General features: G+C 37.0%; 4 protein-coding genes across 6 annotated transcripts; 3 read left to right on the top strand and 1 right to left on the bottom strand.

Annotated features, from left to right (window-relative positions):
• Positions 1 to 4,337: 4,337 nt before the first annotated feature.
• On the top strand, positions 4,338 to 26,583 carry LOC106081089 (circadian clock-controlled protein daywake). Its single transcript, XM_013242811.2, has 6 exons — positions 4,338 to 5,017; positions 11,290 to 11,408; positions 11,497 to 11,618; positions 25,921 to 26,054; positions 26,178 to 26,330; positions 26,409 to 26,583. Exons 1-6 carry the CDS (start codon positions 4,951 to 4,953, stop codon positions 26,561 to 26,563), a joined length of 750 nt encoding a protein of 249 aa, XP_013098265.1. The 5' UTR covers positions 4,338 to 4,950; the 3' UTR covers positions 26,564 to 26,583.
• Positions 26,584 to 39,259: 12,676 nt separating this feature from the next.
• LOC106081091 (protein takeout) lies at positions 39,260 to 49,382 on the top strand. The gene is made up of 5 exons (XM_059363770.1): positions 39,260 to 39,482; positions 45,049 to 45,184; positions 48,523 to 48,760; positions 48,828 to 48,961; positions 49,030 to 49,382. The coding sequence occupies exons 2-5, from the start codon at positions 45,109 to 45,111 to the stop codon at positions 49,329 to 49,331; spliced, it is 750 nt and encodes a 249-aa protein (XP_059219753.1). The 5' UTR covers positions 39,260 to 39,482; positions 45,049 to 45,108; the 3' UTR covers positions 49,332 to 49,382.
• A 16,571-nt stretch (positions 49,383 to 65,953) lies between these two features.
• Positions 65,954 to 121,633, bottom strand: LOC106081103 (spermine oxidase). 3 transcript variants are annotated; one of them, XM_013242831.2, is made up of 6 exons: positions 121,408 to 121,633; positions 120,516 to 121,139; positions 72,151 to 72,556; positions 71,274 to 72,078; positions 66,914 to 67,034; positions 65,954 to 66,854 (listed from the first exon to the last, which is right to left on the bottom strand). In XM_013242831.2, exons 2-6 carry the CDS (start codon positions 120,756 to 120,758, stop codon positions 66,672 to 66,674), a joined length of 1,758 nt encoding a protein of 585 aa, XP_013098285.1. In that variant the 5' UTR covers positions 120,759 to 121,139; positions 121,408 to 121,633; the 3' UTR covers positions 65,954 to 66,671. The 3 variants fall into 3 exon arrangements, with proteins under 3 accessions (XP_013098285.1, XP_013098287.1, XP_013098286.1); XM_013242833.2 differs by having other exon boundaries at positions 121,455 to 121,633; XM_013242832.2 differs by having other exon boundaries at positions 121,470 to 121,633.
• A 2,319-nt stretch (positions 121,634 to 123,952) lies between these two features.
• LOC106081104 (protein TAPT1 homolog) lies at positions 123,953 to 133,831 on the top strand. The gene is made up of 4 exons (XM_013242834.2): positions 123,953 to 124,242; positions 124,345 to 124,940; positions 125,214 to 126,708; positions 133,642 to 133,831. The coding sequence occupies exons 1-3, from the start codon at positions 124,056 to 124,058 to the stop codon at positions 126,588 to 126,590; spliced, it is 2,160 nt and encodes a 719-aa protein (XP_013098288.2). The 5' UTR covers positions 123,953 to 124,055; the 3' UTR covers positions 126,591 to 126,708; positions 133,642 to 133,831.
• The last annotated feature ends 10,348 nt before the right edge of the window (positions 133,832 to 144,179 follow it).

Below are 144,179 nucleotides of genomic sequence, written 5' to 3'. Positions count from 1 at the left end.
CATGGAAAGACCTATGAAGGTGTGATCGACTTAACATGTTGAGAAGTCTGAATAAACTCCAGAAATTCTACCAAGAATGGAACACTTAACCGATGACTTGGGTACAGACCCATTCACCTGCAGAGACATTGAATGAAATCAGGTAACATTTACAGATACTAGGCTTATGGATATAACATTTTTCACAGCTGCTAGTATACGATAGTGGCTTCGATGAGCATATCGCAGAACCAATCCCCGACGATGGTATAATGACAGTGACCCCAGTGAAAAACAAGAAGGTAGCAGGAGCCGATGGGTTGCCATCTAAATTATTTAAAAAAGGTGTAGACACGCTGAAATGGCGTATGCATCAGTTTGTCTTCACAATTTGTCTGGAAGAACACATATCCGAAGATTTTAAACTCAGCATACTACCCTCTGGCGTGGAGATAATATATTATGTAGATGATTGCTCTGTCCTGGCTAGGGGTAATAATATCAATGGGATGTGCGAACAAATTTACTTCCGGGTAAATTTTTACGATAGTGGTGACAATGAGGAAATCGCAGAACCAATACCTGACAATGGTATAATGATAGTGACCCAACTGAAAAACAACAAGGCAGCAGAAGCCGATGTGTTGCCAGCTACATTATTTAAGAAAGTTCTCGACTCGCTGATATGGCGTATGTATCAGCTTGTCTTCATGATCTGGCTTGAAAAGCTTATATCCGAAGATTGTAAACTCAGCATACTCCCCTCTGGCGTGCAGATAATATCATATGCAGTTGACTGCTCCTTCCTGGAGAGGGGTAATAATATCAATGGATTGTGCAATCAAATTTACCTCCGCGACTTGAATCCCTCTACCAAATCATCATCAACACTATTCACCACCGATTACATCAGATTGCTTGAGATACAGGTCGACGAACAAAAGATCCCAACAGTTAGGCACCCAAAGATCCTCGGAGTAACCCTCAACAACTGTCTCTTAATATCGGTCCACGTTAACATCTGTGAAAGGGTTAGGAATAAGAACAGGATCCTCAAATGTTTGGCCGGCAACACCTGGAGAGTGGGCAAGGGAACCCTGTGTAACCTATATGGCAATGGGGCGACAGGTGATTAACTATGCGGCCCCGCATGGACCGCGCGGTGGTGTGCGATACACACTGGCGAAACGTACAAAGCTGTCAAAATACGGCAATGAGGACCATCAAATGATGTCAAATGGCGAGCACCGACCATTTACACTTGGAGACGAAGATCCTTAGAATTAGGGACCACTGTGAACTTCTATGTAAACAGTTTCTCCAGGGCTTCCATTAAGAGAACTATCGAAGCTTCCGGGTTTCGCCGGGCACAACTTTTACCAGGCAGCACCTGGGGAGTGGACAAGGGAACCCTGTGCAACCTACAAGACGATTGGGCGACAGGTGATTAACTATGTGGCCCCGCATGGACCGCGCGGTAGTGTGCGAAACCTACAAACCTGTCAAAATGCGGCACTAAGGACGATCACATGATGTCAAATCGAGCACCGACCATCTACACTTGGAAACGAAGATCCTTAGAGTTAAGGACCACTGTGAACTTCTATGTAAACAGTTTCTCCAGGGCTCTCATTAAAAGAACTATCGAAACTTCTGGGTTTCGCCGGGCACTACTTTTACCAGGCAGCACCTGGGGAGTGGGCAAGGGAACCCTGTGTAACCCATAAGGCGATTGGGATTGGGCGATAGGTGATTAACTATGCGGCCCCGTATAAACCGCGCGGTGGTGTGCGATACACACTGGCGAAACCTGCAAACCTGTCAAAATGCGGCACTAAGGACGATCACATGATATTAAATAGTGAGCACCGACCATCTACACCTGGAGACGTAGAGTTAGGGACCACTGTGAACTTCTATGTAAACAGTTTCTTGAGTGCTCCCATTAAGAATTTTCGCTTTTATGGGCTTCAGACCTTTTATCGGCAGATCGCTCATATAAAACTCGAATATCGGAAGGCTCAAAACAACCCACTGTTTGAAATTTCAGCGAAATCCGGAAATAAATTAAGGGCTTATGGGCTTCAGGCCCTTTATCGGCAGATAGGTATATATGGCAGCTATGTCTTAATATAGTCCGATCTGAACCATATTTGGGTCCTATATTGGGAGGCTTAAAACTACTCACTTTTTCAAATTTCATCGAAATCGGAAAAAAAGCTTTTAAAGGCATCAGACCCTTTATCGGCAGATCGGTCTATATGGCGGCTATATCTTAATATAGTCCGATCTAAACCATATTTGGGTCCTATATTGGGAGGCCTTAAACTACTCAATGTTTCAAATTTCAGCGAAATCAGGTAATAAAAAAGCTTTTATGGGCTTCAGACCCTTTATCGGGAGATCGGTCTATATGGCAGGTATATCTAAATATAGTCCGATCTAAACCAAATTTAGGTCAGATGTCGGGAGGCTTAAAATAACCCACTGATTCAAATTTCAGCGAATTTGGGTAGTAAATAAAGCTTTTATGGGCTTCAAACTATTTATCGGCAGATCGGCAGCTATATCTAAATATAGTCCGATCTGAACTATTTTTGGGTCAGATGTCGGGAAGCCTTAAGCTACTCACTGTTTAAAATTTCAGCGAAATCGTATAAAAAATGAAGCATTTATGGCTATTAGACATTTTATCGGCAGATCGGTCTATATAGCAGCTACATCCAAATATGGTCCGATTTGGCCCATTCAAGAACTTAACCAGCATGCATCAAAAAGACGTATCTGTGCCAAATTTCAGCTCAATATCTCAATTTTTGAAGGCTGTAGAGTTTCTGCAACAGACGGAAGGACGGACGGACGGATAGACACACACACACACGGACATCTTTAAATCGTCTTAGAATTTTACGACGATCCGAAATATATATACTTTGTAGTGTCGGAAATTGATATTTGGATGTGTTGCAAACGGAATGACTAAATGAATATACTCTCTATCCTACGATGGTGGGTAAATGATTAAGATAAGCAATAAATATATAAAATCAAGCAATGTGGATCTTACCTTTCATGACTTTATCCATCATAGCAAGCGTTGCCGTTTCGCTCAGGCAAAGATTTATCTGGATGACCTCAATCATTGGTAGTTCAATAAACGGGCTTTTTGGAAGTCGTTGCTGATGTCGTCCCAGTTGCCTTGTTGTTAGACTGCAGTGGGTTTTTCGCAACTTCTCTGTAGGATGTCTCTGGATGTCGACCCCCTTCCGATCTCAATGTTCCCAATGTTGAAAAAAACTAGAATGCCATTGAGGCCACCATGGCGCAGAGGGTAACATGTCAGCCGATTACGCCGAAAGGCTGGGTTAAAATCCCGACAGGAACAACCACAAAATGTCTGCGGTGATTTCCTCTTACTAATGATGGTTAAATTTGTGCGGTATCCTGCCATGTTAAAACTTCTCTACCAAGTGATGTCACTATGCGGCATGTAGTTCGGACTCTGCAATAAAAAGGAGGCCCCTTATCATTGAGCTTAAACATTAATCGAACTGCACTCATAGATATGACAATGAAAAAAATTTTCAGCGGTAATTTCCAAAAAATTTTCAGCAGTGATTACCTCTTACTAATGCTAGCTAAATTTGTGCGGTATCCTGCCATGTTAAAACTTCTCTACTAAGTGGTGTCGCTATGCGGCACGCAGTTCGGACTCGGCAATAAAAAGTAGGCCCCTTATCATTGAGCTTAAACATTAATCGGACTGCACTCATTGATATGAGAAAAGTATCCCCTGTTCCTTAATGGAAAGTTCATGGGATATTTAGTTATTAGAATGCCATGCCATTAGTCATAGCCAAACATGGAGATTTGGTCAAGACTGGGATTTTCTTTACATGATAACTTTAGCTAATCATAACCCTATTTGCCTCATTTGCAATCCCATACGACCTACATAAACAGAATACTACTTGCCCAAAAGAGGCACATAACTTTAGTCATTCGGTAAGTTAATGCAACACAAACCATAACTGTGATCCCCCAAGGGGTTAATAGTGAAGTTCCCCTCCATTTCAATTCTGAAGCGATTATTTCGAACAAAAGCTGCTGCAATTCCACTCACACACACACGCACACTTCATTCGAACTCTTTCTTTTGTTTCATTGTGTTTTGTTTACATTTCTTGGCCAAGTAGGCGCGATAGTTTAGCCATACTTATGGGTAATGGCCAAGAAAGCTGCAACACACACCAGCCCCAAATGCAAACGAAAGAAAAGAAGCAGCGCAAAAAAAAAGAAAATAGTGAAGAAGAAATATTTCTTGTATTTCGAACATGGTTAAAATGCTGAACCCATTCACATTTCGAGTCATTTGTAAAGTGAAGCGCGTGAAAGTTGTACCTCATCGTTGGAAGATCGTAATTCGTCCGCAAAAGTGTAAAAACAGAAGAATTTCTTTAAAATAAAAAGAGAGAATAAATAAAACGAGTTTAATAAAAACAAAAGAACCAAATCATAAAAAGGGCTTATCTTGTAATCCATCAACAGCCTTAAAAAAATATTTTGAAACTACAATCATACGTTAAAACAGTGTCGTGACCCAGTTCAAGTTTGAAATTTCAAAAATCATTGGTCAAACGGTACTCAAACTCGGCGCCAGCTAAAGTGAAATTATTTTTTAAAGAAGGAGTAGCCATAAACCAACGTCCATCACATTCAATATTTACATATTTAGTCGATTTTTTTTTTCGAAGACTTTCGCTGTAATTTTTGGGTGTTTTTATTATCTTTTGAGTACGTTGGATTTTTATTTTACGCTTACGAAGAAAGCCGGGAGCTGTTCAATGTTTGGCGTTTAACCATTTGCTCTCAAATCGAACAAAGGCTTTCTTTGAAACTCATAGGAAACTTTTACTTTCATCTCTCTGACTCTCTTTGTTATTGTGAGTGGTATCGAATAATTTGGAGAAAATGTTCAAAATCGTGCTAATTGTTCTTACGTCATTGCTATGCTGTTCCACGGTGCGGGCTCAACAACGTAAGTTTTCGAAATTTTTTATCAACATTATTTTTTTTTTTATTTTTTGTGTATGATTCAACTGTTATTGACCTTTGAAGTGTTATGAAGATTTTATAGATCAAGGCGAAAGAGATGTTAAGCGAAAACGAGGGAAAATGTCATATATGGAGAGCTATATCTGGTTATTAGAATCATTCTTGGCATGCTAAATATTGGAGAAAACTAAAAAGAATTGGGAGCTAAAGAAGTGGAAAGATCGATTTATATGGTAATCCGCTTTGGACTATGGGAAATCGTAAATTCAAACGGGTAAAAGCGTGCTAAGTTCGGCAGGGACGTATCTTATATACCCTCCACCATGGTTAGCATTTGTCGAGTTCTTTGCGCGGTATCTCTTTTTAGGCAAACAAGGAATAATGGATAAGAATTGTTATACTATTGGAGCTATATCAAAATATAGTCCGATTTGGACCATAAATGCATTGAATGCTTAACATTCTTTAAGTCATTGTGTAATACTTCAGTCCATTCGATTTAGAATTGCACTTTGTAGGGCTCAAGAAGCAAAATCGGAAGATCGGTTTATATGGGAGCTGTATCAAGCTATAGATCGATTGAGACCATATTTCACATGTATGTTGAAGGTCATGAAAGGAGAAGCCGTTGTACAAAATTACAGCCAAATCAGATAATAATTCATGATCCCAGATCGGTTTATATGGCAGTTTTATTCGGTTATGAACGGATTTACACCACACTTAGCACAGTTTTTTGGAAGTCATAACAAAACACCTCATGTAAAATTTCAGCCAAATCGGATATGAATTGCGCCCTCTAGTCGCTGACGAAGTCAAGATCCCAGTTCGGTTTATATGGCAGCTATATCAGGTTATGAACCGATTTGCACCATATTTAGCACAGTTTTGTGGATGTCATAACAAAACACCTCATGCAAAATTTCAGCCAAATCGGATGAGAATTGCGCCATCTAGCGGCTCAAGAAGTTAAGATCCAAGATCGGTTTATATGGCAGCTATACCAGGTTATTAACCGATTTAAACCGAACTCACCATAGTGGTTGGAAGTGACACTAAAACACCACGTGCAAAATTTCAGCCAAATCAGATAAGAGTTGCGCCCTCTAAAAGCTTAAGAAGTCAAGACCCAAGATCGGTTTATATGGAAGCCATATCAGGTTATGAATCGATTTGAACTATTCTTAGCACAGTTGTTGGTAGTCATACCACAACACTACGTGCAAAATTTCAGTCAAATCGGACGAGAATTACGCCCTCTAGAGGCTCAAGAAGTCAAGACCCAAAATCGGTTTATGTGACAGCTATACCAGATTATAAACCGATTTGAATCATACTAAGCAAAGTTGATGAAAGTGATACCACAACACTACGTGCAAAATTTCAGTCGAAACGGACGAGAATCGCGCCCTCTAGAGGCTGAAAAAAACCGATTTTAACCATACTTAGTGCAGTTATTGGTAGTGGTACTAAAACACCACGTGCAAAGTTTAAGTCAAATCGGAAGAGAATTGCGCCCTCTAGAGGCTCAAGAAATCAAGACCCAAGATCGGTTTATATGGCAGCTATATCAAAACATGGACTGATTTGGCCCATTTACAACATACACTAATAAAAATTATTTGTGCAAAATTTCAAGCGGCTAGCTTTATTTCTTCGAAAGTTAGCGTGCTTTCGACAGACAGACAGAGGGACGGACGGACATGGTTAGTTCGACTCAAGAATATATATACTTTATGGGGTCTCAGACGAATATTTCGATCAATTACAAACGGAATGACGAAATAAGTATACCCCCATCCCATGGTGGAGGGTATAAAAAAATAAGATAATCCAATTCGCATAAGAAATGCTCATAGCTTTCAAAATTCAAATGGAAACATTACTGTTATGGGCACTTGATCCAAACTTGTACGATTTCAGCGTGTATAATACCAACTGAGCTACACCTTTAAGAAGTATTTGGAATATATTCGTTCGTTTATTCGTTCAAAATTGCCAGATCGATCTATTTCTTTGCTTTTCAATGTCTTTGACCAACATTTTAGGGTGAGAGTATACAAAATACTAACTACGCATAGAAAATTTCTAATTATACTCTACACCACCACTGTGGTACAGGGTATTATAACTTAGTGCATTTGTTTGTAACACCCAGAAGGAAGGGAGATAGACCCATTGATAAGTATACCTATCGACTCAGAATCACTTTCTGGTTCAATTTAACTATGTCCGTCTGTCTGTGTGTCTGTCCGTCTGTCCATGTTAATTTGTGTACAAATTGTGTACACATTGGTAACAGGTCGCAATTTTCAACCAATAGTCTTCAAATTTGGCACATAGCTTTCTTTTAGCGTAGAGACGAAGCCTGTTGAAATTGGAAAAAATCGGTTTAGATTTGGGTATAGCTCCCATATATAAGGTCCTTATCATTGAGTTTAAACTTGATGTGTGAGAAGATTGCCCCTGCTAGGTTTCTAGTGTTTTTAATAATTAGGACAATGAGAATTTCCTTTTAGGGAGGAATGGCACCTCAGAAATTTCGACTCAAATATGAATATCAAATTCGTGCTGCACTACCAAATCCCTTTAATTTGAGCCCCATATTGCTCTAGCCGGTAAATATGAAACGTTTGAAGAGTGTTTTTGGACTGGGGCGGCTACCGGCACTTTGCACTGAAAATAGATATCAAATTCGTTCTTTATTCCCAACGGAAATCAATTTCAGTTTAGGGGGTGTTTAAGGGCTTATCCCAAAACAATTGGCTCCAAAATTGGATATCAAATTCATTTTCTACTCTCAAATACTTTTCATTTGAGTCCCATATTGTTATAACTAATCCATTTGACGTATCTTTAGGAGTCCCATATAACAATATTCGGCTAATATGACCTTTTGAGGGTATTTGGGGGTGGGCGACCTCCCATTACTTGGATCAAATGTTTTATGCCATATTTGTAATCTACTGTCTAATACTTTTCATTTGAGTCCCATATTGACATGAACTTCGAATATATCTTTTTAGAGGAGTTTTGGGGTTGGGGCCCGCTGAGTACTTGGACCCAAATTTAAATACCATATTCGTTTTCTGGTCAATACCTTTCATTTGATATCCTTATTGTTTCCAACGGACCACTTTCGGATATGGGTGGCGTTTTTGTGGTAAGGGTGGGTCCGCCTCCACCCGATTTCTAAATATTATATAGCCTATGTTTACTTCCAGACAAACGTACGCAATCTATGAAAATCTATTCCCGAAATGAACGTCCAATATGTCTGTTTGGGGGAGTTTTGGGGTTGGGGTGGTTACCGATGGGTTCTTTGCAAATTTGCAAATTTTTCCCATGAACATTCCATTGAGGAACAGTGGCAAACTTCTCACATATCAAAGAGTGCAGTCCGATTCAAGCTTAAGCTCAATGATAAGGGACCTTCTTTTTATAGCCGCGTCCAAACGCCGTGCCACAGTGCGACACCTCTTTTGAGGAGAAGTTTTAACATGGCATAGTACCTCACAAATGTCACCCGCATTAGGAGGGGATAACTTCCGCTGAAAATTTTATAATGGTCTCGCCAGGATTTGAATCCAGGCGTTCAGCGTCATAAGCGGACATGCTTACCTCTGCGCTACGGTGGCCTAAATACGATGGGTACTTCGACTCAAATTTTAATAACATATTCGTATTCTACTCTCCAATACCTTTCATTTGATGCCTATATTGTCCCGATCTGCCCACTTTTGATTTTGGGTTTTGTTTTTGGTATAAGGGGGAGGGTTCGTCCCCCTTCCGATACCGACAAATATAGCCTATGTTTCCTTCCACACCAATCTACACAATATGCGATATTTTGGGAAAATTGGTTCTGCCGTTTTTCAGCCTATATGGAACAAACACACCAAGCCCCATATATTCGTGATTGGCTAATGTGCCCATTTTGGGCGTTTTTGTGGGTCTGGGGTGACCCCCTATATTTCGATATGAATTTGTATGCTAGATTCGTTATCTACTGCCGCATACTTTTCATTTGATACTCATATTGTCCTTATCGGTTCATTTTTTATTTTGGGTGGTATTTTTGGGACATAAGGGGTAGGGTCCATCCCCTTCCTTTATCAATAAATTATAAAGCCTATTCCTACTTCCTGACCATATTCGTAATCTACTCCCGAATATCTTTCATTTGAGTCCAGTATTGTCATGATCGTCAAATAAACCTATTTTGCGTGGGTTTTGGGGCTGGGGCGGCTCCCCAGGTACTTGGACCCAACTTTTACTATGATATTCGTACTCTACTCTTGATTACATTTTATTTGAATCCTCTATTTTGTCCCGATCGGTCCACTTTTATTTTTGGGTAGTACTTTTGTGGTAAGGGAGAGGGCCCGCCCCCCTCCCGATATCAAAAAATTATATAGCCTATGTTGCGGGAGTTTTGGGGCTGGGGCGGCCCACCAGGTACTTTGACCCAACTTTTATTATGGGATTCGTAATCTACTCTTGAATACCTTTCATTTGAATCCCACATTGTCCCAATCGGTTCACTTTTATTTTTTGGTAGTACTTTAGGGGTTAGGAGGAGGGCCCGCCCCCCTCCCGATATCAAAAAATTATATAGCCTATGTTTCAGTCCACTTTTATTTTTTGGTAGTACTTTAGGGGTAAGGGGTAGGGCCCGCCCTCCTCCAGATATCAAAAAATTATATAAACTATTTTGCGGGGGTTTTGGTGCTGGGGCGGCTTCCCAGGTACTTGGACTCAACTTTTATTATGGGATTCGTACTCTACTCTTGAATACCTTTCATTTGAATCCCATATTGTCCCGATCGGTACACTTTAATTTTTGGGTAGTATTTTTGGGGTAAGGGGTAGGGCCCGCCCTCCTCCAGATATCAAAAAATTATATAACCTATTTTGCGGGGGTTTTGGGGCTGGGGCGGCCCCCCAGGTACTTGAACCCAACTTTTATTATGGGATTTGTACTCTACTCTTGAATACCTTTCATTTGAATCCCATATTGTCCTGATCGGTCCAATTTTATTTTTGGTAGTAAAAAATCCTCCTCCCGATATCAAAAAATTATATAGCCTATGTTTCCTTTCAAGCTAAAACAAACAAACACAAATTGAATTTTATATATAAGATATATCTAAATCTGAACCGATATGGCCCATTTGCAATCCACAATGACCTATATCAATATTAAGTATCTGTGTAAAAATTTCAAGCGGCTAGCTTTATGCGTTCGACCGCTATCGTGATTTCGACAGACGGACGGACGGACATGTCTAGATCGTATCAGAATGTCGAGACGATCCAGAATATATATACTTTAAGGGGTCCCAGATCAATATTTCGAGGTGTTACATAAAGAAGAAATTAGTATACCCTAATCCTATGGTGGTGGGTATAAAAGATCCTAAATATCAAAGAAAATATTTTTCACCAAAAAAAATGTTTCATAAAAAGTTTAAAAATTCGCTTTGTTTTTGACTCGATTCTTTAAAATTAGGACAAGCATTTCTTCATTATATGATTTGTTTAATTTTTGAACATTTTAAAATACTAGTTTATACTATAAAAATCCTTGTAGTCAAAAACAATTTCCTCATCATTATAACGGATCAATGAATTGTTCATCAGAGTAAAGGGAGATTGTTGAACGAGTGTCATATCTTACGTGAACTGATTACTCATTAACCTAGCCCCCAAAGTGAATTTCATAAAACATATTGAAATGCTTTAAACGTTTTATGCAAATGGTCATAAGCAATAAAAGCATTTAACAACCACGCGATTGCTGGACATTATTGTTGTTACCTTTACTTCACTTCGGAATGGTGGGCCATGAGACAGAAAATAACGGCTATGGCGCGAATTAAGACATGCCGTTGCATTTCTTTACACCACCGTCACCACCACCATTTTTCAATATGAAATAAAAGAGTTTGAAGAAAAATTTCTTCCTCGGTTATTCACCCACAAAACGCAGGCGCAAACAGTTAATGGCTTGAGGGTTTTTAAAGTTGAAAAACAATTTGCTCACAATGATAATGCCAAGCTTATGTGAGGATTTTGGTTTTTATGTTATAAAAAATTATTAATTTATACCTCACCAGAGAGACAATCATTTTGAGATGTTAAAAACTTTATTTCTTTAATGCAGATATGGAATTTTAATGACTCTGCAATTACAATTATTTTTTTTTTTTTTATTTTTTAACGATTTTTTGTTTTTCATATTTTCATTTCCAGCCTATTACCTACAGCAGTGTCCCCGCGATGAACAATACATTAACGAATGTTTACGTGACAGTGGCAACAAATTGGTGCATTTCCTGAGACAAGGCATACCAGAATTGGAAATTTATGAGGTTTGTAAACGAGAGACACATTTTTATATATATTTTACATGGTTGTAATGTAATTTCCCTCCCTCTTCCTTATTGCCTTTCAATGAAGATCGAACCCGTTGATATCGATGAAATTGGCATAGCGCTGGGCTCAGGGCCCGATGGTTATAGGGCGCTGTTCCGCAATATTCAGGCATTCGGTGTTAGCAATATGACGGTGACCAATGTGAGGTAAGTAGACTAGCAAAAAAAATTTACAAAATTTAAATGTCGCCAGTTTCGAAATTTTGATAAAAAGTTGCCATAGAGTTATGATAATCTAACGATTGGAAAATTCTAAGTTAAGGTGATGGTATTAGATCAGTAGATCAAAACCCCCAAAAATTCATATTCTACTCCCAATTTTTTTATACCCTCTACCATAGGATGGGGGTATACTAATTTCGTCATCAACATCAACACCTCGAAATATTCATCTCAGACTCCATAAAGTCTATATATTCTTGATCGTCGGACATTTTATGTCGATCTAGCCATGTCCGTCGGTCTGTCTGTCGAAAGCACGCTAACTTTCAAAGGAGTAAAGCTAGCCCCTTGAAATTTTGCACAAATACGTAGGTCGGTTGGGATTGTAAATGGGCCATATCGATCCTTGTTTTGATATAGCTGCCATATAAACCGATCTTGGGTTTTGACTTCTTGAGCCTCTAGAGGGCGCAATTCTTATCCGATTGGAATGAAATTTTGCACGACGTGTTTTGTTATGATATTCAATAACTGTGCCAAGTATGGTTAAAATCGGTTCATAACCTGATATAGCTGCCATATAAACCGATCTTGGGTCTTGACTTCTTGAGCCTCTATAGGGCGCAATACTTATCGGATTGGAATGAAATTTTGCACGACGTGTTCTAATATGATATCCAACAACTGTGCCAAGTATGGTTCAAATCGGTCCATAACCTGATATAGCTGCCATACAAACCGATCTTGGGTCTTGACTTCTTGAGCCTCTAATGGGCGCAATACTTATCCGATTGGGATGAAATTTTGCACGACGTGTTTTGTTATGATATCCAACAACTGTGCAAAGTATGGTTCAAATCAGTCCATAACCTGATATAGCTGCCATACAAACCGATCTTGGGTCTTGACTTCTGGAGCCTCTAGAGGGCGCAATACTTATCCGATTGGGATGAAATTTTGCACGACGTGTTTTGTTATGATATCCAACAACTGTGCAATGTATGGTTCAAATCAGTCCATAACCTGATATAGCTGCCATACAAACCGATCTTGGGTCTTGACTTCTTAAGCTTCTAGAGGGCGCAATTGTTATCCGATTTGAATGAATTTTTGCACGACGTGTTTTGTTATGATATCCAACAACTGTGCAATGTATGGTTCAAATCAGTCCATAACCTGATATAGCTGCCATACAAACCGATCTTGGGTCTTGACTTCTTAAGCTTCTAGAGGGCGCAATTCTTATCCGATTGGGATGAAATTTTGCACGACGTGTTTTGTTATGATATCCAACAACTGTGCAAAGTATGGTTCAAATCAGTCCATAACCTGATATAGCTGCCATACAAACCGATCTTGGGTCTTGACTTCTGGAGCCTCTAGAGGGCGCAGTACTTATCCGATTGGAATGAAATTTTGCACGACGTGTTTTGTTATGATATCCAACAACTGTAAAAAGTATGGTTCAAATCAGTCCATAACCTGATATAGCTGCCATACAAACCGATCTTGGGTCTTGACTTCTGGAGCCTCTAGAGGGCGCAATACTTATCCGATTGGGATGAAATTTTGCACGACGTGTTTTGTTATGATATCCAACAACTGTGCAATGTATGGTTCAAATCAGTCCATAACCTGATATAGCTGCCATACAAACGGATCTTGGGTCTTGACTTCTTAAGCTTCTAGAGGGCGCAATTGTTATCCGATTTGAATGAATTTTTGCACGAAGTATTTTGTTATGATATCCAACAACTGTGCTAAGTACGGTTCAAATCGGTTAATAACCTGGTATAGCTGTCATATAAACAGATCTGGGAACTTGACTTCTGAAGTCACTAGAGGGCGCAATTTCTATCGGATTTGGCTGAAATTTTGCATGACGTATTTTATTCTTACTTTCAACAACTGTGTCAAATAAGGTTCAAATCTGTTCATAACCTGATATAGCTGCCATATAAACCAATCTGGTACCTTGACTTCTTGAGCCTCTAGAGGTAACAATTATTATCAGATTTGCCTGAAATTTTGTATGACGGATCCTCTCATGACCATCAACATACGTGTTTATTATTGTCTGAATCGGTCTATAGCCTGATACAGCTCCCATATAAATCGATCTCTCTATTTACTTCTTGAGCCCCCAAAGGGTGCAATTCTTATTCGAATTGGCTGACATTTTACACAGGTCTCCAACATATAATTTAATATCTTGATATCGCTCTAATAGCAGAGCATATCTTTTCTTTTATCCTTTTTTTGCCTAGGAAGAAACCCCGGGAAAAGAACTCGACAAATGCGATCGATGGTGGAGGGTATATAAGATTCGGCCCGGCCGAACTTAGCACGCTTTTACTTGTTTTTTTTTTCTCGTAACTAGCACGCAGGGGATGTCCCCTATATATGCAGTGCATTGCGTTGTCAATTAGGAAAGTTAAGGGTTGGAGGGGGCAAAGAGAGAGTAGTGTTTATTGATATAAGTCTAAAATTTCTGAACGTCAATGTCGTTGGGAAAGACATTAGCCGGAAGTCGATTCCATATACGAATGCTCGGGCGAAAAATTAATTATCTAGGTAATGCATGGTTTGGTCGACTGACCAATCAATTACATACGGGTGTGAGTTCCTGGCAAGTCTTGTATTCCTGGAGAACATCCTAACGTCAGAAATAAGATGACAAATATCCCTGGAAGAACGCATACCCGATGATTGGAACCTCAGCATACTATGTCCCGTACACAAGAAAGGAGACAAGACGTAATGTGCCAACTATAGAGGAATAAGTTTCCTCCCCCCGCATACAAGATACTCTCGAGCGTATTGTGTGAAAGATTAAAACCTAAAGTCAATGAGATAATTGGGCCCAATCAATGCGGCTTTGCAAATTTTGCCCATGAACATTCCACTAAGGAACAGGGGCAAACTTCTCACATATCAATGAGTGCAGTCCGATTCAAGTTTAGGCTCAATGATAAGGGGTCTCCCATTTATAGCCGAGTCCGAACGGCGTGCCGCAGGGCGACACCTCTTTGGAGAGAAGTTTTACATGGCATAGTACCTCACAAATGTTTCCAGCATTAGGAGGGGAAAACCACCGCAGAAAATTCTTTTCTGATGGTCTCGCCAGGATTCGAACCCAGGCGTTCAGCGTCATAGGCAGACATGCTAACCTCTGCGCTATGGTGGCCTCCATCAATGCGGCTTTAGACCTGGTAAATCCACCCTCGACCAGATATTCACACTGAGCCAAATCCTGGAAAAGACCCAAGAAGGACAAATCAACACCTACCATCTCTTTGTTGACTACAAAGCCGCCTTCGATACTCCTTTACGTTCAAAAGTATTTCAAGCTATGTCTGAGTTTGGTATCCCTGCAATATTAATAAGACTCTGCAGGATGACACTTGCTAATACGCGTTCCTCAGTAAGATAGGAAAGAATCTCTCCAAACCATTTAATATCAAACGAGGTTTCAGACAAGGAGACAGCCTATCCGGTGATCTCTTTAATATCCTGCTGGAGAAGATTATACGAGATGCAGATGTGAATAGATATGGCACACTAATCACAAGAGAACACATACTACTCGCCTATGCCGACGACATCGATATCATAGGTCGATCACCGAAAGTAGTAATTGCAGCCTTTGAAAGAATCGAAAGAGAGTCAGTGAAAATGGGTCTGGCAGTAAAAGGAGATAAAACGAAATGGATGGTTTCAACTCCCAAAACGGCTTGTACAACCGAGCAGATAAAGAAAATGGAGAAAGTTGGGAACCACAACTTTGAGACAGTCAGTAACTTTATCTACCTCGGCACCGCCGTAACCGAAACGAATGACACCAGTTTTGAGATTAAGCGAAGAATAATACTGGCAAACAGATGCTACTTTGGAGTAAGTAAAAAGTTTAGAAACAAGGCCACCTCTCGACAGACGAAGAATACATTATACAAGACACTGATACTACCCGTGCTGTTATATGGTTCTGAAGCATGGGTACTTGTGAAAGCAGATGAGGCAGTACTTGGAGTATTTGAGAGAAAGATTCTTCGTAAAATATATGGACCAGTTTGCGTTAACGGAGAATATAGGCGACGTATGAACCACGAGCTGTATGAGCTATATGACGACGATAGCATAGTTACACGCATCAAAATACAATGGCTGCGTTGGCTAGGTCATGTTATCAGAATGGATGAATAAGCTCCAGCAAACCGGGAAGACCAAAAGCCCAATGGAAAGATCAAGTTGTGGGAGACACCTCGAAACTTGGTGTCAGAGATTTTAAAATGAGCGCAGAAGATCGAGGCGCTTGGAACGCCATACTACGTTCGGCTAGTGAAACAAGTATTCTGTCATAGCCAATTAATGTAAGTAAAGTATATCCCTGGAACACACGCCATGAAGATAACGATAGAGCAATACAACGCTACCCATATTCCGACGATGTGCAAGAGAAGCAATAGAGTTGAATACCCTACTGTACCCAATCACCATCATCGCTCTCCGTTGAACCCGGTCAAGTAGCTCCAAGGATGATTTTGAAGCTCCTGCCCATATATGAGAGTTGTATTCCATCCTCGGCCTGATGTAGGTAGTATAGATATTGAGAAGATCAGAAGAGGTGAAATATTTCTTGCACCGCTTAAGAAAGCCCAAACATTTGAATGCTTCTTTCGACACTTCGAATACGTATTTTGACCAGCGGACATCACATTGTATCTTCATGCCCAGAACATCAAGAGTATCTGACTGTTCAATATCTATGCCGTCGATAGATATCGACGATTGAAGTGGGTCATTGAATCGCTTGTGAGACAAGAAACAGCACTGCGTCTTCTGTGCGTTAAAGCTTACTCTGTTCATTCTACCCCACTCGGAAATGGCCCACAAATCTTGGGAGAGCGTCTCATCCATAATGCGCCTCCTGACCACAATTTCTTGAGGACTGGGCCTATGTTCAAATAAATATGAATGACACAGACTACTGTCATCGGCAAATGAGTAGACTGGATTCGAAATCTGACCCAATAGATCGTCAATGAAAATAAGAAAAAGTAAAAGCGTGCAAAGTTCGGCCGGGCCGAATCTTTTATACCCTCCACCATGGAGCGCATTTGTCGAGTTCTTTTCCCGGCATCTCTTCTTAGGCAAAAAATGATATAAGAAAAGATTTGCTCCGCTATTAGAGCGATATCAGCATATGATCCGGTTTAGACCACAATTAAATTATTTGTTAGAGACCTGTGTAAAATGTCAGCCAATTCGAATAAGAATTGCGTCCTTTGGGGGCTCAAGAAGTCAAATAGAGAGATCGATTTATATGGGAGCTGTATCGGGCTATAGACCGATTCAGACCATAATAAACACGTATGTTGATGGTCATGAGAGAATCCGTCGTACAAAATTTCAAGCAAATCGGATAAGAATTGCGACCTCTAGAGGCTCAAGAAGTCAAGATCCCACATCGGTTTATATGGCAGCTATATCAGGTTATGAACCGAATAGAATCATACTTGGCACAGTTGTTGTTGATATCATAACAAAACACGCCGTGCAAAATTTTATTCCAATCGGATAAGAGTTGCACCCTCTAGAGGCTCAAGAAGTCAAGACCCAAGATCGGTTTATATGGCAGCTATACCAGGTTATGGGCCGATTTGAACAGTTGTTGGATAAGAATTGTGTCCTCTAGAGGCTCAAGAAGTCAAGACCCAAGATCGGTTTATATGACAGCTATACCAGGTTATGGACCGATTTGAACCATACTTAACACAGCAGTTAGAAGTGATACTAAAACACCATGTGCAAAATTTCAGTCAAATCGGATGAGAGTTGCGCCCTCTCAAGAAGTCAAGACCCAAGATCGGTTTATATGGCAGCTATATCAAAACATGAACCGATATGGCCCATTTACAATACTAACCGACCTACACTAATAAAAAGTATTTGTGCAAAATTTCAAGCGGCTAGCTTTACTCCTTCAGAAGTTAGCGTGCTTTCGACAGACAGACGGACGGACATGGCTAGATCGACATAAAATGTCGCGAGAATCAAGAATATATATACTTTATGGGGTCTCAGACGAATATTTCGAGTAGTTACAAACAGAATGACGAAATTAGTATACCCCCATCCTATGGTGGAGGGTATAAAAAGGGAAGGAGAAAGGACAGAGCCTTGTTGAACACCTGCGGTCAATATATACTCATCTGATGAGAACCCATCTACAACAACTCGTATGGTGCGATCTCCTAGAGAGCTCGATATAAATCGAACGAAGTTATTACCGACTCCAAAAGCGACAAGCTTTGATAAAAGTGCACCGTTCTAGACCCTATCAAATGCCTTGGAGATATCCAGAGTCACGACCTTACTCTCACCAAACTGGTGGATAGAGCGACTCCATCGTTCCGACAAAAATGCCATTAGGTCTCCCGTAGATCGATTTCTGCGGAACCCATACTGTCGGTCGCTAAGAAGGCCATTGGACTCTAAGTATCTGACAAGATGATGGTTAACCATACTCTACATAACCTTGGAGAGCACGGAGCATATGGCAATTGGCCGGTAATTCGCAGGATTGTTCGCCCCACCTTTTTTGGGGATGGTTTGAACGTTTGCAACCTTCCAACGCGCTGGGAAAACTCCCGCACGGTAAGCAAGGTTGAAAAGGTTGCGTAGTGGATGAGCAAGCGTCGAAGAACACTTACAAAGGACAAGTGTAGATATACCGTCCGGGCCCGGAGATTTATTAACGTCGAGATTCACAAGGACCCTTTTAACTCCACGTGTTCGAAAGAATATCTGAGGCATCGAACTAGGTACACTATCAATCACGGGGAGCATTTGTAACACTAATTTCAATTCAAATAATGATTCTGGTTCCTCACAAAATATTAAACAAAACTTGCTGCTTCATACATCAATTTCCCAATCTTCAGTCAAAATTTATGCGGCCAGCAAGTCAATATTTTGCTGAGGTGTACAAACTTAATGGCCATAACACAATACCACCTACCCTATGGTGGTGGAAATAAAACTCCATCTACAATTTTGAATCTTTACTCCGCCTTGAACATTTTCTAAGGCTGCCAACGTTTCGACTGGCACGTAACTTATCTGCGAAATTGCCATACAACAAATTCAAGTTTTACTCCCCAAAAAAACAAAATTAATATTAATATCAAGTGTTATCATAACACACCAAACTTGTTCCTTGCAAGCTATGGGGACGGCACACAGACGACAAACTATCGATTCTTTTGCAACGACCTTGAAGGTGTTAGCCAAATTGTTGCATGTCAACTCGATGCCGCATGCAACGTTGCTATGTTATCGGCAATCACACATTTGGCCAAGGTACACTCAAATTGGAATTTGTTACTGACACCATCCAATGGAATGGCTTGACATACAAGACGAAAATGTTCAAACATGCTCTCAAGTAGGTCTAGTTGATTCTGTCTTTAGTTACCACTTCGTTGGTGTGGTGCCATAGGCAAAGGCCAATGCAACATGTGACTTTTATAATCGGAAAAGACAACTTCCAAGTTGGCCAGTGAGATATTTGACATATTACAATAGATATAGTATTACCACCATCTCGTATTTTGGAGGCCACCGTAGCGCAGAGGTTAGCATGTCCGCCTATGACGCTGAACGCCTGGGTTCGAATTCTAGCGAGACCAACAGAAAAAATTTTCAAACGGTGGTTTTCCCCTCCCAACATTTGTGAGGTACTATGCCATGTAAAACTTCACTTCAAAGAGATGTCGCACTCGGCACGCCGTTCGGACTCGGCTATAAAAAGGAGGTCCCTTATCATTGAGCTTAAAACTTAAATCGCACTGCACTCATTGATATGTGAGAAGTTTGCCCCAGTTCACTTCAAAGAGATGTCGCACTCGGCACGCCGTTCGGACTCTGCTATAAAAAGGAGGTCCCTTATCATTGAGCTTAAAACTTAAATGGCACTGCACTCATTGATATGTGAGAAGTTTGCCCCAGTTCCTTAGTGGAATGTTCATGGGCAAAATTTGCAATTACCACCATTTGGCAACACTAAACGAGAGAGGTAACCAAATGGTTTGACAAAAAGTAAAAAATTTTTCGTTTTTAACATACGAAAAAATTCTTAAATATAAAAAAATTCCCTTAAAAAAAATTTTAATAATCTTAAATAAATTTTTCCTAACATCTTCGTTTGCATACATGCCCCGTGACTCTTGTGGGCGGTTATAGCTTCCGCAAGCTACCTTGACTTGTTCGTTACGCCTGTACCGAAAATATTTGGTAATAACATTCCGGAGACTGGATAAACCATATGCTAAGCAACATGTGGATAAATTGCAGGTCCATGACATAAATATAAGGGAGGAAGTAGCAGAAGGCACGCCACAGGGGGGCATTTTATCGCCACTTCTATGGGTGACCACCATTAATGACCTATTACGGATGCTGACTGAGGAGGGATTTGAACCCGCCTGCTACGCAGACGTTGTTATAATACTTCTAAGGGGTAAGGATCCGAACGAGCTATGCAAATGGGCCGAATGGGTCTTGCATATGGCATTTGACTGGGCTACCCAGAGAATGACCTATTACGGATGCTGACTGAGGAGGGATTTGAACCCGTCTACTACGCAGACAATGTTATAATACATCTTAGGGGTAAGGACCGGAACCAGCTATGCAGAAGAGCCGAAAGGGTCTTGCATATGGCATATGACTGGGCTAGACCCAGGGGTCTCAATGTTTACCCAGAGAAGACAGAAATATGGCTGTTCACGAGAAAGACGAAGGTGGGCCAATTTGACGCACCACATTTCCTCAATAAAACGATTTCGATATCCGACAAGGTCAAACACTTAGGAGTGATCTTGAATTGGAAACTTAATTGGAAGTGTCACATTCAGGAGCGCACTGTGAAGGCTCACAGATGTTGGGTACTATGTACACGGGCTATGTAGCCTCGAAATGAGCCCTGAATCCGAGGATAGTCCACTGGCTCTACAGAAGCGTGATTAGACAAATACTTGCTTACGTTTCAATAGTTTGGTGGACTGTTATGGAGAAAAAGTGCTACGTTAGTTTAGAAAACATGTTGTCTTGGCATAAGCGAAGCTATGAGGACCACGCCCACTAGGGCACTGGAGACTATTCTAGATATCCGAACCATTGACATACAGATTAAATGTGAGGCAGCCAGAATGAAGAATTCTGGCTGATCGCGGCGACGATAGGCAACCTGGAAGAAAGGGAAGAGGTTTCCGATCGTATACCTGAGACGAATGAATTGAGGATGAGGGCTAGCTCATACCATTGCGGTATAATCGCGGCGACGATAGGAAACCTGGAAGGAAGGGAAGAGGTTTCCCTCTTGGGGTCGAGTGTGAGGCTCTGCTGCCAGCGGCATAGTCTTGGATTGACCGAACCCTAGCATTGCCTTCTGTGAAGATCATGTTACACGGATGGATCAAAGCTAGGTGACAGAGTGGGTCTGGGGGTCTACATTGAGAACACAGGTACTGAGATCTTTTTTAGACTACCTGACCATAATACGTTCCTACAGGCAGAGATCTGGGCGATCACGGAATGCGTGAGGTGGTGTAGTATTAACGCGAGGACGTCGAGTGTGAACATCTTTATGGACAGTAAAATGACCACAGGAGGGTAACGTCACGAATAGTCTTGCAGTGTAAGAAGGAGATTAACGCCTTCTCTGAGGATGACACAATCCGCATCGTTTGGTTGCCGGACCATAACGGAGTAAGGGGAAATAAAAGGGCAGACGATTTGGCAGTGAAGGCCAGAGGACTGCCGTCGATAAACTTAGTTAACCCGAAGCCTTTCGGGTCGACGCAATACGAGTTAAGGGCGTAGGCGACCAACGCACATGTAATACTGTAGAACAGCGTAACAGTCAGTAGGACGGCGAAAATCCTATGGGGTGATCTGGATCGTGAGAGGACTAGGTTATTACTAAAAGGAAGTAAGAAGGAGGTCATAACCGGACATACAGGACTACGAGCTCACTTATGCAAAATCGGTGCGGCAAGTGGTAACCTGTGCAGGGCATATGGGGAAGATGATGAGACGATGGAGCATTTCCTATGTCACTGCCCGGCTTCGCGGCTCACAGACACCGATACTTAGGTGGGGACACTATACCAGACATGAACCAACTTAGGGGAGTGGTATGGAAAACAATTAAGGATTTTCTAAGTAATACGGAATTCCTACCATAAAATTTTCTTTTTCGAAGTTACTTTTTGGTTTTTAGAAAGCACAACAAGCCGATTACTGGCTTAGGTGTATGTCTATAGTGGCATGGGGCATATTAGTATCTGCACCCTCTTTTCGACCTAACCTAACCTATCGTCAATGGGTTTGCATGACAACTCTGTTCTATGTGGGGTCTACGAACATCCCATCCCAACGGTGTGTTTGGAAAATTTTATCCATAATGTAGTGGGACTTTTGAGAATGACGTTGGAAAATTTGATCTCCATTAGTTGCCCTATTGCTCCATTTAAGCAACAGTATCCCTATGCTGTTCCTGAATGCGATATTCAGGATTTTGACGTATCCCAGAATTGTCAACAATATCCGTTCTTCCGTACTGTGGTCTCCATCATGGCGTCTTTATGTGTGAGATGTTGTATTCCTTTGCTATTCCTGAGCGAGTTTTTCATCCGCACTATACTCTTAATCTTGGCAAATTTGTGTCCTTTGCTGTTCCTGTGCATGGAAATCGGTATCTTCACATCTGGCAGAATAGGCAACAGTATCCCTATGCTGTTCCTGAATGCGATATTCTGGATTTTGACGTCTCCCAAAATGATCAACAATATCCATTTGCTATTCAAGAGTGAGGTATTTCAGATCCTGTCGATGCTCAGCGCGACCTACAGCATCCGCCGTTCTTTCGCACTTTTATCATGTCGTCTTTGTCAGTGCAGTATTTCGGATCCTGTCGGCACTCAGCGCGGGTCACAGTATCAATTCCCCGTTCTTTCGCACTGTACTCTTCATCATGGCGTCTTTGGGTGTGAGATGTTGCATTCCTTTGCTGTTTCTAAGCACGGTATTCAGGATCTATACATCTGGCAGGAAGGAAAACAGTATCTCCTTGCTGTTCCTTAGCGCGGTATTAAGAATCTGCACGTCTGTCGGCAACAGTAGCCCTTTGCTGTTCTAGAGTACGGTATTCCCGATCCTGTCATCTCTCAGCGCGGGCGAGTGTGTTATTCTGCATTTTGACGTCTTCCAAAATAGTCAACAGTAACTCTTTGCTGTTCTAGTGTGTGGTATTCCAGATATCGTCGCCTCTCAGCGCGGCTACATTATCTGCTGTTCTTGAGTGCGCGGTATTAAGGCTCTTAACATCTGACAGAATGTTTCCCAGAATGGTCAACAGTATCTATTTACTATAAAATCAACAACATTATCCTTTGCTGTTCAAGAGTGCGGTATTCCGGATCCTGTCACCTCTCATGTCATCGTTCTTCCGCACTGTTCTCTTCAACTTGGCGTCTTCTTATGTAAGATGTTGTATTCCTTTGTTGCTCTTAGTGCGTTATTCTTCATTTCAGCCTGAATTGCCAAAAGTAACCCTTTGATGTTCTAGAGTGTAGTAATATCGGATCTCGTCGCCTCTCGGCGCGGCTTCATTATCTGCTGTTCTTGAGTGCGCGGTATTAAGGATATGGACATCTGACAGAATGGGCAACAAAATCCCTTTGCTGTTCTCCCGAGCGCGGTATTGAAAATTTGGCAGAATGGCCAACAGTATCCTTTTGCTGTTCTACAGTCCTGTATTACGGATCATGTCACCTCTCAGCGCTAGCCACTGCAGCCAATCGTCGTTATAACGCTAGATACCTTTCATCTTGGTGCCTTCGTGTATCAGATCCTGTTTTCCTTTGCTGTTCCTGATTGCGGAATTCAGGATCTACACGTCTGGTAGAATGGGCAACAGAAACTTTTTGCTGTACCTGAACTCGAAATAGGGAAAATTAACGTCTGCCAGAATAGGCAGTTCCTGAGTGCGATATTCTAGATTTCGACGTTTCCCAGAATGGGCACCAGTATCGCTTTGCTGATTTAGAGTTCAGTATTCCGGATCCTATTGTCTCTCTGTGCGAACTACATTATCAACAGTTCATGAGCGCGTTATTCTGGATTTTGTTATTTGCCAAAATGTATGTATCTATTGTTGTCACTGAGAACAGCAATGCTGGTCAAGTCGTCTCTCAGCTTAGCCCGCGCTGTAATCGTTTTTCTGCTCGGTACTCTTCATTGTGAAGTCCTAGTGTGTGAAATGCTGTATGCCTTTGCCATTATTCTGCTGAATACAACACCACATAGTCTTTCGGAATGATTTCGATATTCCGGATTATAAGAAGGGCAAGTATATCCATCTGCTACACCTGAGAACGGTATCCGTGATTAAGCCGCCTCTGAGAGCCCGGGCTGCAGTATCCAGTCTTCGTTCTTCTGCTTGATATTCTTCATCGTGGTCTTCTTTTGTGTCTGGATGCTGTATCCCTTTGCTAATCCCGAGCACTATTCTCAGGATCTGCACGATATTCTCTCTGATATGATATTCTTCATCGTGGCCCTCTTTTGTGTCTGAATACTGTATCCCTTTGCTATTCCCGAGCACTATTCTCAGCATCTGCACGTCTGCCAGAATGGTGGACAGTATCCCTTTGCTGTTCTTGAATTCGATATTCTGGATTTTGACTATCCCTTAGCTCTTCTAGAGTGCGGTATTCTAGATACTGTAGCCTCTCAGCGCATCCAGACGTTGTTTTTTCGCATTCTACTCGGAATTCGTTATTCCTCCAGAATGGGCAACAGTATGCCTTGGCTTTTCCTGAGCTCGGAATTCGTGATCGTCACGCCTGACAGAATGGGCTGCAGTATCCTTATGCATTTCCTAAACGCGAAATTCGTGATCTTAATGTCTGGTAGAATGGGCCACATTATTGCTGCTTTATCCCTTTGTGCGGTATCAAAGCGTGCGCTACAGCATCCTTTCGTCGTTCTTCTGCACCATACAGTTCATCTTGGTGTCTTTGTGCGAGAGACGTTGTATTCCTTTTCTGTCCTTAGCGCGGTATTCGTGATCTTCAAGTCTGGTAGAATGGGCAACCTTAACCCCTTGTTATTCGGAGCATCTCTGTGTGTGAAACGTTATATTCTTTTTCTGTTCCTGAGCACGGTATTCGTGATCTGCAAGTGTGGCGAATGGGTTACTTTATCCCTTTGTTATTTTAGAGCGTGGTATTCCGCATCCTGTCGCCACTCAGTGCTGGCCATAATATCCTGTCGTCGTTCTTCTGCCCGACTTTGTTAAACTTGGCGTATCTATGTGCGAGATGTTGTATTTCTTTGCTCTTCCTGAGCACGTTACTTAGGATCTGCACGTCTGACAGAATGAGCAACAGTATCTTATGTTATTCTAGGATCGCGGTTTTCCAGATCCTGTCGCCTCTCAGCGCGACACGACATGTCCTTTTCTGTTATTGGGCGCGGTGTTTGTGATCTTCACGTCTGGTAGAATAGGCAACCTTATCCCTTTAAAGCTGTAGAGCTCGGTATTCTGGATACTGTCGCCTCTTAGTGCAGTGTGTAGGGCTACAACATCCTTTCGTGTGAAATGTTGTATTGCTTTGCTCTTTCTGAGCATTTTACTCCGGATCGACATGTCTGACAGAATGAGCAACAGTATCATTTTACTGTTCCTGAGAGCGGAATTCCAGATTTTACCGTCTGGCGGAACGACCAACAGTATCCCTTTGCAGAAGGCGGTATTCTGAATTGTTTAGATTTAAATATAGCTCACTTTGTGAGCACATTTATCAACCGATCTTTTAAAAAATTTGCAAAACTTTTCCCCGGAAAAAAATTTTAATAATTTCATTACAAATATTCTCAAAGATATAATTCCATTAAAATTTTTCTCTTAACAAAACTTTATTTAAAAAATTATCTAATTTTTTCCTTTTAATCCTATTTACAACACCCTTTTCAAGGTAGATTTTTTGTTACTCTTTGAGATATTTCAAACTGGTTTATCTACAAGATATATGAGATAATAGCCAAAACTGACTCTTTCTAGTAGATAAGATCATATTGTGTAATTCCTGTGACAGAATTATTGCAAGAAAACAGCAACAACAACAACACAATATTTTTGCCTCAATTAAAAACTTGTTTCAATTTTTGCCACCAATAAATTGATGCAATTTTTTTTTTCTTATACGTTCTGTTGCAGATCCGATTTGGAATCATTGCAATTCCAAATGACCTGTGAGATACCACGCATCAAGGTTAGAGCACAATATCGCTCAAGCGGTGTTTTAATTTTGGTCAAAGCATCTGGTGCCGGTGAATACTGGGGCGAATATGGTAAGTGATCATTGTTGGCTGACATGCGACGGAAACCAGTATGGAGTTTGTGATTTCGTCTTGTTCTTGTCAGCCATGATTTGCAACTAAACTCATCATTAAAACAAAAACGTTTAATTGCAGAGGGTGTCAAAGCGAAAATCTATTTCAAGGCCCAACCCCATGAGGGGCAAGATGGTCGCACTTATTTGACCACTGAAATGGTGAAAATGGATTTCAATGTCAAGGACATACAAATGGGTGTGGACAATATAGCCAATGGCAATGCGGTTATACGTAAGTGTCGAAAACAACTAGAAAACTAATGAATACAACTCTATGCTCATTGTCTTTCTCGTCTTTTTTCCTCTACAGAGGCTGCCTTGAATTTGTTCATCAATTCCAATGCCCAAGAGCTACTGAAGGAAATGAAACCAGCTCTGCGCACCAAACTCACCTTGGTCATAAGAAATTTCATGGATCGCATATTTACCAAAATACCCTTGGATCAATGGATTAATTTGAATTAATTTCGAGAGAGAGAGAGAGAGAGAGAAAAAAGAAACCCTATGATGGGGTTGCATTATTCACCATTAGCTCCATAGCACTTATCGCTTAGTGCTACAACTAGAATTAGAGACTTTAGAGTTATGATAATATTCCTTAGCAAACAGTCATCTTCAAACTTCTATGAACAATTCTGTCAATTCTCTTAACATAAGACTTTCTGTTTGTCGTGTGTGTTTCTCATTGCCTTTAAGTAACTTATCCATATAATATTTAAAAGTAAACGTATATTATTTACATATTTATTAGATGTACATGTGTAATTTTCATGCGCTTATTAGTTAAGCGGGACTTTAAGTTAATAAATCATTGATAATGAATTGATTTCAAACATTTAATAAGAGTTGGTTTCCGTATATCTTGCACAATGGGATGACATTTACAAGAAATGGAAAATAATTGGATGACTATTAAATAGAAAAAATTAATAACAAAATAGGGCCGATATATTGGTTGCCCAAAAAGTAATTGCGGATTTTTCATATAGTCGGCGTTGACAAATTTTTTCACAGCTTGTGACTCTGTAATTGCATTCTTTCTTCTGTCAGTTATCAGCTGTTACTTTTAGCTTGCTTTAAAAAAAAAAGTGTGAAAAAAGTATATTTGATTAAAGTTCATTCTAATTTTTATTAAAAATGCATTTACTTTCTTTTAAAAAATCCGCAATTACTTTTTGGGCAACCCAATAGGTAAAATCGGTGTGAATGGGAGGTATATCTTATAGGGAAGTAAATATTCTAGCAGTTGTCAAAATCTAGAAAAATTGTTTGAAAAAAAACCCAGGTTGCACTTATAAGGTGAGGTCACGCGAACAGCTAATACATTTTTATACCCACCACTGAAGGATGCAAACGGAATGAATAAACCTCTATTCATTTAGTCATTCCGTTTGCAACACATCGAAATATCAATTTCCGATCCTACAAAGAATATATATTTCGGATCGTGGTAAAATTCTAAGAAGATTTCACGATGTCCGTGTGCCTGTTCGTCTATCCGTCTGTCCGTCCGTCTATTGTAATCACTCTACAGCCTTCAAAAATTGAGATATTGAACTGAAATTTTTCACAAAGACGTCTTTTTGATGCACGCTGGTTAAGTTCTTGAACGGGCCAAATCGGACCATATTTGGATATAGCTGCTATATAGACCGATTTTTCGATAAAGGGTCTAATGCCTATTAAAACTTCATTTTTTATCCGATTTTGCTAAAATTTGAAGCAGTAAGTAGCTTAAGGCTTCCCGACATCTGACCCAAATATAGTTCAGATCGGACTATATTTAGATATAGCTGCCGATAAAGCGTCTAAGGTCCATAAAGGCTTTATTTTTTATCCAATTTCGCTGAAATTTGAAACAGTGGGTTAGTTTAAGCCTCCCGACATCTCACCTAAATTTGGTTGAAATCGGACTATATTTAGATATAGCTGCCATATAGACCGATCTCCCGATTAGGGGTCTGAAGCCCATAAAAGCTTTTTTATTACCCGATTTCGCTGAAATTTGAAACAGTGAGTAGTTTTAGGCCTCCAAATATAGGACCCAAATATGGTTCAGATCGGACTATATTTAGATATAGCTCCCATGTAGACCGATCTCCCGATAGAGGGTCTGAAGCCCATAAAAGCTTTATTTATTTCCCGATTTCGCTGAAATTTAAAACAGTGGGTTTTTTTAAGCCTCCCGACATCTGACCTAAATATGGATTAGATCGATCCGTGTTTAGATATAGCTGCCATATAGACCGGTCTGCCGATAAATGGTCTGAAACTTAAAGCTTTATTTATTACCCGATTTCGCTGAAATTCAAAACAGTGGGTTATTTTAAGCCTCCCGACATCTTACTTAAATATGGTTCAGATCGGACTCTATTTAGATATAGCTGCCATATTGACCGATTTCCCGATAAAGGGCCTAATGCCCATAAATGCCTTATTTTTTATCCGATTTCGCAGAAATTTTAAACAGTGAGTAATATTAGGCCTCCCGATATCTGATCCAAATATAGTTCAGACCTGACCTATATATGGATTAGATCGGTCCATATTTAGATATAGCTGCCATATAGACCGATCTCCCGATAGAGGGTCTGAAGCCCATAAAACCTTTATTTATTACCCGATTTCGCTGAAATTTAAAACAGTGCGTAGTTTTAAGCCTCTCGACATCTGTTCTAAATATGGGTCACATCGGACTTTATTAAGATATGGCTGCCATATAAACCGATCTTCCGAAAAAGGGTCTGAAGCCCATAAAAATGTTATTTTTAGACCGATTTCGCTAAAATTTAAAAGCAGTGAGTTATTTTTAGTCTCCTGACACCCGTCCTAAATATGGTTCAGGGGACTGAAGCCCATTAAAGCTTTATTTAATTCCCGATTTCGCTGAAATTTTAAACAGTGAGTTTTTCTGAGCATCGCGATATAATTTATAATTGGATATATTTGCCAAAAAGATCAATATTTTGTTCTACAAATTTGAATAGTGACATATATATTAGACCACTCAATGTCCGTGCCGAATTTGGGTGCATTAGTTATCCAATTTTCACCGGATTGTGACGAAAGGGGATTTGCAAAGATAGGCCCCGCCGAACTGAATGCCTTTTTACTTGTTTTTTTATAATAGAATAGCTGCCATATAGACCGATCTGCCGTTTAAGGGTCTGGAAGGCATAAAAGCTGTATTTATTACACAAACTCGCTGAAATTGTTCTCGGGACCTGAATCAAATATGATCGAGACCAGCCCCTATTAGGATAAAGTCTTGGCCCTATAAAAAGCGCAGTTTCCGATTTCGTTATAATTTGACGCAGTGACCTATGTTAGGCTTTTCGACATCCGTGTCCTATATGGTTCAGATGGGTTTATAATTGGATATATCTGCCAAAAAGACCAATATTTTGTTCTACAAAATTGAACAATGACTTATGTTTATTAGATCACTCAATGTCGGTGCCGAATTTGGGTGTCATTCCATTTTCACCGGATTGTGACGAGAGGGGGTTTACATATATACCCGAGGTGGTGGATATCCAAAGTTCGGCCCGGCCAAACTTAATGCCTTTTTACTTGTTTATAATTCTAATAAATAAACCCACACCAATATATATTTATGGTCATATGATCTATAAACAATATTATAAACTTTCTTTTTTTTTGAAATAAGATGATGAAATTTAAATTGAATTACCTCTCGTGTGCAGCCTGCATTTTCATTATTATTAAGTCGTTTTCTTAAGAATTTATGGATTTACTTGAAACAATTTATATGATAATGAAATACTGGGAACGGTTGAAAACTCGTGATACGTTTATACATAAACGATGGTAATTTGTTAGAAAATTAATCTAATTCGACATAAACATGTGATCTATCGGATTTATTAGTTTTATTTTAATAAAAGACAGTTGGGTACAACAGTTCAACTTAATGCCTGGGAAATGCAAAAAAGTCAAGTAGATGAAATGCAACAGAGCATTTTTTTTAAACACAATTTTGTAGAAATTCAAATTTGCTTAAAAGAGCCAATAATTGGTGGAAACTAATAAGTATATAATTACAGCATGCAATCAAGGTCTAATTGTCCCAATGGAATGGTTACTGACTCTTATCTTCTATTGGGTTGCCCAAAAAGTAATTGCGAATTTTTCATATAGTCGGCGCTGAGAAATTTTTTCACAGCTTGTGACTCTGTAATTGCATTCTTTCTTCTGTCAGTTATCAGCTGTTACTTTTAGCTTGCTTTAGAAAAAAAGTGTAAAAAAGTGTATTTGATTAAAGTTCATTCTAAGTTTTATTAAAAATGCATTTACTTTCTTTAAAAGAATCCGCAATTACTTTTTGGGCAACCCAATATTTCGCCGCAGTACATGTTTAATGTTTTGATGATTACCTTCGAGTTTTTCTCGTTCACCAGAATTTTTTTTGGGTGGAAAATCCCTGATGAATGTTTGCAGCTCTCTGAGTAGTTCAAAGTAGTGGCTTCAGTCAAAAAAGGAAGGCTCGGCTATGCCAACAGCTTTTTGACAATTTTACAAGGTCTGACAATGAATGTATCAAAAGTGGACATTCCAACATCGAATGATTCACACGGCCACATGGCTTTCACCCGATTAAAAGACGAGAATCTAAACAAGAATGGTGCAATAAATCCGCTTTTTATGGGATTAAGACTCAAAATTATAAGATCAGTCTATATGGCAGCTATATCTAAATATAGTCCGATCTGAACCATATTCAGGTCGGACATCGGGAGGCTTAAAACAACACACTGTTTCAAATTTCAGCGAAATCGATTAAAAAAATAAAGCTTTTATGGGCTTCAGACCCTTAATCGGGAGATCGGTTTATGTAACAGCTATATCTAAATGTAGTCGGATCTAAATCATATTTGGGTCGGATGTTGGGAGGACTAAAACTACTCACTAATTCAAATTACAGCGAAATCGTATTAAAAATAAAGCTTTTACGGGCTTCAGACCCTTTATCGGGAGATTGGTCTATATGGCAGATGTGGAGTAAAGCCACCTCTCGGCAGACGAAAATTACACTATACAAGACACTGATACTACCCGTGCTGTTGTATGGTTCCGAAGCATGGATACTTGGCGAAAGCAGATGATGCAGTACTTGGAGTGTTTGGGAGAAAAATTCTTCGTAAAATATATGGATCAGTTTGCGTAAATAGAGAATATAGGCGTCGCATAAACCACCACATGTAATAGCTGTATGACGACGATAGCTTAGCTAAACGCATCTAAATACAACAGTTGCGTTGGTTAGGTCAAGTTGACAGAATGAATGAAGAACCCCCAGCAAAGAAGACTTTTGAAGGCGATCACGGAGGACTTTTGAAGGCGATTACGGAGGTCTTTTGTAGGTGATCACGGAGGACTTGTGAAGGCGTGTACCACAAACCGGAATGACCAAGAGCCTAATCCCGGTTGTACGTACCGGATTGACCCGATGAAATCTTTCATCGTCAAGATCTGCTGCCTCGGTATACAACACACTGCTACAACGACAACAACAACCAAGAACCCGATGAAAAGATCAAGTGGTGGGAGACAGATCGAAACTTGGTGTCAGAGGTTTTAGAAGGAGCGCAGAAGATTGAGGCGCATGAACGCTATATACGGGTAATAGGAAAAATGTTCTGTCACAGTTAATTTAAGTAAAGATTGTCTTTACTTTAACTACAACATATCACAATATTTACGAATGGACGATGGACAATGGACAATGGACGAATATTTACGTCCCATATTCAGAATCTTTACCCTAAAAATCTTAGAAATGTACCAATATTCAATTATTTCCAGAAATATCTAAAATTCTCTTGATTTGAACAAAACCCTTCAACTTATCGAATTTATTGTTAAAAGTTTATATAAAATCCTCTTACCTATTATTGTATTGCTAAAAAAAATTACATATCATTGAAATCATTAAACGCCTTATTGTGTTCTGACAAATTTTTCTAGTCATCCATCCACGACATACCTAAATATTCTCAACATTGTTATACAAATAATCTTTTTAGATCTAAGCAAACACTAGGCAACCAAGAGTGAAGCATTGAATTGAATTTAAATATTTCTACGAAGTTGAAATCACTTGTTAGGAGTAATCAAATTTGTTTTGGTTTTTTATTTGCGAGCAAGCAATTATTAAGTGCATGTTATTCAGTTATCGTTGTCGTATTTAAGAGAGAAATTTCTTTTCATGCAAATTTGAGTTTCATCATATATAACTAAAACGCGTGTTGCAAATGAAAGTAATAAAATTAGAGGGTATAAGGCACGACATGCACAATGTATGAAGTGCACCTATGTAATGCTATTGTTTTCATTAACCGGAAGTATTAAATTGACAAAAATGAGGTCAAGGTCTTCCTGTTAAAATGTGGACCAACTCACTGCTAACAATTGAAGTTGATAAAAATTCAATTAATTCAGAGTGAATATAATGCGGTTAGTACGTTTCGGAGAAACCTTTGAGCTCAAGAAGTTAATGCAGCTCAATATCTTTATTTTCAAAGACTGTAGCATGATAATTTCAATGAGCATTCCATTGAGGAACAGAAGATACTTCTCTCAAATCATGAAGTGCAGTCCGATTAAAGTTTAAGCTCAATGTAAAGGGACATCCTTCCCTGATAGAGAAGTTTTAACATAGCTGGATACATCACTAATGTAATAGTAAAGGAATAACCACCGTTGAAAAATTTGCAGATGTTCACTCCGGGATTTGAACCCAGGCATTCGGCATCATAGGCAGACATGCTTACCTCTGCGCCACAGTGTCTTTATAGGTTAGGTTTAAGTGGCAGTCTGCCATCAGACTCACTTAGACGTTTTCGTCCATCGTGATACCACATGAACAGAAGAAGAAAGATGCCTTCTAGTTCCTACCGTAGAACCATCTAGATCGGTTTAAAAAGCCTAACAACCTGCAAATGTTAATATCCACGAAATCAGATAGGTTCTCAAAGAAATGAGAACCTAAAGTGGAACTCCTTCTGACTGCCGGTGCGGGACACACACACAGAAGATGTTCTACAGTCTCTTCTTCTTCAATGTCCTCACAGCTTCTGCAAAGTCGTTGATGGCACCCTTCAGTCTGCCAGCATATTTTCCTATTAGATAGTGACCTGTCATGAAGGACACAATGACTGAGATGTCTGTTCTAGCCAATGACAGCAAAGCGGTAAACCTCTTCAAGTCTAGATTAGGCCACATAGTTTGGAATGATCACAGCCCTCTCTTTATAACCATCTATCATTCGTTGTCCTTCGGGCCTGATCCTGAAAACTTAGCTTACACATCGCTAGTTTTCCTGGAATGTGTAAGGTAGTTCCTAGTCTAGCAAGCTCGTCTTCGGGATATCTCTGTGGCCCGGCATCCAGAACAGGTGCATTTTGAACTGTTCAGTCATCTCGTTGAGAGATCTTCAACTGTCGAGGCGATTTTTATGTTCAGAAATACGTTCTCCAGGGATCATATGGCTGCCTGGCTTTATAAGTCGCTCGCTTTATAAGATTGCCGCCCGTATCCAGCATACAGAGTGGCCTGTATGAGGATGGGTATGTGGGACCATCTTTGCCCTTGCTTATGAACACCAACTTTTGTCTCTTCCATACCTCCAGAAAAACACCTTCAAAATAGGGCAGCTGTTAAACATTTTTGGAGGCCATCGTAGAACGAAGGATATCATATCCGCCTATGACGCTGAACGCCTGGGTTCGAATCCTGTGGAGAACATCACATAACATTTTCAGCGGTGGTTATCACTTCCTAATGCTGGCGACTTTTATTGAGGTACTAGGCCATTCGCAAAAATGGTATGGCAGCCATGTAAAAAATTCTCCCTAGATAGTTGTCGCACTGTAGCACGCCGTTGGTACTCGGTTATAAAAATGAGGCCCCTTATCATGGAGCTTAAACTTAAATCAGGTAAGAAGTGTTGTCCCTGTTTCTTAATGGAATGTTCATAGGCAAATTTGCAAACATTCTTAGAAGAAATTCCGGTCTCCTTCCAGCTATCTCTCTGATGACCTCGCCCGGCATTCCGTCGGGAACGGGGTCTTTTTGGGCTTTGTAGGCTGTGGGCTGTTTTATTAGTTCCTCTATCGTAAACGGGCTTATATGGTCTGTGGGCTCTTCATAAACTTCATTTTCTTTACGGTCGTGTCGGGGGGATTTTCCATTGTTATTCCCTCCCTCCCCGCTGTTGGGCTCCCTGTACCGAGTTTTTCTGTCACAATTTTATATACGAGGCCCCAAGGGTTTCGGTGGGTTATGTCTTCTCTTAATTCCTCCCACTTGTCTTTCTTGCTCAATTCTATTACGGCTACGAGCGACTTTTTTGCCTACTTGTATAGTGTGTTATACCTCAGCCGTCCATCTGCACCAAGCTCTTGTGTATCAACCTCTTATTTTAATGTAGTTGCTTCGTTGCGCGGCTATAGCATCATTCCAACAGTATCCTTCGGTTCTATTTCTCCTCGGCCGTTAGTCTTGGCATGGATTTGTTGCATCCGCTCTCGATGATGCCGATCATTCGACCCACTGTCAACCGAACTTCTAGTACACGCTTTTACCGCTGGGCTTGTGGGTCAATTTCCGCTAGGAGTTCCGTGGCTTTCGAGCTTGTTCACGTTTCACTTTCGTGTACCTGTACTCATTCCCTTAGTAACTGTGTCTCTTCCCGTATTATAGGGGAACATAATTTACCGGTGGTCGCTTGCTATGTAAGTTTCTAGTACACTCCACTCTGTTATCTTCCCAATGATTTCTTCGAACGCAAGGGTGATGTCTGCTATAGCGTCATCGCGCCCGGGCTGCCTAAAGCATGTTTCCACTGTTTACAACGAGTAAATCAGTTCTTGTGGCCATGTCTAGAACTTGTCTTCCTCTTGAGTTAGTAGTAGACATGCCCAATTCTATCGCTCGAGAGTTGAAATCGCCAGATACTATGAAATACCGTCTAATTTTCGCATTAGAGGCCAAAAGGATAATGAGCGCGTTGATGAGTGTCTCGTTGCAAACTGCAACTCTGCAAACAAATGTCAAAAAAGCATAAAGCAAAAGTTGAACAATTTTTATCCTTAACGCCTAAAAACATTACTTCACGTATGGCAACACGTAATGTAGCTCGACTAAAGTCTTCAAATTTGAAAATTATTTAACTTTTGAGCGTTGCTTTTATTGTTTGCAGAGTTGCATTTTTTAACGCAACACTTCTCCTGTTTTGGCCTTAAGTTTATCTCCAAAGCCGATCATATTATGTCAATTGGATTGAGATAGCAACTAAACACCGTGAAATGATCTAGCTGCATCCAGGTGTATCCGCTCTTATTTCCGCTGCTTATAGGTGAGTTGCCATTGCGGTCTGGAATCCAGATAGCAGCTGTCTTTGTGGGATCCTTAAGCCTAGGCTTCATTTTTTCCTCCATATTGGTCGCTTATAAATACGATATAGGAACGTTGTTCTGCGATTAATTGATCATGCGCTACCTTACTCCAATGCATGTTGGCCTGTAGTATTCTTAGTATGTCTGCTGTATACCTCCTAAACATCTTCCTGAGCCAGGTTGGTGATTCGTCGGGCCTTTTTTGCTTTGCTAGCATATACAGCATTGCAGAGAGTTGGCGCATTCCTCTATTTTGTGTCCGCTCTTGCCTCATTTAATGCATAGTCCCATTGCTTTTCTAACGGGTCCCTTCCATTTCCACTGAAGATGTTCTGCTCCAAAACACCTGACACATCGTTACTCTCATCCCCATATTTCAGTTGACAATTCGTCATTCCAATCGGGAGCTTTCTTATCTACAGCAGCTCATTGGTAAGAAGGCGAAGGCCCTCCTCTGCTCTCTGGAATTAAGTACAGTTAGCTGCACAGTCACTTCTTCAGCTGTTGTCCCCGTTGCCCTCCCTCACGGGGGACCATAAGGCGAAAGGTATATAAAGCTCTTCACCACTTTTTATGTATTTATAAAAGATAGTGTATTAGTCGGAAAGAATGGTAGACGATAAGGAAGTGAATGGATGGTAAGAAGGTGATAGACGGTGAGGAGTAGATGGACGGTTGAAGAGATGGGACGAAGGATGGATGAGTAGCTAGTAGACTGTGCATCGAAAAGGTTGATGAATTGAAGGCTGCTGTACCGCGTTCAAGTCTTCGCAGCTGGTCGTGTGGATGTGAGGGTACAAGTTCAGATGCTTTGAATGTTTTTCACACGGTGTCGCTGCTATTTCTTGTGAATAGCAGAACGTGTACCGTGTTGTGTGAATGTTTCGATAGCATTCCCGTTTTGGTTTAGTCATGTGTTGAGTCATTTTGGGTTATGCCACCTGATTTTTGATGGTTCTGAATGATAGTTGCTACGATATGGTGCTTACATCATCCAACTAGGAGACGAGTCCGGAACTGTTCGGAGTTCAAGTGGAAGTAGTTGGTCTATGTGGCCAAACCAGAGTCCATTATCATACCACGGGAGTCAAGAGCCCTAGGAACTTCGGCTCCAGTCTAAGTATGGTGAAAATCACAGAAAGGGCTTTTCGATGCCCCGTCTGGTGATGCATACAATCAACCGGGTGCCATGACCCATAGATAGGAAGGAGTTTTAAATGGTGCCCTGCTTTTAACCAAGAGGGAGATCACGTCGAAACAGCGTGGGGTCGAATTGGTACTCATGTTGGCTTCGGTCATGTATAGGGGCGTTGGTAGAGGCATTATATTCAACCGGGATTAAGAGCCCTGTTGGTTTAAGCTTTCACGACAGGTTTTTGTATTCTGGACGGAGTGCATGGCGACTTCGGATTCTTTCGTTTTCGCATTTCGCCTAAGGTCCCTAAGCAAGTCTGCATAGATATGCCCTTCTTTCGACTTTATAATCACAAACTCCGGTCGCTGTCTAGGTTTCCGAGCTCACTGTTTTTGCTGCTAGCTTTGTCCTTCTTCTTTTTGCTAGGCAGTTGAACTTAATGAGCTTTTACTTAAAAATAAGAAGTATTTTAATTTAAAAATTGATTTCCGCAACTCCTAAATACGACTATCATTCAAGTTCGTTTCTAAGTCTATTGTTTTAAAAATATATTGATCTTCCGGTGTGAACCTGAGATTTTTTTTTGAGAAAAAAATGGGAGTTTCAAAAAATGAGAAAATATTTTAAATTATAATTTACAAAGCCAGGAAGTGTCAGTAGTTGTCGCACTATAAAGCCTCTAATTTCAAGTCACGTTAAATATGCCTATCATTGTTCATTGCAAAACAAATTGATTGAAATGTGAATTGATTAATGAATTCATAGTGATATGTTCTGCTTAAAATTAATGAGTTGTACAAGGAATCAACATGAAATATTTAATACAAAACTTGAAAGAACGGGCTAGATTATTTTATTACAAAATTATTCTGTCAGAAAGTGATTTGGAAAACATCAAAGAATAGTTTAGAAAAATTTAATGTAGAATGAAATTCTCGAAACTTGGTGTTAGCAACTATTGAAGAAAAGTAATACCCAAGCGCTTGGAGAAATGATATATTGTATGTTTGGCCCGTACTTAATCATTTAACGAACGATGAGTAAGAATCTTCCTTTGAAAAAGTTATCACACTTTTCATTAAGGTGAAGTTTGAAGTAACAACATTAAAATCTTAGGTTTCCAATCATACTGTTCGTTTCTTAACTCTTTTGTTTGCTTACAAACTCTGAAATGAAGCTGTTCGTTTCTTAAGTCTTTTGTTTGCACACAACAACGTTTTCTTCTGCATACCATTTTCTCAGTTATTGCTTTCATAGCAAATGAAAACTAGTTGCTAATACCGATCGATTTCAAATAAAACTTCTTTTCCTTAGTCTTTCGAATTTAGTTGCGAAGGCAAAGTGCATTTTGTATATCTATCTATTACTTAGTGAATAAATTTTTTACTTTGGTTTTTGCTTTTTTCTTACTATTCTAAAATTTAAATCGTAAACGTTTAAATTTGTCATATAATTTCCCATAACAATTTAGCTAAACAAAGCCCATAAAATCGCGTGACGGTTGATCACAATGTAATTTAACAGACATACGTTTCTAAAGCAAACGATTTACATACAAGTCTAATTTGATGCAATTTTAACAATAAGAAGTTAATAATGTCTGTAATAAAAGATGTCTGGAAAAGGAATAATAAAATAGTGAATCTTAAAAATAGCCTTTAAATGATCGATAAAGAAAGGTTATTAAAACAATATATATTCAAAGTTTTAGTGGACTTTGTGGCACTTATCAATATGAATATAAAAAGTTTTTTTATCTGCTTCTTAGTAATTCCCTTTACAGGCGGTCTTTTGAATGCATTCACTTTTTTGCTTTTTATTACCCAAAGTGGGATTTTGAGCTTAATGACCACTAGAATGTTGCTAAGAAAGAAGAAATTATTGAAGAAGAGAAACTACTTGGTTCTCGGACAATCAAGATACAAATATCATACCACTGGTGAACAAAATTCTGTCATTGGTAAGAAAAGATCATCTAAAGCACAATCTGATCGGCATACCGTCATAACTTGTTAATTGTTCCAAAATTAACCAAAACCACGCCCTGCAAATCCGATTAATTTATAAAAGTGTTAAGAAAAAAATTTTTTTCTTATTATCTATGATTTTCAATTTGTCTTCTATTTATTATATTTAAAACAAAATTGGGATTTAAATTTCATGCTTAATCACATATTCCTTTCAATTATTTATAAATTGTATTTCAAGTGAAGTCAATTATTTAATTGATTATTTGCCGTTTCTATCATCTCACGTGAACACTTGACTATCAAAAAAAAAAAAAAAAAAAAAAACAAAAACATGTTGACAAACGACAAACACTTGAAATCTTACACTCAAACATACTCGCACTTTAAGTTCATAGTATGGTAGATTTGCTTAAACTTAGCTTTAAACGATTTTTCTTTTCCCCAAAATCAAAAACCTCAATCCAAAGCAACCGGCAAGTTGGGGTGACTTTACTTGCGCTTGCTGCTGTTTTAGCTGAGTCTGCTCGCCGCCACAAAGTCAGTTGACTTCTCCCCTCCCATCCCACTGCCACCTTTAACGCTAGAGTGCAAGTTTAGAATGAGAAAAATTCTATAAATTGCTTGAAATTTGCTAGTTTGGCTGCAGTTTGTTTTGCGGTATTCTAACGATTCGGCTTTCGATGTGATTGTGTGCTTCTTTGGGGCCGGAGGAAAACCAAGCTCAAGTTTTTAAAATTTTTTTGAAAAATTCAACAAAATTGTGTTTCGGCTTAAGGACATACATATAGCAAAATTCCTTTTCGGCTTTAAATCAAATAGTTGATCAAGGATAATAAGAAAAATTAACTATAACAAAAAAAGTGAGTGATTGTGAAAGTTCTAAAATGGTGAAGAAATATTTTTCCTTAAAAAATAGTGTAAATGGAAACATTCAAAATGAAAACTAAAATATTTAACTAAAAGTAAAACTGAGAGTGGTGATTTTTTTCAAGAAACTAAAAACAAAAATCGTTTATAGAATTTATATACTAAATTATTTTGAAAAATACATTTTCTTAAAAATCTTAACTGCCAATAAGGATATTTTGTGTAAAAAAAAGTGTTAAAAATTTTTTTCTCATTTTTGTAAAAGCAAGTTGTAAAATCGGCTATATGATACGTTCACAACAGCAATTCAAAAAAAATCGAAAATTAAGAAAATAATTAACATATAAGAGTGCTACTTATAAATTAAAAAAAAAAAAATAATCATTTAACAAAAATTTATAAATTTTCCCACGAACATTCCATTAAGCAACAGCCGATACTTCTCCAATATCATTAAGTGTAGTCAGATTTAAATTGTATTGGGTTGCCCAAAAAGTAATTGCGGATGGTACATATAGTCGGCGTTGACAAATTTGTTCACAGCTTGTGACTCTGTAATTGCATTCTTTCTTCTGTCAGTTATCAGCTGTTACTTTTAGCTTGCTTTAGAAAAAAAGTGTAAAAAAGTATATTTGATTAAAGTTCATTCAAAGTTTTATTAAAAATGCATTTACTTTCTTTTAAAAAATCCGCAATTACTTTTTGGGCAACCCATAACTTTATGACCTTCTTTTTGGTTTTAACATTTTAAAACATGACAAGTTTTTTCAGAGACTATCGAGAATGGTTTTTGAATTCAAAAGTTTTTTCTCCAATGATTTAATGGCGTTATGACATTATATTTAACTTATATGGCCAGTCCATCACTTCTTTAATTGAAAGGATCTCCACTTGATACAGTGGTAGATCCTTTCAACAGTAGTTCTTCAAAGTACACCCTAAAGCCCACCCGGTCGTCTAGTTTGGATCCATCCGTATAGAACTCTATGTAACTTCTCTTATCAGGAATATTGTAGTTCCTCCTATCAGGAATACAGTACATTTTATCAAAAAGAGGCTCAGACAATGTGTTGGCCGCACTGCCTATCAGGACTACTGCACATTTTATCAAATAGAGGCTCAGAGAATCTGTAGTCCGCACTGCCTGGAACATTAGGCATCAGATCAAGGATAATACAGCAGTGATCACAGCAATCTGTCAAGCCATGCATCAGATGGTTTTGTCCTCAGTCTGGCTGTGATGGCACATACAAGCCATCCTTTGGATCAGGCTGAACAGTAGGTGGATTTTAGATGATCCGTCCATCATACCACAACACCATATAGCAATATGGGAATGCCAACTGTGGTATACTGCCAGTGCATGACTTGGGGGTTTTTTAGACCCACCACCATTGGATGAGGTGGTGGGTCTAACGTTTGTAACACCTCGAAATATTCGTCTTAGACCCCATAAAGTATATATATTCTTGATCGTTTCGAAGTTCTGAGTCGGTCTAGCCAGTCCGTCCGTCCGTTTGTCGAGATCACGAGATAACAGCTTAAATTTTGCACATATACCCTAATATTGATGTAGGTCGTTGGAGATTCCATATAGACCATATCGGTTCAGATTTAGATTTATATCTCTCATATAAACAGATCTCCCTATTTGACTTCTGGAGCCCCCGGAAGATGCAATTTTTGTACGATTTGGCTAAAATTTTGGATCTAGTGTTGCTATGACTTCCAACAATTGTGCTAAGTACGATCCGAATCGATCTATAACCTGATATAGCTCCCATATAATTCGATCTCCCGATTTGACTTCTTGAGCCCAGGAAGTGCCCTGTTATCACTTACAACAACTGTGATAGGAACGGTTCAAATCGGTCAAGAACCTCATATAGCTCCCATATAAGCCAATCTACAGAGTTGCCCGCAATTTTAATCTGATTTGGCTGAAATTGAGCATGTCATGTTCCGTTAAAACTTCCAACAACTGTGCCAAGAACGGTTCGAATCGGTCTACACCCTGAAATACCTTTCATCTCCCGATTTGAAGTCAAATCGCCAGATTTGAATTCTTGAGTCCTTACAAGCCGCAATTTTTGTCAGATTTGGCTCCAATTTTCCATGTTGTGTTCCGATACGACTTTCAACAACTGTGCCAAGTACGGTCCGAATCGGTCTATAACCTGATATACCTCTTATCTCCCGATTTGAATTCTTGAGTCCGTTATGACTTCCAAGAACTGTGCAAAGTACGGTCCGAGTCGGTATATAACCTGATATACCTTTCATCTCCCGATATGAATTCTTGAGTCCTTACAAGCCGCAATTTTTGTAAGATTTGGCTGCATTTTTGCATGTGGTGTTTCGTTATGACTTTCAACAACTGTGCCAAGTACGGTCCAAATCGGTCTATAACCTGATATAGCTCCCATATAAACCGATTTACCGATTTGACTTCTTGAGTCCCTACAAGCCGCAATTTTCATCCGATTTGGCTCAAATTTTGTATGCGGTGTTCTGTTGCAGTTTTCAACAACTGTGCCAAATACGGCACAATTAGTGTATAACCTGATATAGCTCCCATATAAAACGGTCTCTCGATCATCCTTTTTAGGTTCCTAGAAGCTTTAGTTTTTGCTGGTTTGACAGAAGTTTGGTATGAGATATACAACGCTAGCCGCTAAAATCACTCCCTGTGTCACCACTGGAGATTAATTCCAACTCGGAACCGCTTTCGCTTTTTTTCGAGGTGGACCCAACATCCGGTTATTATCCATATAATCTTCGTAGTGCTTGCGTTCAGACCTCCACATACATACACTAGGCCCCACAGTGGGAGAAAATTGAAAAAAAAAACTATAAAAATTATGCCGTGTGAGAACGGGTAGAGATATCCCTTTCAAATTTGAAATGGTTAGAGCTGACGTGTTAGCCAGATAGTTTTCAAAATTTTTTGTTTTTATACATAAAACATTTTCCACATTCGTGCCTCTGACATTCAATCCAAAAATAAGGGAAAAATTGCATTTTTCTGAAAACGAAAATTCAAATTGAAAACATTGTAAAAAAAAACGAATAAAGATATCTCAGTAATTATTTTTGAATATTGCAGATAAAAGTGTCATTAAAGAACCAAAAATAAATTCTGCCCAATTTTTAAAAAAAAAAAAAATTTAAAAATACCCCTTTCGAGCAAAGATGGTTTCATAATCGTGTTTTTTTAGGATATTTTCTGTGGAGGCTAAAAATGTGGTTAGGTGCAAAAAATTTTTTGCATAGGTTTAGGGATTAAAAAAACATATGCCCAATTAGGGGATCTGAGCTTTGTTAGTTCAGAGATCGAGAGGTTTTTGCAATTAAAAAAAATGTCTATTTTGAAGCTCCCATTAAGTGGGCATATCATATTTAAATTTCACGTAAAACGCATCCACAACATGTCCTCTTCACAAACAAAAATTAAAATATAGGGTGTTGAAGCAAGTTTTTTCCAGACTAATCAATGAAAATAGTTTTTTACCAAAATTTTACCTAATTTTTACCAAAAAATACACTTTCCCCGTTTTTGACTTCCAAGCTGTATAACTTTTAACGGATCACCTAAGGCCTTGAAATTTTGCACACGATTTCGATAGCACCTCAGCTCTAACCATTTCAAAGACATATCTCTACCTACTCTCAAACGGCCATTTTTTCTACTTTCTCCCACTGTGCGCCGCTGTTTGTAAGGGCATAGAGATTTAGAGTATATCTAAATCTGATTCGATTTCCTTGAAAATTATCCAATTCTTACTCATTTACCATTATCTGTGGTATATTTCGGCCCAATCGATTGTTAAATGTGGGACAACATATTTAAAAGTAAATCTTTGAAACTATATATGATACCCCCACAATATCCAAATTTGAATTTTGGTCAAATTGGTTGTTTAATATTGATGTGATACAACATCAATTTGAAGGAATATCCCATATACTATATATGGGTTGCCCAAAAAGTAAATGCGGATTTTTTAAAAGAAAGTAAATGCATTTTTAATAAAACTTAGAATGAACTTCAATCAAATATACTTTTTTACACTTTTTTTCTAAAGCAAGCTAAAAGTAACAGCTGATAACTGACAGAAGAAAGAATGCAATTACAGAGTCACAAGCTGTGAAAAAATTTGTTAACGCCGACTATATGAAAAATCCGCAATTACTTTTTGGGCAAACCAATATATATATCAGAGCTATATACAAATCTGAACCGATTTTTTTTGAAATTCACTATATATCTTCTTCTAGACATCGGCAATATCTGAGACAAATTTCGTCCCAATCGGTTGTTTTTTGGAGGTGCTAAAGCATTAACAAGTAAGAGCGTGCTAAGTTCGACCGAACCGAATCTTATATACCCACCACCATGAATCGCATTTTTCGAATTCTTTGCGCGATATCTCTTTTTAGGCAAACAAGGAATAATGGATAAGAATTGTTATGCTATTGTAGATGAAGACCATAGTAAAAGTCATTGGGTAATGTTTCAGTCCATTCGGATAAGAATTATGCCTTTTAGGGGCTTAAGAATCATAATCTAGAGATCGGCTTATATGGGAGCTATATCAGTCTATAGATCGATTAAGACCATATTGGACATGTATGTTGAAGGTCATGGGAGAAGTCGTTGTACAAAATTTCAGCCAAATCTGATAAGAATTGCGCCCTCTAGTGGCTTAAGAAGTTAAGATCCAAGATCGGTTTATATGGCAGCTATATCAGGTTATCAACCGATTTGAACCATACTTGGCACAATTATTGGAAGTCAAAACGCACAAAAATTGTGGGTTATAGGGGCTCAAATTGAAAGGTCGGTTTATATGGGAGCTACATCCAAATCTGAACCAGATATGTACTTTTAGAACTGCAGTAGCCTCAGTTTTGATACAATCCTCATACAACTTGAAACGAAATTTTCTATATCGATCAGTTTGTCCGAAAAATTGATATGTAATCCGATTTAAATATATACTCGTAGGTCGAGAGAGTTACAAAGTCGCCTGACATTTGGATTTGTCCGATATAAAAATTAACAGTTTTTAATTCTGTTTTCTATTTATAACCTTTTTAATTAATTAAATTGTTATTTGAAATGCATACAAACTACATTTAAAGTAACAATTACCATACCCATTCATTTATTCACCAGACTAATTAAAAAAAAAGTCGGCACAAAATCCAAAACAGACGGAAACAGACGGAAAAAAACTAAACAACTCAATTTAAATTTGTTCCATATTGATTTCATACATTAGCCATGCATAAACGTGAACAGTTTTAAACACGCTTGTCATGCTTTGAAAAAGCTCTCAATTGCAGTAAAATATAATTTAAATTGATGACTGCAATGCAGTAGCAATTAAACTTTGTCAGACAAATGAATAATGCTTACCATTTAATGGAATCAGGTTTTGGCATGACCCATTGTTAAATCATCGTCCAATTAACACTTTCGTATGAAATCAGAAACAATTAATCTGGCGAACAGCTAACAATGCAGTGTTTGTTTTTTCTCTGACAATTTTACAGCTAACAAGAGTCACACGAAAGCCACCTACACCTACAAGCATTTAATTAATTGCATTCAAAATGAAGTTACAACTGGCAGTTTTATGTTTGGTTTTACTCAACACCCAATTGGAGATGACAGCAGCTGTAACAATGCGTAAGTAATGAATGAAGTTCGTTTCTTAAGTCTTTTGATTCAGTTTTCGGAAACTCAAAACGAAATAATTTCTTTGCCTTATTTCTTGCAAACTGTGAAACGTTGATGTTTGAATGCATACTCTCATTAAAACTATATGTTGTAAGAGGAACCTCAAGCGATTTCAAATCTTAAAAGAGAAGGACTTTGAAATTAAAGGCGAGAAAACTTTTTTGCGTTTTGAGAATTCGAGAACCGGAAATAGGACTGATAATTTTTTGGTTTTAAATTATTGAAAATTAATTATTGTAGAATGTTTTGTGTATTTTTAAAGTAACATATAGAAATTTTATTTAAGTTAAGTTATCAAAATTACTTTTTTAAATTAAATTTTCAAATTTTTTTCTAAATTAAATATTTAACATACTTTTTTTCTATTAAATGTATGAACATTTTTTAAATAATATTTTGTAAAATTTGGACAATTCTTTAAAATAAAAAACTAAACAAAAAATTAAAATTTTGAAATTTTTGTAACATAAAAATGTTGAAATTCTTTTAAAATAAAACCAATTTAAACAATTGTTTAAGTAAAATTTTGACAAAATTGTTTAACTAAGATTTTGAAAAAATTTTTTAAATAAAATTTTGCAAAACATTTTTATACAAAATTTTTAAAATTGTTTGCAATGAAATTTTCAAAATTTTTTGTAAATAAAAGTTTGAAAATTTTATTAAAATAAAATTTTAACAAATTTTATTAAAATAAAATTTTAACAAATTTTCAATACTAAATATAGACATTTTTTTTAATTTAATTATAAAAAAAAACTTTTTAAATAAAGTTTTGAACAAATTTTTTAATTAAAATTCTGAAAAAAAAATTTTAAATAAAATTCAGAAAAAAAATTTAAATAGAATGTTTATAAATCTTTTTAAATAATGATTTTTTTTAATTAAAAATTTTAAAAATTTTTATACCCAGCACCGAAGGATGGGGGTATATTCATTTTGTCATTCCATTTGCAATACATCGAAATATCCATTTCCGACCCTTAATCGTCGTAAAAATCTAAGACGATCTAGCCATGTCCGTCCGTCTGACCGTCTGTTCGTCTATCTGTTGAAATCACTACAGTCTTTAAAAATAGACATATTGAACTGAATCTTGCACAGATTCTTCTTTTATCCACAAGCAAGTTAAGTTCGAAAATGGGCAATAAATTGGACTATATCTTCATGTAGCCCCCATATAGTCCGATCCGCCGATTTAGGGTCTTAGGCCCATAAAAGTCACATTTATTATCCGATTTTGCTGCAATTTGGGACAGTGAGTTGTGTTAGACCCTTCGACATCCTTTTTTTATTTGACTAAGATCGGTTCATATTTGGATATAGCTGCCATATAGACCGATCTCTTGAATTAAGGTTTTGGGCCCATATAAGGCACATTTATTGTCCGATGTTGCCGAAATTTAGGCCAGTGAGTTGTGTTAGACTCTTAGACATCTTTCTGCAATTTGGCTAAGATCGGTCTAGATATGAATATAGCTGTCATAAAGACCGATCTCTCGATTTAAGGTTTTGTGGCCATAAAAGGCGCATTTATTGTCCGATTTCGCCTATATTTAGGTCAGTGAGTTGTGTTAGACTGTTAGACATCTTTCTGCAATTTGGCCAAGATCGGTCTAGATGTGAATATAGCTGCCATATAGACCGATCTCTCGATTTAAGGTTTTGGGGCGCTTTTATTTTATTTTCCGACCGAACTTAACGCCTTTTTACTTGTTTTTATTAAAATTTTAAAAATTTATAAATTAAAATTTCATTGGATGGGGGTATACTAATTTCGTTATTCTGTTTGTAACACCTCGAAATATGCGTCTAAAACCCCATAAAGTATATATATTCTTGATCGTCGTGTCATTTTGAGGCGATCTAGCCATGTCCGTCCGTCCGTCTGTCTGTCGAAAGCACGCTAACTCTCCAAGGAGTAAAGCTAGCCGCTTGAAATTTTGCACAAATACTTCTTATTAGTGTAGGTCGGTTGGTGTTGTAAATGGGCCAAATCGGTTCATGTTTTGATATAGCTGCCATATAAACCGATCTTGGGTCTTGACTTCTTGAGCCTCTAGAAGGCGCAATTCTTATCCGATTTTAATTTTGCACGTAGTGTTTTGGTATCACTTCCAACAACTATGCTAAGTATGGCTTACATCGGTCCATGTTTTGATATAGCTGCCATATAAACCGATCTTGGGTCTTGACTTTTTGAGCCTCTGGAGGGCGCAATTCTCGTCCGATTTAACTGAAATTTTGCACGTAGTGTTTTGGTATCACTTCCAACAACTATGCTAAGTATGGCTTACATCGGCTCGATCAATAGCTTGATACAGCTCCCATATAAACCTATCTCCCGATTATGCTTCTATATTATGTTGTACTTGTATCGTATTTGTTGCGAAAACGCCTCTAGATATAAATACCACATTATCCACGCTCGACAACCCTGTCTACTAGCTGTGCTTTTGTGTAATGGCAGATTTTTTGTCTACACAATTACACTACTCCCATGGCATACACATGATTCTGTTCGTCTTTTGGAAGTTGTATTGATGGCTTCGAACGCTAGACAACGGAAACGGCTTTCGCTGTTGCTGCTTGAGACCAGGTTCGAATCCCGGCCGGGCTCTGCCGAATTTCCATTTTCAAGTTTTTTTGCCTGTCAAGGCGAACAATTTTTTTAATTTTAAAATTTTCGTATGTTTTCTCTTTCGTGACGAGCTAAATGATCGGAAATTTTCTTTTGCAATGGAAAAGCAAAACCAGGGGTCACCGCACACACCAACCACTATGGGACGCGTTTCGTTATTTGGTTAAAATAACTCATCGGCCATATTAGGTGTAAAGGCTTCAAGAGCCGTACGTTGGTATGATTTACTTATATCGTATTGATTGAGAAAACGCCTCTAGATGAAAATACCACATTACCCACGATCGACAACCCTGTCTACTAGCTGTTTCTTTCCCAATGCTTGTGTTTTTGTATAATGGCAGATTTTTTGTCTACACAATTACACTACTCCCATGGCATACACATAATTCTGTGCGTTTTTTGGAAGTTGTATTTAAGGCTTTAAACGCTAGACAACGGCAATGGCTCTCGCTGTTTTAATTTTTGTCTATTCAAATATGATTTTGAAATTTTTTGTATTAAATTTTTTAAAATATTTGGTAAAAAAGTTTTTGAAATTTTTTTTAATAAAATGTCAAAAATATCATATTTTGAAATGAAATTTAAAATAAGGTTTTTTTTTGGAGGAAAATATGTTCTTGATTTCTACTTTTTCATATTTCAGCTGACTACATAAAAGTTTGCTCTCGCAATGATCCAAAGATTACAGAATGCATTAAGGATACTGTTCATGCAATGCGGCCCCATCTCAAGGACGGCATCAAAGAGTTAAATGTGCCCGCTATGGAACCGCTGGACATAGGTGATCTCAACATTTTAGAAGGTGGCAGTGCAGGGATTAATGTCAAAGCCTTGGATTTGAAGATTTACGGACCATCGAATTTTGAAATTAAGAAGCTGAAGTAGGTTGACAATTGAAAAAAAAAACAAATTGAAGCTACTTATGAAAAAAAAATCACTTTCTTTCAGAAACTCCAACAATGGCTTGCGCTATGATTTTGAATTAAATTTGCCCCGTTTACAGGGTGAAGGAAAATACGATATAAATGGTCAGATTTTAACTTTGCCCTTGCGGGGAAATGGACCCTTTACAGGAAACTTTAGTGAGTTTAATTAAAAACTAAAAATGTTTTAACTTTTCCTTTATGGCTTTGCTCCTTCCTTCTTTTAGCCAACTTCTATGCCTTTGTGAAAGTTATTTTCGACACAAAGAACGTCAATGGTGAAGAATATCTGCAAATTAAAAATCTTGAGGTTAAAATTCGCACCGGCAAGGGTCGCATACGTCTTGAGAATCTATTCAATGGCGATAAGGCTCTGGGCGATGTGGTCAACGATACCATCAATCAGAATTTCGAAGTCTTTACGAATGAGCTGATCCAACCCATTGAGCGTGCCTTAGAGAAGAAGTTCATAGTAATTGCTCGAAAAATTCTGGAAAATTTCACCTATAACGAATTGTTTCCTGTTTAAAATCAAGTCATTGTGAATTTTTCTTTTATTAAAAAGTATTTTTAATTTTTATTTTGTTTTAATTTTAATTGGTAATTTTTTGTGATTATAGCTTTATATAAATAATTTTCCAAGTGAAAAAATATCCATAGTATTAAGAATAATAAAAAAAAAAAAAAACCAAAAACAAAATTATTTACAATTTTTTACAAAATGTAAAAATATGCATAAAATATTATTAAAAATACATATTTTAAAAAATATTTAAAAAAATGTATGAAGTTTTTTGTCTCTTATGGGCGAGTTGAAAATTTGAAATAGGAAACCTGGATAGAATGGAAGGGGTTTCAGATCAGATACCTAAGACGAGTGTTAGGAACTGCTGCCAAACGGTACGATCTTGGATTGATGGAACTCTGGTGTTGCCATGTGGAAGTTCATGCTACATGAATGGATCAAAGCTAGAGGAAAAAGTGGGCCTGGGGGACAAAGTGGGCCTGGGAAACAAAGTGTGCCTGGGGGACAAAGTGGGCCTGGGGGACAAAGTGGGCCTGGAGGACAAAGTGGGCCTGGGGGACATAGTGGGCATGGGGGACAAAGTGGGCCTGGGGGACAAAGTGGGCCTGGGGGACAAAGTGGGTCTACATTCCCGATACAGGGACTGAAACATATTTCAGACTACCTGCCCATATCACAAAATACGCGAGGTGGTATGAAAATTTGAAATAGGAAACCTGGATAGAATGGAAGGGGTCTCAGATCAGATACCTAAGACGAGTGTAGGGAACTGCTGCCAAACGGTACGATCTTGGATTGATGGAACTCTGGTGTTGCCATGTGGAAGTTCATGCTACACGAATGGATCAAAGCTAGAGGAAAAAGTAGGCCTGGGGGACAAAGTGGGTCTACATTCCCGATCCAGGGACTGAAATATGTTTCAGACTACCTGCCCATATCACAAAATACGCGAGGTGGTATGATCTTAATGCGAGAACGTCGAGTGTGAACATCTTTAGGGAAAGGAAACAGGCCATCAGGGCTACAATAACCAGAACGGTAAATTCACCAGCAGTCTTATAGAGTATGAAGTACATTGAGTCATCCTTTTCTGATGGCTCAATCTGCATTGTTTGGGTGCCAGGTCATAGCGGAGTAACGGACAACGAAAGGGCAGACAAATTGGCTGTAGAGGCGAGATGGCTGGTATCAGTAAACTTTGTTTTTGCAAAATATTTCTGCGGCGACGCACTTCGTTTTTAGGGCGTGTGATACGAAACCGCATGAAGAACTGTGGAACAGTGAAACGATCGAAAGAAGAAAATCTTTCTGGCGGATTCGGATCGTGAGACTACAGGGCTATGGCTGAGAGGAAATCGGGTGGCTTGGTTGGTATGGTTTTCGACATCATTAGTGGTCACATGGGACTATGGGCGCACTTATACGGAATTGGTGGGGTAAGTAACAGCGTGTGTAGGGCATGATGCGATCTTGGAACATTTCTTATGTGAAAGGCTGTTTTTGCTGCTGACAGTCTTTAGCACTTAGGTATGAATACAACAACAGACTTCAAGCAACTTAGGTGCGTAGAATGGAGAACGTTTAATGACTTTATGAGCTTCACGGAAATCCTGACAAAAATTTCGTTGAATTTTACTAACTGTCCGGTTCGTACTCTATCCCAAAGATCAGTCATTGAAGTCCTATAATCTTCCGATTTGGGGGCTGGGGCAGCCACAGATATAGATGTATCCAATTCGAGTTTTAATCTCATGACCAAGACATCTTATTTGGTTGCGACTATGGCACAGAGTTGAGCACCAGAAAACTGCATGAGACCAAAATTTGGCACTCATTAGGCATTTTGGCCAAAGCAATTGTCTGTATCGCATGACACATAAAAACAAAGTTAGCTAGAAACACACGCACAAAGACAAAATTCACATGCCACTGATAGATTCGCAAGCCCAGGTTCGAGTCACCCGGCCGGCATTTTTTTTTTGTTATTTTTAACAAAATCGGGAGATCGGTTTATATGGGAGCATATCAGGTTCTAGACCGATTTAAACCGTACTTCGCACAGTTGTTGTAAGTCATAACAGAAGATTTTGTGCAAATTTTCAGCCAAATCGGACAAAAATTGCGGCTCTCAGAGGCTCAAGAAATCAAATCGGGAGATCGGTTTATATGGGAGCTATATCAGTTTTGTGACTGATTTAAACCGTACTTGGCACAGTTGTTGTAAGTAATGACAGAACAACAGTAATAACAAAACACAGTTCGACCGCTATCGTGATTTCGACAGACCTATGGACGGGCATGGCAAGATCGACTCAGAATGTCGAGACGATTAAGAACATATATATTGGGTTGCCCAAAAAGTAATTGCGGATTTTTCATATAGTCGGCGTTGACAAATTTTTTCACAGCTTGTGACTCTGTAATTGCATTCTTTTTTCTGTCAGTTATCAGCTGTTACTTTTAGTTTGCTTTAGAAAAAAAGTGTAAAAAAAGTATATTTGATTAAAGTTCATTCTAAGTTTTATTAAAAATGCATTTACTTTCTTTTAAAAAATCCGCAAATCCTTTTTGGGCAACACAACATTTAAAAAGCAAAAACGTTTATGGGACCACACTTACTAATATGAGAGAAGTATACCCTGTTTCTTAATGGAATATTCATGGGTAAATGTATTAAGGAGAAGAGATTTACCTTTTCATAGTTGAGTTCGAACGTCATGCCTCAGGGCGTCACAGAAGTTTTAAACGGCTGTATACCAGATAGATGTCGCTAGTTAATTGTTAGAGGGTAGGCACTGCTTACCTTTTTTGGATGTTCTCGCAAGGATTCAAACCCATAGGCAGGCATGCTCATCTCTATGCCACGGTGGCATACATAGAATGCCAGCAGCTGGAAAAATGTTCTTTCTATACAGTTCTTAACTTCTTTTCTTCCAATACCTCTCCGTAGAATATCATTGCGATATGTAATGTTTTCACTTTTCTGTTATTCAGCTTCCATGCAGTGTCAGCTTGTACGTTTTTCGCTTCACTTAGACATGTTCGAACCTTTCCTGCAATAAGGATATAATCAGAATTAATCAATGTTAACTGCCGGATCGAGCATGCGTTTAATACGTCTACCTAATGCTTTGAAATTCTATCGAAAATCATTTAGTTGGACAGAATTTGTAAGACGCCAAAGAATTTGATTGTGTTTTGCCTGCCTTCTTAAGGCCTAGTACTTTTGATATATAAAAAGTATAGCATACCTTTAGGAGCAACTCAAAGTAATCAAAACTCCCGCATTTTTCAACGAATAAAAATTTTAAATTTTATTTATTTTCTTTTATAGTTTTATAAGTAAACTTGTCATTGTTAGAATTTATTAAAATCTCTCAGCGTGATGTTTTTAAGTTACTTTTTTTAATTATATGAGTACATTGGTTCAAATAGCAGACATATCGTTTTTTAGTTTTACTTTCCTTGTTAAATGTTCAATATTGTTAACAGTCATTTTCATTAGACCTTATGACAATTCTTTAAACTTGAAGAATTTTCCAGATATAAAGTTTGGAAAAACCTTGAAGTTAAGTAGAATTTTATAAAATTTAACGAAATTGTTAAAAAAAATCAACAACATAATCTTTGGTTTAGACTTGACTAAAATTATGCATAAATTAGCCATGTGTTGTGTGTTCGGTGTTTATGTACGACGTAGCTTTATTGGCTTTCTTTATCTTTACATATATAAATATATAACTCAAATATTTTCGTTTTCAAGTAGGGTCTTAATTATTCTTTTTACCTTAAGGTTTAACAATATTTTTTGTAAAAATATATATGACATACAGACATTTTTATACAGCTTCGATTAAAAGACTTTTGCTTTATCGCTTTTGTGTGTGTGTGTGTTTTTTTCAAATAGAAATATATACAGCGGTCAAAAAAAGTATTCATCATTAGCAAAATTGATAATAAATTCACTTATTTTGGGTAATTGAAGAAAATTTAAAGTAAACAAATAATGCAGTTTTATGCAATAGTTTATTTTTCGTAATATGTTTTAAAATAAATTTAAAAAATAAATTTAATTAGCGCAAAAAATGCAATTTTATATAATAACACCAAAAACAGAACAAAAAAAGTATTCATCATTGATGTGCTATCATCAAAGTCAAATTCAAATATTATTTGGGAATCCCCCTTTTCTGTTTTATTTAGTAAAGGAGGCTTTGCCCTTGACAGCAAATATTTAATTTCATTGAAAATATAGTTTTTGTCAAAATGGGTCGTAAGCAAAACGAGGTTTCTGATGAGGTAAAAGTTTTGATAATAAAACACCACAGGAATGGTTTAACTCAAAAAACTATCAGTGAAATATTAAATAGACCACGATCTACTATACAAATCATCATCAGAAAGTGGACAGAAACGAAAACTGTTGACAATAAACCAAGATCTGGTCGACCAAAAGCACTTTCAGTTGGAGATGTGCGTTGGCTAGTGCGGCAAGTTCAGAAAACTCCGAAGACAAATGCGACCATTCTTCGTAAAAACACTATGGAATATTTAGGGAAGGAAGTTACTACACAAACAATTCGAAATACACTCAAAAGGCATAGTTACAGAGGAAGAACTGCACGTAAGAAGCCCTTTATAAATAAAATAAACCGAGTGAAAAGGCTAAACTTCGCAAAAATGTATGTAAAACAGCCCGAATCATTTTGGAAAACAGTCATTTTTGCAGACGAGAGCAAGTTTAATCTTTTTGGGTGCGATGGAAAGGTCATAGTGTACAGAAAACCAAATACAGAGCTTGAAGAACGAAACACAGTTGCTACTGTAAAACATGGTGGAGGTGGTTTAATGGTTTGGGGGTGTATGGCGGCTTCAGGAGCGGGAAATCTTGAAATTATTAATGGAGTAATGAATCATAAGTATTACATTGACATTTTAAAGAGGAATTTAAAAGATAGTGCTGTAAAATTTGGGCTTGGTAATAACTTTCAATATTATCAAGATAATGACCCCAAACATTCTGCTTTAAATACCAAGATGTGGATGCTGTATAACTGCCCCAAAGTCATTAAAACTCCTCCTCAAAGTCCCGACTTGAACCCAATTGAACATTTTTGGGAACATCTCGAACGCAAATTGAGAACGCGCAATTTTTCGAGCAAGAGTCAAATGCAACAGGTGATAATGGAGGAATGGACTAATATAGACCAAAATATAACCGCTAAATTAGTCCAATCGATGTCAAACCGTTTAAAAGAAGTTATAAGACGCGGTGGTCGAATAACAAAGTATTAATTTTTTTAAATTATGTTATTTATTTTTTTGTTTTTTTGCAATGATGAATACTTTTTTTGTTTAATTTTTTGTGTTCAGCTGTAAAATGGCCCTTTTTGTTCCAATAAATACTATTTTTTTCTTTAAAAACAATGAAATTGTGTACATATATATCACACAAGCACTACTGCATCATTAGTTTAATATGTTTTTATTCCAATTGTCTTTTGTAGACTTATTAAAAAAAAAACATTGAATGATGAATACTTTTTTTGACCGCTGTAAAAGAATTAACACAATAGTTCACAAATGCTGCAGCTATAATTACAAGCGTAATCAGGATGTTTTGTTTTTTGGTTTTAGTTTTTGATTAATTTTTTCCCCCAATTTATATATAAAAATAGAATTTTTACAGGCGCTGGGAAAAAGATAAATTCCGTAACAAAATCACACCCTACAGTCTCTATATTCCATTCCAAATGTTTGTTCTTAATTAAAAAACATAACTGATAAGAATCAAGGAAAAAATTCTAAAACTCACATAGAATGTGGGTTTTGTGTTTTTTTATACCCTCCACCTTAGGTATACTAAATTCGTCATTCTGTTTGTAACACCTCGAAATATGCGTCTGAAATCCCATAAAGTATATATATTCTTGATAGTCATGTCATTTTAAGTCGATCTAGCCATGTCCGTTCGTCTGTCCGTTCATCCGTCCGTCTGTCTGTCTGTCGAAAGCACGCAAACTTTCGAAGGAATAAGGCTAACCGCTTGAAATTTTGCACAAATACTTTTTATTAGTGTAGGTCGGTTGGAATTGTAAATGGGCCAAATCGGTCCATGTTTTGATATAGCGACCCGATCTTGGGTCTTGACTTCTTGAACCTCTAGAGGGGGCACTTCTCGTCCGATTTGACTGAAATTTTGCACGTAGTGTTTGAATGATTCAAATCGGTTAATAATCTGGTATAACTGTCATATATACCGATCTTAGATCTTGACTTCTTGAGCCTCTAAAAGGCCCAATTCCCATCCGATTTGACTGAAATTTTGCATGAGGTGTTTTGTTATCACTTCCAACAATTGTGTTAAGTATGAAATCGGTACATAACCTAATATAGCTGCCATATAAACCGATCTGGGATCTTGACTTCTTGAGCCTCTAGAGGGCGCAATAGTCATCCGATTTGGAAGAAATTTTGTACAACGGCTTCTCTCATGACTTTCAACATATGTGTCTAATATGGTCTGAATCGATCAATAGCTTGATACAGCTCCCATATAAACCTATCTCCCGATTTTGGTTCTTGAGCCCCTACAACTGCCCAGCCAGACCCACTCGTCTCAGACCCAGATATATTGTAAACCTATAAGTGTGTGTAGTCTCAAGACCCAAATTGGTCCGGGTCTCGAGATAGACGAAAATTCGACTAAAAATCCGAAACATTTTCTGTGTTGGATTTGTTGGTGAATAGACATCGGATCTTCACGACATTTTGCATGTATATAGATATAGTGATAACCTATCCGTGGGTGTTATCTCAAGACACTAGGTGGTCCAAGTCCCGGGATATAGGAAAATTCGATCACAAACTTTTTTTTTTTATTTTCCAAAACACGCACGATTTTGATGCAGATAGAGGAAGCTCTTACCTAACCGTCGGTGTAAATCTCAAGACCCTAGGTGGTCCGTATCGCGAGGTATAGGCCGACGAAAATATTGTTGACGAATTTTTGCGAAAAATTCTTAATCGGCTCCTGGAAACCTATCGTCGAATTATATTTGGTGGGCGCTAGTTAGCAGTTGACATAGTTCGGGCCAAACTTGATTTTGAAGGGTTTGGGCGGGAAAAATTCGACGAATAATCAGAAAAGATTTGTTTGCACTCAGGCGTCATAGTTTCTTTTTTGGTAAGAACATAGTGGCTTGGGAAATAAAATATAAAGAAAATGTATCTTTTTTTGGTAAGAACATAGTGGCTTGGGAAACAAAATGACATGTTTTTTAATTTTCTCCAATTTTGTTTTTTTTAACACGTAAAAAAATTCAGCTCCACAAAAATGCTTTAAATAATGCAAATACGAAATTTTATTAAAGCCGGATAAGGGAATCGAGGGTCAAGGCCTTAATGGATTGAAAAGCTCAGAAAAAACAGTCAACTTTTTTCATTGTTTTATTGTAATGCTTGAACTTTCTTACAGGCAACAGAAACCCGGAGGACTTATTCTGCGTCAACAAAAATGCTTTAAATAATGAAAATACGAAATTTCATTAAAGCCGGACAAGGGAATCGAGGGTCAGGCGTTAATGGATTAAAAAGCTCAGAAAAAACAGTCGTTGAGAAAAGCGATGTGCAAAATTTTTAAAATTTAAAATAATAGAATTTTAAATCGAACTAGCCATGTCCGTTCGTCTGTCCGTCCGTCCGTCCGTCTGTCCGTCCGTCTGTCCGTCCGTCTATCTGTCCGTCCGTCTGTCCATCTGTCCGTCCGTCCGTCCCCCCCTCCGTCTGTCTGTCGAAAGCACGCTAACTTTCGAAGGAGTAAAGCTAGCCGCTTGAAATTTTGCACAAATACTTCTTATTAGTGTACGTCAGTTGGAATTGTAAATGGGCTATATCGGTCCACGTTATGATATAGCTGCCATATAAACCGATCTGGGATCTTGACTTCTTGAGCCGCTAGAGGGCACAATTCTTATCCGATTTGGCTGAAATTTTGCATTTTGTGTTTTGTTATAACTTTCAACAGCTGTGCTAAGAATAATTCAAATCGGTTTATAACCTGATATAGCTGAAGCTTTTTTTTTGGCCTAATCTCCCTTCAGCGCATCCATCCATACTGGCTATCATATTTTTTAGACCTTAAATTGCCCAAATAGAAAAGTCCATCGAGTTGACATTTGGTGAATAGGGCAGCCACTGTTTTGTAGAGCTGGCAATCTATCGATAGTCGCAACGTTCGATACTTCTACTAAAAAATATCAATAGTATCGATACTGCGTTAATTTCCACCACCTATATATCAAAAGAAAATGAGATGTAAATATCAGGAAATCGATTTATATAGAAGTAACATCAATGCGCAGAATAAAAAAAAACCAAATTTACTAATGTGCGTTGTAAGTCATTAGAGAAATCATTGTATAAAATTTTAGTAAAATCTGAAAAAAATTGCGCCCTCTATAGGCGCAATGTATCTTATAGAATGCATGTCGGATGGCTTATTAAATTTTGCAAAAAAAAGAGCTTTGCCGATAGTATCTATAGGAAATCAATCGATATATAGACAAAAAAATAAAATATCGATAGAGCCATCGATATTTTACCCGCTCTACTTTGTGGACAAAATGATGTGCAGAACTTAATTTTTTAGCCATTCATGGTTTACACGTGCTTTCTTTGATGCCATACTTGATGAAAACGATAAGAGAGCTGTCAATGGTTGTCATAGCTTCATACCATCACTTTAGATGGAAAAGTACTTTAGGTAGACGTTCGTAGGATCAAATTCTAGTATGTGCGCTTGGTTAAGTAAACACGATTACGAATTGCTCATAGACAATGATGTTCCAGATCTTTAGCCAATCAAATGGCTTTACTAGTTGACTTCTAGTCTTTACTCGCCGAACCATTTAAGGTGTTGTTGCAGCTGGACCATAGCATTTGGCATTATATCGTTTTATAGTGGAATACATAAACATTTTGTTCAATGTGATGTGTTTGAGTTCGGCTTCAATAATTTTCAACCAAATAAAGGGTGATTTTTTAAGAGCTATAGGAAAATTCTGCTTTATTCAAATCTAGACCGATCTAAACCAAATTGAAGAAGAATGTGGAAGAGAGTAGCACTACTCACTGTCAAAAATGTTGGCGACATCGGACAATAAATGCGCCTTTTATTGGCCCAAAAATATATGGCTATATGGCAGCTATATTCAAATCTGAACCGATCTGGTTCAAATTGAAGAAGGATGTCGAAGGTCCTAACACAACTCACTGTCCCAAATTTCGGCGACATCGGACAATAAATGCGTCTTTTATGGCTCCAAAACCTTAAATCGAGAGATCGGTCTATATGGCAGCTATATCCAAATCTCAACCGATCTAAGCCAAATTGAAGAAGGATGTCGAGGGGCCAAACACAACTCACTGTCCCAAATTTCGAAGACATCAGACAATAAATGCGCCTTTTATGGCTCCAAAACTTAAATCGAGAGATCGGTCTATATGGCAGCTATATTGAAATCTGGACCGATCTGTGCCATAATGCAGAAGTATGTCGAGGGGCTTATTTTAACTCACTGTCCCAAATTTCGGCGACATCGGACAATAAATACGCCTTTTATGGGCTCAAAACCTTAAATCGAGAGATGGGTCTATATGGCAGCTATATCCACATCTCAACCGATCTGTGCAATATTGCAGAAGTATGTCGAGGGTCTTATCTTAACTCACTGTCCCAAATTTTAACGACATCGGATAATAACTGTGGCTTTTATGGGCCCAAAGCCTTAAATCGAGAGATCGGTCTATATGGCAGCTATATCCAAATCTGGACCGATCTATGCCATATTGCAGAAGTATGTCGAAGGGCCTAACACAACTCACTGTCCCAAATTTCAGCAAAATCAGATAATAAATGCGGCTTTTATTGGCCTAAGACCCTAAATCGGCGAATCGGTCTATATGGGGGCTATATCAAGATATAGTCCGATATTGATCATCTTCGAACTTAATCTGCTTATGGACAAAAAAAGAATCTGTGCAAAGTTTCAGCTCAATGTCTCTATTTTTAAAGACTGTAGCGTGATTTAAACAGACAGACGGACGGACATGGCTAGATCGTCTTAGATTTTTACGCTGATAAAGAATATATTGGGTTGCCCAAAAAGTAATTGCGGATTTTTTAGAAGAAAGTAAATGCATTTTTAATAAAACTTAGAATGAACTTTAATCAAATATACTTTTTTTACACTTTTTTCTAAAGCAAACTAAAAGTAACAGCTGATAACTGACAGAAGAAAGAATGCAATTTGTCAACGCCGACTATATGAAAAATCCGCAATTACTTTTTGGGCAACCCAATACATACTTTGTAGGGTCGGAAATGGATATTTCGATGTGTTGCAAACGGAATGTCAAAATGAATCCTTCGGTGGTGGGTATAAAAAAAAATAATTTGTGAATTTTTTATAAATCACATTTTGACAAAAATTTTTGAGGAATGAAAAAATTTGACGAATTTTCTCTAACAGCTAAATTTAAAAAATTTTTTCTATGCAACTTTTTTTCAAAATTTTCTTGGACACAATCGTTCTCATTTAAAAATATTTTTTTTTATTATATATCAAAAAAAATCAAAATTTTATATTAAATAAAAATTATGCATTGTTTATTGTTTCCTTATAGGTGTCGTTTACATCAATGTGATTGAAGAAATTGTGTGAATTCTTATATAGACAAAAAATAATAAAAATTTTATAAATATCCCTTAGAAAATAAATTCCTTAACGAGAAAACGAGATAATGTCTTGAACTTAATTAAATCTTACTGAAAATGTTTGAAAAATTTTATATATTTTATAAAGTATAAAACAAACAGAAAAACTAATGACATTAATTATAAAACATGAATAATACATAATGTTTAGAGAGAGAGTGGGGGAAGGAGCAAAAGAGAGACAAACATAAGAACAGTATTATAATACATTGCAAATAAAATAAACTTTATAAAAAAACTGTGGTATTTGAGGAGAAACAAAAGTTCATATAAATACAAAATGTGGCGGTAGGTAGAGTCCCAGCACTCCAAATGTCTATCATGACATTGTCTTCAAAGACTTCTTTTAGACAATTTGAATTATGTCACCAATATGGTGTATCTGCTGACGTGTCTTACAGATTGTCTATTATAAAATTTGGTTGTCGACGAATTTACTAACCATGACCACGAACAAGTCATCACAATTTTTTTATTAAGAAATTTCAAATTTTACTTTTTTTTCTTCAAAAAACGGACGCTCTCTAAAGAACATCATAACAGACCTGTCACTTGAATTGTCATGAATCATGATGACATGTTCGTTCATAATGTCGCTTAAAACGTCATGCATGATTTTCGCGACAAATATATGAAAATGTCATCAACCATTTGTGTGGGCTGTCGGCTATACGATTTAACATGGTAATGTATCCTTCTTTTAAGACGTCATGACGACTCAATCTGCTGGAGTAGAAGCCAAATATTCTTGCCACACAGCTACACACACATATAATGTGGCCTATACTGAAATTCAAAAGTACCGATATCTTAATAACCATTTCCATCATAGCAAATCATTCTCCGATATGACTGAAGACTGTTATTTGACTGAAGAATGGCAATCAAAAAAATTTCAGTGCATACTTGGTTCGCTTGAAGGTTTGTAACCTTTCAACTCACAAAAAAAGCTTTCAGGCTCCATAGTGTCCCGGCCCACCAGTTTGTGGAAGGAAATTAGGTTGCTGGCGAGGTAGACAGTAGGGATGTGCACGTGAGTAAATTTTCAATCACGCAGGCTCACGAGACAAAAAAATTATTCACTCACGCACAACTTTTTTATCTCGACTCACGTTCACGCGACAACATTTTTACTCAGGCACGGCTCATGAAAAAATCACTGCTCACGAGAAAAATCACGACTTACGAAAAACTTGCGAATCACGATAGAAAAATATTTTACCACGGCTCACAAAAAAATCACGACTCACGAAAAACTTCCGAATCACGGTTGAAAAAATATTTTTCCATGAAGCGAATAATATTTTTTTTTTTTGCAAACGTCGACGAAAATTAGGAGAAAAACAAGCGAAAAAGTAGTGCTCTTCTTATGGTGAGGAAAATGGCATAAATAATCATATTGGCAACCCTTGAAACCAATATGGCTACCATTGCCGGCATTATTTTTATACCCAACAGTATAGGATGGGGGTATACTAATCTAGTCACTCCGTTTGTAACACCCCGAAATATTCATCTAAAATGGGGTCTTAGGATCGTCTCGAGGAAAATGGCATAAAAAATCATATTGGCAACCCTTGAAACCAATATGGCTACCATTGCCGGCATTATTTTTATACCCAACAGCATAGGATGGGGGTATATTAATCTAGTCACTCCGTTTGTAACACCTCGAAATATTCATCTAAACTGGGGTCTTAGGATCGTCTCGAGGAAAATGGCATAAAAAATCATATTGGCAACCCTTGAAACCAATATGGCTACCATTGCCGGCATTATTTTTATACCCACCACCATAGGATGGGGGTATACTAATCTAGTCACTCCGTTTGTAACACCTCGAAATATTCACCTAAAATGGGGTCTTAGGATCGTCTCGACATTCTGATACGATCTAGCCATGTCCGTCCGTCCGTCTGTCGAAATCATGATAGCGGTCGAACGCTTAGAGCTAGCCGCTAGAAATTTTGCACAGATACTTAATATTGATGTAAGTCGTTGGAGATTGCAAATGTGCCATATCTATTCAGATTTAGATATAGCTCCCATATAAACCGATTTGCCGATTTGACTTCTTGAATTTTGCACATAGTATTCTGTTATGACTTTCACGTACACTGAGGCACGTGATACAGCGACGGGCTGTCTTCTCATGTGGACCACCTCCATCAGGAGATAAAGGTCCTACCAGTAGACATAGCACCCATATAAATTGATCTGCCGATTTGACTTCAAGAATTTTGCACATAGTATTCTGTTATGACTTCCACGTACATTGAAGCACGTGATACAGCGACGGTCTGTCTCCTCAGTTCTCATGTGGACCACCTCCATCAGGAGATAAAGATCCTGCAATACCTTTTGGGCTGTTAACGCAGAGACCATCCAAATCATCATCTTCTGGATAGATATGTATCGCCAGAAGCCTTAAGGTAGATCTACATGGCCTAGCGTGTGAGGTTCAGCGCCACAAGAGAGAACCTCTAGATCAAGCGGGTCTAGACAACATTCATGAAAGACATGCTAGCAGAGGCGGTAAATAGCTACCGGGTAAATGTAGTCCTAAGAGAACAACCTCCACCCATTGCACCTGAAGAAATTGACCGCCCTAGGTAAACTAGATTAGTTCTGGCTCAATTACGTTCCAGCAGATGCAGCCGCCTCAACATCTACAGAGCAAGGATTGATGCCGACGTGCAAGATGTATGCCACTATTGTGACCAGGGACCACACCATACACATCACCTGTTTAACTATCCAGACAGACCCACTCGACTCAGATTCAGATCCCTCTGGACGCACCCCATCTTAGTCGCAGAGTTCCTGGATCTTGACACTCCACAGAATCAAGCAGACGAAATTAGAACACAACAAACTGCTTCAACATCAAAGAGGCTGTATCAAGATATTCGATACGTATGTCGAGGGCCCTCAGACAACTCATTGTGTCAAATTTCAGCGAAACCGGATAATAAAAAGGGTCTTAGATCTTAAATAGGGAGATGGGAATATAGGGGGCTATATCAAGATATTGTCCCATCTAGACCATCTTTCAAACTTAACCTGCCTATGGGCAAAAATATAATCTGTGCAAAGTTTCAGTTCATTATCTTTATTTTTAAAGATACATGCCGGCCGTATAACTACCCAACCAATCCTACTCGACTTAGGAGCAGAATTCTCTGGAAGCACCCCAAATTAATCGCATAGTTCCTACATCAGGATACCTAGCGGCACCCAGCAGATGAAAGGATAAGACCCAACACAACACACTGTTACAACAACAATCATACCCACGGCAGCCGGTTGTACGTACCAGATTGACCCGATGGAGTCCTTCATCGGCAAGGGCTGCCTCAGTGTACAACAACAACAACAATTGTTTAGCTGAGAGCATTCCACTGTGCGCAACCTGTGGACGCGCCCCATACCTCGCAGATAAGCTTCTCGCGACAGCGATGAACAACACACAAATCCCGGCAACGTATAGCTGAGAGCAGTAAATAGTCTCAGTGAGAGAGTGCAAGGAACCGGCTTGATTAAATACTGAGTGCCTGCGATACTCCATATGACAAGGCGAATTATTGGAGCCTTTAAATGGCTAATGTTTCACAACGACATTGAGACTTATTTGGCCATCAGTCCTATGAATCGAAACAAGCTTCAACACCTAATGGAGCTTGACAAGGATCACTACCTGCAAATATGTGGAATTATCTGTAACAAGTCTGCATTGTCTTTAGACACATATTTTTCTCGAAGCTCTGGACTGCAGTGAGGACCTAAATGTGCTGACTAAAGGAAGTTCTCCCCGATCTGCCATGAACGCTTTAAGACTTGATGATGTTCTCGCAGGGATTTATACCGAAGTGATCAGCTTCCATTAGAATATTTAAACATCTGTGTTCCGGTGGTAAAGCTTCTGCTCATTATCTTAATTTTTTAAGATACACGCCACCCGTATAATATAACCCTACTCGACATAGGAGCAGATTCCTCTAGAAGCACCCTAAATTAATCGCAGAATTCCTACATCAGGATACCTCAATCCCATGGCAGGCGGTTGTACGTACCGGATTGACCCGATGATTTCCTTCATTGGTAAGGGCTGCGGCCTCAGTGTATAACACACTGCTACCCGGCAAGCTGGAACATTGAGGTTTGGTCTGTGTGAGGTTCATTGCTGTCACGAGAAGCTTAGCTGCTACCGGGCGCGTCCACAGGTTGCGGATAATGGAATGCTCCATCCGGAGTAGCTGTCACGAGAAGCTTAGCTGCTACCGGGCGCGTCCACAGGTTGCGGATAATGGAATGCTCCATCCGAAGTAGCTGTAACTACAGTTGCGGACAATCAGCGGTATCGAGCGGAGAGTCGCAGTGAGAAGTCGGGTGGCACCGGCTCTTGCACAAATACTGAGTGCGTACGATGCTCGAACGAATTTGCTCACCTACAGGAGCTTGATAAGGATCGCCAGCTCCACATGAAAATGTGGTTACAACAACAACATTAGGATACCTAGAGGTAGCCAGCAAAAAACAGTAAAGAGTCTCAATGAGAGGCTGCAAGGCACTGGCTCTTGATTAAATACTTCGTGCCTGCGATACTCGATATGATAAGGCGAATTATTGGAGCCTTTAAATAACCAATGTTTCACAACATACAACAAGATTTGGATTTATTTGGCCATCATGTTTCCGCGACCATCAGTTCTATGGACCGAAACAAGCTTGCTCACCTAATGGAGCTTGACGAGGATCACTACCTACAAATATGTGGAATTACCTGTTACAAGTGCAATCCCATAGCTGCCGGTTGTATGCATCGGATTGACCAGTGGAATCCTTCATCGGCAAGGGCTGCCGCCTCAGTGTACGCCCTTTTTTCATCATGAAAGAGGCACATCCCGGAGTGCCTTCTCCGCAAGTTTCTGTTCCGTGCCGGGATTGAAAAGAACCCCGGACCTTGGTTCTGTTCGGTTTGCCAGAACCGCCTTCATCATCGGTCGATGTCGGTGAGGTGTAATCATCCCTCTGAACGCAACCCATCTTAGTCGCAGAGTTCCTGAATCTTGACACTCGGGAGAATCAAGCAGACGAAAGATAGTACCAACAAACTGCTACAACAATAACAAGTCTGCATTGTCTTTAGACACATATTTTTCTCGAAGCTCTGGACTACAGTGTGGGCCTGAAGTGCTGACCAAAGGAAGTTTTCACTGATCTGACATGCTCCCATTGTTTCCTATCATTGGCGAGTATGAACGCTGTAAGATTTACTGATGTTTTTGCAGGGTTTTGTACCCAGGATTTCAGCGTCCATTAGTATATGGTAACCTCTGTGTTCCGGTGGACACCATTTGCACGTTATTCAGCTTTTTAAAGAGCTTGTGTCTGGTTCAACATTAGGTTCTAGAAGGCTTCCGCCTTCTTCTGTTCATTTGATATCAGAAAGCACTAAATGTTCCGATGACCTCCATTTGCACGTTATTAGGTTTTTTAAAGAGCTCGTGTCTGGTTCAACATCAGGTTCTAGAAGGCGACATTCTTCTATTCTGTTCATTTGGTATCACAAAGCACTAAATGCCTAAATGAGTCTGTTTGCAGACTGCCACTGAAACTTAATCTAAGCGAAGAGAACTCCTTTTTAAAGCCGAGTCCAAATGGCTTGTCGTAGAGCGAACACCTCTTCATAAAGGAAATTTTTCACATGGCTGGAAAGATAATGACTCTTGAATAGGGCAATTATTCGACTCTATGGTTTTAACCAACCTTTCTTTAAGTTTTTTTTTTTTTTACCTACAACCACAAATCAATACGGTAAGGCTTAAATAAATCAAAACTAATTACAACAATTAAACATTTGTTTTTTTATAAATACAAAAAAACTAAAAATCTTACAACATTTTCAAACTAACAATTAGTGACTTTTTTTCTTTATCGGAGGGAAAGGAAATGTTAACAATGCTAAAGCTAATGCTATCTCAAAATAATTTTACAATTTCTTCTGCTTGGCTTTGAGTATATTACAAACTTACATACAAACCGATAGACAGACAGACAGATAATGTCATGAAAACAATATTAAGTAAATAATTAAATAACTTAAGTTGAAGCCTTAACAAATACAATTCGCTTAAAATTTAATTGCCTTTTTTTCTTTTTTTGCATATAGAAAAACTGTTTTTTTTTTCTTACTTTCACTTTTTTTGCTTGGTAAAAATTCAAATTTTTACGAATCTCATTCTTGTTTTTCTTTACAAAAAAAAACCAAATCTTTTTATAAACAAGGGACTACTAAAAATAGTAACCTTAAAGAAGGGGAAATACCAAAAATCAAAAGAAAAGGAACAAATTTAGGAGGGCTTAAAGGCGGGGCGTGGTCTTAAGAGCTGGTACATTGCAGGTGTTTTGATTCACAGCATATCCAATTTTGTATTTCTTTGTTTGTGGTTTTGTTTTTGTGCTACATTTACCATGATTAGTTTTGCTTTTTTAGTTGGTTTAATCTCTCTTTTGTATATGTGCAGCAGCAGCAGCAGTAATGGCAGCAGCAGCATACCTCCTCTCTAGTCCAACGCTATTCCTTGTATCCAAGCACTTAGATCACTACCATCAGATTCTAAGGTAATCTCATCAGGCTCCTCGTTGCCCACCAGATATTGGGCAGCTGTGCGACCACTTAAATAGGCACCATGTACAGTTGAATAGAAATTGGAATGGGTATGCTCGCCGGCAAAAAGGACAACAGGCTAAAAGGCAAAGCAAGGTGAACTCTTGGGTTTTCTTAAGACTTAAGACTTGAACTCACTTTAAAGGCTTGAGGACTAGTATATAAGGGTTGTGCCAGATTCTCGATATCTTCTTGTAAAGCACCCACTGGTATTGAGGTATATGATCCCCTTGTATAAGGCTGAGATTTCCAACTTGTGCTGTAAATGAAAGATAAAATTTGAAATTACAACAAATTTATGAGAAATTTTCTATTAAAATAATTTTTGTCCAGAATATAGGAAGCTAAATATTGGGTTGCCCAAAAAGTATTTGCGGATTTTTTAAAAGAAAGTAAATGCATTTTTTATAAAACTTTGAATGAACTTTAATCAAATATACTTTTTTACACTTTTTTTCTAAAGCAAGCTAAAAATAACAGCTGATAACTGACAGAAGAAAGAATGCAATTACAGAGTCACAAGCTGTGAAAAAATTTGTCAACACCGACTATATGAAAAATCCGCAATTACTTTTTGGGCAACCCAATAGTTTTTTTGAGTAAAATGTGTTGTGAGTGGTAGCACAACATTTATGAGTAGATAAAAAACTAAAATCGAACAAGTAAAAGCGTACTAAGCGTACTGTTTTACATGGGCTGGGTTATAGGCTAATTTAGACCGTATTTGGCACAGTTTCAGCCAAATCGGACAAAAATTGCGGCTTGTAAGGACTCAAGAAGTCATGTTAAAGTTCGATTTGGACCGTAATTGGCACAGTTGTTGGAAGTCATAACAGAACATCGCATACAAAATTTCAGCCAAATCGGGCAAAAATTGCGGCTTGGAAGGACTAAAGAAGTTAAATCGGAAGATCGGTCTATATGGCAGCTATATCTAAATATAGTCCGATCTGAACTATATTTGGGTCAGATGTGGGTAGGCCTAAAACTACTCACTGTTTTAAATTTCAGCGAAATCGGATAAAAAATAAAGCTTCTATGGGCTTCAGACCCTTTATCGGCAGATCGGTCTATATGGCAGCTAAATCTAAATATAGTCCGATCTAAACCATATTTAGGTTCGAAGTTGAGAGGCCTTAAAGTATTTACTGTTTCAAATTTCAGCGAAATAAGATAAGAAATAAAGTTTTTATGAGCTTCAGACCCTTTATCGGGAGATCGGTCTATATGGCAGCTATATCCAAATATAGTTCGATCTGAACCATATTTGAGTCCCTTTATCCCCTTTATCCCCAGATCGGTCTATATAGCAGCTATATCCAAATATGGTCCGATTTGGCCCGTTGAAGAACTTAACCAGAGTGCATCAAAAAAGACGTCTTTGTGCCAAATTTCCGCTCAAGAATTTTACGATGACCGAAATATGTATATATACTTTGTATGGTCGGAAATTGATATTTCGATGTGTTGCAAAAGGGATGACTAAATGAATGTACCACCTATCTTACGGTGGTGGGTATAATAATGGATTTGGTGATTTTCGTACGATTAGGTACTAAAAGGTACCAAAAAGTACGAAATGGTACATATTTGCCCAGTTCGAACGGAAACGGCTAGAATTATGTTATTGGGCTGAAATTGATGGGCGTCTCAAAAAAATAAGGTTTGAAAAAAATTTGGAAACTCGCACTGGAAGTAGGTGAAATAGTACGTTTAGTACAGCAATTGGTACTATTTGGTACATTATTTGTAAACTATGGCACCCTTAATTGGGTCACTATGAGAGTTTTTGGAAATGTGTACATTTAGGTACTAAAAAAAAAGTACCAAAAAGGTACGAATTGGATGAACTATGTACAAAGTGGATGGATAGATGTAGAATTTTGAATGTAAAAGCGTACTATGTTCGGTCGGGCCGAATACTGAGAACCCATGGATTCTACTAAAATTTTATACAAAATAAATTAAAGGGCATAATTTTATTCTATATACTATACTTCTGCCAAAACAGCAAACATTAAAGTTTCCAGGAACCGAACAAGGATGATCGAGGGACCGGTTTTTATGGGAGCTAAATCAGGTTATAGACTGATTTGGACAGTATTTGGTTCAAATGCTGGAAGTCGTAACAGAACACTTGTAAGGGCTCAAGAAGTTAAATCGGGAGATCGGTTTATATGGGAGCTATATCAGGTTATAGACCGATTCAGAACATACTTTGCACAGTTGTTGGAAGTCATAACAGAACACCGCATGCAAAATTTCAGCTAAATCGGACAAAAATTGCGGCTTGTAAGGGCTCAAGAAGTTAAATCGGGAGATCGGTTTATATGGGAGCTATATCAGGTTATAAACTGATCTGAACCGTATTTGGCAACAAATGCTGGAAGTCATAACAGAACACCGCATTTTAGCCAAATCGAAAAAAATTGCGGTTTGTAAGGGCTCAAGAAATCAAATCGGGATATTGGTTTATATGGGAGCTATATCAGGTTATAGATCGATTTGGACCGTAATTGGCACAGTTGTTGAAAGTCATATCAGAACACCGCATGCAAAATTTCAGCCAAAATTGCGGCTTCCAGGGGCTCAAGAAGTAAAATCAGGAGATCGGTTGATATGGGAGCTATACCTAAATCTGAACCGATATGACCCATTTGCAATCCCCAACGACCTACATCAATATTAAGTATCTGTGCAAAATTTCAAGCGGCTAGCTTTACGCGTTCGACCGCTATCGTAATTTCGACAGACGGACGGTTGGACATGGCTAGACCGACTCGAGACGATCAAGAATATATGTACTTTATGGGGTCTTAGGCGAGGTGTTTCAAACGAAATGACTAGATACTGCACCTGAAGAAGTTAGACTCCCTCGGCAGTAGCTCTGGTAGTCAGTAGCCTTCTACTGGAGTAGCTTTGCTTCAATTACATTCCGGCAGATGCAGCCGCCTCGACTCCTATAGAGCTAGGATTGATGCCAGCGTGTTGGATGTATGTTCCGACTGTAACCTGGGACCACATGCCACCCATTTAACTGTCCTGCCAAAAGCACTCTACTTAGGACCAGATTCCACCTAGCGGAATCCCTCAACCGGCCCTTCTTCACCCTGGTAGAACCTGAGATATGAAAAATGGGTCGGATGATCCCCATTCTCAAGTCAGGAAAATCTACGGAACGTTGAGAGCTTATAAACCTCTCCTCTGTCGAAAAGCACTTGAGGTCCTGCTACTCCTACAACAGAATGACAATCAAATCTGAATCGATCTGTGCCATATTGCAGAAATATGTCGATGGGCCTAACGTAACTCACTGTCCCAAATTTCGGCGACATCGGACAATAAATGTGCCTTTACATGGACCCAAACCTTAAATCGAGAGATCGGTCTATATGGCAGCTATATTCAAATCTGGACCAAATTGAAAAAGGATATTGACTGGCCTAATACAACTCACTGTCCCAAATTTTGGCAAAATCGAACAATAAATTCACCTTTTATGGGCCCAAGAACTTAAATCGAGAGATCGGTCTATACGGTAGTTATATCCAAATCTGGACCGATCTGGGCCAAATTTAAGAAGGATGTCGACTGGCCTAACACCACTCGCTGTCCCAAATTTCAGCAAAATCGTATAATAAATGTGGTTTTTATGGGCCTAAGACCCTAAATCGGCGGATCGGTCTATATGGGGGCTATATCAAGATATAGTACATCGGCCCATCTTCGAACTTAACCTGCTTATGGACAAAAAAAGAATCTGTGCAAAGTTTCAGCTCAATATCTCTATTTTTAAAGACTGTAGCGTGATTTCAACAGACAGAAGGAGGGACAGACGGACGGACATGGCCAGATCGTCTCAGATTTTTACGCTGATCAAGAATATATATATACTTTATAGGATCGGAAATGGATATTTCGATGTGTTGCAAACAGAATGACAAATAAATATACCCCCATCATTCGGTGGTGGGTATAAAAATGGGTCGAATGATCCCCATTCTCAAGTCAGGAAAATGTACGGAACGACGAGAGCTTATAAACCTATCCTTTGTCGCAAAGGTTCTTGAGGCCCTGCTACTTCTACAAGACTGAATGTTAATCAAATCGAAACTTCGGTTTATATGGGAACTACATCAGGTAATCATCCGATTTGAACCAAGCATGGATGTTGGAGGTCATATCGGAACCTGGCCTCACTACCCCATTTAGTACCTAATCGGTCTCACTTCAATATGCAAAGTATTCAATGGATATCTTTCTTCACAAATAGACAGACGGACAGGAATTACAGGAATTACGGATATAGTAAAAACCATTATATTGTGGATGGTCTACATAGAAGGAGAGATCTTTTAGCCCGAGGAAAAATAATCGTAAAAAATTGAGTCATTTTGAGCACAAGAAATAACGAAACACATTTAATCGAAACAAACACTTCTGTACGCTTAGCAATAAGCAAAAATAGAAGATCGCGTTCCCATCGCTTGACACTTACCATACACATCTCTTTGGCTTCGGCACATATGGATCTTGCAGGAAATTTCTTAAAATCTCTGTACACTTTTCCGCCACCAATTCCGTGGGCAGCGTTTCCATATATTCAGCCTCTTGACCAGATACCCAACCCAACAACAGCGTGTCCGATATCTTCGCAAACGAATAGATTTTCTTAAACCAATGTTTGCTTAAATACTCTGGTGTACAACGTTCTTCATCGGAGGCATGCATATCGTATTTATCATCATCCCATAGCAGCATAACTTCCGAAATTTCAGCACTCAGAAAGGGTCGATCATATTCCAGATATATCTTATCCACGGTGCCGAACATCAGGTGCTCCAGTGACTCCTGTTTGTATTGTGGTAATTCGGGATCGAAAAGTTCCTTATGGTATTCCTTGAGTACCCCCAAGGGTATGGTACATATCACATGCTCAGCATTGAAGACACGGCCATCCTCGCACGTTATACGTACGGGAAATTCAGCATCTGGTTCCACGGAACCGCCACGCGATGAGGGAGTGCCTTCCCGACTAACATGGGCAGCAGTTGCTCCCAAAAGGCCGCTGGCAGCAGGATATTCTGTGACTGTCTTCTCGGAGTCATCCGAATCATTCTCATCATCATTCTCATCGACGGTGTCTAGGCCGCTTAAAGTCTTTTTTCGTTTCCAATGGATTTTCTTTACCGGACATTTGGTGATGATAGCCTCTTTGGGTATATGTGCGGTCAGGGGGCGTAAAATCGAACTATAGCCGGCGGGCAAGACTATGTTGCCACCTTGCAATTCTGTATAACTACCTGTAATGGAGAGAAAAAAGAGATGAAGGATAATAACTAAATGATCTTCGTTTTTTCTATACACTCACTCACCTAATTCTAAAAGATCTACCTCATTCATATCATGACAGCCCGTAATGCAGGTCTCACGCTTCAGCAGGCAATTGAAAATCAATTGCTTTAAGCGCTTCTCTTTGGGATCTTCCACAGAATTCAAATAGATTTGTATCTCAAAGTTAATGTGTTCGCCCACACTGCAGATGTCAGGCGGTGGACTATACTGACACAGGAAATACTCATCACAGCGGCGTAGGAAACACACATACGCCTCGTAGATTTCCTGCAGTATGTCGAAAGGAACCTGCTGACCATCCTCTGTGGTGGCCACCACTTTGTGTGCTTTGGGTATGTTGACAACACTGACTAGGCCATGCTGTACGGCAATTTCAAAAATGGGATTGCCCAAAACCCCATGTATCCAATTGGCTCCAAGTTCAACCTGTGAGAGACAAAAGAAAACGAAACCAAGAAAATTTCAAATTAGCAACGCAATAGGAATTTCAAGTATTTTTTTCAAAAAGTGTCATTAGTTTGGTCATATGGCTGATATGCTTTTTATATTTATAGTGCCAATCCATTTCCGTAAACAAAAATTTTATCTTGCCGACATTGAGTTCGTTTTTTTTTTTGCAATATTTATCAACAAAGCATAAGAACCCACAACAAGAAAATGAAAACGCGCACTTTCTTTATGCGTTCACCAACTACGACGCTCTATATTCCTACTATCGCATGCTCGCACATTTGATCAGACCTTGGGACACTCTATCCACTTAATTAGTTAGTTGGCCATATATAAACTTTTCTTCTAATATGGTGAACCTTGAGTTCGACCATTGACTTTATGGAGGGTGATTACCCGCTTTCGTTTAATCATAAATAAAATTTAAAACAATTTCATAAATTTTCAAAATTAAAAATAAGCAAGTAAAAGCGTGCTAAATTCGGCCTCCACCATGGATCGCATTTGTCGAGTTCTTTTCCCGGTGTCTCTTTTTAGGCAAACAAAGGATAAAAGAAAAGAATTGCTGTGGTCTTGGAGCTATATCAAGTTATGGTCCGATTCGGACCATAATTGAATGAATGTTGGAGATCATTGTAAAAGTCATTGTGTAAAATTTCAGCCAAATCGAATAAGAATTGCGCCCTTTAGGGGCTCAAAAAGTAAAATAGGGTGATCGTTTTATAGGGGAGCAGTATTAGGCTATAGACCGATTCAGACCATATTTGACACTTATTTTGAAGGTCATGGAAGAAGCCGTTGTACAAAATTTCACCCAAATCAGATAATAATTGCGCCCTATAGAGCCTCAAGAAGTCAAAATCCCAGATCGGTTTATATGACAGCTATATCAGGTTATGGACCGATTTGAACCATATTTTGCACAGTTGTTAAAAGTAATAACGAAACACGTCATGCTAAATTTCAGCGAAATCGGATAGGATTTGCGCCCCCTAAAGGCTCAAGAAGTCAAGACCCCACATCGGTTTATATGACAGCTATATCAGGTCATGCTAAATTTCAGCGAAATCGGATAGGATTTGCGAAAACGTCATACTTGGCGCAGTTGTTGGGAGTCAGAGGAAATTTATATACCCCCATCCATTCCATGGCAATCCTGAAGACATATGTTCTACATAAGCTTGTACTGGTAATTTTTCTAGAACTCTGTTGTATTGAATGGATGTTATTTCCATACATTTTTGACTGCACTGCATTATAAGGTAGTAAAATAGGGCAAGGCTGTCGATGATTTGAGTAAGTTTCACTTCCTTTTACTGGCAGGCCCACATTAAAGGACTGTTTTTCGACCTTGTCAAAGGCGGCAATTGCTGATACTGATTACCACTAGCAATGTCATCGTCATAGGCGACCAGCATGTATTCTTTTGTGAATAATGTGTTTTCCCTATTCATATCAACATCTCGTATAATCTTCTTACTCTAAAACCTAGTTTGGTATAGAATGGTTCGGAAAGGTCGTATCGATTTTGAAAGGATGCTAAACTCAGACAAAATTTGAAATTCTCTTCAATGTATAGGGTTGTTAAAGCGGCTTTTTAGTTGGTTAATATCGATTTTTCGTCATTCGCTATTTTTCAAGAATTGGTGCAGTATGAATTTCTGATCTATGGTGATTTTGCCTGATCTAAAGCTACTTTTTCGATGTCTCATTGACTTAGATTTTATTGTCTTCCCATCGCGCGATCGGAACTGGCCTATATTGGAAATTGAGCAACAAATAATGATAAGGGTTTAGGAACCCAACAACTTTCGAAATAACGAGGTGAGCAAAGGCCAGACCATCTAAGGCCTTGAAAATTTGCAAATCGTCCGTCCTTCTGTCTCTCCGTCCGTCTATGCTTTAATTTCGAAGTAGTAAATCTAGGATCTTATAATTTTATTAACTCGTATTGTTATTGTGGTAGATTCATATTTGCATGTGGAGGCAGCGATCCTCTTCAAGCTAATATACAGTGTCGTGCAAAACAAAAGCAACGCTTTTAACATCTAAAATTAACTTATAATTGTTAAGCGTGTACTTAACACAGATTAATGATTAATTACTAGAGGACTTTTGCACCAATGAAAGTATGCATCTCTATAAAATATTTCCCGTTTTATGGCTATCTTGGCCTTTACATATAAAAACAAGTAATAAGGCATTAAGTTCGGCCGGGCCGAACTTTGGATAGTCATCACCTCGGGTATATATGTAAACCACCTTTCGTCACAATCCGGTGAAAATTGGATAACTTATGCACCAAAATTCGGCACGGACATTGAGTGGTCTAATATATATTGGGTTGCCCAAAAAGTAATTGCGGATTTTTCATATAGTCGGCGTTGACAAATTTTTTCACAGCTTGTGACTCTGTAATTGCATTATTTCTTCTGTCAGTTATCAACTGTTACTTTTAGCTTGCCTTAGAAAAAAAGTGTAAAAAAAGTATATTTGATTAAAGTTCATTCTAAGTTTTATTAAAAATGCATTTACTTTCTTTTAAAAAATCCGCAATTACTTTTTGGGCAACCCAATATAAGTCACTGTTGAATTTAATATTTAAATAAATAAATCGGGTAATAAATAAAGCTTTTATGAGCTTCAGACCTTAATCGGTATATCGGTCCATATGATAGCTATATCTAAATCCAGTCCGATCTTTACTATATTTGGGTCGGATGGCGGGTGGTCTAAAACTACTTACTGTTTCAAATTTCACCGAAATTGGATAGAAAATAATGCTTTTATGGGCTTCAGACCCTTTAGCGGCATATCGGTCTATATGGCAGCTATATCTTAATATAGTCCGATCCAAACCATATTTAGCTCAGATGTCGGGAGCCTTAAAATAACACACTGTTTCAAATTTCAGCGAAATCGGATAAAAAGTAAAGCTTGTATGGGCTTGAGACCCTTTATCGGCAGCTTACTAGAAACTTAAATTCAATTAAAAGCTAGTTCAAGGCAACGAATTACAAGTTTTCCACTAGTCAACTCTATTCGTGGATACAAAACTCTTTTTTAGTTTTTCAAGAAAAAAGTAAAAGCGTGCTAAGTTCGGCCGGGCCGAATCTTGGGAAACAACCTCCATGGATTTTGCTTAAATATGGGAGCTAAATCTATTGTAGTTATAGAACGAATCGGACGGTACTTGGCGCAGTTGTTGAGAGTCATAACAGAAAACTATATGCAAATCGGATAAAAATCGCGACTGGTAAGGGCTCAAGAAGTCGAATCGGGAAATCGATTAATATGGGAACTATATCAGACCGATTCCGACCGTTGGAAGTCATAACAGAACACCATGTTCAAAGTTTCAGCCAAATCGGATGAATATTGAGGCTTCTAAGGACTCAAGAAGTGAAATCGGGAGAACGGTCTATATGGAAGCTATATCAGGTTACAGACCGCTTTGGACCGTACTTGGTACAGTTGTTAGGAGTCATAACGGAACACTATGGGCAAAATTTTAGCCAAATTGCCCAAAAATTGTGGCATCCAGGGTCTCAAGAAGTCTAATCGAGAGATCGGTTTATATGGGAGCTATATCAGGTTCTTGACCGATTCGAACCATACTTGGCACAGTTGTTGTAAGTCATAACGGAATACTATGTGCCAAATCGGACAAAAATTAAGGCTTCCATGGGCTCAAGAAGTAGAACCGGTTTATATGGGAGCAATATCTTAATCTGAACCGATATAGTCCATTTGCAATCCCTAACGACCTACATCAATATTAAGTATCTGTGCAACATTTCAAGTGGCTAGCTCTACGCGTTCAACCCCAATCGTGATTTCGGCAGAAGGACGGACGAACGGACATGGTTAGTTCGAATCAGAATGTCGAGACGATCAAGAATATATATACTTTATGGGGCCTAAATCAAGATTTCGAGGTGTTACAAACGGAATGACTAGATAACTATAACTCCATCCTATGGTGGTGGGTATAAAAATTGAGGTTCTGAAGTCTTCATGATTAAATTCTTGTATGAAACGCTAAAACCAAACGGAAAAGATTTATCTGTATAATTGTAATTATCCTTCAAATAAAATCTCTGCCTTTTAGATGTATAACCATGGTCAAAAATTGTGCAACTGATATTAACCAGCAATTAGTTGCTTTTGTACCATTATGGAACAAAACCTCATTCATCAATATGAAAAAGCGTTGCTTTTGTTTTGCACGACACTGTATGTATGTAGGTGGGCAAGGTCGTTTCGGCCGTTCTCCTGATTTGACTTCTTAAGCACCTCGATTTTTTTGATCAAAGAATTTCTACGACACGTCGTAAACAACATCGTCCCATCGTCAAAACAACAAATATGTTGATATATAATACATTTGTAAACAAAATTACATTATCTAAAGTGGGTTCTTACATTCACACATGGTTGTTTGAGTCACCTGTTCTACTAAAATTTAAGGGCTGACCTCATTATGGTTGTTACATAGTCGAACGCGGTCACTTTATGCTTTTATGCCAATGCAAAAGGTGTCGATCACCTGAAATATTTTCAACACCATATTATCCAATGTGAAGCTCACTAATGGACAACAACACGGCAACAACAACAATGAATGTTTACGATCAGCCGTCACCAGTCAGGCATAGAATAGCAAGACAAGAAAACAATTACGTAGAATAAACCGGCTGATAATTATATCGAACGGAAAACACTCACACACACACACGCTACCAACCAAACAAATGTCGACGAAGGTGGCATGGCGAATACCAAAGAGGGAACGCAACCCAGCAAAAATATTATGAAATGATATAATAAGTATTGGGGACAAATATACTAAATATGAGCTTGTTCTACTTAACGTTAATGTTTTGTTAGGCACCAAAAACAACTTGCACCTATACCACCGGGAAAAAGAATATATCGACTATTTTTCGTTTTAATCAGGTGGTATGTTTTTCTTGGTTTGTATTTTTTTTGGTGGTTGTGATGCAACATTCTCCCTAGTTTTGGTTATATTAATGAACTAAATTTCGACAATTATATTTAATGCTGTGTATCATATTTGATGTGTCTGGAATTTGAAAAGTCTTCGGTTGGTGTTTAATTTCGGAAATTTTGAGTGCTTGCAAATTTAAGAGCGGGGACCCAAGATAAGATTTTTAGATTTAAAATTTTAACATACCGAATCTCAGAACACTCTCAATATTATGTAACTAGGCTACGGTTAAATGAGTGACCCACCCTCAATGCAAATTCCCTCGGAGGCTAGTTTGCTTAATTAGCTTACCCTAGTGTGTATCAAAAAAAATTTTCAATTAAAAAATTAATTGATTCAATCATATTTTAATTGCATATTAGTTTATCAATTACAGTCGTGATTTAAAATTTGCCATTTTTAATTAAAAAATTAATTGATTCAATTCATTTTTTTTTTTTAATAAAATCTGAAATTTTTTCAATCGAGATTGAAAATTTTTGTAATTTTCAATCAAAAAATTAATTGATTCAATCATTTTTTAATCAATTTTCAAGTATGGTGCTTAAGTAAATTAAATAAAGGCTATCTTGTCCCCAAGAATATAAAGTGAAGAAAATTGCAATGACCCATACGTTCCATATTTCGATAAATCTATAGCAATAGCATGGCACCCGGTTCTATATGCCTAATTAACCCGATGGTGTCCTTCATCGGCCTAGGGTTGCCCTAGGCTCAGTGCACAACACACGGCTATGACAACAACAATAATTCTATGTTGCACGCCTACCTGAGGCCACGGACCTTTGGCCAAACGACGCACCTTAAATTCATACCAAATACAAAAATTAATTGGAATTTTCAAAAAATTTCAATAATTCTTTATTGGATCAAATAATTGAAAATTTCAATAATTTTTTAATTGATCCAAATAAGCAATTAATTGAAAATTTCACAAATTTCAATAATTTTTTAATTGAATATGCAATTTTTCTAATTGAAAAATTTTTCAATTACTTTTTCAAAAATGCTGATTGATATTAAAATTTTCGTGATTGAACCAATTTCAATTAAAAAACTAATTGAATCAATATATTTCGTGGTTGAAAGCGATTTTTAGTTTTCTCTGTATAGGTAAAAAAAGAAAGAAGGAAAAAGTCATGAGATAAGACCTAGAGTTATAGAAATAAGAGAAAATGGGGGTATGCAGCAAACCATGCGCGTCCGCACATAAATGTCCCCGTGGAGTATCCTTATAGTGTCCCACTGTGCATCGGAGCCTTTTGTCTTTTCGATGTATTTCAGAACTCTTACAAATACGATTGGATGCCACAGAGGTTAGCATGTCCGCCTATGACACTGAACGCCTGGGTTAGAATCCTGGCGAGAACATCAGAAGAAAACGTTTCAGCGAGATTTTCCCCTCCAAATGCTGGCGACATTTTTGAGGTACTATCCCATGCATAGAAACCATGTAAAAACATCTTCCCAAAGAGGGGTGGCTCGACTGTAAAAAGAAGGTCTCTAATCACTAACTTTAAAGCTTGAATCGGACCCCCGATCAGCCAAATCGGATAAAAATCGCGGCTTGTAAGGGCTCAAGAAGTCAAATCGGGAGATCGGTTTATATGGGAGCTATATCAGGTTATGGACCGATTTGGACTGTACATGACACAGTTGTTGAGAGTCATAACAAAACACTATGTGCAAATTTATATCCAAATCGGACGACAATTGAGGCTTCCAGGGCTCAAGAAGTCATATGGGGAGATCGGTTTATAAGGGAGCTATATCAGGTTCTTGACGGATTTAGACGGTACTTGGCACGTTTGGTAAGAGTCATAATAGAACACTATTTGCAAAATTTCAGCCAAATCGGACATCAATTGCGGCATCCAGTGCTCAAGAAGTTAAATTGGGAGAGCTATATCCAAATCTGAACCGATATGGCCCATTTGCTATCCCCAACAACCTACATCAATATTAAGTATCTGTTCAAACGCTATCGTGATTTCGACAGACGGACGGACGGACATGGCTAGATCGAGTCAGGATGTCGGGATGAGCCAGAATATATATACTTTATGGGGTCCTAATCAATATTTCGAAGTGTTACAAACGGAATGACTAGATTACTATACCCCCATCCTATTATGGTAGGTATAAAAATTATTAAAAGAATTTTTTTTTATATATCTTTATTTGATGCATCTCGAAACCTGTCTGCTAACCAAATTTGGAAGAGCCATCTTTCTTCATGTGTCCATGTTGGCTACATTTCTCTCCAGGATCAATTTTTTTAATAAAATTCCATATTCGAACTCGTTAGGAGATCTTTTTGGGCTAATATCTTACATGACTGGATAGAGCATCTGGAGTCCTGTCTGCTGACCAAATTTGGAAGGGTCATCTTTTTCAATTTGGCATGGTGGCCACATTTCTCTCCAGGATTCATTTCTTTTTTGATAAATTGCCATATTTGCCTTCATTGGAAGATCTTTCTGGACTTATAACCCCAAAATTTTTTGTTGACCAATTTTGGAAGAGCCATCTTTTCCATGTGTCCATGTTGGCCACATTTCTCTCCAGGATCAATATTTTTTTAATAAATGACATATTCGACCTCGTGAGGAGATCTTTTTGGACTAATTGCTTACATGGCTGCATGGAGCATTTCGAGACCTGCCTGCTGACCAATTTTGGAAGAGCCATCTTTTTCCATGTGCCCATGTTAGCCACATTTCTCTCCAGGATCAATTTTCGTAATAAATTGCCATATTCGACCTCGTTAGGAGATTTTTTTGGGGCTAATATCTCACATGACTGTATGGAGCATCTCGAGACCTGGCTGCTGACCGAATTTGGAAGGGTCATCTTTTTCCATGTGGCCATGTTGGGCACATTTCTCTCTGTCTGCTGACCAAATTTGGAAGGGCCATCCTTTTCCATGTGCCCATGGCAGCTCCATTTCTCTCCAGGATCAATTTTTTTTAATAAATTGCCATATTCGACCTCGGTAGGAGATCTTTTTGGACTTAGTGGATAGAGCATCCCGAAAACTGTCGGCTGACGAAATTTGGAAGGGCCATCTTTGTCAATATGGCCATGGTGGACACTTAAAAAAAAAAAAATTTCTTTTGCCTATGGAAAATTAGTTCATAATCTCACATGTAGGGGGCTTTGATGGTTTTTGTTTAAGATTCATTAGTCTGTAAAAATTATGTTTTGCCCAAATATTCGTATTAATCCCTCTTTAAAAAAAAAAACTAAAAATGCAGGCAATTTAAGATAATGAAGTAGATAAATAATTTATAAAAAATTAATTTTCATTGAAAATGTCAAAACATTCAATAATATAACATAGAAATTGTCAACAACAAACTGTCAACCAATGTGTTAACACATACTAAAATTTGTTATTGGGAATACATCAAATGGTCGCGCAAAATAGTTTCACGATTAGCAAAACAGCCCACAAACTAAACATGCATGCTAATATAAATAAAACTAAGTGGATAAAAAAAAAATAGAAAAAAATAAAAAAAAAAATGTATACATTCCATTTCAGTTGATAAATTTGCAATTGAAAACAGAATATTTATATAAAAACAAAAAATAAACCAAAACACAGCAGCTTGCTTGATAATCTATCGTCGAGCATTTCGTCATTAAAACATGCAAATAAGGCCAAACGAAACAAATAATTAAACATTTATCCAATGCAATATCATTTAAATGAAAAACAGCAAAAATTAAAAAAAGTAGCTATTATTTTTAATCAAAAACAAGACAAACATGAATTCCAATTTATTCCCTTGTATAAAAAAAGGATAAAGATTTAACTTAATTTGGAAATGTCATTTATTGACATAAAAATAAATGATTTTGATTTATCAATTTAGAAAAAAAGAAAAAAAGGTGAAAGTAACAATTTCATTATAGAAGGTCTATTTAATACCCTTCCTATGAACACAAAAGGGGGCTACATCTAATTCTGAACCAATTTTGATGGACCTCGGCGGCTGTATCTAGATAGATTCTTAAAATTCCTGTATAAAATTTCAAGGTCGATTAATGACAACAAATTACCCAAAATCTGACTAACATATACGTGGGAGCTATATCTAAATCGGAACCGATTTCGACCAAACTTTATGGATATTGTGGAATTCGTCGAGGAAAGAGTTGTATAAAAATGTCGGAAAGATTGGTCAATAAATTCGCTTGCAGTGGGTCTAGGAGTGAAAATCGGGCGATATATATAAATATGAGAGCTATATCTAAATCTGAACCTATTTCTATAAAATTGACCAGTAATATCGAGAGTCATAAGAAAATACTTCCTGCTAAATTTCAAGAGAATCGGTTAACAAATGATCATTCAATTGCTTTATTACTGCAAATCGGACGAACATATATAAGGGAGCTATATCCAAATCTGAACCGATTTCTAAAAAATTCATTAGCTATATCGAGAGTCACAAGAAAATCCTTCCTGCCAAATTTCGAGAGAATCGGGTAACAAATGACCGTTTTATGCTGTATTACTGCAAATCGGACGAACATATATATGGGAGCTATATCCAAATCTGAACCGATTTCTACGATATTCACCATTAATATCGACAGTCATAAAAAAATCCTTCCTGCCAAATTGCGAGAGAATCGGTTAACAAATAACCATTTTATTGATGTATTACTGCAAATCGGACGAACATATATATGGGAGCTATATCCAAATCTGAACCGACATCTATAAAACTCAACAGAAACATCGACAGTTATATGAAAATCCTTCCTACCAAATTTCGGGAGAATCGGTTAACAAATGACCATTTTATTGCAGTATTACTGCAAATCGGACGAACATATATATAGTAGCTATATCCATATCTGAACCGATTTCTACGATATTCACCATTTATATCAAGAGTCATAAGAAAATATTTCCTGCCAAATTTCGAGAGAATCGGGTAACAAATGACCGCTTTATTGCTCTATTACTCCAAATCGGGCGAACATATATATGGGAGCTATATCCAAATCTGAACCGACATCTATGAAATTCACCAGTAACATCGAAAGTCATAAAAAAATCCTTCCTGCCAAATTTCGAGAGAATCGGGTAACAAATGACCGTTTTATTGCTGTATTACTGCAAATAGGACGAATATATATATGGGAGCTATATCGAAATCTGAACTGATTTTTATGAAATTCACCAGTAATATTGGACGGACGGACATATTAGCTAAATCGAATCAGAAAGTGATTCTGAGTCGATCGGTGTGCTTATCAATGGGTCTATCTCTCTTCCTTTTGCGTGTTACAAACAAATACACTAAGTTATAATACCGTGAACAACAGTAGTGGTGTAGAGTATAAATAGAAAATAGGAACAAGTAAAAGCGTGCTAAGTTCGGCCGGGACGAATCTTATATACCCTCCACCATGGATTGCATTTGTCGAGTTCTTTTACCGGCATCTCTTCTTAGGCAAAAAAGGATATAAAAAAAGATTTGCTCTGCTATTAGAGCGATATCAAGATATAGTCCGGTTCGGACCACAATTAAATTATATGTTGGAGACCTGTGTAAAATGTCAGCCAATTCGAATAAGAATTGCGCCCTTTGGGGCTCAAGAAGTAAATTGGAGATATCGATTTATATGGGAGCTGTATCTGGCTATAGACCGATTCAGACCATAATAAACACGTATGTTGATGGTCATGAGAGGATCGGTCGTACAAAATTTCAGGCAAATCGGATGATAATTGCTACCTCTAGAAGCTCAAGAAGTCAAGATCCCAGATCGGTTTATATAGCAACTATATCAGGCTATGAGCCGATTTGAACCATACTTGGCACAAATGTTGGATATAATAAAAAAAAAACACGTCGTGCAAAATTTCATTCCAATCGGATAAGAATTGCGCCCTCTAGAGGCTCAATAAGTCAAGACCCAAGATCGGTTTATATGGCAGCTATATCAGGTTATGGACCAATTTGAACCTAATTTAGCACAGTTGTTGGAAGTCATAGCAAAAAACGTCGTGCAAAATTTCATTCCAATCGGATAAGAATTGCGCCCTCTAGAGGCTCAAGAAGTCAAAACCCAATATCGGATTATATGGCAGCTATATCAAGTTATTGACCGATTTGAACCTAATTTAGCACAGTGGTTGGATATCATAACAAAACACCTCGAGCAAAATTACATTCCAATCGGATAAGAATTGCGCCCTCTAGAGGCTTAAGAAGTCAAGACCCAAGATCGGTTTTTATGGCAGCTATATTAAAACATGGGCCGATATGACCCATTTACAATCCCAACCGACCTACACTAATAAGAAGTATTTGTGCAAAATTTCAAGCGGTTAGCTTTACTTCTTCGAAAGTCAGCTTGCTTTCGACAGTCAGACGGACGGACATGGCTAGATCGACATAAAATGTCACGACGATCAAGAATATATATACTTTATGGAGTCTCAGATGAATACTTCGAGTAGTTACAAACAGAATTACGAAATTAGTATACCCCCATCCTATGGTGGAGGGTATAAAAATACAATGGGGTCAGGGCGAGAGAACATGTTGAGCATGGCATAATTTCAGCATTAAAATCAAAAAGTCACTTAGCTATATTTATTCGCAAAGTCTTATACTGTTATACCGCGCCGGTATTCTATGGCACTGGGTTAAAATATCTCCTAAAATATTCACTAACATCCTATTTATATTTACGTGACTTTTCTCAGATATATGTACGCAGGCATGCACAACTTCTATGAATATAGGCAATGGGTATAAACATTTTATAACATTGCTATTAAGTAACCACAATATTTAAACAAATAATCTGGGCTATATACTTTATTATGTTTTGGGGGGATTATATATATATATGGTACGGCTATGACTTATGATATAAAATTTTGTTGAAACTGCAATTGTCAGCTTTCCCTTTTTCGTTCATAATTGCTTATTTGGGAAATGGGATCCTCCCCCCAAAGGTTTCTTATCTGTTCTCTAACTAAGAACAAAGCAATATTTTAATTTTGAAGGCCGTTCCGTTTGATAGGCTTTGACTACAAAGCCGCCGTAAGACTATCATCTGTAACATTCTCAAGTTTGCTCAGACACTTTGCGCTTTGAAGAATTCTCATTTGTGTATGGCATTCAAAGCAATGCGACGTGTACATTGTCATGATCACAATTACCAGAACGATATGTGAAATTAAAGACTTTTTTTCTGTGAGGAACGCCTTTGCCACCTCTTCCTCATGGTGTAGTCGATACCATGACGAAAATGAGGTGCATAATCGTAACTGTGATCGAGTACTCATTCACCTACGAGTACCAGTTGTTGTCTTGGCGACACTTGAAATCACCTGACTTAAAATCAAATTTGGAATCGCTTCAACGCATTTGAACGAGTTGTCTGCTGTTACGTTTATCCCTAATCAAGTATCGTATACAAGTAGAGGGTGCGCTTTACCTAAAAAAAAATAATTTTTATTTTGCAAATGCATTATGGGTGTTTGTTTTGCCAATAAAAAAAGAGTAATAAAAAGGCAACAAGAAAAAAATTAACAACAAAATGTAGGTTGAATACGCCCATTTTTTGCTAAACGTAAAATAATTCTTGCTTTCCGCTTTTGTTGTGTTTCTTTCACGAAAAGATAAAAATATTGAAAATTAATCCAAATATTAATTTTATAATGCACTCATTGATAGCAAACAAGTAAAAGCGTGCTAAGTTCGGCCGGGCCCTAATCATGGAAACCCACCACCATGAATTCTGCTAAATTTATAAGTAATTTATAAACTAGCTAACCCGGGCCCGCTCCGCTGCGCCTTCTTTTACTTTATATGGAACAAAAGTTTCCTTGGAATATTTATTTTCGACAATTAAAGATTTTTTAGTGAAATACCATGCTACGAAAATAGTATATCGCTTGACTAACAGTTTAACAATATAAGTGCCTTTAACTGAATTCCATATGATCTTTATTGGTCTACGAATTTAAGTTTGGGTGTAAGGTGTACTCCCAGATACTTGGCCCTGAAAAAATATCAGTATCGTGCTCTTCTCTCAAATACCATTTATTTAATCCCCATATTGCCATTGGCTTAAGAGGAGTTTTCAGGATGAGGCGTCCCCCAAAACACATGGCCCCAAAATAGGTTACCAAATTAGTTTTCTAATCACAAATACATTTCATTTGAGCCACATATTGGCATGGCCGAAAAATTTTTTCCCTTTGGCGGTGTTTTGGGAAAGGGGTAGACCCCCAGAAAATTGGTTCCGAAAATGGGTATCAATTCTTACTCTTCTTACCCCCCAATACTTTTCATTTAGGCCCACATTGTCATGGTCGGTAAATATGCCCGATTTAGGGGTGTTTTGGGGATTGAGGTGGTCGCCCAAACACTAAGCCCGGAAAATATATCAGCAACGTGCTCTATTCTCTATATCGTGCTCTATTCTATATATCATTTATTTGAACCCCATATTGCCATTGGCCTCAAAATTGGATATCAAATTCGTTTTCAAATCTCATTTAAACTCCTTATTGCAAAAGTCAGCAAATACATCCGGTTTGGGGTATTGGTCCTAAAAACTATAAATATTTAGTTCCACTCTCTTTACGACCCAAATTGACTTGGTGAGCAAATATGTCCTATTTGGGGGTTGTTATGGTGGTGGGACGTCCCCAAGACAGTTGGTCCCCAATGTTGATATCGGATACGTGGTCTACTCCCAAATACCTTTAATTTGAGCCCCATACATACCAAATACTTCCTATTTGGGTGGTGTTGTGGGGGTGGTGTGGCCCCATAGACACTTTTCCCAAACATTGATATCAGATTCGTGCTTTATTCCCAAAGACCTTTCATTTGAGCCCCATATGGCTATGGTCATAAATTTTTCCCCTTTGAGGCAGGTCTATGTGGAGAGGCGGCCCCCCAAACACTTGGTCCCATATTTGGATATAAGATTTTAATTCTACACTCAAATACCTTTTATTTAAGACCCATATTCCCACAGTCAGTAAATAAGTCCTGTTTGGGGGGTGTTTTGGGGAAGGGGTCCACCCTCGCAGAAACGTGATCCCACATTTGGATATCATATTCGTATTCTACTCGCAAATACCTTTCATTTGAGTCCTTTATTGCCATGATCGGTATATGTCCGATTTAGGGGTGTTTTGGGGGTTGAGTGATGTTGTGGGGTGGGGTGGCCCCATAGACACTTTTCCCGAATATTTATATCAGATTTGTGCTTTACTCCCAAATACCTTTTATTTGAGCCCTATATGGCTATGGTCGTAAATGTGTCCCCTTTGGGGGAGGTATTTGGGGAGAGGCGGCCCCCAAACACTCTGTCTCATATTTGGATATCAGATTCGTGCTCTACACTCAAATACAATACCTTTTATTTAATCCCCATATTCCCATGGCCAGTAAATAAGTCCTGTTTGGGGGGTGTTTTGGGGAAGGGGTGGACCCCCAGAAACGTGGTCCCAAATTTGGATATTAGATTCGTATTCTACTCGCAAATACCTTTCATTTGAATCCCATATTGCCATGGTCGGTAACTATGTCCGATTTAGGGATGTTTTGGGGGTTGGGGTGGTCCCCCTAGCACTTGGTTCGACAAATGGATATCAGGTACGTTTTCTTATCATAAATACCCTTCATTTGAGTCCCATATTGTCGTGATTGGTGTTAATATATGTTTGGTAGGTTTTAGGGTGGGGCGGCCCCCCTAGGTACCCCATCCGAAATTTGGACACCAAATTTTTATTTTTAGGGTACTACATGAGAGCACACAAAATTTCGCTTAAATCGCACTACCCATCTCAGAGATCTGGCGTTTCTGAAAATTAGGGTAAGGGGGAGGGTCCGTTTAGTTGAAGGGCATAATTTTATGGTTTTTTGGAACGTACTTAGCACAGTTGTTGGAAGTCATAACAGAACGAATGTGCAACATTTTAACGAAATCGGACGAAAATTACGGCTTTCAGGGCCTCAAAAAGTCAATTCGGGAGATCCGTTGTTGGAAGTTCTAATAGAACCCTACATGCAAAATTTCAGCCAAATCGGATAAAAATTGGGACTTGTAAGGGCTCAAGAAGTCGAATCTGTAGATCGGTTTATATGGGAGCTATGTCAATTTATGAACCTATTTAGAGCGTATTTTGCACAGTTGTTGGAAGTTCTAATAGAACACTACATGCAAAATTTCAGGCAAGTCGTACAAAAATTGTGGCATCCAGGGGCTCAAGAATTTAAATCGGGAGATCGGTTTGTATGAGAGCTATATCAGTTTATAAATTGATTTGGACCGTAATTGGCACAGTCGTTGGAATTCATAACAGAACACTACGTGCAAAATTTCAGCCAAATCGGACATAAATTGCGGCTCCAAATCGGGAATTCGGTTTATATGGGAGCTATATCAGGTTATACACCGATTTGAATCGCACTTGGCACAGTCGTTGGAAGTCATAACAGAACACCGCATGTTTAATTTCAGCCAAATCGGACAAAAATTGCAGCTTCCAGGGGCTCAGATGTCAATTAGGTAGATCGGTTTATATGGGACCTATATCAGGTTATATACCGGTTTGGACCGTACTTGGCACAGCTGTTGAAAGTCATAACAACCCTTCCCCTTACTCTAATTTATTAATTTAAGCGACATTTTGTGTGCTCTCATATAGTACCCCAATAATAAAAATTGTATCCAAATTTCGTATGGGGTACCTAGGGAAGCCGCCCCACACTAAAACCTACCAAACATATATTTACACTAATCACGACAATATGGGACTCAAATGAAAGGTTTTTACAATAAGAAAACGTATCTGATATCCAATTGTCGGACCAAGTGTTAGGGGGACCACCCCAATCCCCAAAACACCCCTAAATCGGGCATATTTACCGACCATGTCAATGTGGAGCTTAAATGAATGGTAGAGCAAGAATTGATACCCACTTTCGGGACCAATTTTTTGGGGGTCTACCCCTTTCCCAAAATACCCCACAAACAGCAATTTTTTACTGACCATCGCAATATGGGGCTCAAATAAAGGTATTTGGGAGTAGAATACGAATTTGATATCCAAATGTAAGACCATGTATTAAGGGCATCACCCCTTCCCCAAAAAACACCCCCCAAAGGGTAAACATTTTTCGACCATGCCAATATGTGGCTCAAATGAAAGGTATTTGAGATTAGAAAACAAATTTGATAGCCTATTTTGGGGCCATGTGTTTGGGGGACGCCTCATCGTGTAAACTCGCCTAAACCAATGGCAATATGGGGTTTAAATAAATGGTATTTGGAAGAGCACGATGCTGATATTTGTTCAGGGCCAAGTGACCTTCGAAAACACCCCTTAATCGGATATCATGAGAATATCGGGCTGAAATAAAGTATTTTAAGAATGGAGTACACCTTACACCAAATCGTAAATTCGTAGATCATATGGGATTCAGATAAAGGAACTTATCTGTGCTCTTACTGCCGAAGAGCACAGAAGACCTCCCAATTAGATCTTTCGTTCCATTTCCTGTATGCAATTATCCTGCATATATCGATCTTGCTGATATACTTCCACATAGGAAAATTCATAAATGATTGGAGTTTTGAATACCCAGCGGGAAAAGGCGGCAACTTTGCGGCCTGATATCATTCCTTGTCTGGTTTCTTGGCCAAGTCTCCATTCCATGTTTGTCATTTTAACATTGAGTGCAGTAAGAACTTGCCTTTCACGGTCCTTAAAACAGAATTACTGCTTAACCGAATCTTTGGAACCCACCACCATGGATTCTGCTAAAAATTTACACAAACTAAATTTATTTGAAGGGCATAATTTTATTCTACATACCAAACTCTGTCAAACCAGCAAAACATAAAGCTTCTTGGAACCTAATAAGGATAATCGAGAGATCGGTTTATATGGGAGCTTTATCGGGTTATAGACTGATTCAGACCGTACTTGTCACAGTTGTTCGAAGTCATAACAGAACACCGCATGCAAAATTTCAGCCAAATCGGACAAACATTGCGGCTAGTAAGGGCTCAAGAAGTCAAATCGGAAGATCGGTTTATATGAGAGCTATATCAGGTTTTAAACCGATTTGGACCGTACTTGACACAGTTGTTGGAAGTCATAGCAAAACACTATGTGCAAAATTGTAGCTAAATTGGACAATATTGCGGGTTGTAAGGACTCAAGAAGTCAAATCGGGAGATCGGTTTATATGGGAGCTATATTAGGTTATAGACCGATTTGGACCGTACTTGACACAGTTGTTGGATATCATAAGAGAATGCTATGTGCAAAATTTCATTGGACGAAATTTGTGGCTTCCAGGGGCTCAAATCGGAATATCGGTTTATATGGGAGCTATATCAGATTCGATTCGGACCGTACCTGGCGCAGTTGCGAAAATTTCATCAAAATCGGACAAAAATTGCGCCTTCCAGGGGCACAAGAAGTTAAATCGGCAGATCAGTTTTTATGGGAGCTATATCCAAATCTGAACCTATGTAACACATTTGCAATAACCAACGACCTACATCAACATAAAGTATCTGTGCAAAATTTCAAGCGGCTAGCTTTACGAGTTCGACGGCTATCGTGATTTCGATAGACGGAAGCACGGACGGACATGGCTAGATCGAATCAGAATGTCGAGACGATCCAGAATATATATACTTTATGGGGTCGCAAATCATTATTTCGAGGTGTTACAAACGAAATGGCCAGGTTAGTATACCCCCATATTATGGTGGTGGGTATAAAATCATCACAAGTTCAATAGACACTCACATCTGTCCCGGTTTTATTTTATGGGGTACTTCAAAAGGAATACATAAAGACGGTAGAGGCTTACCTTGTCAAACTTTTAGAAGTTGCAAGGCAGGCCTCTTGGAAGTTTCATTTTAGAAGGCATACGGTCCTTTTATTAGAACGCTTTGAAAAGCTATTATCAGGTCTGATTAAAGCAGGCCTTAGTAATTTTCCCACTGGGTATCCATCCATCATCAAGGTACCCATCAAGAGTTTGACAGTTTCGTCATTACCAGCTACGTTTCAGTGTCCAAATACTAAGCACTTTTTGATACTAACAGCTATATGATGTGGCTCCAGTGGATCGTAAGTCTAGAAAGGATTCTTGTGAAATCAACTTTTGGACAATAGGCACTATGCTCATAAGTAAGATTTGGTGTTTGTTTGTTTTTCCCATTAGTCTGAATCTGAATTTCACTTTCTCATTGGTACATCTGAATTCTGAGATTTCAACACATAAAATTTAGAAATTTTCAAATTTTGATTATTAACGCTCTACTAATTATTACCCCCATGCATGGAAATCAAAGCTCCATTATAAATGACGCGGAATAATGGCGGCATTGCACTCCCATATCTATGTACACATGACGAAGCCATTACAAAGTGAGATCACTTTGATAGGTACATGGCATAGCATGAAAAAGATCCACGATAAAAAACACACAGTTTCTTTGACACAAAATGAAATGAGCATATAGCGAAAAAAACATTCTAATGACTTTAATTTGTATTTGATGATCATGCTGCTGGTGGAAGTGTCGGTTTTCGGTTTGAAGCCACGGAAAATGGGTGAAATCAGTTAAGAAAAAAATGTAAAAACAAAAACACAATTATGAAGTCATTATTATTGTTGGCAATTGTTGTAAGATAAACACAATAAATGCCAGCGTCATCATTTAACGCCGCGTACTGAATCTGGTGTTACACACAATTGCAGTGTAAACTGATTTTGCTGTAGTTTAATGAACTTCTTGTCTTTATTTACTTTTTTTTTTTGAATATGAAACAATTTGTGATATTTTCTTGATGTAAGTGTAGTGTTGCATCAGCGTTTATGCTGGAATGGCACTTCATCCTTTGTTTGTTAAGGCACTTTACTTTGAATTAATCGTGCTTGAGTTGGAATATGTGATCGATAGCATGTAACGTTTGTTCATTAAAAACAAAACGAACGCCAACAAAAAGCTAAAAATGGGCAAAGACGACTTTTTAAAACCTGTACAAATAAAAATTTCTGATTTTCCCATGGAAAGGAAGTTTTACAAAAATTTCCTATAGAAATGAAATTTTGACAAAATTTCCTATAGAAATGAAATTTTGACAAAATTTCCTATAGAAATGAAATTTTGACAAAATTTCCTATAATAATGAAATTTTGACAAAATTTCCTATAGAAATACAATTTTGATAAAATTTCCTATAGAAATGAAACTTTGACAAAATTTCCTATAGAAAAGAAATTTTGACAAAATTTCCTATAGAAATGAAATTTTGACAAAATTTCCTATAGAAATGAAATTTTGACAAAATTTCCTATAGAAATGAAATTTTGACAAAATTTCCTATAGAAATGAAATTTTGACAAAATTTCCTATAGAAATGAAATTTTGACAAAATTTCCTATAGAAATGAAATTTTGACAAAATTTCCTATAGAAATGAAATTTTGTCAAAATTTCCCATAGAAATGAAATTTTGACAAAATTTCCCATAGAAATGAAGTTTTGACAAAATTTCCTATAGAAATGAAATTTTGACAAAATTTCCTATAGAAATGAAATTTTGACTAAATTTCCTATAGAAATGAAATTTTGACAAAATTTCCTATAGAAATGAAATTTTGACAAAATTTCCTATAAAAATGAGATTTTGACAAAAATACCCGTAGAAAACAATTCCCGTCAAAAAAAAATTCCCATAGAATGAAATGTTGACAAAACTTCCTATAGAAATGAAATTTTGTAAAATTTCCTATAAAAATCAAATTTTGACAAAATTTTCCATAGAAATTAAATTTTTAAAAAATTTCCTATAGAAATGAAGTTTTGACAAAATTTCCTATAGAAATGAAATTTTGACAAAATTTCCTATAGAAATGAAATTTTGACAAAATTTCCTATAGAAATGAAATTTTGACAAAATTTCCTATAGAAATGAAATTTTGACAAAATTTCCTATAGAAATGAAATTTTGTCAAAATTTCCCATAGAAATGAAATTTTGACAAAATTTCCCATAGAAATGAAGTTTTGACAAAATTTCCTATAGAAATGAAATTTTGACAAAATTTCCTATAGAAATGAAATTTTGACAAAATTTCCTATAGAAATGAAATTTTGACAAAATTTCCTATAGAAATGAAATTTTGACAAAATTTCCTATAGAAATGAAATTTTGACAAAATTTCCTATAAAAATGAGATTTTGACAAAAATACCCGTAGAAAACAATTCCCGTCAAAAAAAAATTCCCATAGAATGAAATGTTGACAAAACTTCCTATAGAAATGAAATTTTGTAAAATTTCCTATAAAAATCAAATTTTGACAAAATTTTCCATAGAAATTAAATTTTTAAAAAATTTCCTATAGAAATGTAATCTTGACAAAATTTCCCTTAGAAATGAAATTTTGACAAAATTTCTCTTAGAAATGAAATTTAGACAAAATTTCCTATAGAAATGAAATTTTGGCAAAATTTCCTATAAAAATGAGATTTTGACAAAATTTCCAATAGAAATGAAATTTTGACAAAATTTCCAATAGAAATGAAATTTTGACAAAATTTCCCGTAGAAATGAAATTTTGCCAAATTTCCTATAGAAATGAAATTTTGACAAAATTTTCTATAGAAATGAAATTTTGACAAAATTTCCTATAAAAATTAAACTTTGACAAAATTTCCTATTAAAATGGAATGTTGACAAAATTTCCTGTAGAAATGAAATTTTGACAAAATTTCCTGTAGAAATGAAATTTTGACAAAATTTCCTGTAGAAATGAAATTTTGACAAAATTTCCTGTAGAAATGAAATTTTGACAAAATTTCCATTAAAAATTAAATTTTGACATAAAAAATTTTTTGAAAAAATTTCATAAAGAAAGTCTCGATCGTTTTGCTAAGTCACAGTCTAATCAAAATGAAATGGCTTTACAAGCATATGCTATTATTTATAATACCCTCTTTACTCTAGTTGAAGCGTAGGGTAAACTTAACACCTTGAATAAATGCTTTATTTGTAATGTCATCAAAAAAACTAAATGTTTGCTCATTGTTGTTGCCTTTTTTTCGAAATAAGTTTTTTATGAAAACGGAAAGCAAACAAAATCAAAAAAAAGAGATTTGTGTGTCATTAAGATGGAAGAACCACTGCCTTCATCGTGAGTACCACTACCACCGTAGGCCATTTAATTTGTTCGTCTTACCTTTTATATATAGAAGCGGACTAAGTGCATTTTAATTTGTCAGTAACAAATGAGCTTTTTTAGGTTGATTTTGATGTGATCATACATAGACCCCAATTCTTTCGAAATCTTTGGGAGGTGAAGTGATATTGAAAAACAAACTTTGTAGGCAATGACAAAGCTTTTTTAAGATAAGGTGATTATATACATAGTTCCATAATAATATGTTCCCTATGGATGTTGCGGTAGACAACTGGCAGGCAAAACAACGCAGAAAAACAAAAACGAGTTTAAGCTTAAATAAATAGAGAACTAAAAAAGGAAAAGTTATTTCTATGGCAAATTTTCTTAACATTTCTCTTTTAAAAGGAAATTTTGTCGATATTTATAGAAAATTTTGTCAATATTTCATTTCTATAGGAAATTTTGTCAAAATTTCATTTCTATAGGAAATTTTGTCAACATTTCATTTCTATAGGAAATTTTGTCAAAATTTCATTTCTATAGGAAATTTTGTCAAAATTTCATTTCTATAGGAAATTTTGCCAAAATTTCATTTCTATAGGAAATTTTGCCAAAATTTCATTTCTATAGGAAATTTTGCCAAAATTTCATTTCTATAGGAAATTTTGCCAAAATTTCATTTCTATAGGAAATTTTGCCAAAATTTCATTTCTATAGGAAATTTTGGCAAAATTCATTTCATTTCATTTCTATAGGAAATTTCGCCAAAATTTCATTTCTATAAGAAATTTTGTCAAAATTCTATTTCTAAGGGAAATTTTGTCAAAATTTCATTTCTATTGGAAATTTTGTCAAAATTTCATTTCTATAGGAAATTTTGTCAAAATTTCATTTCTATAGGAAATTTCGTCAAAATTTCATTTCTATAGGAAATTTTGTCAAAATTTCATTTCTATAGGAAATTTTGCCAAAATTTCATTTCTATAGGAAATTTTGCCAAAATTTCATTTCTATAGGAAATTTTGCCAAAATTTCATTTCTATAGGAAATTTTGCCAAAATTTCATTTCTATAGGAAATTTTGCCAAAATTTCATTTCTATAGGAAATTTTGCCAAAATTTCATTTCTATGGGAAATTTTGCCAAAATTTCATCTCTATAAGAAATTTTGTCAAAATTTCATTTTTTAGGAAATTTTGTCAAAATTTCATTTCTATAGGAAATTTTGTTGAAATTTCATTTCTATAGGAAATTTTGTTAAAATTTCATTTCTATAGGAAATTTTGTCAAAATTTCATTTTTTAGGAAATTTTGTCAAAATTTCATTTCTATAGGAAATTTTGTCAAAATTTCATTTCTATAGGAAATTTTGTCAAAATTTCATTTCTATAGGAAATTTTGTCAAAATTTCATTTCTATAGGAAATTTTGTCAAAATTTCATTTCTATAGGAAATTTTGTCAAAATTTCATTTCTATAGGAAATTTTGTCAAAATTTCATTTCTATAGGAAATTTTTTCAAAATTTCATTTCTATAGGAAATGTTGTCAAAATTTCATCTCTATAGGAAATTATGTCAAAAATTCATTTCTCACAAAAATTTTGTCAAAATTTCATCTCTATAGGAAATTATGTCAAAAATTCATTTCTCACAAAAATTTTGTCAAACTTTTATTTCTATAGGAAATTTTGTCAAAATTTCATTTCTATAGGAAATTTTGTCAAAATTTCATTTCTATAGGAAATTTTGTCAAAATTTCATTTCTATAGGAAATTTTGTCAAAATTTCATTTCTATAGGAAATTTTGTCAAAATTTCATTTCTGTAGGAAATTTTGTCAAAATATCATTTCTATTGGAAATTTTGTCAAAACTTTATTTCTATTGGAAATTTTGTCAAAACTTCATTTCTATAGGAAATTTTGTCAAAATTGCATTTCTATAGGAAATTTTGCCAAAATTTCATTTCTATAGGAAATTTTGTCAAAATTTCATTTCTATAGGAAATTTTGTCAAAATTTCATTTTTATAAGAAAATTTTGTCAAAATTTCATTTCTATAGGAAATTTTGTCAAAATTTCATTTCTATAGGAAATTTTGTCAAAATTTCATTTCTATAGGAAATTTTGTCAAAATTTCATTTCTATAGGAAATTTTGTCAAAATTTCATTTCTATAGGAAATTTTGTCAAAATTTCTTTTCTTAGGAAATTTTGTCAAAATTTAATTTCTATAGGAAATTTTGTAAAAATTTCATTTCTATGGAAATTTTTTCAAAATTTCAATTCTATAAAAAATTTTGTAAAAATTTCGTTTCCATAGGAAATTTCGTGTAAAGTAATTCCGCGGTGATTATGCGGAAAATTGTTAATAAAAAAATAGTAACACGCACTAATGTATGTTAGGTTAGGTTAGGTTTAAGTGGCGACCTGTCATCACACTCACTTACACGTTTTCGTCCATTGTGATACCACAGGAACAAAAGAAGGAAGATGGATTCTAGTTCCTACAGTTGAACCATCCAGATAGTTTTAAAAAGTCCAATAACTTGCGAATGTTCACATTCGCTAAATCAGACAGGTTCTCAAAAAAATGAGAACCTAAAGTGAAACTCCTTCTGACTGCTAGTGCGGGACACACCCACAGAAGGTGTTCTATAGTCTATTCTTCTTCGATGTCCTCACTGCTTCGGCTTAAGTTGTTGCTAGCAACCTTCAGTCTGTCAGCTTGTTTTCCGATTAGACAGTGACCTGTCATGACGTCTGTTCTAGCCAATGACAGCAAAGCCGTAACCTCTTCAAGTCTAAAATAGGACACATAGTTTTAGAATGCTCACAGCCCCCTTTTTGTGACCATCTATCATTTGTTGTCCTTCGGAAATCGTCCAGAAAACTTAGCTTACATGTCGCTAGAGGCACACCCGCAGATTCCAGCATCCCTGGAATGTGTAGGGTGGTTCGCAAGCTCGATCGCTTTACAATTGCGTGGGATATCTCCGTGGCCCGGCACCCAGAACAGATGAATTTTGAACTGTTCAGCCTCGTTGAGAGACATGCGACAGTCGAAGGCGGTTTTGTGTTCAGAAATACGTTCACCAGGGATTTAACGGCTGCCTGGCTGTCTGAGAAGATATTTATGCCAATCGTCGTTATGACATTATATCTTAGCCATTCCATCTCTTCCTCAATTGCAAGGATCTCCGCTTGATACACACTGTAGTGGTGGGGTAACCTTTTTGATATGACCAGTTCTAGATCTTTAGAGTACAACCCAAAACCCACCTGGTCGTTTAGTTTGGAACCATCCATATAGAAGTCTATGTAATTTCTGTTACCAAGGATATCGTAGTTCCAATCGGTTCTTTCAGGAATAGTGGTACAGTACTTTTTATCAAAATGCGGCTCTAGAAGGGTGTAATTCACACTCCCTAAAAAATCGGATATTGTAACAAGGATAAAACAGTGCCCGTAACCGCCACATGACCAATGAGAAAGCTCCTTTAACCTCATGGCAGTGGTCGCTGCAATTTGTCTACCCACAATGTCCAGAGGCATAAGATGTAGTCCTCTGTGCGGCTGTGATGCACAAACAAGCCATCCTTTGGATCCGGTAGGAAGTATTGAGCAGTAGGTGGATTTTTGAAGCGCCGTCCACCAGACCACAACACCATATAGCATTATAGGTCTGATAACTGCAGTATATACCCAATGCATGACACGTTGTAACCCCCAAATTTTGACAATGGCTCTCTTGCAGGTGTATAAGGCAAGAGTTGCCTTTCTTGCCCTTTCCAAAATGTTGGATTTGAAGTTCAATTTCCTGTCCTGCAAAACACCCCGGTATTTTGCGCTTTCTGTAAATGGAACATTCTCTCCTCCCAAGGAGACAGGTTCCACTGTAGGCAACTTGTATCTCCTGCTGAAAAAAAGTACTTCGGTCTTGCACGGATTTATACCTAGACCACTTTCGGTAGCCCACTTCGCTGTTGCATGAAGAGTTTCCTGAAGTATATCTCTTAGAGTGCTGGGAAACTTTCCCTATTTGCAATTGCGACGTCATCAGCATACGCGACCACATTTACGCCATTTTCTTGTGGAGACAATAATATATTGTTAATGGCTATATTCCAAAGTAGAGGAGACACCAGTACACCTCCTTGAGGTGTTCCTCTGCTGACCCATCTTTTTAGATCCACAGATCCCAAGCCTGCCGTAATGCATCTTTTAGTAAGTTATTCATAAACTTACTTACGGTAGAGTTGATGCCTAGAAACTCCTTCATGATAGACGTCAGCAGCCCTTTAAATGTCAAGAAATGCTACCATTGTATATTCCTTGACAGCAAGAGAACCCTCTGTGTAGCCGACTAGGTCGGGAAGGGCTGTTTCAGTGGATTTGCCCTTACTATATGCATGCTGCTGCCGCAACAGGCGATCTCCAGGGATCTTTGCCCTAACGTATGTTTCTTCCAACCTCTCAAGAGCCTTCAGCATAAAGGATGACAGACAAATAGGACGAAACTCTTTTGGCTTCGTGTGGTAGAGTTTTCCTGCTTTCGGAATGAAAATGACTTCCGTGTCCCTTTATCCCACAGGTATATATGCCATTCTGAAACAAGCAGAGTATATCTCTCCAAAACAAGGGAACCAGTCTATCAGGCACAGCTTGTAATTCAACCAGTGATACATCATCAGGGTCTGGCGACTTAAAAGAGTCGAAATTTCTTATCGCCCAAAGGATTTTCTGCTCAGACACAATTTCCCTAATAGCCTCCGACGAATGCATACCAGTGACAACCTCTTGTGGCGGCAGGTTATCCATTGGAGACTTGTGTATCAACGAGTAGTTCTAGTGTTTCCTCACTAGACATTGTCCATACATTCTCAGACTTCTGAATATAACCCACCGTAATAGGTCTCGAGGACACAATCTTCCTTAGTCTAGAGGCCTCAGATGTATGCTCCACGGAGCTGCAGAATTCTTTTCAGGATTTGTTCTGAGCCTTTCTCAGCTCGCCCTTATATTTTCGTAGCTCAGCCTTATAGATGTCCCAATCGTGTGGTGCCCATGTGGCTTTTGCTCTGTTGAAGAGTTTTCTCCACTCCTTCCTTAGACCAACCAGCATGGCGGTCGCTGTTTGCCCCTTGGCTTGGCACTAGGACATGCTGACATTAATTTAATTATTGATAAAATTCATCAAAATTCAAACCTACTTCTCCTAAACAAAAAGTGCAAATTTTATTTATCTGCAATCTAAGGTGTGGTGTATTTTTATCGTTTTGTTATTTTTTTGTTTGTTTCTTTGTAGCTTTTCTGAGTTTTCAACTCAAACCTCAACATTTTTAACAATTTTTATTTTTTTTTTTTGCTTTTTGTTTGCTGTTTTTTGTGTGTGTAGTCTTTTTTTATTGATAGAATAACAAAAGCAATCAAATGTTTATTTCTTTTTTTTGTGTATTTTTTTTTTTGTTTTGTTTTTGTTGGGTAAATTGCATTTATGTTAGTTAAACTATTTTACCAAATGTCAAGACACAATGTAAACAACTCATTAGTTGTCGGGAATGACCTTAAACCTTATGGAAAGCACTCCCTCCCTAGACCATCTTTGGTAATTTATCACTAGTGTGGAGAAACACAAAATTACTCCACCCACAGTGACCTTTAAAAAGGCAACCAGGTTAATTTATAGATTTTTCGCAGAAAAAATAAATCCCTAGGAAATGGAAGAGCAAAGCTAACCGCTAGCGAACTTTCACTCAAGATACATACATACATTTAATTTTTTAATCTAAACCTTAAAAGTTTACCTTTTATGCAAAAAAGTTTAATAAACCTCTGTATTTATCCTTTAACAAACCACAACACTCACTATGCATAAATCGCTACATTTACCGCTGAATTTATTATGCCGCTCTGATGACTACAAATTCAAGCTGATATTGGTATATGAGAAATTCCAATACATTTTTTTTGCAAAATTTCTACATGACGATAGCACTATAATATGGGCTCTTGAACACAAGCATAGAATGATAGCAACAAAATTCGCTATCTAAATAGAGGCTGTAAAATTCAAGGTTGCCCCTTCCTAATTCTTTTGTGAAAGTAATTTTGTGACCAAATATTTTGAAAGAATTTCATATGATAAAAGAAGAAAACAAAAATTTCTTATGACGACTCAGCACATCAATGTTGCATGTGTGCATACTGGAGTATTCGTAATGCCTTCCGAGAGGTGATAATATATAACATATTCCAGTATGTAGGGTTGCCCAAAAAGTAATTGCGGACTTTTCATATAGTCGGCGTTGACAAATTTTTTCACAGCTTGTGACTCTGTAATTGCATTCTTTCTTCTGTCAGTTACCAGCTGTTACTTTTAGCTGGCTTTAGAAAAAAAGTGCAAAAAAAGTATATTTGATTAAAGTTCATTCTAAGTTTTATTAAAAATGCATTTACTTTCTTTTAAAATATCCGCAATTACTTTTTGGGCAACCCAATATTTATTGTTTAGACATAATTAAAAGATAAGCAAAGTAATCAACCCAGACAAAAGCTGTTAACTCTTCTACAAAATGGATTGACTTATGGTTTTGTATGATAGTTGTCCCGTTCGGTATATGAATACATTTGGTGGGGTTTCTGTGGGTGGGGCGTCCCCTCTTGATGTTGGCCCCAAAATTTGGAATTATATTTTGTTTTCTACACCCAAAGGTGGAGGGATTTTTGGAGAAGGAATGTACCCAATATATGTGAGAGAAGAAAAATTCCGAATTTAACTAGTGGAGACACAAATCACTAACTTTACAGCCCTCTGTTACTGACAATAGCAGATAAGTTAAACATTTTTACACATATTAAAAACTTTATTTAAATCTGAAAAAAATCATTCATTCAAACAAAATTTAATTTCAAACGCAACAATATCAACCTCAATATCAGTAATATGCTCTAACAAGATCAAGAATATTTCAAAAGTGGTTAAACCACTGTGCGAAAATGGAAAATGTTGATAAGTTGAAGCCGGTCTCAAACGACAGCTTATGAAGTCTAGTTTCTAATCCAATAAGACCTATATTCCAAAGAATCGTCTAACTATCGAATTTTTAGGAAAAACTTGAAAAAAAATCCCCTACAAGACTTGAAGAATCGATTTTTTGCGTGAACCAATGTGAAAAATGAAAAAATATGATTCTTTGAAACCGTTCTCCAACGACAGCTTATGAAGTGTATGTCCTAATTCAAATAGGCCTATATTCCAAATAACCGTCTAACTATCGAAATTTTAGGAAAAACTTGAAAAAATCCCCTATAAGACTTGAAAATCGATTTTGCATAAACTAATGTGAAAAATTAAAAAATATGATTTTTTGAAACCGTTCTCCAACGACAGCTTATGAAGTCTAGTTTCTAATCCAAGTAGAACTAGATTCTAAATAATCGTCTAACTATCGAATTTTTTAGAAAAACTTGAAAAAATCCGCTACAAGACTTGAAAATTCGATTTTGCGTGAACCACTGTGCAAAAATGAAAAAAGTTCATACTTTGATGCCGGACTCAAACGACAGCTTATGAAGTCTAGTTTCTACTCCATATAGTCTTTTATTCCAAATAATAGTCTAACTATCGAATTTTTGGGAAAAAAACTTGAAAAAATCCTCTACTAGACTTTAATTAACTTTCATTTAAATCCCATATTACCTTGATGGGCCTATATGTCCGTTTGGATATGGTTTTTGGAGTGGGTGGAGTTTCCAAACATACACACACCCCAACCCCCACCAGTCAGCCACTTCAGATCGCTAAAGTAGCCCAGGATGATATTAGAGCTTAGTGTCTGAAGAAAAACCAGTAGAGAAGGGCAAACGACGGGCGGTGCCGACTGTATAATACCCTACACCTACCCTATAAGTACAATGTTTAATTCTGAACCAATTAAGATGGACCTCGGCGGACGTTTCCTAGAAGAAGAAGAAGCTATATCTAAATCTGAACCGATTTCTATAAAATTCGACAGTAATGTCGAAAGTCATAACCAAATTCTTCCTGCCAAATTTTGAGAGAATCGGTTAACAAATGACCATTTTATTGCATTATTACTGCAAATCGGAAGAACATATATATATAGGAGATATATCTAAATCAAAAACGATTTCGAGAAAACTTTATAGATATTGTAAAAGTCGTCGTGGAAAGCGTTGTACAAAATTTTGGGAAGATTTGTCAATAAATGCGCTTGCAGTGGTTCTAGGAGTGAAAATCGGATAATATGCATATATGAGAGCTATATCTAAAACTTTTCTATGAAATTCACCTGTAATGTCGAAAGTAATAAAAAAATTCTCCCTGCCAAATTTCGAGAGAATCGGTTAATATATGACCATTTTATTGCATTATTACTGCAAATCGGACGAACATATATATGGGAGCTATATCTAAAACGGAACCGATTTTTTCCAATTTCAATAGGTTCCGTCTCTAGGCCGTAAAACATGTCTGTAGAAAATTTTAAGACGATCAGATGAAAACTGCGACCTGTAGTTTATACACAAATTAGCATGAACAGACGGACAAGGCTAAATCAAATCAGCAAGTGACTCAGAATCACTTCGGTATACTTATTTCTTCCTTCTGGGTGTTATAATACCCAGAACTGCACTAAGTTATAATACCTTGTACCACAGTAGTGGTGAACTGTATAAAAATTGTGCTCATATAACCCTGTGCCTACTCCCCACGTCCATCTGCGACGCGTACTCAGCGGAGCTTGGCAGCCTTTCTCTCCTCGCTTCTCTCAAACTTACATCATCATTCAGAAGCCTTCGCTCTGCTTGATTGTGCCCATAGATTGACGTCATCTCAAATGACAGACGTTCCTGCTTCAAAATAAAATTTAAAACTCCCAAAAACACAAAGGCCATGGCACGGCGGAATAGAATCGAAAAAGCTAGTAAAAAATATGCTGTGTGAGAACAGCATATTTTTTACTATTTGGAACGATTAGAGCATAGGTGTTAAAGAAATTGTGTGCAAAGTTGTATGGCCCTAGGTTCTCCGGGCGCCTAAAAACTAAGACGCCCGTTTCTTTTCCACTGTGCATCGCCTGAAAAATAGTCTGCCCCCTTGTATGACACCCTTTCAGCATGGATCGGTTCGTGTATATCAATGTTCAAAAAGGACGTGTATCTCTTCACAGGAAAATGAAAGTAGAAAATAGTCCGCTGTGCAGCCCAAATCCCACCATGCCATGCCTATAGTCTAGAGTAAAAACAAAGAGTGTTCAAGCTTATATAGGCGACTGGGTCCTCACTTCCTCAGTTTAAGGGTAGTCCTTGCCACTGAGTGCTTAACGTTTAGGGTATCCCTTGAAGCATATGTTCAAGCGTATCCCTTAAAGCAATACTAGGCTTAACTATTTTTTTTGCCATTTTTGCCTCAAAGGTACTAGTTTATAACAGTATAACAATTTGAACCCGTTTGCTAGAAACTGTATTTGTTCATTAAAAAAAATAAAAGTTTGATCTAGCATAACAGTATATTGATTTTTTAACATAGATAATCTAGTATAACAGTTTAAGACTTTGATATTTTAAGCTAGTATAACACTTTGGTCGACTTTATAGGGTCGCATATCACAATTTCCAGGTGCTAGAATGGAAATGACTGGAAAAATGTTGTCGTTTGAATTGGTAGCACTTTTTGTCAACTTCCCTGTGGATTATTCTATTATAGCACTTTGAGCAAAGTTATTGAATGGGTTTGAAATATTTCTACGTAATGTTTTTTTGCCATTTATAAGTCTCAAACGTACTAGTATATTCCAGTATAACAGTTAAACACTTTCAATCTGTTTGCTAAAAATTGTATTTTTCATTAATAAGCCAAAAGAACGTACAAATTTAATTTTATAGGGCCGCAGATGAATTTTTCGAAGTTTTACAAAAGGAATGACAGGAAAAATGTGGTCATTTGAATCGGAAGCACTTTTTGTCAACTTCCCTGTGGATAAGTCTATTAAAACTATTTGAGTAAGGTTATTAAATAAGCTAAAATATATCTAAGCAGTTTTTTTTAAATTTTTTAGTACTAGTTCATTCTAGTATAACAGTATAACACTTTGAACCAGTTTGCCAAAATTTGTATTTTTCATTAATAAGCATAAAAAACGTAAAAGTTAAATCTAGCATAACAGTATATTAATTTTTTTGCATAGAAAACCTAGTATAACAGTTGAAGAATTTGATATATTAAGCTAGTATAACAGTTCGAATATGGCTAGATCGGCTTAAATGTCACGATGATTAAGAATATATATACTTTATGAGCCGCAGATCAATATTTCGAGGTTTTACAAAGAAAATGACTGGAAAAATTTGGTTGTTTGAATCGGCAGCAATTATTATCAACTTTCTTGTTGATTATTCTAGTATAACACTTTGAGGAAGGTTATTAAATGGGCTAAAATATTTCTCCGTAGTTTATAGCTTTATTTTAGCCTCAAACGTACTAGCTTATTTCAGTATAATACTTTGAACCTGTTTGCTAAAAATTGTATTTTTTTCATTAATAAACCAAAAAAACGTACAATTTGATCTAGCATAACAGTATATTGATTTTTAACATAGAAAATCAAGTATAACAGTTTAAGACTTTGATATTTTATGCTAATATAACACTTTGGTCGTAGCTATATCGACTTAAATGTCACGACGATCAAGAACATTAATATTTTATAGAGTCGCAGATCAATATTTCGAGGTTTTACAAAGGGAATGACTGGAAAAATGTGGTTATTTGAATTGGTAGCACTTTTTGTCAACTTTCTTTTGGATTATTCTACTATAACACTGTGAGCAAGGTTTTTAAATAGATGTGAAATATTTCTAAGAAATCTTGTGCCATTTTTAAGCCTCAAACATACTAGTTTATTTCAGTATAACAGTATAACACCAAAGTGTTATACCTGTTTGCTGAAAATTCCATTTTTTTCATTAAAAAACCAGAAAACGTACAAGTTTGATTTACCATAACAGTATATTGATTTTTTAACATAGAAAATCTGGTATAACAGTTTAAGACTTTGACATTTTAGGCTAGTATAATTTATTAAACCTGTTAAAATGCATTAACAACAAGTAAAAGCATGCTATTCCGCCGGCCGAATCTTGGGAACTCACCGCCATGAACTCTGCTAAAAATTTAAACAAACTAAACTTCGTTGAAGGGCATAATTTTATTCTACATACCAAACTTCTGTCAAAATTTAAGCTTCTAGGAACCGAACAAAGATAATCGAGAGATCGGTGTATAAGGGAGCAATATCCGGTTATAGGCTGATTTGGATCGCACTTGGCACAGTCGTTAGAAGTTGTAACAGCACACGACATGCAAAATATTGGGTTGCCCAAAAAGTAATTGCGGATTTTTCATATAGTCGGCGTTGACAAATTTTTTCACAGCTTGTGACTCTGTAATTACATTCTTTTTTCTGACAGTTATCAGCTGTAAAAGTGTAAAAAAGTATATTTGATTAAAGTTCATTCTAAGTTTTATTAAAAATGCGTTTACTTTCTTTTAAAAAATCCGCAATTACTTTTTGGGCAACCCAACATAAGCCGAACCGGACGAAAATTGCGGTTTTTAAGGACTCAAGAAGTCAAATCAGCAGATCGGTTTATATGGGAGCTATACCGAGTTATAGACCGAATCGGACTTTGCTTAATACAGTTGTTGAAAGTCATACCAAAACACTACATGCAAAATTTCAACCAAATCGGACAAAAATTGCGGCTAGTAAGGGCTCAAGAAATCAAACCGGGAGATCGGTTTATATTGGAGCTATATCCAAATCTGAACCGATATGGCCCATTTGCAGTCCTCAACGACCTACACCAATAGTAAGGATCTGTGTAAAATTTCAAGCGGTTAGATTAACCCGTTCGACCGTTATCATGATTTCGACAGACGAAGGGACATGGCTAGATCGACTCAGAACTTCGAGGCGATCAAGAATATATATACTTTATGTGTCTTAGACGAATATTTCGAGGCGTTACAAACGTTATGACTAAATTAGTAAAAACTTTGAAGAAAATTGTATGTAAAGGGTGATTTTTTTGAGGTTAGGATTTTCATGCATTAGTATTTGACAGATCACGTGGGATTTCAGACATGGTGTCAAAGAGAAAGATGCTCAGTATGCTTTGACATTTCATCATGAATAGACTTACTAACGAGCAACGCTTGCAAATCATTGAATTTTATTACCAAAATCAGTGTTCGGTTCGAAATGTGTTCAAATTTTGACAAATTTTGTTCAGCGATGAGGCTCATTTCTGGTTGAATGGCTACGTAAATAAGCAAAATTGCCGCATTTGGAGTGAAGAGCAACCAGAAGCCGTTCAAGAACTGCCCATGCATCCCGAAAAATGCACTGTTTGGTGTGGTTTGTACGCTGGTGGAATCATTGGACCGTATTTTTTCAAAGATGCTGTTGGACGCAACGTTACGGTGAATGAACACATTTCGAACCGAACACTGATTTTGGTAATAAAATTCAATGATTTGCAAGCGTTGCTCGTTAGTAAGTCTATTCATGATGAAATGTCAAAGCATACTGAGCATCTTTCTCTTTGACACCATGTCTGAAATCCCACGTGATCTGTCAAATACTAATGCATGAAAATCCTAACCTCAAAAAAATCACCCTTTATATTTAAATTTTTAGTCCAGAAAACTATAGTTAATTCTCCAGTATAACAGTTAAACCTTTAAGCAAGTTTCTTTTAGCATAACATCGCAACAGTTTTTTGAGTTTTTTAAATTTTGTAAAATGGTAACATTTAATAAGACGTGCTTGTATTTCTATGTTTAGGTCATGAAACATACCAGTCTATTCAAGTATAGCAGTATATTTCTAGTAGTATAACAGTTTATGCTAGTATAACACTTTGAACAAAAATGTTGAATGTAGTGAAATGGCAATAACAATAAAAAAATCTATATTTTTTATGCCGGAAAATGCTAAAATCCTTTTAGTGTTACAGTATAACACTTTCAACGACAATAGTACAATGGCAGCAACTGAAAAAGTTTAACAATTTAGGTATATTTTCAACTTTAATCCTGAAAACTTATCAATTTATTTTAGCGTAAGAGCAAATTATTAGCAGTATAACCGTTTATTCTATTATAACAGTACAACACATTGAGAAAGATTAAATGTGGTATACATTGAGCAAGGTTAAATATTGTAACATGACTTATAACAGTGAAACATCAGACATAACATCAGACATAAAGTTATATGGTAACCAACTGTTAAAAAAATTTTTTCTCGTGGTTAGGTTTTTGTAAAATTCATGGTGAGCTTTCATTACAGGCAAATTTAACACACCAACACCGATTTTAATATCAAATTGCTTGCCTTGGGCGACAGTAGCAAACTAATTTTCGAAAAACCAAAGTCTTTTACCAAACCTTTACCAACAACCAATCCCATGGCAGCCGGATTGACCCGATGGATTCCTTCACCACCTCAGTGTACCACACACTGCTACAAAACAACAATCAAACCTTTCTTTATCGTTGGTCTGGTAATCTTTATTTAAAATCTCGGTTTGTACACTGACTACGTCGTGTATGTAACCCATTACAGTGGAGATTTCCTTCCCATCTTTCTTTGAAATTACAAAAACTTTTAAGGCGCTTGGTGTGTGAAAGTAAAGTTAACCTAGCACAAGGACGTTTGAATAAACAAATAGCGTATATAAATACTACCTCACCATTACCAGCCACCAGTTGGTGTTTACCTCAGCCTTCTGCCCGGCATTGGCACTAAATAGAGAAAACACGCAAAATGTGTAACCACCAAAACGAAATCGCCAGACTAATGCACATAGAAGCACATGCTGAAACCAACAAACAAAATCTAAATTTTGCACGAAATATACGCCAAAAGAAACCGCATAGGAAAAAGCCACGCACATATTTGTGCCAATAAAAGGCAAAAGACATTGATCAAGAACTGACGATGATGATGATGACGATGACGATGATGGCAGATTGCGTGCAAACCACGAGACAGACATGCCAACCATCACCAGAGCAATTCGAAAAGATTGTCCTACGACTATATATAAGGAAACTACAGATTACAAGGTAGTGTAGATAGATGTGTGCGATGACACGTCATGTAACAGATGAATGCAACATGTGAACTACATGCCCGCCTGTTGGTGACCAGGGGCAGAGGAGGCAATTGTTCACTAAATATCAAAAGTGATGGCATGCTTGGCTGGTATTCCTAAGCATTTGCCAATGGAAAGAGTTGGGGATGCCTTTGTGTCCCCATTTCCATAGTGAAAGTTGTTGTTCATCTTTTATAAAGAATGGGCCTCTCAATATAAATAGCCAATCGAGATAGCTCTGGCTACCAATGCAATTTGTGGCATTTTAAAGGAATTGTCATGACGACAATGCCAGATATGGGGCCAGCAATCAAAGAAAAAAAGGGAAGAATGCAATAATCGCTTTACTAGTTGAAGGCATGAGAAACCTCCCCCAGTGATATCATGCCTGGGGATTCGGCTTATATAATGCCCATGTTGGGAGTGCTTAGTTTCATAACTTATTAATGTAAATTGAAGACTTAAATATACAACTTTCTTCTAAAGTCTTTGGTAGAGCACCAAAGTAGTCTAATTTAAATAGAGCCATAAAATACTCATAAAGTAAATGATGTCCCATGAATATAATAAAATGAAGCTTAAAGTCTAACCACAATTTTGTTAAAGGTTAATTAAAGCACAAGTAAAAGCTGGCTAAGTATGGCCGGGCCGAATCTTGGACACCCACAATCATGGGTTCCATTAAAAATGTACCCTTTGTATTTGAATTATTTTGGTCTCAAGAAGACATATCGGGATATTGGTACTTAGGTGGCCTATATCACCGTATTGATCGATTCGGAGAAAAATTGGCACTGATGTTGAAAGTCATAACTCAAGTTTTCGATCCAAAGTCATAAGATAGGTTATTAGGCCAAATTTCAGTCGAATCAGATGAAAATTTCGATTCTAAGGACTGAAGAAATCAAATCCGGGGAACGCTTTATATGGATGCTATATATATTGACCGATTCGAATCATACTTGACATGGATATTGCAATTCATAACTCAAGGCTTTGTTCCAAATTTCAGCCAAATCGAATGAAAATTGAGGCTTTTAAGGGTTCAAGAAGTCAAATCAGGATGAAAATTAAGGCTTCTAGGGGCTCAAGAAGTCAAACCAGGGGATCGGTTTATATTGGGGCTATATATGTTTGTAGATCGATTCGGATCATACTTGGCATGGATGTTGGAAGTCATAACTCAAGCCTTTGTTCCAAATTTTAGCGAAATCGAATGAAAATTACGCCTTCTAGGGGCTCAAGAAGTCAAATCAGGGGATCGGTTTATAGCGGGGCTATATATGTTTATAGACCGATTCGGATCTCATTTGGCATGGATGTTGGAAGTCATAACTTAAGTCTTTGTTCCAAATTTTACCCAATCGAATGAAAATTGAGGCTTCTAGGGGCTCAAGAAGTCAAATCAGGGGATCGGTTTATATGAGGACTATATCTGTTTATAGACCGATTCGGATCATACTTGGCAGGGTTATTGGAAGTATTAACTCAAGTCTTTGTTCCAAATTTTAGCAAAATCGGACGAAAATTGAGGCTTCTAGGGGCTCACGAAGTCAAATCATTTACCAAACCCAATTTTTTTTTTTAAAAATTTCAATGAAAATTTTCCAAAAAAAAAATTTCCATGAAAATTTTTTTTAAAAAATAAAATTTTATTGAAAATTTTTCCAAAGAAAAAAATTTCAATAAAAATTTTTCTAAAGAAAAAATTTCAATAAAAATTTTCCTAAAGAAAAAACTTCAATAAAAATTTTTATAAAGAAAAAATTTCAATGAAAATTTTTCTAAAGAAAAATTCTAATGAAAATTTTTCTTTAGAAAAAACTTCTATGAAAATATTTCTAAAGAAAAAATTTCAATGAAAAATTTGCTAAAGAAAAAATTTCAATGAAAATTTTTCTAAAGAAAAAATTTCAATGAAAATTTTTCAAAAGAAAAAATTTCTATGAAAATTTTTCAAAAGAAAAAATTTCAATGAAAATTTTTCTAAAGAAAAAATTTCAATGAAAATTTTTCTAAAGAAAAAATTTCAATGAAAATTTTTCTAAAGAAAAAATATCAATGAAAATTTTTCTAAAGAAAAAATTTCAATGAAAATTTTTCTAAAGAAAAAATTTTAATGAAGATTTTTCTAAAGAAAAAATTTTAATGAAAATATTTCTAAAGAAAAAATTTTAATGAAAATTTTTCTAAAGAAAAAATTTTAATGAAAATTCTTTTAAACCAAAAATTTCAATGAAAATTTTTCTAAATAAAAAATTTCAATGAAAATTTTTCTAAAGAAAATATTTCAATGAAAAATTTTCTAAAGAAAAAATTAAAATTTTTCTAAAGAAAAAATTACAACACATCAAACTCTGTTTTTTGTGCACAAAAATAAAAAGAAAAAGTAAAAAGGCCGGGCCGAACTTTGGATACCCACCACCTCGTATATATATGTAAACCACCTTTCGACATAATCCGGTGAAAAATTCATTATTAATGCTCCTTTATCGAAATATGGTCCGATTTAGACCGGATATTGAGTGGTCTATTAAGTACAAGTCATTATTCAATTTTGTAGAACCAAATATTTGTCTTTTTGGTAGCCATATCCAAATATAGACCGATCTGAACCATCTGAACGGGTGTCGAAAAGCATGTCAAATTTCACCGAAATCGGACAATAAATGCGCTTTTTATGGGGCCAAGACTTTAAATCGTGAGTTTGGTTTAACTGGCATCTATATTGACATCTGAAAGGATCTGGGCCAAATTGAAGAGGGCTGACGAAGGGCCTAACACAACTCACTGTCCCAAATCTCGGCGAAATCGGACAATAAATGTGACTTTTATGGGCCCAAAACCTTACATCGAGAGATCGGTCTATATGACAGCTATATCCAAATCTGGACCGATCGGAGCCAAATTGAAGAAGAATGTTGAAGAGCCTAACACAACTCACTGTCCTAAATTTCGGCGAAATCGGATAATAAAAGTGGCTTTTATGGGCCTTAGATCCTAAATCGGTGGATCGGTATATATGGGGACTATATCATAAAATTTTCTCTAAAGACAAAATTTCCATAGAATTTTCTCTAAAGACAAAATTTCCATGAAATTTTCTCTAAAGACAAAATTTCCATGAAATTTTCTCTAAAGACAAAATTTCCATGAAATTTTCTCTAAAGACAAAATTTCCATGAAATTTTCTCTAAAGACAAAATTTCCATGAATTTTTCTCAAAAGACAAAATTTCCATGAAATTTTCTCTAAAGACAAAATTTCCATGAAATTTTCTCTAAAGACAAAATTTCCATGAAATTTTCTCTAAAGACAAAATTTCCATGAAATTTTCTCTAAAGACAAAATTTCCATGAAATTTTCTCTCAAGACAAAATTTCCATAAAATTTTCTCTAAAGACAAAATTTCCATGAAATTTTCTCTAAAGACAAAATTTCCATAAAATTTGCTCTAAAGACAAAATTTCCATGAAATTTGCTCTAAAGACAAAATTTCCATGAAATTTGCTCTCAAGAAAAAATTTCCATAAAATTTTCTCTAAAGACAAAATTTCCATGAAATTTTCTCTAAAGACAAAATTTCCATGAAATTTTCTCTAAAGACAAAATTTCCATGAAATTTTCTCTAAAGACAAAATTTCCATGAAATTTTCTCTAAAGAAAAAATTTCAATGAAAATTTTTTTAAAGAAAAAATTAATGAAAATTTTTCTAAAGAAAAAATTTTAATGAAAATTTTTCTAAAGAAAAAATTTTAATGAAAATTTTTCTAAAGAAAAAATTTTAATGAAAATTTTTCTAAAGAAAAAATTTCAATGAAAATTTTTCTAAAGAAAAAATTTCAATGAAAATTTTTCTAAAGAAAAAATTTCAATGAAAATTTTTCTAAAGAAAAAATTTCAATGAAAATTTTTCTAAAGAAAAAATTTCAATGAAAATTTTTCTAAAGAAAAAATTTCAAAGAAAATTTTACTAAAGAAAAAATTTCAATGAAAATTTTTCTAAAGAAAAAATTTCAATGAAAATTTTTCTAACGAAAAAATTTCAATGAAAATTTTTCTAAAGAAAAAATTTCAATGAAAATTTTTCTAAAGAAAAAATTTCAATGAAAATTTTTCTAAAGAAAAAATTTCAATGAAAATTTTTCTAAAGAAAAAATTTCAATGAAAATTTTTCTAAAGAAAAAATTTCAATGAAAATTTTTCTTAAGAAAAAATTTCAATGAAAATTTTTCTAAAGAAAAAATTTCAATGAAAATTTTTCTAAAGAAAAAATTTCAATGAAAATTTTTCTAAAGAAAAAATTTCAATGAAAATTTTTCTAAAGAAAAAATTTTAATGAAAATTTTTCTAAAGAAAAAATTTTAATGAAAATTTTTCTTTAAAGAAAAAATTGCAATGAAAATTTTTCTAAAGAAAAAATTTCAATGAAAATTTTTCTAAAGAAACAATTTCAATGAAAATTTTTCTAAAGAAACAATTTCAATGAAAATTTTTCTAAAGAAAAAATTTCAATGAAAATTTTTCTAAAGAAAAAATTTCAATGAAAATTTTTCTAAAGAAAAAATTTCAATGAAAATTTTTCTAAAGAAAAAATTTCAATGAAAATTTTTCTAAAGAAAAAATTTCAATGAAAATTTTTCTAAAGAAAAAATTTCAATGAAAATTTTTCTAAAGAAAAAATTTCAACAAAAAAATTTTATAGAAAATTTTTCTAGAGAAAAAATGTCTATGAAAATTTTTCTAAAGAAAAAATTTCAATGAAAATTTTTCTAAAGAAAAAATTTCAATAAAAATTTTTCTAAAAAAAAAATTTCAACGAAAATTTTTCTAAAGAAAAAATTTCAATGAAAATCGGACAATAAATGTGCCTTTAATGGGCCCAAAACTTTAAATCGAGAGATCGGTCTATATGGCAGCTATATCCAAATCTGGACCGATCTGGTCCAAATTGCAGAATGTTTTCGAAGAATCTAACGCAACTCACTGTTCCAAATTTCGGCGAAATCGGAAAATAAATGCGCCTTTTATGAGCCCAAAACCTTATATCGAGAGATCGGTCTATATGGCAGCTATATCCAAATCTGGACCGATCGGAGCCAAATTGAAGAAGAATGTTGAAGGGCCTAACGCAACTCACTGTCCTAAATTTCGGCGAAATCGGATAATAAAGTGGCTTTTATGGGCCTTAGATCCTAAATCGGTGGATCGGTATATATGGGGACTATATCATAAAATTTTCTCTAAAGACAAAATTTCCATGGAATTTTCTCTAAAGACAAAATTTCCATGAAATTTTCTCTAAAGACAAAATTTCCATGAAATTTTCTCTAAAGACAAAATTTCCATGAAATTTTCTCTAAAGACAAAATTTCCATGAAATTTTCTCTAAAGACAAAATTTCCATGAAATTTTCTCTAAAGACAAAATTTCCATGAAATTTTCTCTAAAGACAAAATTTCCATGAAATTTTCTCTAAAGACAAAATTTCCATGAAATTTTCTCTAAAGACAAAATTTCCATGAAATTTTCTCTAAAGACAAAATTTCCATGAATTTTTCTCAAAAGACAAAATTTCCATGAAATTTTCTCTAAAGACAAAATTTCCATGAAATTTTCTCTAAAGACAAAATTTCCATGAAATTTTCTCTAAAGACAAAATTTCCATGAAATTTTCTCTAAAGACAAAATTTCCATGAAATTTTCTCTAAAGACAAAATTTCCATGAATTTTTCTCAAAAGACAAAATTTCCATGAAATTTTCTCTAAAGACAAAATTTCCATGAAATTTTCTCTAAAGACAAAATTTCCATGAATTTTTCTCAAAAGACAAAATTTCCATGAAATTTTCTCTAAAGACAAAATTTCCATGAAATTTTCTCTAAAGACAAAATTTCCATGAAATTTTCTCTAAAGACAAAATTTCCATGAAATTTTCTCTAAAGACAAAATTTCCATGAAATTTTCTCTAAAGACAAAATTTCCATGGAATTTTCTCTAAAGATAAAATTTCCATGGAATTTTCTCTAAAGACAAAATTTCCATGAAATTTTCTCTAAAGACAAAATTTCCATGAAATTTTCTCTAAAGACAAAATTTCCATGAAATTTTCTCTAAAGACAAAATTTCCATGAAATTTTCTCTAAAGACAAAATTTCCATGAAATTTTCTCTAAAGACAAAATTTCCATGAAATTTTCTCTAAAGACAAAATTTCCATGAAATTTTCTCTAAAGACAAAATTTCCATGAAATTTTCTCTAAAGACAAAATTTCCATGAAATTTTCTCTAAAGAAAAAATTTCAATGAAAATTTTTTTAAAGAAAAAATTAATGAAAATTTTTCTAAAGAAAAAATTTTAATGAAAATTTTTCTAAAGAAAAAATTTCAATGAAAATTTTTCTAAAGAAAAAATTTCAATGAAAATTTTTCTAAAGAAAAAATTTCAAAGAAAATTTTTCTAAAGAAAAAATTTCAATGAAAATTTTTCTAAAGAAAAAATTTCAATGAAAATTTTTCTAAAGAAAAAATTTCAAAGAAAATTTTTCTAAAGAAAAAATTTCAAAGAAAATTTTTCTAAAGAAAAAATTTCAATGAAAATTTTTCTAAAGAAAAAATTTCAATGAAAATTTTTCTAACGAAAAAATTTCAATGAAAATTTTTCTAAAGAAAAAATTTCAATGAAAATTTTTCTAAAGAAAAAATTTCAATGAAAATTTTTCTAAAGAAAAAATTTCAATGAAAATTTTTCTAAAGAAAAAATTTCAATGAAAATTTTTCTAAAGAAAAAATTTCAATGAAAATTTTTCTAAAGAAAAAATTTCAATGAAAATTTTTCTAAAGAAAAAATTTCAAAGAAAATTTTTCTAAAGAAAAAATTTCAATGAAAATTTTTCTAAAGAAAAAATTTCAATGAAAATTTTTCTAACGAAAAAATTTCAATGAAAATTTTTCTAAAGAAAAAATTTCAATGAAAATTTTTCTAAAGAAAAAATTTCAATGAAAATTTTTCTAAAGAAAAAATTTCAATGAAAATTTTTCTAAAGAAAAAATTTCAATGAAAATTTTTCTAAAGAAAAAATTTCAAAGAAAATTTTTCTAAAGAAAAAATTTCAATGAAAATTTTTCTAAAGAAAAAATTTCAATGAAAATTTTTCTAACGAAAAAATTTCAATGAAAATTTTTCTAAAGAAAAAATTTCAATGAAAATTTTTCTAAAGAAAAAATTTCAATGAAAATTTTTCTAAAGAAAAAATTTCAATGAAAATTTTTCTAAAGAAAAAATTTCAATGAAAATTTTTCTAAAGAAAAAATTTCAATGAAAATTTTTCTAAAGAAAAAATTTCAATGAAAATTTTTCTTAAGAAAAAATTTCAATGAAAATTTTTCTAAAGAAAAAATTTCAATGAAAATTTTTCTTAAGAAAAAATTTCAATGAAAATTTTTCTAAAGAAAAAATTTTAATGAAAATTTTTCTAAAGAAAAAATTTTAATGAAAATTTTTCTTTAAAGAAAAAATTGCAATGAAAATTTTTCTAAAGAAAAAATTTCAATGAAAATTTTTCTAAAGAAACAATTTCAATGAAAATTTTTCTAAAGAAAAAATTTCAATGAAAATTTTTCTAAAGAAAAAATTTCAATGAAAATTTTTCTAAAGAAAAAATTTCAATGAAAATTTTTCTAAAGAAAAAATTTCAATGAAAATTTTTCTAAAGAAAAAATTTCAATGAAAATTTTTCTAAAGAAAAAATTTCAACAAAAAAATTTTATAGAAAATTTTTCTAGAGAAAAAATGTCTATGAAAATTTTTCTAAAGAAAAAATTTCAATGAAAATTTTTCTAAAGAAAAAATTTCAATAAAAATTTTTCTAAAGAAAAAATTTCAATGAAAATTACACAACTCACCGTCCCAAATTTCGGCGAAATCGGATAAGACAAAATTTCCATGAAATTTTCTCTAAAGACAAAATTTCCATGAAATTTTCTCTAAAGACAAAATTTGCATGAAATTTTCTCCAAAGACAAAATTTCCATGAAATTTTCTCCAAAGACAAAATTTCCATGAAATTTTCTCCAAAGACAAAATTTCCATGAAATTTTCTCCAAAGACAAAATTTCCATGACATTTTCCCTAAAGACAAAATTTCCATGAAATTTTCTCTAAAGACAAAATTTCCATAAAATTTGCTCTAAAGACAAAATTTCCATGAAATTTGCTCTAAAGACAAAATTTCCATGAAATTTGCTCTCAAGACAAAATTTCCATGAAATTTTCTCTAAAGACAAAATTTCCATGAAATTTTCTCTAAAGACAAAATTTCCATGAAATTTTCTCTAAAGACAAAATTTCCATGAAATTTTCTCTAAAGACAAAATTTCCATGAAATTTTCTCTAAAGAAAAAATTTCAATGAAAATTTTTTTAAAGAAAAAATTAATGAAAATTTTTCTAAAGAAAAAATTTTAATGAAAATTTTTCTAAAGAAAAAATTTTAATGAAAATTTTTCTAAAGAAAAAATTTTAATGAAAATTTTTCTAAAGAAAAAATTTCAATGAAAATTTTTCTAAAGAAAAAATTTCAATGAAAATTTTTCTAAAGAAAAAATTGCAATGAAAATTTTTCAAAAGAAAAAATTTCAATGAAAATTTTTCTAAAGAAAAAATTTCAATGAAAATTTTTCTAAAGAAAAAATTTCAATGAAAATTTTTCTAAAGAAACAATTTCAATGAAAATTTTTCTAAAGAAAAAATTTCAATGAAAATTTTTCTAAAGAAAAAATTTTTCTAAAGAAAAAATTTCAATGAAAATTTTTCTAAAGAAAAAATTTCAACAAAAAAATTTTATAGAAAATTTTTCTAGAGAAAAAATGTCTATGAAAATTTTTCTAAAGAAAAAATTTCAATGAAAATTTTTCTAAAGAAAAAATTTCAATGAAAATTTTTCTAAAGAAACAAATTTCATGAAATTTTCTCTAAAGACAAAATTTCCATGAAATTTTCTCTTAAGACAAAATTTCCATGAAATTTTCTCTAAAGACAAAATTTCCATGAAATTTTCTCTAAAGACAAAATTTCCATGAAATTTTCTCTAAAGACAAAATTTCCATGAAATTTTCTCTAAAGACAAAATTTCCATGAAATTTTCTCTAAAGACAAAATTTCCATGAAATTTTCTCTAAAGACAAAATTTCCATGAAATTTTCTCTAAAGACAAAATTTCCATGAAATTTTCTCTAAAGACAAAATTTTTATGAAATTTTCTCTAAAGACAAAATTTCCATGAAACTTTCTCTAAAAACAATATTTGTGGATATTTTAGCGGATTTTGAAAAAATGTATCTAAGCTTTTGCCTCTGTTAAGATAGGTCATGTGATTTCAAGGAATTACCCCAAAAATTGTTTCCATATATTTGGTTATTAAATCCAAGCGGTGATAAAGGCTACTTGAAATTTCCATTTATAAAATCGATGATATCAAAATTCTGACGCAATGTACAAAAACAAGCAAACTTGGCCGATAAAGTTGCACAATTAAATTATTATCTGGTTGCAGTGCAGTGCGAAAAGCTTATTCATCATTTGTACTCCATAGTTCTTGACCAAAAAAATGACTAAATTTGGTAAAAAATAAAGGAACTCATATCAACTTAAAACCATACCAACTGGCACGTTTTAAACGCCTTTTCGCTCTATCTCCCCTTTTTCAGCTAAGTGATTAGTTACTTGGAACTCATTTTTATGCCCACCATTATAGGTGGGGGTGTACAAATCTGGTCATTCCGTTTGTAACACCTCGAAGTATTGGAAATACTGTCCGATTTGGCTGAAATTTTGCAATTGGTGTTTTGTTATAGCTCCCAACAACTGCGCCAAGCACGGTCCAAATCGGTCAAGAACCTGATATAGCTCCCATATAAACCGATCTCTTGATTTGACTTCTAGGGCCTCTGGAAGCAGCAATTTTGTACGTGGTGTTATTTTATGACTTCCAACAACTGTGCCAAGTACGGTCCAAATCGTTATTTAACCTGCTATAGCTCCTATATAAACCGATCGCCCAATTTTACTTCTTTAGCCCTATAAAGATCTCATCGTCCCCAAAAACGGCATCCGCCAGGAAAGCAAAAATTAGAGTAGAGCAGTAAATTCTGTCTCTGGATTTCAATTGCGGCTATAGCAATGTCACAGATATTTTCCTAATAGACCAAACCCGTGCCAGTCTCCATCTCGGAGGCATCAGTGAGCCTATTGGGAGAGCAAGTCCTGAAGATCCTATTTCTAATCGGTCTTTGTGCTAAGTAGTGTGAGAACTTCCTCAGTCTTCGCTCCGCATCCACAGTATTCAACATGAAAACTATGATCCTACCCGCCCTCTTACAGCTACCTTAGGCAGAACAGAAACGTCACCTTAATCCCAATTTCCAATCGATCATTCTAAGGACCGGGCCGTTCGGGTTCTTTCCTTATTCCTCTTAAAGGACAGTTCTAATCCAGAACTTGTCCCAGATATTCCGTCTGCTCTGATAATTGCAGTCGATTACAACGACCCGCCACGAGATAGCTTCAATCCCATGGCAGCCGGTTGTACGTACCGGATTGACCCGATAAAGTCCTTCATCGGCAAGGGCTGCCGCCTCAGTGTACAACACTCTGCTACAACAACAACAACAACGAGATAGCTGTGAGCACCACACAGGCTGGAACATTGAGGTCCGATCTGTGTGGTGTTCATTGTTTTCACGAGAAGCTTAGCTGCAAGCTAGCGGGCGCTTCCACAGGTTGCGGATAGTGGAATGCTCCATACAGAGTAGCATCAATGGCAGTCACGGACAATCAGCGTTATCGTGCAGAGCGTCTCAGTGAGATGCCGGGCGGCACAGGCTCCCGGCTTTTTCACAAATACTGTATGCCTATGATGCTCGATATGATAAGGCGAGTTATTGGTGCCCTTTAATTAACAATGGCCACCCTGTTTCCGCGGCTATCGGTCCTCTGTACCGGAAAGAGCTTGCTCACCTACTGGAGCTTGAAGAGGATCATCACCTCCACATAAAGGTGTGGCTACAAGAACAGCGATTGCAAACAGTGTACCACCCACACCATCCTAACCTCATCGGCAATGTCCTGATGAGATGATCTGCCTAAGCTGTGTCTGTGGCTGAAAAAAACTTTTCAATTAGAAGTTTCATCGTCTCTTGGCAATACCGGTGAAATTCCCATCCTCGTTTGTCAGGGATTAAGGCATGCTGTGGTCATTAACAAATTGTAGGTAGGGCCGCAGGGTCTGACCCTCGACACCAAATTCGGGTCGGAGTCTAATTCGGCGCATTAAACCGGAGAGGGAGATCGGGAGCGTGTTCAAATTCGAACCAAACTTCGATTCCGGCCTATAGCTACAGCAACAACAACAATAATTCTCTATTAATCCCATGACAGCCGGTTATACGTACCGGATTGGCCCGATGGAGTTTTTCAACAGCAAGGGCTCCCGCCTCAGTGTACAACACACTGTTAGAACAACAACAACAACTCTCTAAACAGAAATTCGTCTTTGCTCTCCAAGTCTTCTCATTGAAGCTGCACAAGGGATTTTGATTTTTCTTCAAAACACGTTAACTGAGTCGGCAGATCCAAGTCGATGAGTATTCCAATGGGTCAATCCGGTCACAGAACTGGCGGCAATAGCATCGTCAAATGGCATGAGGGGTCACATAGTCCGACGATACTTTTGACCCCCTTCTGACTACATTTGCATATCACTTACAACGTAGGCAGTATGATTAAATGGGTCAATCCGGGTCACACAACTGGCTGCAATAGCATCGTCAAATGGCATGAGGGGTAACATAGTCCGACGATACTTTTGACCCCCTTCTGACTACATTTGCACATCACTTACAACGTAGGCAGTATGATTATACCACCGTATGGTTCTTCAGCCAGATCACATACGTTACACCTCAGTGACATCTACCGACAATGCAGGTTGTTCTGGTAAACATAAGAGCATAAGGGTCATGGTTCTTTTCAGTCACGAAACGGACTAACGCTAAAAAAAGAAAAAAATACTCATGATGAGAATGATGTTTCTTCATGGGGACTTCATGCGGTACAAAGAATCACCAAAGAACCATGGGAACGACAAATGACCTGATTTGTATGGATATATGTATGGCCAGGGGCATTTTTATTTCAAACTATTTATGACAGCCCCAAAAAATCCAAAAATGAGTTTCGGCCGTCTGTCTCATTGCATCGCAATTTCGAAAAAATTATTCTAAAAGTTTTGCTCATCCTCAATTCTTGGTTTATAACGGTCTCCCCATATCTACGAATCCTCGTTGTGGCAATTATTGTCTCCTAAGCCCCATCATACATCCTTTTGTGTTTTTTTTTTTGTCTACTGCACCATAGCCTCGAAGGAGAAGGCAGAAAAAAAAGACACGACGAAAACCCAAATTCTCGTTTGTCTTACATAAGTCCTACTATAAAGAAAATATATGCGTAAGGGCTTTTTTTTCATACCTTCTGTTGGGCCAAAGGTATGGAAACAATTCTTCCACCGATGCGGTTACGGGCCTCCAGCAAGCAAAAGCTATCACAGCCGTTTTGTATAAGATGATTGGCAGCGGACAGGCCAGCCATGCCCGCTCCAATGATGATAACTTTGAAATTTGTGGGCTGAGCATTGGCCGCTGCTGCTTCCATGGCAGCCGCATGCTCATCGGTTGGTGAAGGGGCTGGTGTGTGAGGAGTTGTCTCGCCCATCTTTAACAACACCTAAGGACACTGTTAGGAAAAAGAAAATTTTTTCGAAAATTTCCCTTATAGAACACAGCAAAAACACACACGCACTACCACGAATTAGGTATTTTATGGATGTTATAAAACCCGTAGGAACACTTCTTGCTGCTTTTAGCTTCTTTTCCACTGCATCGAGACATAAAAACTTTGCCAGATTTTCTTCAAGGCAATCCACAAACTGAAGTTTTCACGCACACAAATAATATTTTCTTTTTGTTGGATATTTCTACATTAATGACTGTAATTATTTTTGTTTTCTATAATTTCACTTTTTCTTGTGGTTGCAATCGTTTTCAACATTTTCAGTTTTCCTTTGGTTACTTGTGGTATTATTTCTTCTCTACTCTGTAAAAGAAAAACCCAAAAAGCAGATCCACATCATTAATGTCAAAATATTTTTATGTTGCCTCCGCTTCGTTTCTTTGCATTCGTCTCTCCACTGTGGCGTGTTTCTGTGGAACGGAGCTCATATGCGCAAGTCAAGTCTGACTCTGCCGCCAGCCAGTGCCTCTTGTGGTCACAAGTTTTGGCTTTTTTGTTTTGGTTTACTCAATCGCCCCCATCACTTTTGTGTGCTATGATGGGCACAGGCCTAGGCAAATTTATCATTCACGTAACTTAAAAGACAGACGATTGACAGACCACATCAACCCAACCAACCGGCAAAACTTTTACCACACATAAACAGCAACTTTTTCTTATTTTTTTTTCTTGATTTTCTAATGATAAGAAATTGTTTAGGGGCGTATCGTATCGCGTTTGATAATATTTTATGTAATTAAAAAAATCGACAACACGAAAACGACATTGCGACATCCGACGTTCCTGTCTGCTAGTATATCCGAAAAGTTATGAGACAACAACAATTTTTTGACATTTTCTATGGTCCACATTCGTACAGCTAGCCAGAGAAAAACAAGACTAAACAGCTGATTGTTGTTTTCTCATTAATTAGTGAGTTAGTGAGGCGTAAATAGCGTATAGCATAGCACTGTGGGTAAAAATATGGTAGAATTAAGAAGGTTAAAGGCCTGATTATGCTTTCGTAAACGTAGGAAAACGTGTCAGCTGTTTTGTTTTGCTTAGTGAAAACACATGCAAACGATTACTGAACGTCTGTCGACAATAACCGGAAAGTGGAATTCAGTAAACACAATGCTTTACGTTCCGTCTTCGCGTCAGCTGATAAAATTTGAAGTTTGAAAAAATTTTAAAACCAAAAATGTAAGTTTAGGAAACTACTATTCTCATTTCATTTTTATACCCACCACCTGTAACGACAGGTTTCCCTTAGCGCCGGTGTAAGCTCCCCGGGGCAGAGGATTCGTCACAGAAATTTATTGATTATGAGACTGAAAGAGAAAGACGAGAGAGGGCTGGTTTTAAACTTAATCTTTATTGGTATGAGATGACTTAAGACTACTTATTTTAAGGAGAAAAATATAGAACAAATCTGTAAGGCGTTGATCCAGGCTTCCGAGACAACTGGGTAGGCGTTCTTTCTGGGATGTCCTGAGGTTGGTGATAGAGACCTTGGTAACTACTCTATCTCGGAGGGCCCCTCTCGGTGGGTTCACGGTCAAACTCTCGGGGATGTCGGGAATCGAGACCTTATTAGTACTCTAGTACGACCCGGAAAAGGAGCGGGGTTCAACGACTCGGCGATTATAAATTCAAGGAGCGGAAATCAAGGGAACGTGGGGTCAATCTGTGGGCATTAGCGTTGAATGCTACAACGCGAAACCTTAATAAGAAGTCACGCAAGGACAAGGAGGAAAACCACTCGTATTCTACAGGATAGACAGGAGACCGTGGATAGACAGGAAGGAGTAGTTGTACTCCGACGTCAGACCCTCCCTCACCTTCAAGTCGTTTTTTGTTAAACATCGTTTTGTTTGAATTGTCAAGTGCTACGTTTTCTAATAAGAATAATTGCCTCTTTAAACTGACGATACATTTGTTCTACATTTGCGAGAAAATAACCAGGCCTTCAGTCACTTATTTTGTTTGGATTTTAAAATTTTTGTTCCTTTTTCACATTTTAATTTGTATACCCTCCTACCAAGGCGGATTCAAAAAGATGGTCTTACGCGAAAATCTGCCAACAGCCGGCCAGGTTTGACGGTATTAAGATGACAGATTTTAGTTTGCATTCTCCTTGTTGTTGTCTTCTTTCTCATATATTTTTTGCTCATGTACGCACACGCGTACACACACGCACACAAATAAGATCAGTGCCGCTTAAAGCGCCATCTAGCGGTCAATTGCCGAACGTAGTCATCTGCTTATTCATGCAACACGATCCCTGTCTGACAGTAGGACAGTTTGTTTTATGTTGTCATTTGGCTCATCAGAGGAAGTTCTGGCAGCGAAGTGCGCCATGATGGGACAAATGACAACGCAGTCAACTGGCCCAAGAAGGAAAATAGTTCCTTTTCTTTTGACTGTGCAGCAAGCCGAAGTTGAACAGGATTGAGTCTAAACGAGCCGAAAAAATAACTAAGTGTAAAGTCCAGTGTTGTGATTTTGAAATAAGAAGAAGAATAACAGCGGGTGCTATTATACCCTAAGAATCACAATGATTGGCATTTTTTGTTTTTTTTTTTTTTTTAAGGAGAAGTTTAAATAGTAAAAAGAATGTAAATGCCCAAAGCAATCCGTTCTGTATACTTTATTGAAAGAAAAAATAAAAAAAGACAACTTTTTTAAAAACTAATCGTGAAGAACTAATTAACAAGCTAATTTCAAAGCTAAATTACCAACTAATGTTAATGAACTAAATTACATCCTAATCTTACGCTAAATTACGAGCTAATCCGAAAATTGAAATACCAGTTAACCTTAAAGATCGGAATTACAAGGCAAGTTTAATTACTGAATTACTCGCGAAAGATAAAGCTGAACTACAAAAGTGAATTACAAAACTGAATTACAAGCTAAACTACTTCGCGGACTAATCCTAAAGTTAACCATGTTTTGGCCTTTATGGTGATAAAAATTGCGCCAGAGGCGCAAATTAAGTACCAAATTTTTCCTTCTGATGTAAACACCGTATAACTATGGCCAAAACATTTGTCAGCTGTTGTGTATTTGACGACGTTTTTTCATTTTATTTGGCCTGGATATGACAGATTCAACTTGTTATCGATAACCGATAACGGCACCACTTGTAATAAGAAAATATAAGCAAACAAAAGCAAAACACTTTATTCCAAATGCAACAAATTAGGAGGATTGCTTACAGATTAGAAAAAATTTAGAATGGCTTCGAAGAAGTTACGGTTTCGTGGAGATCCGTCACAGTTCTCAACGAATCGCATAGATGAACTGCAGCACGATGAAACAGATGCCCTTTTGGAAGGTGTTGTGCGAGCTAGTGGGAGTGTTGGTAACAAACACGAAAATGATGCAAAATCAAGTAAGGAGAAGAAAAAGCCTGAGGAAAGGGGTAAGTAGCATTTACAGAAGAAACCTGTTAAGAGTTTCAGTTGGCTGCCGATTTCCTTAGGCTTTTCACGAAAGAAATTTTTCTCTTTTTGATCGACCACAGAGTGCCCCTCGTTCATGGACTTTTTCAAATTGGAAATGACCCGTGGTTATCTGCTGGAGCACGATGAGGAACGTTATACCGCCCGTCGCAAGAAAATCTATTCGTTTATGCGTATACCCCGTGATCTGGAACGCTTCATGGTGTATGGCATAATGCAGTGTGCCGACTCATTTCTGTACATACACACATTTTTGCCGGTACGATTTGCGTTGGCCGTTTGGGGTATGGTAACCCGGCCCATTGCAAGTTGTTTGGGCTTGAGAAGAAGAACCCAGCGCCTATTGACACCGGCTGAGATATGTGATTTGCTGAAAGGGTCAATTTGGATAACGGTCACATTGCTAATGCTTTCCGTGGACACTAATCGGGTGTATCATATCATCAAGAGTCAATCGATTATAAAATTATATTTATTTTACAACATGTTGGAGGTGGGTGATCGCTTGCTGTCGGCTTTTGGTCAAGACACCATAGACGCCTTATTTTGGACAGCCACAGAGCCGAAGACTTCTAAAAGGGAACACTTTGGATTGCTGACACATATATTGTTTACTTTGATCTATGTGGTGTTACATAGTTTCCTGATAATGTTTCAGGTGAGTAGAAAGAGAATCAATGAAAGTAAAACACCCTATCAAGATTTTTCGAAAATGTTTAACCAATTTTCCTTTGGGAAATGGATATGAACAAAAAAAAGCCAATAGAAAAATGTGTATAGCCGATCTTTGGTGGTTATTCGAGGAGATTTACTCCTGGTCGGCGATTGGGGTGCTTGTTGGGCAACAGCTTAGAACATACTTCTTGCCACACATCTTGCTTCTTCCCAAGTTGTCCCATATGCCTAATTTCTCAATTTGCTTTTCTTTTAGGCTACCACCCTAAACGTTGCAGTCAATTCAAACAACAAAGGCCTATTGACCATCATGATTTCCAATAATTTCGTTGAGCTCAAAGGTTCCGTATTCAAAAAATTCGATAAGAATAATCTCTTCCAGCTGACGTGTAGTGATGTACGTGAAAGGTTTCATCTATCGGTTCTGCTCTTCATTGTTATGATACAAACCATGAAGGAGTTCGATTGGAGCATTACCCAATTCTGTGTGATGTTACCCGATTGCTTCTCAGTGCTAATAACCGAGATCTTAATCGATTGGATCAAACATGCCTTCATTACGCGTTTCAATGAGCTGCCAGAATGCATTTATCGTGAATACACAACAAGTCTGGCCTACGATATGACCCAGACACGTCAAAAGCATGCATTTTCCGATCATTCAGATTTGGTGGCCCGACGCATGGGTTTCATACCCTTCCCCTTGGCTGTGGTCTTGATTAAGGCCATTTATTCGGCGGTATCGTTTGACAATTTAGCAGCTTGGATTCTATTTTCATTGGCCTATGCATTTGCCTTGGGCCTGAGAATTTGTTTGACCATTTGCGCCTTGGGCAAGGCCTGCAAGCTAATGAAGGAGCATCAAGATGAGAAATGTAGCTCATCAACTCCAAGTTCCATGACAAATGTACCACCGGTGGGTAATCCACCAACTAAAGCCACTTCAATGGCTGGTATGTCGACGGGGACAAACTTGCCAGGATCCCCAGCGCCAAATAGACCTCGCTCTGATATGGCTACTTCGCCCACACATCCTTCTACACCTAGCGGCTTGAGTGCTCATTTTCCTCTGCAGAGATCCATAACAATAGACTTGTCATCAACCATGTCCTCGACAAATTCCACACCTAAACAGTCTACAAATAGTAAAAATAATTCCAACAATGCTGCTTGCCATAGTGCTCCTGGCGTTTTAAATAAATCTGCTATTATCACAACTTCACCTATTTCCTCGAAGGGTACCATGCTCAATATTACACATAACGACATTGAATTGGATGTCAAAAGTTCTTTGGAACTTGGTGCTACAGCTTTGTTTTCCAACAGTGATGTTGATCTAGACGATGTGTGTCTAAATGAAAATGTTTTGGACACCAATACCACTACTACAACTGGTTTTGTAGAAGAGGCCTTAGCACGTAGTGAACCGGATTTACAACAGCCCTCCAGTGTGAATACCACACCCACATCTAGCATTTCGGCCAAGGCCAGCAGTGTGCAGCCTACACGTCTTATGCGACGCACTCACAAACGATCCGAATCCGAACCGAGTATGCAAAGCATAGTTGGTAATGGCGGTTGCTCTTCGGAATCGAGTCAATCATCAACATCGGCGGCCCATCATCAGGCGTAGTTGTAGCGAGAGAGCGAGATTTACGTTTGGCAAATCCTATAAATAACCCGCTAAAAGAAATTTTCCATCAAGGGATGAGTTGTTGTTGTCACTTGGACATTTGGAAGCACAAATTAAGGTATGTTCCTGAGAATATGGTAAAGAGCATAATTGAGGGTGTATTTTTATTGGTACGCTGAATTCCTGGATTCGAATACTGACGAGAACAACAGAAACAATTTTAAGTGGTCCTATTCTAGAGATACGGTCCGAATAAGGGGCTTTGCGCCACTCCTGATGTAAATGTTATTGTTGTAACCACATTTTTATGTGAAGGGGGCGATCCTCGTCAATCTCCTGTATGTGAGTAAGCTCGTTCCGGTTCAAAGGACCGATCGCCGCGGGAACAAGGTTGCCGTTGGTTATTAAAAGGCCCCAAAAACCAGCCTTGTCTTATCGAGCATCATAGACACTCAGTATTTGAGCAAGAATCGGTGCCGCTCGGCCTCTCACTGAGACTCTCCGATCGATACCGCTGATTGTCCGCTACTGCCGTTGCAGCTACTCCTTATAAAGCATTCCCCTATCCGCAACCTATGGATGCGCCCGTTAGCTCGCAGCTAAGCTTCTCATTACAACAATGAATACCTCATAAATCGGACCTCAATGTTCCAGCCTGTGCGGTGCTCACAGCTTTCCCGTGCCGGGCTGATGTAAATATAAATACACTTACCATCCTGAGAGTTAAAGATATGTACCCTACCATGCGGGTAACTTCTCATTATTTTCATCAGGTACGCTCTTAACATCCAGCGTGGTCAAGAGAAAAATAGGCCTAGAGTAGTGGTTCCTTTACCTAGCCGGCTTCGATCTTGGAGATTCCTCCCCGGAAGCCATATCGTCTCATTGAGAGTCCAACTCCCTCAATAATGGCATCCTGAAGACGATATTACGAGTCGCACCAAAAGTTTGTACGCCGTATCCATCATACATAGTGGCCCGTATTAGGGCGGGGATATGAAACCACACTTACCCTTGCTTATGAGCGTCAGCCTTTGTTTATTCCATACATCCATAAAAAACATGTTGAACATTCTCAGGAGATATTCCGGTCTGTTTTCAACTTTCTGCCTTGTGACCTTGCCAGGTATTCAATCAGAACCGGGGGCTTTTACTACTCTGGAGGCTTATTACCTGTGTGTACAGAGCGTTCTGAGCGTTGATACCATCAACAAAGTTTTATCTCTATACAAGCTTAATGATCGATTTTTCTACGGAACGGAAATGAAAGCCATTACAGAAATCAATCATATTTCTCAGGAAAACTTCTGTCTTACAGATTATACAGCACCGGAGCCAATCAGAGGTATGGGATATTCCACTCGGCAATAAAAAGGACATCCCCTATCATTGAATCGAAAAGCACTCATAGATATGTATGCGAGAAGTTTCCACTTGTTCCTTAATAGAATGTTTATTGGCAAATATGTATTACATTGTTAAAAGTCCAAAAACACAAATTTTGAACGCCTTACCCCAAAAACCTCCAAACAAATATATAGACCGATCGCTACTATATGATATCTAAATTTTGGAAGGAAATCACGAGTCTCATATAGAAACTGGGAGACAAGCGTCAAGGCCCACTCTACGCTCCTAAAGCTTTCTAGAGGCGCCATTAGTCAATAAAGAGACTAAATATAAACTAATATTGCCCATTATAATCCCCAAATTATCCGCATAAGGCAAATGTGACAGTCGGACATACACATAGCCCATTAAGTCTGCGTTCACCTGACAAACTTTTATGATTGGTTTGTAGGGCTTGAAAAGGTACTATATCGGTTGCGCGGGTGCTACGGTACTCCTCGAGTGGAAACAATATTGAAAAAAGTACTAAAGTACTGACTTGTCCATCCCTGGCGTGAGTTCGTTGACATATTGTCAATAATCTTGGCTGATTATTCATGACATAATTACTAGGTAGTGTACCGTAAACAGCTGAATACCATTTTTCTAGCGAAGTGCACTATCTGTCAGCGAGTACTGGTTGTGTGTGTGTATTATAGTTAAGAACCATGACACACACACACAACGAAAAAACACATACACAAAATCAGAACTGCTCTAATCACTGATTTTGACAGATAGTGCAATCAATATTTTGTTGTTGGGCAACTGCCACTACCTGTAAATGAAAATATCTTGTGATTATTTAGTATTGTTTCTAGGCAAGCGATTCTGATGCCTCTTTTTTAATCAAGGAAAGACGCGTTACCACTGAACAGCGAGAATTGGTCTTGAATCGCTATAAAAAGGGATTTTCTCGACCAAACGCTGAAATTGTTTACTTAAGTGACTCCACAGTTCAGAGTATAATAACAAGGTTTATTCCTGAAAATGGGATCCACGGTAATGGCGGATAGGAGCCGAACAAAATATTTAACAATTCTGATGAACGTTAGAAAAAATTAAAAAAAAAAAATACAAGATTGTCTGCACCAAAAATTGCTGCACAGGTTAAAAATGAATTAAATAAAGACTGCAGTGCAGAACCAGTCTGTTAAGTGCTTCGGAACCATGACTTTAATATTAGAGTCGCTAGAAAAAAAACCCTTCATTTCTAAGGAAACCCAAGAAGCCAGACTTAAGTTCACATCGGAACATATTTCCAAAGATTTCACGTTTTTGGAGAATGTGATATTTGCAGACGAGTCAACATTTAAAATTTTTGGCTCTGATGGTCAGACATATGTATGGCTTTAGGCAAATACGGAGCTAGAAAACAAAAATCTTAGGGCTATGGTTAAGCGTGGAGGTGGCAGCGTTAAGTCCGAAACTGAATGAACGCGTTGAGCTTTGTTTTTGAGCGTCGTTTTCGAACTCTGCACACAAATCCTACAATAGCAACGCAAAAAAGTTAAATAATTTTCAACTTCTGTTTAGGCCTTAGTGGTTTGGGCCCGTTAAGTCTTTAATGGTTTTGGCCTGCGAATGGTGTTGACAGCCTAGAATTTATTGAGATTACTATAGACAAATGTTAATACATTTATGAAGTCAAGTTTATTGCAAAGTTCAGAAAAATTGGGAATTCGAAATGACTTCCGATTTTATCAGGACACGAATCCGCAACAGAAATCTGGAATTGTGCAGACATGGTTTATATGAAACCGCCCTCTCTGATGGCACAACTGTCCGGTTTTAGACCATTGTTTAATGCTTTCTATTCAAAGAATAGTATAGCAAAAAAACATTTAAAAAGTCAGCAAAAAGTGTGTTGTTACTAGAAGGGTTTGACTCGTTTCCTTTATGGCGATTTCATTTTTAACCAAGAAAAATCATCAGAAGCAAGTATTATGGGTTGCCCAAAAAGTAATTGCGGATTTTTCATATAGTCGGCGTTGACAAATTTTTTCACAGCTTGTGACTCTGTAATTGCATTCTTTCTTCTGTCAGTTATCAGCTGTTACTTTTAGCTTGCTTTAGAAAAAAGTGTAAAAAAAGTATATTTGATTAAATTCCATTCTAAGTTTTATTAAAAATGCATTTACTTTCTTTTTAAAAATCCGCAATTACTTTTTGGGCAACATTTATATTTCGAAGTCAAGTTTATTGGAATACGAAATGACTTCCGATTTTATCGAGACACGAACCCGTAGCAGAAATCTGGAATTGTGCAGACATGGTATATATGAAACCGCCCTCTCTAATGGCACCACCGCCACAATTACCACATCTTAATATAATTGAAAATTTTTGATTTTAGATGAAAATGTCCGCCAACACCAAGTTTCGAACAAAAATGATCTAAAACTAGCTCTGATGCAGGAATGGGGTAACATATCATAATAATCTACTCGTAAATTGGTAGAATCTATGCAGAAGCGGTTGAAAGATGTAATTTTTCAAAAAGGAGGTGATACTAAATTTTAATGTTTATAATACATTCATTATTTTTTTGGTTTTATTACTATTGAGATTCTATTGTAGGATATTGTCCGGCTTTAGACCATTGTTTAATGCTTTCTATTCAAAGAATAGTATAGCAAAAAAACATTTAAAAAGTCAGCAAAAAGTGTGTTGTTACTAGAAGGGTTTGACTCGTTTCCTTTATGGCGATTTCATTTTTAACCAAGAAAAATCATCAGAAGCAAGTATTATGGGTTGCCCAAAAAGTAATTGCGGATTTTTCATATAGTCGGCGTTGACAATTTTTTTCACAGCTTGTGACTCTGTAATTGCATTCTTTCTTCTGTCAGTTATCAGCTGTTACCTTTAGCTTGCTTTAGAAAAAAAGTTTAAAAAAAGTATATTTGATTAAAGTTCATTCTAAGATTTATTAAAAATGCATTTACTCTCTTTTAAAAAATCCGCAATTACTTTTTGGGCAACCCATATTACTATTTTTATAAGCTGGTTGAAATAAGGTGTTCCTATATACCCACCACCATAGAATAGGGGGTATATTCATAAGTCATTCTGTTTGCAACACATCGCAATATCCATTTCCGACCCCACAAAGTAAATAAATTTCGGATCGTCGTAAAATTCTAAGGCGGTTTAACGATGTCCGTGCGTCTGTCCGTCCGTCCATAGTAATCTCTCTACAGTTTTGAAAAGTTGAGATGCTGAGCTGAAATTTGGCACTGATACGTCTTTTTGCTACACGCATGTTGTTTTCTTGAACGGACGAAATCTGACCATATTTGGATATAGCTGCCATATAGACCGATCTTCCGATTTAGGCTCTGAAATCCATTGAAGCTGCATTTTTTATCTTATTTCGCTGTCATATAGGCCGATCTGCCGATAGAGGGTCTGAAACCCATAAAAGCTTTATTATTTACCCGATTTTCCTGAAATTTAAAGCAGTGAGTTGTTTTAAGCCTCCCGACATCTGCCCTAAATATGGTTCAGGATATAGCTGCCATATAGACCGATCTCCCGATAACGGGTCTTAAGCTCATAAAAGGTTTATTTTTTATCCGATTTCGCTGAAACTTGAAACAGTGATTTGTTTTAAGCCTCCCGACATTCGACGCGAATATGGTTCAGATTGGACTATGTTTGGATATAGCTGCCATATGGACCGATCTCCCGATAACGGGTCTGAAGCTCATAATAGCTTTATTTATTACCCGATTTCGCTGAAATTTGAAACAGTGGGATATTTTAAGCCTCCCGACATCTGTCCTAAATATGGTTCAGATTGGACTATATTTGGATATAGCTGCCATATAGACCGATCTCCCGATAACGGGTCTTAAGCCCATAAAGCTTTATTTTTATCCGATTTCGCTGAAATTTAAAACAGGGAGTAGTTTTAGGACTTCCAACATCTGACCCGAATATGGTTCAGATCGGACTATGTTTAGATATATCTGGCATATAGACCAATCTGCCGATAAAGGGTCAGAAGCCCATTAAAGCTTTATTTTTTAACCGATTTTGCTGAAATTTGAAACAGCGAGTAGTTTTAGGCCTCCCAATATCGGACCCAAATATGGTTCAGATCAGACTATATTTAGGTATAGCTGCCATATAGACCGATCAGCCGATAAGGGGTCTGAAGCCCATAAAAGCTTTATTTATTACCCGATTTCGCTGAAATTTGCAACAGTGAGTTGTTTTGAGCCTCCCAATAATCTATTTTTATATGGTTCAGATCTGACTATATTTAGATATAACTGCCATATAGACCGATCAGCGATAAAAACTCTACAGCCCATAAAAGCTTCATTTTTTATCCGATTTCACTGAAAATTGAAATAGTGAGTTGTTTTAAGCCTCTCGACATCCGCCCTATATATGTTACAACTATATTTAGATATAGCTGCCATATAGACCGATCTGCCGTTTAAGGGTCTGGAACCCCTTAAAAGCTGCATTTATTACCCAATTTCGCTGAAACTTTAATCAGTGAGTTGTTTTAAGCCAACCGCCATCCGACCCAATTATGATTAAGATCGGACTGTATTTAGATATAGTTGTCATATAGACCGACCTCCCGATAAGGGATCTGAAGCTCATAATGGCTTTATTTATTACCCGATTTCGCTGAAATTTGGAACAGTGGGTTATTTTAAGCCTACCGACATCTTTCCTAAATATGGTTTAGATTGGACTATATTTGGATATAGCTGCCATATAGACCGATTTCCCGATAAAGGGTCTTAAGTCCATAAAAGCTTTATTTTTTATCCAATTTCGCTGAAATTTGAAACAGTGAGTGGTTTTAGGACTTCCAACATCCGTTCATGGTTCAGATCGGTCTGTATTTAGATATAGTTGTCATATAGACCGATATTCGTCATATCGGTCTGAAGCTTATGAAACTTTATTTATTACCCGATTAAAATATAACTGCGGATATAGTAGTGGAGTAATTGGGTTGCCCAAAAAGTAATTGCGGATTTTTCATATAGTCGGCGTTGACAAATTTTTTCACAGCTTGTGACTCTGTAATTGCATTCATTCTTCTGTCAGTTATCAGCTGTTACTTTTAGCTTGCTTTAGAAAAAAGTGTAAAAAAAGTATATTTGATTAAAGTTCATTCTAAGTTTTATTAAAAATGCATTTACTTTTTTTTAAAAAATCCGCAATTACTTTTTGGGCAGCCCAATATAATAAAATAGGATGATTATTATCTCCTTGTTTAATTTGATACAGATCTGTCCAGAATTGGTTATAGGTGCCACATAGAACGATCTCTCGATTTAAAATCTTGGCCCTATAAAAAGCTTATTTATTATTCGATTTCATTGAAATTTGATGCAGTAACTTATGTTAGGCTTTTCGACATCCGTGTCCTATATGGTTCGGATCGGTTTATATTTGGATATAGAAGCTAAAAAGACCAATAGTTTGTTCTACAAAATTGAACAGTCATTTATATTTATGAGACCACGTTTCAAATTCGGGTGCATAAGTTATCCAATTTTCACCGAATTGTGGCGAAGGGGGGTTGACATATATACCCGAGGTGGAGGGTATCCAAAGTTCGGCCAGGCCGAACTAAATGCCTTTTTACTTGATGTTTCTTTATTAACCATCATTTTGATTTTTATTTTAGAATGCCAAGTGCAGTTTGCTAACTTGCAACAACTCAACCGCTCTTAGGATATACTGGAAAGAACTATACTAAGGATATACATACAAAGGTAGCACATGAGTGCATTAACTTTCAAGGGATACGATTACATTTGAAAACAAAAAATCAGCTTATATTTAACAATGGATTTCAATGCCATTTGTTATGGTGTTATATATTGGGTTGCCCAAAAAGTAATTGCGGATTTTTCATATAGTCGGCGTTGACAAATTTTTTCACAGCTTGTGACTCTGTAATTGCATTCTTTCTTCTGTCAGTTATCAGCTGTTACTTTTAGCTTGCTTTAGAAAAAAAGTGTAAAAAAAGTATATTTGATTAAAGTTCATTCTAAGTTCTTTCTTTTAAAAAATCCGCAATTACTTTTTGGGCAACCCTAGTAAGACAAATGCTTGAAATTTATCTACAATTATTGGTATTTATGTTGCATCGATAACATCAGGGATACTAGAATGATGGCCTCCAATGACCTGCCATATATCCTTATCATATTTTTCTTACTAAAAATTAAATTATAAGCCAAATATCTCTCACTATGACACTTTTTAGCCATAAATTCTACTTCTATAACAGTTTGTTATCTATTGTAAAATAGTTTCAATTTCAATTTCACTTCTTCAAAATTGTGTTATCCTATACCCACACGCAATTTAAATTAAACTTTGCTCAAAAGAAATAAGAGAAGCTAGATAGATATTATTATAGCATTTTGGGTTTTGCGTATGTTTTCGGTTGCAAAGTTTCAAAAACTTAATATTAGTTTGTGTTTTTTTTTTAGTATTTATGTACAATCACAAATCACATTGCCTTATTCAAAGAAATAAAAAAAAACAAGAAATGCTACAAAAATCTTCATACTAAACAATATATATATATATTTATATGACAAAAAAAGAAACCCCAATGTTAAACAAAGAATTGAACTTAAATACATATTATGTAACTTACATACCTACTGTATGTATATATATAATTAATTTATATATAAATATATGGAATACCTATATTTATTTTGGTTTAAGTGCATGTTGTTTAATTTATTTTAGTTTTTGTTTAAATTATATTTATACAAAATATATAGATTATATATTTAGAATTGTTATATCATGACTCAAACGATTTTTTTTCATGCTGTGCTCATATAGAGCTTATGATTAACATAAATAAAAATTGGATTTTTTTTTAATAATACAATAAGAAGTGACAAATTAAAGTGTGTTGTAAATATTTTCATACAGCAAGGTAATTGAGTACATATTGGTTGGAAGGAACCAGGAGACAAAGCTGACCACTCCCTGCAGCTTGCACAGTTGTCATGGATACAATATGCTACGTAAGGATCGCTTAAGGAAAAGAGGTGCGTGATTGGGCCTCGTGTTAAACCATTCCGTGCAGTATAGACCCATCTCGCCTGCGCCCGGCGCTAGTGACCCAACATGGAGTGCATGGGGATCTGGGCTGCGGAGTCGAGCCCTCAACTCCGGCCGCGGGAGGAGTCTAAGTCGGAGTCGGAGTATTAAGCCGTAGTTGGGGAGAGCTTCGGAGTTGGGGCTGGCCTGCTCAACTCCAAAAGTCCGACTCTGACTTCGACTCCGGCCTCAAAAACTCGACTCCGCAGCCCCGATGTGGATAGCAGTCAAGTCCGATACTGCCAGGATACCGCCGGTAGGTAGTTGTGACCAAGTTAATGGCTAAGCTTACAAGTCCCATATAAGTGGGCTAGTGTCTGGCCATAATTGTCTGGTTCTATTACCAGAATGCACATCACGTTTCATGGTATTCTCCCCTAGGTAACGACTAGCGGGGCATAGCTTTGGCAAAGCAGATTGAAGGCTCCACGTTATGCACGGTGAATGAGGATGCTCCCACTAGGATTACGAGGAGGCGTAGCAGCTGGCCACACTTTTCCATTATATCCCCTGATTTCCTGAGTGACGTAACCCGGCAAGCCGTCATCTCATTGGGGTCAGACCACCTCTCCATAATGCTCACCATCGACCCACCACCCGACTTCATAACCTCTGAGCACCGAACGTTTATCAATCAAAAGAAGGCTGATTGGGTTGGCTTCAGAGAGTACACCAATCGCCGCTTCAGTGAACTGGAACAATGTAACTTAGGTACCGGCAAGTTGTGATCTACTGTTAAGTCATTCTCGAACACCGATAGACGGGACGACAGGACCTCAGTCACTTTAAGCGACGTAACCATGACTGATCCGAAGAGGTGCGCCAGGTTATTCAACCGTCAACTTATTGTGCATCCCGAGAGTGAGAGGGCTAGAAGGAGAGCCATTCCACCCCCTCCAGAGGGCATAGAGATCGTATCATATGCGGACGATTGTACGATCATGACATCAGGCCTCCCACCCATTGTTGACATTTGCGATAGGTTGAACGTCTGCCTCAACGAACATATCTCATATTTCGCTGCAAGAAATCTGAAGATAACTGCCACCAAATCTTCAGCCGTATTGTTCACTACAAATACGCGTGAGGTGAATACTGATTGAAATCAATCCCAAGGCAGCCGGTTGTACGTACCGGATTGACCCGATGAAGTCCTTCATCGGCAAGGGCTGCAGTCTCAGTGTACAATACACTGCTACAACAACAACAACAACAACAACAACTGATTGAAATGATTCCGACCATCAAGTGTCCCAAAATACTTGGCGTCACATTTGACAGCTCTTACACATTCTCCCCACATGCCACAGCAATTTGCGATAAAGTCAAAATAGAAACATGGTCCTCAATTTACTTGCTGGCAGCACTTGGGGTGCAGACAAAGAAATCTTGTTGACCACGTACAAAGCAATTGGCCGTTCTGTGGTAAGTTATGCAGCCCCAGTGTGGTCTCGTCAACTTTCTGACATGCAGTGGAATAATGTTCAGATCTGTCAGAATGCTGCCGTCCGAACTGCGACGGGCTGTCTGCTCAGTTCTCATGTAGACCACCTCCATCAGGAGACAAAGATCCTACCAGTGCAATACCTTTTGAGCTATTATCGCAGAGACCATCCAAATCATCATCTTGTGGCTAGATACCCACCGCTCAGAAGCCTTAAGGTAGATCTACATGATATAGAGCGTGAGGTTCAGCGCTACAAGAGAGAACCTCTAGATCAAGCAGGTCTAGACAACATTCATGCAGACATGGTAACAGATGTGGTATATGGCTACCGGGTAAATGTAGTTCTTGGAGAACGACCACCTCCCATTGCACCTGAAGAAATTGACCTCCCCCGGCAAACCAGAGTAGTTCTGGCTCAATTACATTCCAGCAGATGCAGCCGCCTCAACACCTACAGAGCAAGGATTGATGCAGACGTGCAAGATGTATGTCCTGATTGTAACCAGGGAGAGCACGATATAAGTCACCTGTTTAACTGCCCAGCCTGACCCACTCGACTCAGACCGAGATTCCATCCCATCTTAGTCGCAGAGTTCCTGAATCTTGCCACTCAACAGAATCAAGCAGACGAAAGATAGAACACAACAAACTGCTACAACAACAACAAGAAATCAGGTAAGATATACAAGAAATCAGGTAACATATAAAGAAACATCATTGCCTTCAACACCTTCACCACACGACCCCGCTTCCACTCTCTTCGGGACACGCCAGTATCACAAACAAGCACCAGGTCACCAATCGCAATAGCCTTTGTAAAGTTGGACCACTTAGCTCGTCTAGTCAATGTAGGCAAGTATTCAATAATCCAGCGCTTCCAAAAATGATCTCGTAGCTGACGACAAATAATCATTGCTTTCTTAACGCAGTAACTGTCTGTTATTAGGGTAGCAGGAGTCTGAGCGGTATTGATTGGGCGTAAGCGGCTGCTCTTCTTCATGTGACACTGGCAAATGTGCCAAATGGCGATAATTGACTATATTTTCCTCCTCGATTAGAAAAATTTTGAAACGTGTATACACGGTGCGATTATTCTTTTAAAGTGTTTCTCAACACACATTTGACACTTTACACCTTGCATTCCCAAGCTCCTGCAGCAGCTGTGTTGTAGGGACAATTAAAATAAAATTCTTGCCATTATCACTTCTGATCTTCGTTGGCATTCCACGACGATTGATAAAATTTCTTATGGCGATGATATATGCGTCGGTCGAAAGATCATATGCAACTTCCGGGTGGATGGCTCTTATGCTCAGACAGATAAATAAAGCTACTCACCGTTTCTCCGATTGTCACAGAAACTGGCCCAAAGTAATCCAGACCCGTGTAAGGAAAGGGTCCAATGTGAGGTATCACACGATCCACAGGTAAGAACCCATCAAAATATTTCTGAGCTGTGAAATCCAATACAATCTTCGGATTTCTCCTATTGTATTCTCAAAATTCTGGTGTCTCAGCTTTCTGTGACACCATATATATCTTGATATAGCCTCCATATAGACCGATCCGCCGATTAGGAGTCATAGGCCCAAAACACCCACATTTATTATCCGACTTTGCTGAAATTTTGGTCAGTGAGTTGTGTTAGGCCCTTCGACATCCTTCTTCAATCCCAGATCGGTTCAGATTTGGATATAGCTGCCATATAGACCGATCCGTCGATTTAGGGTCTTAGGCCTGTAAAAGCCACATTTATTATCCGATCTTGCTGAAATTTGGTACAGTGAGTTGTGTTAGGCCTTTCGACATCCTTCTTCAATTTGGCCCAGATCGGTCCAGTTTTAGATATAGCTGCCATATAGACCGATCCGCCGATTTAGGGTCTTAGGCCCATAAAAGCCACATTTATTAACCGATTTTGCTGAAATTTGGGTCAATGAGTTGTGTTAGGCCCTTCGACATCGTTCTTCAATTTAGCCCAGATCGGTTCAGCTTTGGATATAGCTGCCATACAGACCGATCCGCCGATTTAGGGACTTAGGCCCATAAAAGCCACATTTATTATCCGATTTTGCTGAAATTTGGGTCAGTGAGTTGTGTTAGGCCCTTCGACATCCTTTTTCAATTTGGCCCAGATCGGTCCAGATTTGGATATAGCTGCCATATAGACCGATCCGTCGGTTTAGGGTCTTAGGCCTATAAAAGCCACATTTATTTACGGATTTTGTCGAAATTTGGGACAGTAAGTTAAGTTAAGCCCCTTGACATATTTCTGCAGTTTGGCCCAGATCGGTCCAGATTTGGATGTAGCTGCCATATAAACCGATCTCTTGGTTTTAGGTTTTGGGGCCATAAAAAGCGCATTTATTGTCCGATGTCGCCTTAATTTGGGACAGTGAGTTGTGTTAGGCTCTTCGACATCCTTCTTCAATTTCACTCAGATCGGACCAAATTTGGATATAATGGGTTGCCCAAAAAGTAATTGCGGATTTTTCATATAGTCGGCGTTGACAAATTTTTTCACAGCTTGTGACTCTGTAATTGCATTCATTCTTCTGTCAGTTATCAGCTGTTACTTTTAGCTTGCTTTAGAAAAAAAGTGTAAAAAAAGTATATTTGATTAATGTTCATTCTAAGTTTTATTAAAAATGCATTTACTTTCTTTTAAAAAATCCGCAATTACTTTTTGGGCAACCATAGAAGGCGCATCTGAAATTTGGGACAGTGAGTTGTGTTAGGTCCTTCTATATTCTTCTTCAATTTGGCTCTGATCGGCCAATATTTGTATATAGCTGCCATATAGACCGATCTCTCGATTTAAGGTTTTGGCCCAAAAAAGGCGCATTTATAATCCTATTTCGCCGAAATTTGAGACAGTGAGTTGTGTTAGGCTCTCGGCAGCCCTCTTCAACTTGGCGCAGATCAATTTGGTCCAGTTATATTAGATTTGAATATAGCTGCCATATAGACCTATCTAACGGCTTAAAGTCTTGGCATATTTATAATCCGATTTCTCTGAAATTTGGCACAAAGACTTATGTTAGGCTCAGATCGGTCTTTATTTGGATATGACTACCAAAAAGACCAACATTTTGTTCTACAAAAGTGAACAATGACATATACTTATTGGACCACTCAATATCTGTGCTCGATACCTGTCGTGTATGGTCTACATCGGAACATATTCGAATTTAGGTTTCATATATACCGATCTCTCCTCTGAAGGACCATTTTCATTAAAAGACCAATTTTTCTACCCGATTTTGCTGAAATTCGGAAAGGTGAGAAGTATTAGGCCCCTACAAATAATTTCCGAATATGTGCGTTCCTACCAACTTCATATCAAAAAATTTTTGATTGATTTAGTTTGGATTTTTATTTTATTTTTTTAATTTCTTTACTCTTCCGTATGGGATTAACAAGTATACACCAATACTGTGTCATCGTCATTTGTAAGGATAAACGAAACTTTGTGAACACCTGAAGGCAACAACTCTGTGATATTAGCCAATGGGAAATTGTTTATCACATATTTATCCTTGGGCACAGGACATAGTGTAGGACCATTTGGCCAATGGTGTTTTATATGCTCATAGTGAAATGTATAAGGCCTATTCATAAAACGGCACACAGATGTAGCAGTAGAACCAGAAATTATATATTCACCATCACCACCTTCAGCGTGTATGAATCTGTTCATTTTCACCTATAAAAAATTTGAAATTATTTTTCATTTCATTGAGATCAAACCAATCAGAATTAGGATCACAAACTTCGTAACCGTCATCCATATCTACCAATCGCTCCACAATTCCATTGATTAGCACATTGCCATTTGAGTCTTTCAAAGTTTAAATCGACTTTGACGACGTCTTCGTAGTGTACGAGTTTTTCACATTTATCCACAATAAATTTCCGTGATTGCCCTTTGGCGACTTTAAAGGGCCTCAGGAGGACCCAGAAAAGGTAAATTCCCAAAACGAGTTGAAGCTTTGAAATCATCTGTAAGAGAGCGTGTGATAAAAAACCAAATTCAAATTGGCATTTGATTGGCGTATGTTGTTTTTATAGCCAGAATCATCCGTTAATCTGTTAACAGGCATACAATTAATGTTCAATTAATTTTGTCTGATTTGATGGGACATGAGAAGTGGCGTATTACATGAATTGTTTTGAGCTAATACCTACTAATCAGTGTAGTTTGGAATCGAGTTGCAGTTGTTATTATCGGAAATTCAGATTGTCATATACAGATAAGATGATTTTGGAATGATTTTTACACCCACCCATACCCATTATAAGATGAGGGTATAATAATCTAGTCATTCCGTTTGAAACACCTCAAAATATTCGTCTAAGACCACATAAAGTATATATATATTCTTGATCGTCTCGTTGTTCTGAATCGATCTAGCCATGTCCGTCCGTCCGTCTGTCGAAATCACGATAGAGTACGAACTCGTAAAGCTAGCCGCTTGAAATTTTGCACAGATACTTAATATCGATGTAGATCGTTGGGGATTGCTAATGGGCCATATAGGTTCAGATTTAGATATAGCTCCCATATAAACCGATCTCCAGATATGACTTCTTGAGCCCCTGGAAGCCGTTGTTCTGAATCGATCTAGCCATGTCCGTCCGTCCGTCTGTCGAAATCACGATAGAGTACGAACGCGTTAAGCTAGCCGCTTGAAATTTTGCACAGATACTTAACATCGATGTAGATCATTGGGGATTGCAAATGGGCCATATCGGTTCAGATTTAGAAATAGCTCCCATATAAACCGATCTCCAGATATGACTTCTTAACCCCTGGAAGCTGCAATTTTCATCTAATTTGTCTGAAATTCTGCATGTAGTGTTCCGTTATTACTTCCAACAACTGTGTCAACTACGGTCCAAATCGGTCTATAACCTGATATATAAAGCTTCCATATAAACCGATCTCACGACTTGCCTGTAGTTGTTTTGTTATGACTTCCAACCACTGTACCAAGTTCGGTCTAAATCGGTATATAACCTGATATAGCTCCCATGCAAACCGATCGGCCGATTTGACTTCTTGAACCCTTACAAGCCACAATTTTTGTCCGATTTGGTATCCAAATTTCGGATGGGGTACCTAGGATCGGCCGCCCCATCCCCCAAAACACCCTCGAAACCGGTCGTGTTTGCCGACTATGGAAATATGGAGCTCAAATGAAAGGTATTTGGGAGTGGACCACGAATCGGATATCAACATTCGGGACCAACTCCATGGGGGACGTCCCACCTCCATAACAACGCCCAAATAGGACGTATTTGCTCACCATGACAATTTTGGGTCTTAAAGTGGAGTGGATCTCGATATTGATAGTTTTTAGGACCCATACCCTAAACCGGATATATTAGCTGACTTTTGCAATAAGGGTTTTAAATGAAATGTATTTGAGATTAGAAAGCGAATATGATATTCAATTTTGAGGCCAATGGCAATATAAGGTTCAAATAAATGATGCAGATATATTTTCAGGGCTAAGTGTTTGGGGAACCACCCCACTCGCCAAAGCACCCCCAAATCGGGCATATTTACCAACCACGTCTATGTGGGGCTCAAATTAAAAGTAATCGGGGGTCTACCCCTTCCCTAAAACACTCCACAAACAACAATTATTTACTGGCCATCGCAATATGGTGCTGAAATAAAGGTATTTGGGAGTAGTATACGAATCTGATATCCAAATGTGAGACCATGTATTTGGGGCACCGCCCCTTTCCCAAAACACCCCCCAAAGAGTAAAAATTTTGGGGCCAAAAATTTAAGGACGCTTCATACCATAAAATCCCCTTAAACCAATGGCAAAAGAAGGCGCAGCGGAGTGGACCCGGTTCAGCTTGTATATTATATAGATTTGTGTAAAAAACTCATTTAAAAAAAAAACTTTTTTTTTTTTTTAATATATTAGTCTATAGATATTATAATCCTTACAGACTAGACTATATACAATATATACAAACTAAGCTTAATAACTACGAATTCAGCAAAATAATAATCTTTTTCTTTAAAGAATATTTGTTTTCGCACAGATCTATATTATTGTAAAATTTATTAAATTCAACACATAAACGCCTAAAAGGGTCATTGTTCGCAAAATTCGTACAATAGTATTCAACATGAAGAAGATTAAAATTTCGTGAAGGTCTCAGCGGCACGTTCAAGTAGATGTGGTCCAACAGAAACTCCGACTTCAAGTTTCCGTTTAGTATATTTAACATGAAATTCAGATTCAGCATTGTACGCCGACTTTCCAACGAAGGCAATTTGATCAAATTTAATCTTTCTTTATAAGATGGTAAAGTATTAAATGTCCAGTTACGTCTACGTAAGCAGAATAACACGAACTGTTTTTGCACAGACTCAATTGAATTGCAGTGGATTTTATAATTTGGGCACCATATTATAGAACCATACTCCAGTATCGGTCGAACAAGGGATGTGTATAGATTTCTTGTGACGATTGGATCAACAAACTCTTTGCTCCAACGCTTAACAATTATTGATCGTCAAAGATATATGTGATATATAGTTTAACCTTTGATCTAACAGGAAGCCAAGATCCATGATTGATTCCACAGTTTCTAGGGGCGAACCGTTTATAGAGTAAATTGTTGTTAGATGATTTATTCTGTAAAACGATATATGTTTACATTTTTTTATGTTCAATTCCATTAGATTCAGTTGACACCAATCGTATAATCGGTCAAGGTCGGATTGTAGTTTCAGTTGATCTGAAACTAGCTTGTGTAATAGAAGACTATGATTTACCTTATCAAAAGCCTTGCTAAAATCAGAATATAACGTCAGTTTGCAAACAATTTCTAAATCTTTCGTTTACAATTGTAGTTTTAGTTTTAATCCAATTTGAAGATACGAAGATAACATTAAGCTAGCTTCTCCAATAAACAAATTTGCTCTGTGTTCCATTAAATCAGATAATATGGAAATAAAACTCCTTTTCATGGTATTCTATTAAAGCAGATGCTATAAAACCATTATACCAGTAATGATATGAAGTTGATTATCCACACTCACGCTAGTGCACATGGCCATCAAGCTTCATCTATTTGTGGTAGCTATTTGCCTTGTTTATTTAGTTGAGGGGCGTGCTAAAAAACCCATCGTTGATAGATTGGAACAAGTGAAAGGTAATGAGGACATCTTCAAAGTCGATTTGGAGTTCGTAACCGAGTCAGATCCCGAAAATGCCGAGTTTAGTGTTATTTTAGTAAATGGAGTTATAGAGCAGCTAATAGATTTAAACGAAGATTACGAGGTTTGTACTAAAACTTTGCAAATTTATTGAAAAATTCTTTTTACATCACATTTCAATTAGCTGTCTTTTCTTGAATACTTCAAAGAAGAGGAAACTCATGACTATACTGTAAACAGTAAAAGAAGGAGTTGCACTGTTCAAACCTGTTTCCGGGGAATCTATCGAAGTTTGTACAGGGAATATGTAAAGGAGCACTGCGTTAATGCACCGAAACCTGGAAGGGCTAGACTGCTTCCAAAGCAAAAATATATTATCGACCGCATGCCCCTACCAACTTTTTGTGTATTTTCATGTAATTTCATTCGTATTGTTTTAACCCTTCATCATGGCGAT

Source organism: Stomoxys calcitrans, chromosome 2, assembly GCF_963082655.1.
Source record: "Stomoxys calcitrans chromosome 2, idStoCalc2.1, whole genome shotgun sequence".
NCBI lineage: Eukaryota > Metazoa > Arthropoda > Insecta > Diptera > Muscidae > Stomoxys > Stomoxys calcitrans.
Note: the sequence above shows the minus strand (reverse complement) of the source record. Positions and strands in the feature narration are given on the sequence as shown.

Bases quoted from the DNA above. Each gene is read 5' to 3' on its own strand.
- LOC106081089 (XM_013242811.2), top strand. From the start codon at position 4,951: ATGTTCAAAATCGTGCTAATTGTTCTTACGTCATTGCTATGCTGTTCC. The intron at 5,018-11,289 runs GTAAGTTTTCGA...TTTCATTTCCAG, and splicing joins CACGGTGCGGGCTCAACAAC to CCTATTACCTACAGCAGTGT. The intron at 26,331-26,408 runs GTAAGTGTCGAA...TTTCCTCTACAG, and splicing joins CAATGGCAATGCGGTTATAC to AGGCTGCCTTGAATTTGTTC.
- LOC106081091 (XM_059363770.1), top strand. From the start codon at position 45,109: ATGAAGTTACAACTGGCAGTTTTATGTTTGGTTTTACTCAACACCCAA. The intron at 45,185-48,522 runs GTAAGTAATGAA...TTCATATTTCAG, and splicing joins GACAGCAGCTGTAACAATGC to CTGACTACATAAAAGTTTGC. The intron at 48,962-49,029 runs GTGAGTTTAATT...TCCTTCTTTTAG, and splicing joins ACCCTTTACAGGAAACTTTA to CCAACTTCTATGCCTTTGTG.
- LOC106081103 (XM_013242831.2), bottom strand. From the start codon at position 120,758: ATGGGCGAGACAACTCCTCACACACCAGCCCCTTCACCAACCGATGAG. The intron at 72,079-72,150 runs GTGAGTGAGTGT...TCTCCATTACAG, and splicing joins GGTAGATCTTTTAGAATTAG to GTAGTTATACAGAATTGCAA. The intron at 66,855-66,913 runs GTGAGTTCAAGT...TTTGCCTTTTAG, and splicing joins CTAGTCCTCAAGCCTTTAAA to CCTGTTGTCCTTTTTGCCGG.
- LOC106081104 (XM_013242834.2), top strand. From the start codon at position 124,056: ATGGCTTCGAAGAAGTTACGGTTTCGTGGAGATCCGTCACAGTTCTCA. The intron at 124,243-124,344 runs GTAAGTAGCATT...GATCGACCACAG, and splicing joins GAAAAAGCCTGAGGAAAGGG to AGTGCCCCTCGTTCATGGAC. The intron at 124,941-125,213 runs GTGAGTAGAAAG...CTTTTCTTTTAG, and splicing joins GTTTCCTGATAATGTTTCAG to GCTACCACCCTAAACGTTGC.